The sequence below is a fragment of the Stenella coeruleoalba genome, assembly GCF_951394435.1.
Source record: "Stenella coeruleoalba genome assembly, chromosome: 9".
NCBI lineage: Eukaryota > Metazoa > Chordata > Mammalia > Artiodactyla > Delphinidae > Stenella > Stenella coeruleoalba.
The window spans coordinates 98,803,696-98,947,155 of NC_137155.1; the positions used below are offsets into that span (position 1 = coordinate 98,803,696).

At 44.1% G+C, this 143,460-nt stretch overlaps 7 protein-coding genes across 9 annotated transcripts; 3 read left to right on the forward strand and 4 right to left on the reverse strand.

Annotated features, from left to right (window-relative positions):
• Positions 1–14,023: 14,023 nt before the first annotated feature.
• On the reverse strand, positions 14,024–14,708 carry LOC307191775 (GTPase IMAP family member 7-like; the record flags this gene model as incomplete). Its single annotated transcript, XM_079931967.1, is given in 3 exon segments — positions 14,024–14,233; positions 14,237–14,620; positions 14,622–14,708. Coding segments are annotated over 3 exon segments (681 nt in total).
• A 12,801-nt stretch (positions 14,709–27,509) lies between these two features.
• Positions 27,510–36,548, forward strand: GIMAP6 (GTPase, IMAP family member 6). 2 transcript variants are annotated; one of them, XM_079932415.1, is made up of 3 exons: positions 27,510–28,591; positions 30,643–30,727; positions 33,054–36,548. In XM_079932415.1, exons 1-3 carry the CDS (start codon positions 28,430–28,432, stop codon positions 33,707–33,709), a joined length of 903 nt encoding a protein of 300 aa, XP_079788541.1. In that variant the 5' UTR covers positions 27,510–28,429; the 3' UTR covers positions 33,710–36,548. The 2 variants fall into 2 exon arrangements, with proteins under 2 accessions (XP_079788541.1, XP_079788542.1); XM_079932416.1 differs by having other exon boundaries at positions 27,514–28,591; positions 30,646–30,727.
• Positions 36,549–39,614: 3,066 nt separating this feature from the next.
• Positions 39,615–69,624, reverse strand: LOC307192012 (GTPase IMAP family member 4-like). 2 transcript variants are annotated; one of them, XR_013829915.1, is made up of 5 exons: positions 69,086–69,624; positions 52,100–52,198; positions 50,960–51,013; positions 42,513–48,521; positions 39,615–39,921 (listed from the first exon to the last, which is right to left on the reverse strand). XR_013829915.1 is itself a non-coding variant. In XM_079932410.1 (4 exons), the coding sequence occupies exons 3-4, from the start codon at positions 50,997–50,999 to the stop codon at positions 47,596–47,598; spliced, it is 966 nt and encodes a 321-aa protein (XP_079788536.1). In that variant the 5' UTR covers positions 51,000–51,013; positions 52,100–52,198; positions 69,086–69,624; the 3' UTR covers positions 39,933–47,595. The 2 variants fall into 2 exon arrangements, 1 of the variants encoding a protein (XP_079788536.1); XM_079932410.1 differs by lacking the exon at positions 39,615–39,921 and having other exon boundaries at positions 39,933–48,521.
• Positions 69,625–77,438: 7,814 nt separating this feature from the next.
• LOC307192016 (GTPase IMAP family member 7-like) lies at positions 77,439–85,790 on the reverse strand. Its single transcript, XM_079932417.1, has 2 exons — positions 85,630–85,790; positions 77,439–78,904 (listed from the first exon to the last, which is right to left on the reverse strand). The coding sequence occupies exon 2, from the start codon at positions 78,862–78,864 to the stop codon at positions 77,983–77,985; it is 882 nt and encodes a 293-aa protein (XP_079788543.1). The 5' UTR covers positions 78,865–78,904; positions 85,630–85,790; the 3' UTR covers positions 77,439–77,982.
• A 1,723-nt stretch (positions 85,791–87,513) lies between these two features.
• LOC307192018 (large ribosomal subunit protein eL43-like) lies at positions 87,514–87,816 on the forward strand (the record flags this gene model as incomplete). Its single annotated transcript, XM_079932418.1, has 1 exon — positions 87,514–87,816. The coding sequence occupies one exon, from the start codon at positions 87,514–87,516 to the stop codon at positions 87,790–87,792; it is 279 nt and encodes a 92-aa protein (XP_079788544.1). The 3' UTR covers positions 87,793–87,816.
• Positions 87,817–100,007: 12,191 nt separating this feature from the next.
• On the forward strand, positions 100,008–118,854 carry LOC307191776 (GTPase IMAP family member 8-like). The gene is made up of 7 exons (XM_079931968.1): positions 100,008–100,682; positions 104,890–104,938; positions 105,858–106,788; positions 108,628–108,665; positions 111,844–111,913; positions 117,320–117,486; positions 117,824–118,854. The coding sequence occupies exons 2-7, from the start codon at positions 104,896–104,898 to the stop codon at positions 118,708–118,710; spliced, it is 2,136 nt and encodes a 711-aa protein (XP_079788094.1). The 5' UTR covers positions 100,008–100,682; positions 104,890–104,895; the 3' UTR covers positions 118,711–118,854.
• A 3,148-nt stretch (positions 118,855–122,002) lies between these two features.
• LOC307191864 (GTPase IMAP family member 5-like) lies at positions 122,003–127,891 on the reverse strand. The gene is made up of 3 exons (XM_079932112.1): positions 127,694–127,891; positions 124,044–124,092; positions 122,003–123,086 (listed from the first exon to the last, which is right to left on the reverse strand). Exons 2-3 carry the CDS (start codon positions 124,084–124,086, stop codon positions 122,206–122,208), a joined length of 924 nt encoding a protein of 307 aa, XP_079788238.1. The 5' UTR covers positions 124,087–124,092; positions 127,694–127,891; the 3' UTR covers positions 122,003–122,205.
• Positions 127,892–143,460: the final 15,569 nt, after the last annotated feature.

Consider the following 143,460-nt stretch of genomic DNA (forward strand, 5'->3'; position numbering starts at 1 on the left):
CTCAATTAAAAAATGGGCAAAGGACCTGAATAGATATTGTTTCTGAGAAGACATACAAATAGCCAACAGGTCCATGAAAAGGTGTCAACATCACTAATCAGGGGAATGCAGATCGAAACCGCGATGGGCTATCACCTCACACCTGTTAGGATGCTATCATCACAAAGACAGGAGAGACGTGTTTGTGAGGATGTGGAGAAATCACGCGGTGGTAGGAGTGTAAATCGGTATAGCTACTATGGAGAACAGTATGGAGGTTCCTAAAAAAATGCAAAATAGGGCTTCCCTGGTGGCGCAGTGGTTGAGAGTCCGCCTGCCGATGCAGGGGACACGGGTTCGTGCCCCGGTCTGGGAAGATCCCACATCCCGCGGAGCAGCTGGGCCCGTGAGCCATGGCCACTGAGCCTGCACATCCCGAGCCTGTGCTCCGCAACGGGAGAGGCCACAGCAGTGAGAGGCCCACGTACCGCAAAAAAAAGAAGAGAAAAAGAAAAGAGGTTTTGTGGAGGGTGGAGGGAAATCAAAAACAAGTCACAATGGCTGTTCAGTGCAGGTGAAAGTGTGTGGGGTGAACTGGTGAAGCAGGGAAGGAACGACGGACGCCTGACTTTCAAAGTTTCACCGAAGTGATGGGTGCAAAACAAAAACTCAGTGAACAAACGAATAAACAAACAAACAAACAAACAACAAAAGACCCAACCTGGAGCTTTTCAAAGAGGCTGGACTGAGCGACCTGTCTGCTGAAAAGTGTGAGGAAATGTTAGCTTCACATTGCAAAGGACTAGCTGCCGAAGACCTAGTTCCAAAGGATGCTCAGAGTTGCAAGAAGGGTCATCTCATGGAATAACTGCAAAGATTAATGGCTAAACAATTTTTTAAATATTTATTTAGGCTGTGCTGGGTCTCAGTTGCGGCATGCGGGCTTTTTAGCTGCGACATGCGAACTCTTAGTGGCAGCATGCATGTGGGATCTAGTTCCCCAACCAGGGATTGAAGCCAGGCCCCCTGTATTGAGACTGCGGAGTCTTACCCACTGGACAACCAGGGAAATCCCTAATGGCTAAAATTTTAATTTAAAAAGTTTTAAAGACATTTTACATCAAACAAGACATCAACAGAAGCATTCCACTAAAAGATGCAATTATCAGCAGTATTACATTACAAAAAGAGGTATATTGCAAGCAAGGGAACCCAAAGAGATGTCTATTTCGAGCTTCCTTCTATCACATTGCTTTGTCTATGGTTTCAAATGATGACTCACAATCGTCTCCTTGTGGAACATCTCGTACCATGAGGTAAAGATAGTTGTCAGCTCCTTGGAATTGGACATGGACATACCTCAGGTGTGGACTGTTCTACCCACTCCTTCACCAGTTCAGTCCCACACAGTCACCCCCACTCAGTAGCCACAGTGACCGCTCTTTGATCTGCTTCCTCTCTCAGTGGACAAGCTGACAATAATCCCTTTAAATTCCTCTGACTTTACATCACTATGGTGAACTCGGGAATCGAAACCACCAGGAGTAAAGCGCTGTCACCTTGGTGAAGGCGTGAAGAAGCCATCTGGAACATTCCAGCCCCAAAAGATGCAACAGGGAGGAATCAAGGAATACAGTTGGCCAGCAGGGAGGCACAGAGGTGTGGAGCTAGGCCAGTGTCCCCACCAGCTGAAGCCCCAGTCTGCGTGGAGAAGAGGCAGGGGAGAACTTCTGTGCTCTGCCCGACTTCCTGAGGCACAAAATCACGAGCATAATAAAACTGCTTTTGCCACTGAGTTTTTTTTTTTTTTTTTTTTTGCGGTACGCGGGCCTCTCACTGCTGTGGCCTCTCCCGTTGCGGAGCACAGGCTCCGGACGCGCAGGCTCAGCGGCCATGGCTCACGGGCCCAGCCGCTCCGCGGCATGTGGCATCCTCCCGGACCGGGGCACAAACCCGTGTCCCCTGCATCGGCAGGCGGACTCCCAACCACTGCACCACCAGGGAAGCCCCATGCCACTGAGTTTTGGAGTGATTTGTTATATAGCAATAGATGATTGGATCACCTGAATAGATTCCTAGATATGGAATTGCTAGAGAATTGGTAGATGCATTTGTAATTTTGATAGATATTACTGGATTGTCCACAATAAAAATTTTAACCAAACTAGTTACACCAGCATTTTGTTAATTTCCCCATATCCTTGTTCATGATTTTATCTGCCAATCTGATCAATGAAAACTTGTATTCCTGTGATTTTTATATGCGTTACTCAACGTGAATGTGGTCGAGTTATTTTTCGTATGTTAAAGAACTATGTCTTTTTTCTTATCTTCTCATGTGTTTGTTACTCATGTTTAAATTCTGTTGTTAATCGTTCTGACATTGATTTGTAGAAGTTCTTTATGTGGCCGAAAATGATCGTTTTACCTCTTCCTCTTGGAGTTTTGAAAATAACCATCCAATTTTGTCCACTGTTTGTTTTCTGTGGCTAGTATTCAGAAGAATGTTCAATAATCCCAGTATAGTAGGCCTCCTTAAGTTGTTTCTAACTTTTGTGGCAATACCTCAACGCTTCCAGTTAAATAAGGTGTGGGCTTTGAGGTTGAGATGGAAATTTAAAAAGTAACCAGTTATTAGATGCTGAATTTTACCAAATTACCTTCCAACACTAAGGTGATGACTGGATTATGTTGCTCCATAGCTTTATAATGCATTAAATTATATGAAAATATTTCCTGATGTTGAACCTTCTTTGCATATTTGGGACTAATCTTTCTCATCTAAGTTATTGCTGGTTTCTCTTTGATAATAGTTAATTTTTGCAGTTCTTCATGAGTGATCTTCTTCATTTCTAAAACAAAGAAATTCTTTTCCCGTTGATTGGCCTGGTTCTAGCTGTATCTGGTTTTGGGGTCTCATTTTCCTTCCAAACGTATCAACCATGGCGTTTTTCTCGAATAGATACTTGCACTCCAGAAGAATTCTGGTTCTGTCTTTTAAGAAAACAAGATTTTTACCATCACTACCTTTCACCATTACCTCTTCCTTTCTTAGGCAAGCCTGACGTTAAACAAAGACTATAGCATAGTGAATGTTATGAAGGAAAATGCCAGGGTGCCACTGGGAATGTATAAAGGATAAACTAAACTAATGGGAGGGGGGTAGCTGGGAAAGACTTCTGAGAAAAAGTAAAATTGTTTGAGCTGAACTTGAAAAGGGAGTGAGGAAAGGGATTGGAGGTGTTTCCTGGAATAAGTAGCAGCATATTCCAAGGCAAGTGACAGCACGGAACTCTCAGGTATTAAGGAAGGCAAGGATGGCTACAACCTAGAGGCAGGAAGCCAGATTGTGTAGCAATGAGGCTGGAGATTGAAGCAGGCAGTTGTCAAGTTTGGATCCTGAATGTTTTCTTGCAAAACAATGGCAACTCACTCTGACATTGACTTGGGGTTGTAGTGCACGGCCCCGATTGTGAGTTATGTGAAGAATGGATTCGAAATCGAATGGATTCGAATCCAATGGATTCGAAATCCCCTCTGCCACGCCTCAGCTGCAGTCCACCATCCCTGAACTGTCGCTCCTCTCTTCTGAGTAAAGCTCTTTGCTTAGGCCGAGAAAACAGCACACAGGGAGAGACTTAGAAGGATGTCCAAGGGGCTTGAAGTAGTTCAAGTGAAGAGGTAAAGCTTCAAGTCCTCAAACACCAGGTACAGGTTGGAAGGTTCGGTTAGTGTAGCCTATGACCCATTGCTCTCAGATGTGTAGGATATTTTAAAAGAGATGGGCACCTCAGATCTAACATGCTGCCAGGTCCTGGGTTTGAATATTGTTGCAGTTTATCTTATGACAGGGTTTCCGAAAGCAACCTCATCACACGGGATGAACTGTGCCGAAGCACAGCAGTAGAGGGCTGCCTCTCGCTCAGGCAAAACAGCGCCGTCTGTCCTGCTGTGGTAGCTTTCATTTACGCATTATCTATGTTTACATCTTAAGACTTGTTTTCTTAACATTCCAGAAATGCCAAAGCAGCAACATAGGCTTCTATTGATTATACAAGCAACAGTGGGCTTTCTTGAAGACATGCCGTGCTACGACGCATCCTTGAGCTCAGAAGCAGCACAAGGACATCTCCGTGTGTTCCCATCATTCTGATTATACTGAAGCAGCACAAGGACGTTTCCTTGTGTTCTGATTATACTGAGGTCATTTCATGCATCAGTGCCCAAAGTCTCCAGGACTGCCTGCAGTCCTGGCTTACTCGCCCGCCCTCGGTTTGCCGAGGGGTGCCAGCCCCTTGCCTTGCAGAGGGGTTCTGGCCTATGGGTCACGTCCCCTTTCCATGTCCTCAGTTATTCCACTACAAATATTATCCATTGAAATTGTAGAGATTGCTCTATTTGCTCTAGTTCTAACTTCCTGTCTTCCACATGTCCCCCCAAACTGCTCCGTCATTTTTAGTTACCCATCAGTGACCACCGATGACCAAAAGACATCCTCTGTATACTCAATGGGGTTTTGGAATCTGACCGTTTCAATTCCTGTTTGGCCATTAACCAGCTATGTGTCCTTAGGCAAATCTGACTCTAATTTCCTTCATCTTCAAATGGGAAAAAACTTAAACTACTGATAGGATTGTCAGAATTAAATGGAAAAATATATGTAAAGCAGGTAGCCCCAGCACCTAGCACCGTGGTTTCCAAGCCGTAGCCTGCATCGGAATCGTCTGAAGAACTGGGGAAAACACAGGGCAACATCCCTGGAGTTTCTGAATTAGTAGGATTTGGGTGGAGCCTGAAAAGTGGGAGTTCTAGCAAGTTCCCAGGTGATACTAAAGCTACTAGACCAAGGACCTCATTTTGAGGACTGCTGCCCTAGGGCATTGTCATCATCTGTATTGTTGAAGTGGGGTTACCATCATGTGCCCTCTACCCAACTATAAACAGAAGTAGGGGGGTTATCTCTGAGGCACCTTAACTTTCTGGCTTTCTCCCTACATAGGACATCTAGGACATTTCCTGATTGCCCAAAGCACTTCTACATTTTCTTTCTTTTAGGTTCATCTCAGATGAGAGGGTCCAATGCTGACTTTCGCACCCCAAACCTTTACGTTTCAGATGTGCTTTGTCTATCCCGCTTATGGTCTCCCGTTAGCTGATTTAATCCGAGGTGAAAAACCTTCTACAGAAAATGCCTTAGCCCAGTGGCTCTCGGATTTTACCTTGCATCAGACTCACTTGGAGGGTTTGAAAAAGCGCAGATTGCTGGACTCCCAGAGTTTCTGGTTCAGTACGTTGGGGAGGGAGCCCAAGACTTTGCATTTCTAACGAGTTTCCAATTCACGCTGCTGCTGCTGCTTCCTGGCCCGCACGTTGAGCAGCTCTGGCCTCGTACTCAGTAATTCTGCAAAGTAGCTGCTGGGGGTAGTTTCCATGACTCTGGGGATCAGAGTCGGTGGCCATGTACATAACCAGTAAGTAGAGTCAGATGTCTCTGATGTGCCTGTCATGCGTCAGAGGACGATGTAAGGGAAAAAAGAAGAAACCAATGTGGCTTCATCTCTGCAGGTGTCCTCGTATATTGATGAGACGACAAGGACTGATACCTGTGGAAAAGAGGAGCCCAGGGATCTCAAGTTGCTGTGTAGGAGGGCAGAGAGGAGGTTTTCTCTAAAGGATGGGAGGACGGGATACGTGGAGAGACAAACAGACAGGTGGGAGGAAATGGCATGAACGATGGTTTGAAGGTAGAAGTAAGCATTGCATGGGTGGGGAAAAGTGCACAGGTGAACTGCGCTACGTGGTGGCGCGAACTACGCTACCATGTAATTACTGCTGGCTGAACACTGTGTTTCATATCCTCTTCTCATTTAATACTTCACAGCCACACTGGGAAGTAAAAATTATTATCTCCATATCTAAAGAAGTAAAAATAAGATTCAGAAAATTGAATAACTTGAACAACGTTACTTAGAGAATGAGTTTGGGGCCAGAGCGGGGAAGGGAACTTTCAGGACCCCAAGCATATGGCTGTGTCCTTTATAAGGTAGCAGAATAGAAGGAGATGGGGCTGCGAAGAAAGTTTGAAGTCTGATGTAAATCTGTCGATTCCAGGCCAAGAAGTATGAACTGTGACCTATAGTGGGGGGTCTCTTGAGCAACAGACACATGAGAAAGCTGAGTTGCATAATCTGGATTTGGTACATGGAGATTAAATTAAGGAAGTGAAACTGGGACAAGAGGGAAGTTACCTTCTATCTACGTGAACTCCCATTTCCCTCTCCCTCCCTCTTTTTTTCCCGTACTCCTCCCAACCCTGTGTTACCCAGTATCAGTCTCTTTCACTTCCTCTCCTTCTTTCTTGCACAATGTCTTTTTTTTTTTTAACTGAAGTATAGTTGATTTACAATGTTGTCTTAGTTTTCAGGTGTACAGCAAAGTGATTCAGTTATACATACACATATATTCTTTTTCAGATTCTTTTCCATTATAGGTTATTACAAGCTACTGAATATAGTCTCCTGTGCTATACGGTAGGTCCTCGTTGGTTATCTATTTTATATATAGTCGTGTCTATCTGTTCATTCCAAACTCCCAAGTTATCCCCCCCGCTTCCCCCTTTGGTAACCATGTTTGTTTGCCATGGCTGCAAGTCTGTATCTGTTTTGTAAATAAGCTTATTTGTATTTTTTTAGATTCTACATATACATAATATCGTATATTTGTCTTTCTCTGTCTTGTTTACCTCACTTAGTTTGCTAATCTCTAGGTCCATCATGTTGCTGCAAATGGCATTATTTCATTCTTTATTTTATGGCTACATGGAATTCCATTGTATATAGGTACCACACCTTTTTTGTCCATTCATCTGTTGATGGACATTTAGGTTCACAATGTCTTTTTTAACACTCCTGACCGCAGTTCCTTACCCCACTACATCAGGGAGTCTGAAGTACCCAGTCTTAGGAGAACACACTTCCCTTCAATCCTGGTTTCCAGTCTTGACAGATTCCAGAACTGATGAGTCTGAGGGTCACAAAGAGTAGAGCAGAGGCACTAGCTTTTCTGGAAAGGCCATTCTAGACTCTGCCCAGGCTGCTCCTTAGAGAGTGCTGCAACCGAAGTACACACACACACACACACACACACACACCCCACATACACACACACACACACACACACACACACACACCCCACACACACACACACATACACACCCACCTACTGTGGCGCTCAGCCCCCAGTCTGTTCCCAGCCTCTTCCGTTCTCAGGTCTTACCCTTTCTAAGGATTAGCACCTCTGTGGAGGAATTTGCTTCAAAGGGTAATTTATTCTGGACACTGGGCCATGATTTCCTTTTCCTAGAGATGGAGGACATTTCAGGCAGCAGGTAGACTGTTAAGCTAGGGTGGTTAGAGATGGTTGCAAGGCCCCCTTTCCTATAAATGTGACCCGCTGGCAGTGAGACACACACACACAATGACAGGAACTTGAATTCCTACCTGGAGAACTATACTGGGGTTAACAGAGGGGAGTGTATTAACTCCAAAAGCCCTTGTTCTACTGCATTAAGATATATAAGGGCTTTTTTCTAGGCTTTCCCTAAAATCGTCTCCGCCTCTTCCTACTAATACACTAGACCTTCCCTCTCTGAGTGTCACCACAGTACTCATTATACCTGTGAGTGGCTTTAGGACTTTCCCGTCAGCTCGGCGTTGCTGGTTTTCCCCGTGAACCCCCTCAGTGTTGGACTTTCCCATTGTCACCTCAGGACTTGTGTCTCCTGTTAATACACAAGTAGAGTGAAAAGAACATGGGTTGAGGTCAGAAGATGAAGACTGTGGGCATCAGGCTGCCACTGTGGTTTATGGGCAAGACTCATAAGGCCTCTGAGCCTCATTTGTTTATGGTTAAAATTAGGGTTGTGGCCAATGATCTAAGGCCTGTGACATTAGAGCTCCCCAACACTTCTGACCATATCCAGTGAGCCTGACACCCCCGCTCACCCAGGAGCACGGTCCCCAGCTCACAAACCCATCAAAGCTGACTCGATCCTCAGAGAGCCGGTCGGAACGCAGTTGTCACTCTGCAGGGCTGGTTCAGAGACAAGCGATCCCTGAACAGGTGGCCATAGTTTGGTACATGTTCACCGTCAGTTGTCCATGCTAGGAGTTAGTGAAGGAATCTGTCGGCCACGTTTCTGGGTGATATCGCTTACTGGCGCTTTGGGCAATAACTGTTCCTTTGGTGTGTGTTTGTTTTTATTCTTGTCCTTGTTTAACCATTTAAAAATGTTAACAGTCCTTTCCATTTCTCATTTGAGCCTCATGAGATAACACAGTGCAAAAATGGGTAAATGTCACCAGAAGACCAGACGACAGAATCCTTCGTAGCCAGGTGGGGCTATGGGGTGCAATTTTCCCCATTCAGCACCTCACCGCTCACCCTTCAAGCCTGCACATCAAGCTTGATTGGAGGGGGCAATGTCTTCATAAGGTCTCCTGAGGGTCACGTGAGCGAGACGGCTCTCCTATCACTTGGAACAGAGATCCGAACCTGACCTTCTCGTGTGCACTCATTTCTCTCAGGCCCGTTCCTTTCTCCCCCTGACACCCGTGCTCCGTTCCCTACAACCATGTATCTTGTATTAGTAGATATTTCACATGTGCTAAACCAGGGGTTTGTGGAGTCATAATTAATGAAACCCTAAGCAAGGGATTCCTAAGAGTTAAAAATGTAAGCACTGGAGCATATTTGCAGAAGAGTTACTTTTGAGGGTGAAGGGGGCAGATCAAAAGTTTGGCTCTCAAATCCTGCATTAATCCTATATTGTCTTAATGCTATAGATGACTTACTGCTAGACTGAAATCAGAATTATCAACTATAAAATGAGAAACATATTAGCATTCATTTACATTACTCTCTTACACAAGATCTAACCTCGTTTTACACATGGTTAAAATCATCAAACTTTACAAGGTCTCCGTTCAACTGTAACCTTCTCTTGCTGATGGTACCCTCTTCCATTTTTGAACACCTTATTTAGATTCTCCTTTTGGTGGAGAAACCCTGAAATATGAGCCCTTTTGTCTGTTTTCTGCTTTACGCATCAACAGCCCGCAAATTTCTTCAGATCCGCCTCCTCGCCAAGTATCTTCTTCTGGAAACTCTTATTCAGTTCCTTCATTATTTTCTGTATAGTTATTTTATACACTTTAAAAATATTCTTTGCTACACTCCCCTGAATACTCCAAATTGTCAATACCATCCAAGACCTAGTCCCTGAATTGGCCACGTGTTTCTATGTGTTGGCGGCTCAAGTCAAACCGTTGGCAGTATTATTTCCTGTCGGATCTGGACTTCTGATAATAAAGTCTGGGTTAAAGGGGCTTATTTTTGATGAAAGCTTTTTAGCATCATTGGTTCGTCTTCCGTGTTAGCTCACAGAAAATGTCCAGGTTAATATACAGTGAAAATATCCTATTTTTAACACTCCAGTCTGTTCTTCTAAATTTATTTTTGGAAGAGTTATCATTTAAGAATTTTTAAAATAATTATTCAGCTGGTTTTAGTGCAGGATGCTAGCTTGTCAATATCACTTTGGTTCCTGGCTATAATGTCTTGTTGCAAATATTATTTAGAATACTCCTTGTTTTCTGGAGAATGAAGGAGAACATATGTAAAAGAGAAGCCTGGACTAGACATCGACTCCATAACCAACTGTTGACCTTAATACATCATTCGAACCTCAGGTTCCTAATATATATATATATATTTTTGTGGTACGCGGGCCTCTCACTGCTGTGGCCTCTCCCGTTGCGGAGCACAGGCTCTGGACGCGCAGGCTCAGCGGCCATGGCTCACGGGCTCAGCCGCTCCGCGGCATGTGGGATCTTCCCGGACCGGGGCACGAACCCGTGTCCCCTGCATCGGCAGGCGGACTCTCAACCACTGCGCCACCAGGGAAGCCCCAGGTTCCTAATATTTTAACAGAAATTGTAAAATCTAATTGGACCCCATCACAGGGATCTTGGAAGAACGATTAAAACAGTGGAGATAAGAGAATTTTCAAAAATATAAATTGCTTCATGGAGAAGGATAACTAGAAAAGTGGTAAAGATGATGCTGGTGACAGTTGATATTGATATAAAACTGTCGATATTCTTTGCCTTCATCACCATCTTCTCCAACATGGTAATCTGGGGATTCCAAAGCCTGGAGAAAGCAATCCAAATTAGAAGAAATTTTTAGGAAATAGATAGAATACTACTGATCATGGAATGGGACGTTGTAGAATGTGTTCCATGGCTTGTGATGAGAACTCCCATACCTTGGCTTGTGACCAGGAACAGCTGTGGGAGAACTCTCTAGAACATCTGGCTTATCTTTTCATCCTCCTTTCTGCACTTCTGTTCCTGATGCCAACACTTCATCTCCCAATCTTCACCCCTGAAAACCCAGAGCTCACAAGCTCTCTTTTGGTGTCCTGGTTCCCAAAGAGAGAGGGCGTGGAAACCATTGTTAGGGCACCTGAGGTAGCCTTTCTAGAACGAGATGGCTCTGGAAGATAGAGGGAGCCTGGTCTGGAGGTCCTGAGGCTTTGATCAGAGCAACTTGGATGTTGAGGCCAAGAACGGACCTTAATACATTATTCGAACCTCAGTTCAGGAAGTCCTGGGGACCTGGCACCGTCAGAGGAGAGGAGGCCCAGGGGACTGTGTGGCGGGCAAGGGGTCCTGGTTAGACTGTAAGGTGGGAGGGATGGGGCGTGGGTGCAGTGGGGGCAGCCCAGAGAACAGGATCCACGCTCAAGACCAGCATTTCTCACCTTACAATATTTTGCCCGTGGCTACTCTTTGTGGGCAAGTTTATATCTCATAAGGGACACTGAGGCCATGGTGTCAGCACAAAACAGTCCTCATGAGCAAGGTGCTTCCTGCAGTAGTCAGTGTAAAGTCATGCCTCTGCTCAGAGACAGGACTGGCTCTGTCCATGCCACCCTATCCCTCCCGTTTCCATTTCATCCCATTTTATCGCATTCCTTCATACAGCTCTTCACCAGGCACCTTCTGTGTGTTCAGCTCTGTGCAGTGGTGTTTGTAAGAGAAGACCTCAGTCTAGGGAGGCGGATGAGTCTCACCCACAGGACATAAATACAGGATAAAATAAAGCGGCAATACATGTAAGGACCCAGGATGCATGGAACAGAGCTCAAGGGCTAGGGGAGGAGAACAGCAGGAAGCTGGCCTGTATTACATGGGACGGGCGGGTGAGGTGAAAAGGCAGCTGATAGCTCTTCAGGGAGCAGGGCCCTGCTGGCGGCTCTGAGAATCTCAGACTTGAATCCCCCTTCCCTTCCTTTCTGCACATCACCCTGCCCTGGCCCTGCAGGAGGGGCTGAAGGGAAAGCACCCCAGTTAGAACAGCTGTGAAGTTCAAGTCAGTGTTGTGTGAATAAACCAGGGCCTCCGCCCCTTCCCACACTGTGTATATCCTTGAACTACATCTAGGTCTTCTCCTAATTTATAAACTTCTCACTGAAATTTTAAAGGTACATCTGAATTCAAGGAATTCATGTTTTATCAGAAATCAGAGCAGAGTAGTTTGTAATTCCCCTAATGAATGAAACTATTTTGAGAACTGAATAACAATGAAACAATCAAAACTTTTGGACTAAGCTACAGCAGTATTTAGAGGGAAATTCATAATCTTAAATATGTATACTTGAAAATAAAAAGCAAAATAATTAAAAAGGAGAGCAGAGTAAAACCAAAGAACACAGAAGAAAGGAGATAATAAAGGAACAGAAATTATTGAAATATAAACGAGCACAAATGAGCATATCAAAATTTAAAAACTAAAGCTGATTCTTTGAATGACTAATAAAGTTCTGCTAATATGGATCAAAATCAAAAAAAGAGTGAACACAATAAAAATACTAAGCATCAAAAAAAAAGATTGTAACTATATATTCAAAGGAGATTTTAAAAATTTTAAGAGAATTCCATGAATAAATTTATGCCAATAAATTTGAAAATATAGATGAAGGGATAATAAAAAAAGATAGATAAATAAACTATAGAATTTCAGGTAACAAAGAAAATAATGGTGGGCTTCCCTGGTGGTGCAGTGGTTGAGAATCTGCCTGCCAATGCAGGGGACATGGGTTCGAGCCCTGGTCTGGGAAGATCCCACATGCCACGGAGCAACTGGGCCCGTGAGCCACAATTACTGAGCCTTCGAGTCTGGAGCCTGTGCTCCACAGAGAACAAGAGAGGCAGCGATAGTGAAAGGCCTGTTGCACGGCGATGAAGAGTGGACCCTGCTTGCCACAACTAGAGAAAGCCCTTGCACAGAAACGAAGACCCAACACAGCCATAAATAAATTAATTAATTAAATTAAAAAAAAGAAAGAAAATAATGACATTATTAATCCCATGGGAAGAAATACTTTCTTGCTATTTCCCAAACTGTATCCTTTAAATATTTGATTCCTTTAAAATGTTTTAGGAATATAGGCCACTGTAAACAAGACCAATGTGTTAGGAAACATACCAGAGACTATGCATCCATATTCAACAATTACTTTATTTTAACAAGGTTTTGTGTTGTTTTGTCAGATTATTACCAACACTCAAATCTGCCCCCTTTGAGCTAAGGCACGCGATCTAACCCTCTTTCCCCTTCTCACAATACATCTGGAGCTCTTCTGGCTACCTCTTACAGCTTTACCATTGACCCTAATCACCAGACTGGGGCATTTTTGAAACCTAAAATTCATTCCCAGGTCAAGCTGTGACCCCAGAGAGCAGTCAAAAGTTTTACTGCAGACACACCACAGGCTTGGCGTGACAACACTCCTACACGGGTATATTTTCCTGGTCAGAGCTGAGAGCCCCTGATGCCTGTGGCTGGACCTTGGGTTGGAGGTGGCATCTGCTCAGATCGGACCAGCTAGAGAGGGATCCAGGAGACAAATTCCCGCATCTAGTTCTCTAGCTCCCACAGATCCTCTGCTGTCCACCCCACTGGTGGGGCCTGAGAGACAGACAGAGAACAATGGAGCCCAGTGAGGTGGTCCCCGGCCAAAGAAGGACCGAAAAGGGAAGAGAGTGGATCTGCAGGGGGAACTGGAACATTTCTGACACAGAGCTGTTTGAATTTATAGGCAGGAGAATTTTAAGTTGGCACCTAGAAAAGGAAAGTGGAGAAAAATAGGAGACTCGGGCAATTGTTTTTTGAAATGGGCCTTTGGAATTATTGTTTATTGGAGGATATTACAAATGTTATTATTTGTCTCTTTGTTCGTTTGTTGAATGAACAATATACTGAAATAGATCAAAGGATCTATAGTAAAAAGTAAGTCTCCTCCCACCCTGATCCCCAGAATCTGAAATTCTTTCCCCAGAGGCAAGTGCAGTGGCCAGTATGTAAAGACATATTTTCTATATATGCATAAACAAACATACATCTTGTACTAGTTATCCACTGCCGTGTAACCAATTACCCCAAAACTTAGTGGCTTGAAACAACGAACACTTATCAACTCGTCTCTCGGAAACCAGAGAACAATGCCGCTGGGGTAACTGGATAATTTACTGACAGTTACGAAATGCTCACAAGGGGCCCGTGTAATGTGCTTCACAGGTAGTGTCAACACTCAGTACAGGATGCCTTTCGGCCTTCAAATTCCTTCCATGTGAGTCTTAAAACCATGCCCAGTGAACAAGGGCTCAAACTTAGCAATTTTGTAATTTCTTGAATTTCTTGGTGTTTGTGGGGAGGGGCAGGCATGGAGAGTGCTTGGGAGTGAGCTGGAGAGATGCTCCACTAACCATAGTAAATTGCGAAAAAATAGTTACTTCCTGAACAAATGAAATACTTTTAAAAGCAAATTCATATCTCCATCATGTTTATGGCTAAAAGTATTGTTTTGGGCCTCCTCCCTAACATTTCTTAGTTTTTCTTTGTATTCCATCTTTAGTAATTTAATTTTTCTCTCTTTTTCCTGCATGCCTGAGCACACTCCTCTTCCACTTTTGGATTTCTATTTCTGATCAGTGTAGATTTTCTTCAAGACTTCCTCCCACTTTCTCAGCTTTTCCTCTGTGTCCTTGTATATGGCGTCGGAAAAGTAAGCCCCCTGGTTGTTCTGCACCATCTTCTCTATCAGCTCCACCAGCTCCCGCACCTGAGCTTCCTTCTCAGCCCGGTCTGTACTCCTGTTACTGAAGGTACAGCAGCGGTCTCCACACTCCTAAATGATGCTTCGTAGCTTTACGTCTGCACCCCGCACAAAGTCGCTTAGGCCACGGTCCTCCAGTTCCTCTTTGCGAGTGAACAAGATGATCATGTGCTTCATGGCTGGTTCCCCAAACACAGCCTTGATCAACGCCACGGTTTTCTGCTCTTCCTCCGTGAAGCGGCCCAGCTGCACGACCAAGACGGTGGCGTGACGCCCGGGGCGGGAGGCGAGGACACAGCGGCTGATTTCCATGCAGGTGGTGCTCAGGTTCTCCTTGGTGTCGAAGAGCCCTGGGGTGTCAACACCGAGAAGGTCTCTCCCTTTCCATTTCCCGGATGCTTCCTGACAAGTTTTGCTAACAGCTTTGGCAGAAATCCTAGAGTCGAACACTTTTTCCCCCGAAGATGGTGTTTGCCGTCACACTTTTCCCACTTCCCGTCTTCCCGACAAGCAGGATCCTCAGAGCATTGTCCTGGGCATCAGCCATGTCCACATCAGAGGCTGTGTCCACATCAGAGGCTGTGTCCGCATTAGAGGCTGTGGATTGCAGGCAACTCAGCTACGGATCACAAAGGAATGAAAAAATGTATTTAGATAAAGCTGAAACAATTCCCAGCCCTTCCATATTTCTTACTCTCCTGTATATATACATCATTCCAACTTTTCCAAGTCAGGTGAAGTTGTATTTTACGTAGGCTACTCTCCCTGATATCTTCTACTTACTATTCTAATTCCCATCGCATTTCCCTCTTGTGTTGCTGTGATGAAAGCAGCATTTGCCATGTTAAAATCTGGGTTGTTTTTAAACTGTTTTTTCCATTTAACAAAATAATATACATTTTGTTGTAGAACAGGTCCAAGTTTGTTTAAGATATCGAATCTGAGGAATCCCAGTGGAAGCATCCTATCCTATGCAAGAATGCTCATTAAAAAGCACTAACAGGGACTTCCCTGGTTGTCCAGTTGTTAAGAATCCGCCTTCCAATGCAGGGGACACAGGCTCGATCCCCGTCTGGGAACTAAGATCCCACATGCCGAGAGGCAACTAAGCCTGCGTGCCACAACTACTGATCCCATGTGCTCTCCACAACTAGAGAGAAGTCCGCATGCCGCAGCAAAGATCCCTTGTGCCACAATGAAGGCCCGATGCAGCCAAAAATAAAACAAACAAATAAATAAATATTTTTTTTAAAAAAAGCACTAACAATCTGGACACCAACAGAAAGAAAGTGTGGATGGAGGAGACAGCAAAACAGTCCCACTGCAGGGACTCTCGGCACGGAAGGAAAACAACACTTTGGTGAGACATGTGAAAACTGTCCTGAAATTTGTGTATGCCACACAGAGCTAAATTAATCTGATTTTCTTACACTGCACAGAGAATGGAAGATAAATTTGATGTTCTTCTTCTAAAAATACTCTACTATTTAGAAACAATAACGGGTCCCTTATGGCCTATAGTAACATAAAGTGTTTCAAGTGGGTTGATGGTTATCTGGCTTGATATTTTAGACGACAATCCTGCATCGGCTGAGAAAATAGATTGGCTAATGTCTTAAATTTTAAATTACGTACATCTATTGTAGGTAAATAGAGCTTATAAATATTGACTCCGTTAGAGACATAAAGTTGAAGTAGACCAGTGATCATGGAAGAATGGACAGAGAAAGCAGTCGAGGTGCTCCCCGCAAAACATTATCAAGTCCCAGGTGGCTTCACAGCAGAATTCTATTAAGCCTGCAGCGATCAGAGAATCCCAATTTTACTTAAATTATCCCAGAATATAGGGAAATAAGGTAAACCTTCAAATTCTTTCTAAGTGAATGTAACTTTGAGCTGCAAATCTCACAAAGATTCTACCAGAAACTACAGATGAATCACATTTATGAATATCAATACAAAATCCTAAAAAAATATTAGCAAAAGCAGAATCTGAAACATTCTTAAAAGGGTTACAGTATAACCAAGTGGGATTTACTCTAGAAAACTAGAGAGCGGGGGGATGTTCATTAAGAGGAAAATTATTAACATAACTCACCAATAGCCATTCTCAGTAAAAACATTCTGTAAAATATGAATTGACACATACTTTCTTATCTATTTCTCTACTCATCCTGAAAGCCAGCAACTTACAGTGGGGAAATACTTTCTCACTAAAACTAAAACCATCTTCAACTCACTTTCTCATGGTAGTTGAGAAATCAGTCCATGCAAAGAGAAGAAGTAATTATAGGAATGAGAATTAGAAAAAGAACAACAGGGAAGGCCAGATAGTACACAATATTGTAAAGCCCCTTAGAGTATTGGTGCATGAATAGAAAGACCAGTGGGAAAATCAGAAAATCTAGAGAAACACTCATTGGCATAGGGAAATTTAGTGTATAACAAAGGCAACATCCCATATCAGGGGAGAGCAGATGGACTTTATAATGAGAAGTATTGAAATAACTGAATAATCTTTTGAAAAAGTGTTAAAATTGGATTCATTCCTCATACCAACCCAAGAAGTATTCCAAATGCATCAGATAGTTGTTAAAATAGTAAACTATGAACTATTAGAAGAAAACAGAAAAATTCTTTCAAAACCCGAGAGTGAGGAAAACTTTTCTAAATTGAACTCAAAGTACAGATGCATATCTGCTCTGTAAACACGTTCATAGCAATCAGGTTTTTCAATGATCATATTTATCAGCTAGAAATAGTTAACTAAGGCAAATTAAATCATTATCAAAAATGATAAGAGTTGTACCTACGTATCCAATATATTGAGTGCAACTTAGAATTATTTTTAACGTATTGCATTAGAAGGGAGTAATAAGGCCTTAGGACTCCAAGTACAGGTTAATTTGTAACCATTTTCTCTTTTCACTTCAAGCTTTGTCACTGGACTTATATATTTGGTTCCTTATTATGTTTTCATTACTCAGCGATTTCACAATTACCAGGAAAATAAGTTAATTCTTTGTAGGTTCTTTTTTTAAATTTATTTTATTTTGTTTATTTACTTTTGGTTGCGTTGGGTCTTCGTTGCTGCGTGTGGGCTCTCTCTAGTTGCGGCGAGCGGGGGCTACTCTTCGCTGTGGTGCGCAGGCCTCTCATCGTGGCGGCCTCTCCTGTTGTGGAGCACGGGCTCTAGGGTGGACGGGCTTCAGTAATTGTGGCTCATGGGCTTAGTTGCTCCACGGCATGTGGGATCTTCCCAGACCAGGGCTCGAACCTGTGTCTCCTGCATTGGCAGGCGGATTCTTAACCACTGCGCCACCAGGGAAGCCCCAATTCTTTATAGTTTTAAACAACAACAAAATACAGATGCAATATGGAATCCAATTGATAAATTTGACTTCCAGATTCCAGTTACATGTCAGGAGCTTGGAAGTCACTACTCCATCCTAAGAATAAGTGAAAAGTTGAACAGACTGAAAAAGCAACTCTTCTTAAATCCTTAAGAGATCCTTTGAGGACACAGGGCAAACTGCTGCCCCCAAGTCTGGAGAACAGACAGGCAAATGCAGGGAGTCCTGGCTTTGCAGAGCCCAGACTCACCATGGGCAGCAGTGCTGGGCAGGAAGCCCCGAACTGTGATTGACGAATTACTCGATGGTCAGCCTGGAGTTAAAACTCCAGGGGGACCCAGTCATGGGGGGCGTCACCACACCTCTGTGAGTTTCACTTCTAAGAGCTCCACCAGGTTCTCACAGTAAATATCGGGGGGAAAAAATCCCCTGTGGCTTCCTGCAGGGGGAGGGGCAAAGGAACCATTTTGAAATAGAGCAGAGCATCTTGTTCTTCTCAAGAAGGCCTGCCCTCAGGGGAAACCAGTTAACCAGAGCCTAACCTGCAGGGGTTTTATCAGAGCCTCACTAACCTGGAGGAAGAAAACTCTACAACTACAGTCAGCGCTAAGCCTTTCATGTCAGAAAAGGGAAATACCCACCTCCAGACCACTGGAACCCTACTGTCCCACCTAAGTCGGGAGAAAAAAACTGAAAAACACTTGTGAGGTCCACAGTCCAGAGGCAAAGTCTCACTAGAACTGAGATGTAATCATAGGACTATAGAATACTTCTCCTCCCCCACCCCATCACCCCATTACTAAAGGCTTCTTTACAACAGTTCTTTTTCATGTCCAGCTAACAAGAAAAGTTACAAGGTGTACTAAAGAGCAAAAAACATAATTTGAAGAGACAGAGCAAGCATCAGAACCAGACATGGTAGGTGTCGACTGAGCAAAGGTGCACAGCCTAAAAGTTGAGAATTCTGTTTCGTTTGAGGAATTACTGAGGACTATAGCTGGGGAGACAGCCTCTCAGATAGTTCTGAGGGACTGTTCCAAAGAGGTAGTGGAGGAGCCTGGAGATATAGGAGTTTTTGTTGAAAACAAAACAAAACAAATATGTAGTCAAACGTCAAAAGGTTATTGCTAGTCACACAAAAACCAGACATCTCAAGTTAGTGATGTAATGTCCGGGAAGATGCAAGAGTCTGGGCTCACTGAAACCATTCCTTTGATATTCATCTTAGCTATCCAAGGGCAAGTATCCTGCTTTCCTCTGTTCTGAATTCCCCTCAGGGCCCACTGTCCAGGGGCTGCAATGCTGATGGCTTGATGGGCAACATTCATGTTTATAGAAATGGCAGGCAAGATTGTTTTGTCCACGCAGAAATCTTGGTATTATTAAACCAGGAATTTAAAACAACTAAGATGAATATGCACGGACTATAATGTAAGAACAGATGAGCCATGTAAGCAGAGACATGGAAATCCTAAGAAAGAACCAAAAGTAAATGCTTGAGATCAAAAGCGATGTAACAGGGCTTCCCTGGTGGCACAGTGGTTGAGGGTCTACCTGCCGATGCAGGGGACACGGGTTTGTGCCCTGGTCCGGGAAGATCCCACATGCTGCGGAGCGGCTGGGCCCGTGAGCAAAACAAAACAAAACAAAACAAAACAAAACAAAACAAACAAAAAGCGATGTAACAGAAATGAAGAATGTCTGTAATGGGCTAATTAGACCAACCAGATTATAGTCTTCAGGACCAGTTTCTACTCAAAGAAACCAGGGATTCTTGGAGAAATGACTGATTCAAAGTCTGAGGCAGGAAAGGCATGAAATGACCTGGGATCATCTTATAGGACCTTTTTTTTTCTTTTTCCATCCTGATTCAAGCAAACTAAACTGTAAATAAATTATGAGATAATCCTTGAAATCTAAACTCTAATGAGAGGATATTTGATAAAATTCAAGATTTATAGTACCTTTGATACTGTGGTTATGTTTTTTGGGTTTTTTTTTTGCGGTACGCGGGCCTCTCACTGTTGTGGCCTCTCCCGTTGCGGAGCACAGGCTCTGGACGCGCAGGCTCAGCGGCCATGGCTCACGGGCCTAGCCGCTCCGCGGCATGTGGGATCTTCCCGGACCGGGGCGTGAACCCATGTCCCCTGCATCGGCAGGCGGACTCTCAACCACTGCGCCACCAGGGAAGCCCTGTGGTTATATTTTTAAAAAATCATCTTTCTGTTTTAGATATGCATACTAAAATATTTACAGGTAAAATGATACAATGTCTAGTATTTGCTTCAAAATAATCCAGGGTTGGGATGGGAAGTAGGTTGGGATATACGGGAAACATGAATGGTCAGGAGTTGATATTTGTCAAAACTTGGTGATAGATATATGGGTGTTGATTATACTATTCTTCTGTAAATGTCTGAAATGTTCTATAGCAAAAGGTTTAAGATGTATGTATGCCTTTGCAACCACTACTGAGTATATACTATATTCCAGACACTCTGATATGCATGTTTCATAGGAATATTTACTACTTACAAATATTCTAGGGTGAAGGTAGTATTATTTTTCTAATGTTGTAGGTAAGGAAACTGTGGTTCAAAAGTACTGAGAAACTTGCCCAAGGTCATGGTGCTAAAAAGTACTAGGCTGAACAGGAATTTGAGTCAAAGGCTGTCTGACTACCATGCTCACTCTTAACCGCTGCACACTACGGCCTCTTCTTGTTCCTTCTCGGACCCATCATTGTACACTTTACATCAGGTCAGAGGCGGATCAGGGGAAAATAGTCCACACTCTTTCCCAAATGGTAAACTGTTAGCAAGCCTGTCATTAGGGAAGGCAAGGAGGAGGGTTCACATTTCACAGATCGTTTTTCTCTCTCTTCCACCTTGGGAAGCCAAAGGTGGGAGTCATAGTCAGGGGAAAAAAAAACATTTAAAAATGTTTCTCCAGTGGTTCTTGGAAGATCTAGAGGACCTCCAGGTGAAAGAAAGGCTGCAAAGTGAAAAAGGCATGTGCTTCAGAAAAGAACCAACTTACACTGTGAGTCCAGATCCACCACTTCTAGAAAATTCCTTCAGCTCCCTGAGGTTCAGTTCTTTCTGCTATGAAAAGGGACAATAAAGCCAATCTTGCAGGGTTGCCATGAGGCTTTCGTAGGATAGAAATCTCTATAAAGATCTCTTACGTTGCCTAGAGCATGGCAGCCACTCAATAAAAAGGTAGTGCTACAAAGTGCATTGAAATATAGGAAAACCCGGGAAAGAAACTTAACTGAGTGACTGAGAGACACGTTGCAACTTAGAGATTCAGCTGGATTTACAGGTTATATTCTTTCTTCAGAGTAGCTAATCGTCTCCCTATAGCACCCCTCCTGCACCCCACACCTTGCACCTGGAGGGACACAGCCTCCTTCTTGTGAAGTGTTGGATGAATCCAGATGAGAGTTCAGTAGGCAAGGTTCTAATCTTTCCTTGTCCACCTCCACGAGCCTTGGAGAGCCACCAGTTCTCTGGAATTTGAATCTTTTGGAGAGTCACCAGTACTCCGGAATTTGATTCTTTTTCAGTGAGTAAAGGGAGTTAGAGTAGATTTAATGGAATGCTCTCTAAATTGCCTTCCAGGTCTGAAGGTCTGCCTTGGGAACACTAACTACCTAGTAAAGGAAAACGACAGGTTTCCAGGTAAAACTATCACAACAGCCACCGACTAAAAAGTGCACTATTTTTTTTAACTTTTTATTTTATATTGGAGTAGAGCCGATTAACAGTGTTGTGATAGTTTCAGGTGCACAGTAAAGGACTCAGCCATACATATACACGTATCCATTCTCCTCCAAACTTCCCTCCCATCCAGGCTGCCACAGAACATTGACCAGAGTTCCCTGTGGTATACGGTAGGTCCTTGTCGGTTATCCATTTTAAATATAGCAGTGTGGACATGTTGATCCCCAACTCCCTGGATATCCCTTTCCCCCACCCTTCCCCGCAGTAACCATAAGTTTGTTCTCAAAGTCTGCGAGCCTGAAAAAGTGCACTATTAAGACAAGGTCAGCCCCTCCTAACAAAATTGTAAGTGTACAATACATTACGCATCCCCCAGCCTCTGGCAACCACCATTCCACTCACTGAGTCTATGACTTTGACTATTTTGTATATACACGGAATTATACAGTATTTGTCTTTCTGTGACTGGCTCACTCCACTTAGCATAATGTCCTCACATTTCATCCATATTGTCTCATATGGCATATGACTTTCCTCTTTTCTAAGGCTGAATAATATTCCACTGTATATAGATACCACAATTTTTTAGGCACTCATCTGTTGATGGACATTCAGGTTGTTTCCACATCTTGGCTATTGGGAAGAGTGCTGCAATAAACATGCAAGTGCTAATATTGCTTCAAGATCCTGATTTCAACTTTTTGGATCAATGCCCAGAAGTAGAATTGCTGGATCATATAGTATGTTTATGTTTAACCTTTTGAGACACCTCTAGACCTTTTTATGGTTAGATTTCACCTTAAATGTTCTTATCATAAAAAAATAAAATTAAAAAAATCTAAAACCATGATGTAGTAGTTATAGCAATGGCTATAGAACCATAGGACCAAGAGGCCAACAGATCACAATACTATATAATAGAAAAGAGAAAGTTATCAAGATGAAAAAAAAAAACCCAAAAAACCCAATGCATCAACTGGGCAAATGCCACTGAAAAAATGAAAAAGGAAGAAGTTAGTCAAAATGTGTGTGTGCATCTATACACACGTACACATGCACACATGTATATGACACATAAAATGGAATCCAATCACAGTAGAATGTAACCCAAAGTAGAGAACATTCCCACAAGTGCTTTACACTATGAAACACTATCATAAGAACACAAACTCAAAAACAAAAACAAACTACCAAGAGGAGATGGTAGAACAAAGATTCCTATATGCTAACAATGAAAGAACAGAAAGAGAAATCAAGGAAATAATCCCATTGACCATTGCAACAAAAAGAATAAAATACCTAAGAGAATAAACCTACCTAAGGAGGCAAAAGACACATGTGCAGAAAACTATAAGACACTGATGAAAGAAATCAAAGATGACACAAACAGATGGAGAGATATCCCATGTTCTTGGATTGGAAGAATCAACATTCTGAAAACAACTATACTACGCAACACAATCTACAGATTCAATGAAGTCCCTATCAAACTACCAATGGCATTTTTCACAGAACTAGAACGAAAAATTTCATAATTTGTATGGAAACACAAAAGACCCCGAATAGCCAAAGCAATCTTGAGAAAGAAAAACAGAGCTGGAGGAATCAGGCTCCCTGACTTCAGACAATACTACAAAGCTACAGTAATCAAGACAGTATGGTACTGGCACAGAAACAGAAATATAGGTCAATGAAACAGGATAGAAAGCCCAGGGATATACCCATGCACCTATGGTCACCTTATCTTTGACAAAGGAGGCAAGAATATATGCCGGAGAAAAGACACCCTCTTCAATAAGTGGTGCTGGGAAAACTGGACAGCTACATGTAAAAAAATGAAATTAGAACACTTCTTAACACCATACACAAAAATCAACTCAAAATGGATTAAAGACCTAAATGTAAGGCCAGACACTATAAAACTCTTAGAAGAAAACGTATGCAGAGCACTCTTTGACATAAGTCGCAGTAAGATCCTTTTTGACCCAGCTCCTAGAGTAAAGAAAATAAAAACAAAAATAAATAAATGGGCCCTAATTAAAAGCTTTTGCCCAGCAAAGTAAACCATAAATAAGATGAAAAGACAACCCTCAGAATGGGAGAAAATATTTGCAAACAAAGAAACTGACAAAGGATTAATCTCCAAAATATACAAGCAGCTCATGCACCTCAATATATATATATATTACCATGTGAAGTGGGAATATGTAAACATTTTTACCAGCAGTAAATATTTTAGACTTTGCAGTCACAATCACTCAGCTCTCGTGTTGGAACACAAAAGCAGCCCCAGATCATAGTAAACTAGTAGATGGGTGAGGTAGCAATGTTACACTGAATCTTTATTTACAAACAGGCAGCAGGCTCTATATAGCCCTTGGAGGGTAGTTTGGGCACCTTTGCTTCAGAGTCAGAATTTTCCATATATCATGCCAGAAAAAAACTTTTAAGTGTTAAATTTTATAAAAACACTAAACTTTTGTCTACATTTTGCAATAAATGTTTGTCATTAAAATCGGGGCACATTGTTGAAAACTCAGTAAAATAGAGAGCAGTTTGAGAAGAGAATAAAAATTATATATAGTTCCACTTCCAAATTAGAGGCTATTTAATATGAACATCTTTCCTTTTTTCGTGTGCCTTGTTTTTTCAACGGTAATATATTAATGATTTTATATCCTGATTTTTATACCTAACATTATATCATAAAGAATTCTTATAACAACTAAAACTTTTGTAAGCATAGAAAAAAAAAGGTCTGTCCTATTAAATATGATATCTATGGACATCACACAAATAAATCTCTGAGCTTCTCCTCCTACAACCCTTCCACTCTCACTCAGGCCCCCTATCTATTGCTCTTTCCTCTCGCCCCTCTCTCCCCCCAGCCCACTCACAAGCTCCATTGGCCCTCTTCTTGGCCAGTCACATTCTCTTGCAAAATTGATGAGATCTCAAGTTCTCTCCAAGAAAACTATCTGAACTGGTATTTGCTTTCAGTTAAAGAAAAGTGTGTTTGCTCCTTCTGAAATCTCTGGCCACAGAAGCTTGGATCGGGTGCAGCCGATGAAGACAACATTTTGTATTGAAACAGAAAAAGAAAGTGTTGCCTGGTAATTTGATTAGTGCTTCAGGGTTGCCTAGCTGAAACCTTTACCTCCATGCACCTGCTGTACTACTGAGATTCCCAAAATCTTAGTCATTGCTTTGGATTTTAGTGTTGGCTCCAGAAAACCCTGTGAAATGCCCCCAATTTTTAAAAACACAACTACAGCTGATTTACAATGTTGTGTTAGTTTCAGGTGTATACCAAATTGATGTATATATCAGATTTTCAGATTCTCTTCCATTATAGGTTGTTATAAGATACTGAATAGAGTTCCCTGTGCTATATAGTAGGTCCTTGTTGTTTATCTATTTTATATGTAGTAGTTTGCACCTGCTAATCCCAAACTCCTAATTTATGCCTCCCCTCATCCCCTCTGGTAACTCTGTTTTCTTTGCCTGTGAGTCCATATCCATTTTGTAAATAAGTTCAATTGTATTTTAGATTCCACATATAATTGGTATCACATAATATTCATCTTTCTGTGACTTACTTCACTTAATATGATAATCTCTAGGTCCATCCACGCTGCTGCAAATGGCATTATTTCATTCTTTTTTATGGTTGAGTAATATTCCACTGTGTATATCTATCTATCTATCTATCTATCTATCTATCTATCTATCTATATATACACCACATCGTCTTTATCATTCATCTGTTGGTGAACATTTAGGTTGCTTCCATGTCTTGGTTATTGTAAATCGTGCTGTTATAAACATTGGGGTGCATGAATCTTTTCAAATTAGAGTTTTCGTCTTTTCCAGATATATGCCCAGGAGTGGGATTGCAGAATCATATGGTAACCCCATTTTTAGTTTTTTATGGAAACTCCATATTGTTTTCCATAGTGGCTGCACCAATTTAGATTACCATGAACAAGGTAGGAGGGTTCCCTTTTCTCCACACCCTCTCTCTAGTTGTGGCGTGCGGGTTTTCTCCCTCTAGTTGTAGCGCGCGGGCACCAGGGCACATGGGCCCTGTAGTTTGCGGCATGCAGGCTCTCTCGTGTGGTGCGCGAGCTCAGTAGTTGTGGTGCACCGGCTTAGTTGTCCCGCAGCATGTGGGATCTTAGTTCCCCGACCAGAGATGGAACCCGCGTCCCCCGCATTGGAAAGTGGATTCTTTACCACTGGACCACCAGGAAAGTCCCCGCAGTGTAGTATTAATAGAGGAAAGAGCTCATATATGTTTACACCAGTGGACATTTTGGTGAGGAGCCCAAATACTGAGGAGCCCAAATTTTGCTCCTCAGTATTAGTATATGCTCTGGTCTGCTACTGAGATCCACCCCCACCGCCATTTCAGGACTGGAGCCCCCAGCCTCCCAGCTGATAGGAGTGTTGATGGAGGGCAACTCACCGCTGACCCCCTCCCGATAACCTTGAGGCATTCCCTCAGGATTACTGTCCGCGGAAGAGATTCAGCTCCTGCAAGATCGTCCCGCCATCCCAGGGCAGTCACATCTCCTGACTGGTCGATGTAGAGGTATAAAGGCCCCAGTCTGTGCCGCCATCGTAGCTCCAGCTCCTGGTAAGGTTGACCGAGGCCGCTGCTGTGACTCATCGCAGCCCAGTGTCTCCTTCTGCGCAGTCCTTCTTCCTTCACTCCCCCACAGGTTTTCATCCCAAGAGCGCTCCTGAATGAATTTCACGCCTGCACATTTTCATCTCAGAATCCGCTCCTGGTGAACTCAGCCAGTGATTCCCATCGAAGCACACAGTGTAATCTTCCTCTCTGAGTTGGGAGGGAAGCGGGGAAGAATTGGGGAGAAGGGGTCCTGGCTTAGCATCGGGGGCACCCAGGTTGTGGAACGTAGGGCTCGGGGCATTTCCCGGTGACTCCATCGTATGAGATTGTTTTAGTCCTTCTGGAAGCTGGCTTTACTTACAGGTGTATTTTCATCTGTACTTTAGAACCAACTTCCCTAACCAGTATAAAAAAAGAAAATTACAAGGACCTTTAAAAAAATCGGCATTGAATTAGATGCATCAGTAAACCTAGGAAGAACGTACTGACATTTTCACGATAGCGTTCCTTCCAGGCGTGTTGCATACACTTGCATTTTCTGATCTATGATCTTGTGTGTGTTCATTAGTCACTTTCTTCTTTTTGTTTTCAATTTTAAGTTTTTGTGCAGTATAGTATATTTTTAAAATATTTATTTATTTATTTTCCTTATTTTTTGGGGGGTGCTGCTGCATCAGGTCTTAGTTGCGGCACTCAGGATCTTTGTTGTGGCATGCGGGATCTTTTCATTACAGTGCGCAATCTGCTTGGACTTCTCTCTAGTTGCAGTGCGGGCTTCTCTCTAGTTGTGGCGTGCGGGTTTTCTCCCTCTAGTTGTAGCGCGCGGGCTCCAGGGCACATGGGCCCTGTAGTTTGCGGCATGCAGGCTCTCTCGTGTGGTGCGCGAGCTCAGTAGTTGTGGTGCACCGGCTTAGTTGTCCTGCAGCATGTGGGATCTTAGTTCCCCGACCAGAGATGGAACCCGCGTCCCCCGCATTGGAAAGTGGATTCTTTACCACTGGACCACCAGGAAAGTCCCCGTAGTGTAGTATTAATAGAGGAAAGAGCTCATATGTTTACAGCTCACTAAATTGTCAGTTGTCACAAACTGAACACATCCAAGTAACAAGCACTCAGCTAAAGACACAGAATGTTGTTGGCACCCCAAAGCAGGGGTTCTCAACCCCCGGATGGTGGACCGGTCCTGGTCCACAGCCTGTTAGGAACCGGGTGGCACAGCAGGAGGTGAGCAGTGGGCGAGCGAGCGAAGCTTCACCTGCCGCTCCCCATGGCTCCCCATCGCTTGCATTACCGCCGGAACCATCCCCCCATCCAATGGCATTACCGCCTGAACCATCCCCCCATCCAATGGCATTACCGCCTGAACCATCCCCCCCCATCCAATGGCATTACCGCCTGAACCATCCCCCCATCCAATGGCATTACTGCGTGAACCATCACCCCATCCCTCCCTGTCCGGGCAAAAATTGGCTTCCATGACACCGGTTCCTGTTGCCAAAAGGTTGGGGACCGCTGTCAAAAAACACAGACCCACTTTAAGAGTGAGATTCAATCCCAACATGATGCTGCCTCTCCTTCACTCCCTACCCCACATCAGCAGGAGTCCAGTATGAAAACGGTGAATTAAAGCTGAGAGAACAGCAAGGCACAAGCTCTAAGAAGGGGTTTCAGGGAAACCCACAGACAATGGGGGAGACAACACAAGGGCACTAGAGGAAACTGAAGCCTCTAGCAGCTACAACAAACATTAAACACAGCTCGTAGCCAGATCAACGTCAAACCTCACACCATAGGCCTATTCCCCTCAGTTCCTAATATCTGACATATCATGTCTGGCTTTCAGCAACATTACAGGGCGTGCTGCAAGGCAGGAGAAAACACACAAAGCAAACACTAGGACCAGACTCAGATGTGACACAGATTTGGGAATTTTCAGACGCAGAATGTGTGTGTGGGCGTGTGTGTGCATATGTGTGTGTGTGCGCGTATGCATGCCGTGCGTGTGTGTGTGTGTGTGTGTATACACACACGCATGTAGAGAGCTTATAAAGAATTGGCTCGTGTGGCTCCTGGTCCATGGGATTATGGAGCTGATGAGTCCCAAGATGTAGGGTCAGCAAGCTGGAGACCCTGGACAGCCAGTGGAGTGGCCGAAGGAGGAGCCTGGGGGAGAAAGAGAGACAATGAATATCTGTCATGACCCGGAGGACAGAGGATGTCTGCAGGCAGTGGGCAATTCTCAAAAAAGGGAGGAAATCCGTACAATCATTCCCCCGGCGCAACATTTTCTGAGATCCGCTGCTTTCCTTCAAGCCTCTGAGTTCTAGCTGTGCTGTGCAGAATAAAAATCATAACAATACGCGTGTTGTTTTTCCTGTGGCTGTTATCACGGCTGCAGAGGAACTGCAGCCGGCAGAGCTTTCTGAGTCATGAGGGCCCCTCCTGGGTGTTCCTACCACTTCCTCTTCCCTCATCTCACAGCTCACGGCTGCACTTTCAAGGGCAGTTTCTGAGCTGAGCTCTCAGATCACATTTTGCTGAAAAACTACAAGCTATGTCCTCTATCTATTCACACGCCCGGGACACCTTCTTTTACCTTCTCCATTCACCCTGCAATGTGGCAGCTCTCGAAAGGGAAACAAAGAATTCACGAGTGCCTCCGACCCCGGGAGACACAGAACACGGCCATTCGTCCTGCCCAGCGGGCAGCGGGGCGGTAAGTCCGAGTGTGTGGGGACTGTGTCTGTGTGTGATGTGTACTTGTGTTTGTGTGTGTGTCGTCTTTGAGAGTGTGTAGTGGGGATGGTGTGGGTAGTGTGTTTTTGTGTGTGTCTCTTTGTGTGTAGGTGAGTATATGTGTGTTTTCTGTGTGTGTTATGTTTGTGTGTGTGTGTGGTAGGTATGTTTATACGTTTGTGAGTATATGTGTGTGAGTGGTGTTTGTGTCTTATGTTCGTGTTTGTGTATGTGTTTGTGTGTTGTGTTTGTGAACATATATGTTCATGTGTGTTGTGTAGCTGTGTGTGCTATGTTTGTGTGTGTTCGTACTTTTGTGAGTGTATGTGTGTAAGTCGTGTGTGTGTGTGTGTGTGTGTGTGTGCCGCATGTCCGAGGTACAATGAGAGGAGCCAGGGCTGAGAGTCGGGAGAACCTTGGACCCTTTGTGCTCTGCCTGGAAGTCACTGCTTACTCCTGGGCAAGACGCTTCTGTGAGTTTCGCTGCCTTCCTGAGAAACCTCATAAAGGTGACGTGTCTGCTCCGTGTTGGAGACAAACACTGTGGCACGTGGCACACATGTGATGCCTGTTGGGCAGGGTGTAGGCTGAGGCGGCCAGGGGCCGGGCAGACGCGCTGTCTGGGCGCGAGGGTGGAGTGCAGGGTCTGCCTCACCCACCTGCCCTGGTCCCGGCCCGGCCTGTATCTTCTTCTCACCACCCTTCTCTCTAGAGGAGGAAGGAGGTTTCCTGGGTGAAGTGCTGCTTCCGCTTCCACCAGTGATGTAAGGGCGCCAAGGACAAAGAGATTGAGGGATCTCCACTTTGCAAAGACAGGGGGCCCCTTTGAGAGGTAAAAGCCTGTGTCCTCACAAGAATGCGGCTGAACAGGTCTGGGTGAAGATGTTCACCTGGCCTGGTCACTCTCCCTGGAAAGTCACCAAACCTCCTGGGCTGGGTCCACTCTCAGCTGGCACGTTAGAGCTGACATCACTGAACCCCCAGTCCTGCAGCCACAGCCCCGCAGGTCCCCGGCCAGCCCCTGGGATCTGGCGAGGACTGAGGTGGTGGGCCAGGTGAGCAGAGAGCCTTAGCCCCCCGGGGATGCTGTGGCAACGGGAAAGCTATGTCTGTGGACGTTCCCCCGGAGTTACCATCCCCTCAACTCAGAGCCTCCATCTGGAGAATGTCATCTGACTGTGATTGTCTCTGAGTGTCCTACACATTCCAGAAAAACAGTCATGGGGCCACACGGTTCCCTCCCCATCCCACAGAGACTACCAAGCAGCTACAACATGATGGGCCCCTGAAACAGGGAACCGTGTTGGTCTGCAGGGTGGAACGGATTGAAGGCAGGATACGCTGCTCTCTCCTCAGGATGACGCCAGTTCCTGGGTGGGTGACACGGCCCTCCTTCGCCAAGAGGACTAGGAATCGCTCTACAGAAGGTCAAACAATGTGCTGGAGTCTTCTACAGGGAAGAGATGTCACGAACATGTAGTTGTGGCCCAGCACTCACACCTCCAGGGACATTGAGGCCCAGGCGGTGCGACCACCTAGCTGCTGGCCTGGGGAGGAGCGCCGAGTCCCCTGGGCCCCCAGCAGGACCGGGACTGGGCCCGACGTGGAGGGAGCCTGTCCGAGTCTGCCGCCCTCCTCACCGTCCAGCTCTTGGCCTCTGCGGCCCTTGCTGCTGGGCTCTCCCCACAGATCATCTGGCCCCAAGAGCCCCTCAGCAGCCCCTCCAGCAACTTCCTGCTCACGTCCCCCAGGCACGCTGGCCACTGCTCCCAGGACAGTAGCTGTCAGGATGCATCCCTGATCCTTTCTCTCCATCACAGAATCACCCCAAAATGGAGACCACAGTGCAGGGGGGAGAAAGGAGGAAACAGGGTCCCTAAAGGATGTAGAAGGTCTCTTAGACTTCCCCTCACTCCGTGTCTCCCCCCCAAACCAATGCAAACAACTTCCTTTTGGCAAGAGAAAGGCACAAGTCAGGTGCCTCTTAAAACTCGGTGGAAAAGTCAGTGAGACATATGATTCTTTTTTCAGGAGGAAGAAGAATATTATGAACTCATTCTCCCGGAGAATCGCGAGGAAGGGCTGTCTCAGGATCCTACACAAGACGGGTCAGGAGGTAAAACATCTTTCCAGCAGACATAAACTTAGAGAGGCATGGCCGGGGGACCCGTAGGTGCAGGGGGCGCGCTGGGAGAGGCAGCAGGAGCTCCTCCTGTCAGAGATTTGCCCACCCGGCGGCCATCGAAGGGCGTTTGGGTTGGGCCTCTCTTCAACACGGCCAGATAGGAGGGAAAGGCCCCTGATGGGCGCAGTGGGCCGAGGGGGTGACGCACAGCGCCAGCCGCCCCTTCACTGGGTCTCAGGAAGGATGTGCTCGCCCCCGGCCTCCGTGTGGGCATCTCGCTGGCTCGAGTGTGAGAGCTCTCAGGGTCATGAGGACTGCAAGCACTAGTGAACAAGCAGGATGCACTCAGGTGCCCCCAGGACCGGGCTCCGCCTTCCCAAGGGACTCCCTCCCCACGAAAGCTGTTGCATCAGGGTCAGGGCTTCACTTTCATGGGCTCAACTTCACCGTCTAGCCTGAGGACACAGAACTTAGGGATATAGGAATGCCGGAAATCCATCCACTTTCCTGGCCAGAAGAATTGATTTGCGATTCACCATGCATTTCAACAGGACTGATTTTTTTTTACTATATGAACTTCAGTGACCTGAGCCATTGAGAGAAAGCCATATTAATAAGCTGCACAGGAAAATTACAATACAAGTGCTGACACCTGATTTCCCTTTTTTTGCAGCAATCGAGATTAAGCATTACTTTAAAAATCTGGCTTTAAAGTCCAATGACGTGGGCGCCTCCAGGCTTGCCCAGACAGGAGACCCCTGTCTCCCTCCAGCTTCGCATTGGAGGGTGGAGATGAACACTGCACCTTCCCTGCTTCTGTGAAACTCCCACCCATTCACTCAAATTCCTTTCAAGCCACCTGAGGGAAGCTGGAGGGAGCCAATATCATCCAGTCAAAACTGGTCGGAGGGTCAGGCAGCCAAGGGAGAAAGGCAGCAGAAACGCGTTGCTGGGAGATTTGGAAGGAGGCGGTGCCAATCCTACTTTCAGGAGGCCGGGGCTCTGTCATAGAGACACATCAATGTCTTCAATGTGGAACAGACTTGGAAGCCGGCTGGGGTTGGGCGCTCCTCTATGTGCTCTGGCTCCTGGGAGCCCACGAGAAGGGAATTCCCTTCCTGCCCTCCAGCTCCGGTCGTTTCTAAAACATCTGGACATTGGGTTTCTAAGTATTAGATTGGCATGACAAAGCTTCTCTCAGCTGATGGCTCTGAACGTTCTGCTGGGTGAGAATGTCCAGCCCCAGCTCCAAGGATGTAGCTTAAGAATGTGACCCCAGTGTGCAGCTGTGCTGTGGAGCTGGGGCTCAGGCTGAAAAGAACCCACCCTCACAACACTCCTCGCTGGGAAAACTAAAGGTAATGTGACGTGGTCGATCACGTCAGGGAGAGGACCGACACAGAGGCTGTGTGCTTTCAATTTCACCACTCTTCCTGAGAAGGGTCTCCAATCAGAGGTACTTGAGGAAGCTCAGGGTCCCAGGTCATGATGGGATGATTCCCACAAAGGTGACCCTGAGAAGAAGTTTCAAAACCTAAACATAAAATGTAGCTTTTCTACCACATCATCCAGCAATTCCACCTCTGGGAATATAGCCCAAAGAATGGAAACAGATGTTGAACATATGTGCATCAAGGCTCATGGCAGCATACTGACAATAGCAAAAAGGTGGAAACAACCCCAAAGTCCATATATATATATATATATATATATATATATATATATATATATATACACATATGAATAAACACAATGTGGTCTACACCTACAGTGGAATATTATTCAGCCTTAAAAAGGAGGGAAGTTCTGACACATGCGACAACGTCGATGAACCTTGAAAACATTATGCTAAGTGAAATAAGCCAGACACAGTAGGGCAAACATTGCCTGACTCCACTTACATGAGGTCCGTAGAAGAGTCAAACACACAGAGACGGAAAGAACAGGACTACCAGGCGTTAGCGGGAGGGAGCCATGGGGCGTTAGCGCTTAACGGGGACAGGGCTTCAGTTTGGGAAGATGGAAAATTCTTGGGCTGCATAGTGGTGATGATCGCACAACAATATGAAGGTACTTAATGCTACACCTAAAAATGGTAAACTTCATGCTACGTATATTCTACCATAATTTTTTTTCTAAAAGTTACAAAAAGAGAGAGGGAAGGAAAGAATGTGAGTCTAGGGCACGTCTCAGATGCTGACGCCGGTCTTCCCTGCTCCTGATCCCCGCCCCCCCGGACATTCTGCCCCTGGTGAGGCTAGAGTGGGTGGAGGATGGGCTCTAACCCCGGTCTCCCACCTTCTCTTGATGCTTCCAGGGCTGAGGGAGGATGAAGGGACCCCGCAGAGGCTGAGGCTCATCCTGGTGGGAAAATCCGGAAGCGGGAAAAGCGCAACAGGAAACAGCATCCTCGGCCGGAGAGTGTTCGAGTCCAAGGTCAGCGCCGGGCCCGTGACCAAGGCCTTCCAGCGGGGGCGCCGAGCGTGGGCGGGGAAGGAGCTCGAGGTCATCGACACCCCCGACATCCTGTCCCCGGGGGCGGCGCCGCGAGGGACCACTCAGGGCCCCTGCGGAGCCATTGCCGCCTCCTCGCCGGGGCCCCATGCGGTGCTCCTGGTGATGCAGCTGGGCCGCTTCACCAAGGAGGATGAGGAGGGGGTCAGGCGCCTCCAGGAGCTCTTCGGGGCGGGCATCCTGGCCCGCACCATCCTGGTGTTCACGCGGAAGGAATACCTGGGCGGCGGCACCCTGGAGGAGTACCTGCGAGAGACCGACAACCGGGAGCTTGCCAGGCTGGACGTCCTGTGTGAGCGGCGACACTGTGGCTTCAACAACAGGGCACAGGGGGCGGAGCAGGACGCCCAGCTGAAGGAGCTCATGGAACAAATCGAAGCCATCCTGTGGGAACACGAAGGCCGTTATTACAGCCACCAGGCTTACCGTCAGTCCCAGCGCGACGTCCTGCTCCAGTGAGAGCCGGCGGGGCGGGTCCCCCAGGGCCAGGGCTCCGAGGAAGGGTGCAGCGAGTAGTCCTGGTGGCAGGGACTGTGTCGCATCCGGAAGGAATCTGGGCGCACTGACACACAGCTCCTGGGGAGGCCGCCCATCTGAGACGCGCTGGATTCCACGCAGCCACGGCTGCTTCCTGCCAGCCTCCCTCGGCCCCGGAGTCTGCCTTCCAGCCCCTCACTTGCTCTCTCCGTCCCACAGGTCACTGACCCTCCCAGTGTCCAGGGCAGGGTCTGGGGTGGCGAGCGGTGTGCGGGCTCCTGAGTTCGCAGGTCCTTCATCACACCTTCCAGAACACGCGGGCCCTCCCTCCTCTGTGCCCCTCCATCCTCACGTCTCCTTGGCATTCCGAGTCTGCAATAGAACACCGATAGGACCACAGCTTCCTGCGGGCAGGCCCGTGCCTCATTCGCCCATGTAACTCCCACAGCATCCTGGCCACTGGAGTCACCGCTTAAACGTCGATGTAGCAAATCAGTGTGGGATGTCGACCAGGTGCCTCTGCATCTCTTGGGCTGTGTCCTTGCCCGCTAAGGGGGCAGGCATGATGACTTTTAAGGCCCTGTGCCATGTGGGCCAGGACAGGCACTGGGCTGGGGAGGAGAGAGCAAGTAGAAACGGGAGGGGTAGAAGGCGCAGCCCTTTTATTCACTCTTGAGAGAGGCCACCCAATCGCAGCAAAGGAGCCCTGTGGGAACCTCTTGGTGGGGTGATGAGCAGAGCGGGGTGGGGGTATCCAGGGGGCCAGGTCCGGTCAAGAAATGGAGCCTAGACCTGGTTGCAGGACATGGAGGCCCCCGGAGGTGCCAAGTGGGCTTGGGCAGAGAGGAGCACTTCCCTGAGGCAGACTCGGACTAGGGAGGTCACACAGCTGTTACTGCCCCTCGTGATGCCTGCCGTCCGGCCGTCCAGCCGTAGAGAACAGAGGCGATGTTCAACCCCTCCTCTGCTTCACCTGCAACTGCTTCCCTTCTCCCTTGAGAGTGGGGAGAAAGTGTGGGTGGGGTGTGTCTTGGTGTGTAGGTGGGTCCCCAGCAAGGTATTTTGGTGCACAGAATGGGAGGAGGCAGAGAAGAAAGGGAAGCTGCAAAGCAAAGAAGCAGGTGAATGATGTAAGACGTCCTAGGGAACAGCCTGCCGGGCTGATGGGGAGAGCCCTGCAACACGCGGCTGTCGTCTTCTCCAGACGCAGTGGACGCCTAAGAAAGCTTAAGCATTTCTTTTGCTAAAAGATTCAGACAAGTGTCTCGAGGCAGAACAGAGACTTATTTTGGTATATGCTTACGATAGCCTTTGTGCCAGATCATTTATTAAGCAGGTGATCCGCGTCCCGCTGAACTGGAACGCAACGTTTATCATATGTTAATTTTTCATATTCCCTAAGATCTCTGTCAGGATTTTCGATTCTGATCTTGTCTTCTGACTTTTCTACTCCTGCATGAATAAAACATGGATTTGATTAGAGTGGCTTTGATTATAATGTGACACACTGATTTCCTCCCCAGTCTCCATTTTTGTATTTCCTTTGTTATTTTCAGGCATTTATTCTTCTGTGTGAAAGTTAAAATCGCTTTGTTTAATTTTCATAAAAGAATCTTGTTGGGATCCCAGTTGGAATTGTCTTACATTTATGTATTAAATTTGGGAGGATTGGAAGTAAGATAAGTTAGAGAAAGACAAGTACTGTGTAATATATATCACTTATATGTGGAATCTAAAATGTCAAACCTGTTTAAAGAAAGAGTAGAACGGTGGTTACCAGGAGGTAGGGGCACAGGGGATAAGACTGGTGGTATTTAAGGGTCCAAACTTGTAACAAGCACGAAATAAGCCATAGAGATCTAAGGTACAGTATACTGAATGTAGACAGTAACATTGTACTCTAAGAATGTGGTGTGATGAATATTGTTACAGCAGCCATACACCCTGCACACCTTAAATTTACACAATGTTAAAAGAAACTCTTTCAGTTACATTAAAAATCTAAAACACAAAAAAAGTTGGGAGAATTGGTAAATGCCTCCAGGATAAGTGAATTAAGGCCATCTTGTTTCTAAGTGAATAGACTCATGACTTCAGAGCTATTGAAGTAAAAGCTAAAATCATTTGCATTTCCTTCAGGAGAAGAAGATACATTTCTTTAATTTAGGTACTTTTGTTTGAACTCTGCTGGCTTGATTGATTTCATAATGGAAAATACAAGCACCTGACCAAATGACACCCATCCAGTGACTCTAAATGATGCGCCACTCAAAACATGTCATTCATTAAAAATTCTAAAGGAATTGTTTAAAATTATATCGAATATGGGGTTTTCTCTCCTTTATTGCTAAAAATCAGGGAAAATACCTCCCACGACTTTTCAGAAGGAGGGATATATGTTGCTTCATGCCATCACTCCCTCAGCATCAGAGAACGGGGAAGGCATGTGTCGGTATGTTCTGGAAACTCCATGGTCTGTGTACCAATAGGAAAGAAGTGGTGTGGGTGAGGGTGGGGGCAGGGGGAGGAGAGAGGGTTGTCTTGGCCAAGGCTGTGAAGATAGTGAACTTTGGAATTCATTATTCTCAAAAAATATCTCTACACTGGAGCAAAGCATGAAAAACACAGATCTGGAGAATCCAAAGTGCCCAGTGAGCACGTGGGTTGCTTCCTCCTTGGTGGGTCAAAGCAGCGGCTAAAAACCCCAGGGAAGGCTTCCAGCTCCCAATCCTCCCGTAATGACATTCATACACTATGTAGAAAATTCAAAATAATGAGAATTTCTAAACAACTGTTAGAAGATATGGAAAAGTGACCAAATACAGGGAGACACTATAAGGAACTTGACAGTTAACATAAGGGGCCATGCAACTGCCACTTTTTTTTTTTTTTTTTTTTTTTTTTTGCGGTACGCGGGCCTCTCACTGTTGTGGCCTCTCCCGTTGCAGAGCACAGGCTCCGGACGCGCAGGCTCAGCGGCCATGGCTCACAGGCCCAGCCGCTCCGCGGCATGTGGGATCTTCCCGGACCGGGGCACGAACCTGCGTCCCCTGCATCGGCAGGCGGACTCTCTTCCCTGGTGACTGCGCCACCAGGGAAGCCCGAGCTGCCACTTTTATGTGGCTTTTCCCCCCCGAGAGCACTTCCCCATCTTGCTGACCCAGGGATATCGCTCAAGCAGAAATTCACAGTGACCTGAGAGTAAGAGGATTGAGTTTGGGGGCAGCCAGAGAGGGTAGAAATTGATGGAGAACTCCCAAAAGGAGCCACACAGGGGGTTGGGTGGGAGCGTTAGAAATTCTTCATATAAACTCCCTTCAAGTCTTTGACTGACCCATGAACGGCAGTCTCTGGAGGGTCCAGGGGAAACTTTTTTTGGAAGGCTGAAAGAGGTAGTTAGAGATTTCAACAGTTGCCCTCAGCAGCAAAGACAAAATTTGAGATTCCGGTCCACCACGTATTCCACTGAAATACCAACGGGAGTAAAATCACATCAGGACTAAGGGACTTGCCCTAAAAGAGCAAGATTGGAATAGCCCCTCGCTAATGACGTCGACAGCCAAGCCTTCCCAAGTTCAAAGGGATCTGCCAGGAATTTAAGTGCCTGCTAGAGCGAACACAGTACTATTCAGAAGACCATAATAATACCCAGAGTCCCTACAACATACTATCGACAATATCCTGTAAACTATTAAACATTCTCCTTTTCTAACATAAGGATAGAAAGCAATAAAATTTCCCTCTACACATGTTTATCTACATCTCCCAAATTTTTGTGTGTTCTGTTTTCACTATCACTCAGTTTGTAACATTTTGCATATTCTTTGTGATCTCTTTTTTCACTCATGGGTTATTTAGGTGTATGTGTTTAATTTCCAAATATTTGAGTATTTTCTAGAAATTGCAATATCCAATATGGTAGCCACCAGCCATATGTGGTTACTGAGCACTTGAAATGTAGCTGGTGTACCTGAGAAATTGAATTTTAACTTTTATTTCATGATAATTTGTTTTAATTTAAATTTAAACACTGAAGCACTGTAAAATATTTTACCATGAAACACAGCTTTGTTGTTTGGGTAGAAATACACTTCACTCTAACTGTTGTATCACATATTATTGCTGTATTGCAATGTAAATTTTGGCCACATTTATTGTTTCTAGTATGAGAACATATATACATCATTGATCTAGTCAATGTCAGAAGATTGATTCCCTTTGAACAATCTTCCTAATGCAGTGATGTAATACTTTTATTCGAATACTTTGTGTAGACAGCATGAGTTATAGTGATACCTGTCTACATTGTAGTAGATAATGACCATTAAATTTAAATACGGTTTATTATTTTATTTATAATGGGGTTGAGTTAAATCTTAATTTAAAAATAAGTATGGACAATATTTAATCTTTAAAATGAAGGCATGATATTGATGCAGAATGAATGGAGATGACTAAGCAGGTAGTAAAACTGGAACAGGAGAGAGAAAGAGGCTGGAAGATGTGTTATAACATTCACAGTGGCAACTGCAATTTGCTGCTGTGTAGCAAAACCAAAAAAGAAAAAAAAAAAAGCTGTTAGAGACCTTTTCAGCAAACACATACAGGATTTGATAAAATGTTTCCTCTCAACCATCAAAAACAGACTTGACAACTGAAGGCAGAATTAAATGTCCAACAAAAACCTCTAGACAACTTTTAATAGGCTCTGAGCTTATAACTTGGGCCAGGTGTAAAACACTTTGGATTACTGCATGAAAAAGAAAAACACTTTTAGTTGGAGAGATGGTGAAAACAACTTATTACTTTGGTTATGGAAAGTTGTTTTTTTTTGTTTGCTTGTTTGTTTGTTTTGCGTTACGCGGGCCTCTCACTGTTGTGGCCTCTCCTATTGCGGAGCACAGGCTCCGGACGCACAGGCTCAGCGGCCATGGCTCACGGGCCCAGCCGCTCCGCGGCATGTGGGATCTTCCTGGACCGGGGCACGAACCCGCGTCCCCTGCATCGGCAGGCGGACTCTCAACCACTGCGCCACCAGGGAAGCCCTATGGAAAGTTTTACTGCAAATTTTTAAAGAAAAGACTAAAAATTCTAAAGTATGCAAAACACGAAAGACCTTCCATCAAGGCACCAAACAATTGCCCAGAGAAGGTAAGACTTTTAAAATAATATCAAAGATGAATTGATTTAAGGTTTGAAAAATTGCAAGTCTCTTTCTTTAGAGCTATATGAGAAGTGTGACTTAAGACATGATCCGAGTGATACTTTGAGTATGTCTTAAAGTCGTCCCACGTCTAGGAAAAGATGTAAACTCAGGGCAAAAAAAAAAAAAAAAAAAAAAAATTCAAATTAGGGGTATAGATATTTTTACATCTTTCAAAACTGTCAGAGAATTTTAATAGATACTTGGCACAAATTGCTCATGATGGAAGCACATGCAGTCATCTCCAGTCTCACACTTGTACTCTGCGCCCCAGAATTCCTGGACCATATGTTCTTCTCCACTTCTGGATCCTGCTTTATTTTGCCTTGACTGTTTCCAGTAACATTTCATCCCTCTCCACTTATACAGAGTATTCGATTAGGAAAACTGAAGCCAATCTAGGTACTAAAAGTAGGATGAACTTTTTGTTTTTCCTTCTAAAATGGTAAAAAAAAAAATTTTTTTAAGTTGCCTTTAGATACATTAGATTGGTGAGTGTATGACTTTCATCCACATCTTTCTTTTTCTTTTCTTCTTTTCATCTTTATTGGAGTATAACTGTTTTACAATGTTGGGTTAGTTTCTGCTGTACAACAAAGTGAATCAACTACATGTGTACATATATCCCCATATCCCCGCCCTCTTGCGTCTCCCTCCCACCCTCCCTATCCCACCCCTCTCGGTGGTCACAAAGCATCGAGCTGATCTCCCTGTGCTGTGCAGCAGCTTCCCACTAGCTATCTATTTTACATTTGGTAGTGTATATATGTCAATGCTAAAAGTTGGATGAACTTTTAGTCCAAGGAATGAAAGGCTTGCCCTGGCCTGGGGAGCGAGGTGGTGTGCTGACCTGGGTGATTTTCAGCAGCTATGAGCTGTGAAACACACCGCCGTCTCCCGTAGTCTATTTGCAATGGTTGCCATGTGCTCCTTCTCCAGCAAGTTCCAAATCTTGTGGGAGTGCTTCTCATTGGCAGACCGTAACCCGGACCTGTAGGGAAAGGGATGATAAGGAACGTTGGCCCAGGCTCCTTCCCTGAGATGCAGAGGACCCAGGAAGAATCGAGGGTGCCCCGTTTACAGCATTCAGCACAGCTCAATAATTCAGATGGAAGGATTCACCTTACATCTGACCTTAGGGAAAGCTTTCCTATCTCATCCACGACATCGAATAGGAGTTACACCTATTTGATGCTGGGTATGCCTGGGACAAAGCATTAAAATATTATCTTGAATTTTCATTTCAACATGTACTCCCTCAGTAGTGAGTGGCAGCTAACTCTTCCTGTTCACTCCTTTGTACCAACTTGCTGGCATACGTGAGGCCCTCACTAAATATTTTTTCACCCTACCCCTTGAAGAGTTGGTGAAACTTGGCTCAAGCTACATTTCCACAGCATGGAGAGCCCCAAATCTTTCTTGTTCTTTCTGGGAATTTCCTGAGCTCACTTCTTTATGCTTCCCTCTACTTTCTCAGTCATGTACTACTGTTCTCTATTTGACTCAATTTCATGAAGACCCAAAATTCACTTCTTTAGCTGGTTTCCACAATAACCATAGACACTAAGCTTCTTGTACGCTTTGGCATCTTTCCTAGTGATTTTGAAACTCATGGGGCGGGTCCCACAGGCAGCAGTGGGTGTTATTACATCAAGTCGACTGCCTTCCCTCTAGCTTGGAACGAGGAAGTGCTAATCCCTCCAGAACCCAGGAGGGAGAAACTCTGGAGTGACACTTCATAAACGGTCTCCCTCTCACGAAAGGCAGAGGGATTGACCTGTTTGGGGATGTTAAGAATGTTAGGAGAGCCATTAGACCCATTAGACCACTTCCTGCTATGAGTTTCATTTTTCAGAAACAGGAAACAAACGGCCCTCTCAACCTTTTGACCTGCTGTGATCAGATATGACCAACACTTTTGGTTCCTTGTTTCATCCTATAAGCAGACCAAAAAAGTCCTCTTTCTGGTGGTCCAGAGGAGTCTTGCTTTTTGGGTTTCACCTTCTCAGACTATGACTCTTTGGTTGTCAGGTGGCCCCATTATGTGAAACTAGCTCTCTTCCATTTCAGGGAAAAGAAGGAAGACTCCTAACTTAGGTTTTTCATCCCTGCTCTGGTCTCCACTTCATCTTTACCAGGGAGTCCTAGAATTCTGGTAACAAGATGGTATTTAGCTTTATTTGATTCAGTTCTTTGTGTGTATAGTTTTCCTGCAGAATCCTGGAGGGGAGAAGGGTCTTTGGCTCCCTGGCTCTGGCTGGTAACATTTGGAGCAGGGGAAATGCCTTGAAAATTATTGAAGTGACTTTCCCTTTTTATTCAAGCACAGGATATTTGCTCCAGTGTAATCACTCTCAAAGTATATTCCTGGACCAGCGAGATCGGCAATGCCAGGGAACTTGTTAGGAATGCAGATTCTCAGGTCCACTGACTCAGAAACTTTGTACGTTAGCAAGTCTTCCGGGCGACTCTGATGCATGCTAATGCTCCACAAAATACAGGAAAAAACCTGAATAATCAGATTTTAATATTTTTAAAAATACTAATAGAATTTTGTCGAAAGATGACAACCTTGTCAAGCTGGGTGTTTTCTCTAGAATGGATGGTCTGTATTCTATCACTTCTCCAATTTGCATGAAAAGGTTTAGGCACTAAGCGATAACATTTTACACGGTAGAAGTCCAGCTGATAAGAGATGAGAACAGCTCCTCTTATAGGGGAAAGGAAACAGGAAGGCAGAGGAATCAAGCCATCAGATATGTGTCCTAAAGTTTGTGTCTCCAAGTTCAGGAAACAAGAGGTATATTAGATAGTTAAGTTCTGGTCACTTCTTGAGCTAGGATCTGGGGAACACCCTCTGCGAAAAGCCTTTAAACCTGGATGTCACCCTATGTGGTCCTCGTCTCAAGGATGGAAACACTTTCCGTTTCTATCTGGTTTGGCTGCTCCCCGGTACTTTCTAGCATTTGATTCTTCGTAGTTTATCCAAAGTTTATCTGTAGGATATTTCGTATGTTACAAGCCTCTGTCCTTTTGGAACCAGACTCAAGTTCTGACGTTGTATTCTCTTTCTTGGTTTGTATGTAGAATGAACAAGAGTTTAGGATTCTAGGAAAGTCTGGTTGGGAATTGGCAAAGGAATTCAGCACGAGGGTGGGAGTGAGGTCGCTCTAGAGCCAGGTGTAGGGCAAACTCGCCCCAGCTGCCTCTGGCACGTGCCGCTAGTCATCTGCTTACTAGCATTTACCCCTCCTGTTCACTAACAAAACTACAATTTTGCTTATAACTGCAACGTACCCGTGTGAAATACTGAATTGCACAGTGTTTCTTGCAGCTGGGGGTAACCATATGACCACGAGGTAGTAGCAGAAGCTCTGTGGACATTTCTGGGTAGCCTTTGCTTCTGTAATAGATGTGGCATTCTGTCCTCCTTCTTGTGTCTGTGTTCTTTCCACCCGCAATTCAGACATGAGGCTGAAGGTGAAGCAGCCGTCTTACCACTTTGAGGACAAAAGTTACTTGCAAGTAATGGTGGAGAAAAAAATCAAGTTCTTTGGGTAGTTACATGGGCTCTGGACTTACCAGCCGTAAACGCCTTGTATCACAATTGAACCCTTTGTTAAGCTGCTTTGGTGAAGTTCTCTTCCATGCAACCAGACATAGCCTCCAGCTTACATTCCAGGGCTGAATGAGCGTCACTGCCGGACCAGCCACAGAGATTTTAGACCATCAGGAGCTGTGGTGAAGTCAGCCAGGAGACCCTCAAAGGGCACTGCCTGGAGTGAGAAATTCATTCACTTGGTGACTTTACACCAGCTTGTGGACTTTCTTGTTGGGGACCAGCAGGGCTGCAGAGGCTTGACAGACATGGGATGTCACCCAACAAGTAGAGGAGACAGGGACTGAGGCTTGGAGACCCCATCTTTCTCCGCAGATCACGATGTCACAGAAGAAACCCATCCCCCACTGAAGGAAAGAAATAACGATGGTTGCAAGGAGTCTCTAAGTCACCTAAATGGGGACTAAACACGGCTCTTTAGCAGATCCGATTGGACTGGTTTTTAAACAAGAGTAAACATTTAGTTATATATTTTCCCTAGAAGTAATGGATGGGATCTAGGAAAGAGTATAAAATTATAGACAAATTAAACAGGTACATTTTCTATTTGTGTCCTAAATGTAGTATATGTTTAGTTTTGCCTCGTAGGCTGTTTCCAGTGAATTCCAAATTGTTCCACAAGAAGCAACTGACTTATATTCTCAGAGGACTCGTTTCCACAAGCTTGCTCAAAGCATTTTTTCTGCAAATGCAACTATTGTCTCAAGAGAAATTAAAAATAGAGTTAAAATTTCCGTATCTCATTATCCTTTCTCACAAATCCTATATCAGAGACATAATGCCTAAGAAAATGTACGCACTACATAGCATAGCCATTGTGTATATGAAGCAAAAAGTACAGAAAATGCAAGGAGATATGGACTAACAGGTCCTAATAATATGACTTTAATATAAACTTGTCAGAAAAGACAAATCAAGTAGACAAAAAATAAGTAAGGAGATAGAAGAATAAACATAATGAAGAAAGTAGCTCTCTTGGATTTATAGAAAATACACTCTTTTTGCGTAATATCAGAGAATACACCCTTTTTCAAATGCACATGGAACATTCACAAATATTGATCATATATTAATATATGTTAGCAAACATCAGTGAGTTCCATGAAGTAGAAATAATAAAAACAACACTTTCTGATCATGATGAGATAAAACCAGAAATTACATTTGGAAAAAAGTCCTTCCATCGAGAAATGAAAACACCTTGTATTAAACAACTCTTGTTGAAAAGAAAAATACAAACTGAGGCTTTAGAATTTCTTACAGATCATACTAATAAAAATACTAAATGTCAGAAGCTATAGGCTTCATTTAAAGAAGTGATCAGAGGGGCTTCCCTGGTGGCGCAGTGGTTGAGAGTCCGCCTGCCGATGCAGGGGACGTGGGTTCGTGCCCCGGTCTGGGAAGATCCCACATGCCGCGGAGTGGCTGGGCCCGTGAGCCATGGCCGCTGAGCCTGCGCGTCTGGAGGCTGTGCTCCACAACGGGAGAGGCCACAGCAGTGAGAGGCCCACGTACAGAAAAAAAAAAAAAAAAAAAAAGAAGTGATCAGAGTAAAAAGCATTGCACCAAAAACTTCTTCAACTAAAAAAAAGAAGAAAATGAATTAAATTCTCACTTCCAAAAAAGCTAGAAAAAGTACAATAAGGTAAACCAAAAGAAAGTACAAGTATGAAAGACAAAAATTAATGTAGTGGAGAAAAAAATACACCTAATTAATAAATCAAAATCCTGGTTTATTGAAAAAATTTAAAATTAACAAACTACTCATTAACTTGTTCAGGAGAAAAAGAGAAAAGGGCACAAATAAAACTTCCAAAATGACAAGAGGAACAACCATTGAAATTGAAGACAATTTTAAAATTTAGAACCTTTTTGCAAATAAATTTGAAAACCTAGAAGAAATGGATAATTTCCTAGGGAAATGCAGATTACCAAACTTATCTCCATTAGAGACAAATTTATTTTTAAAAATATTTTTAAAAGGTTTTTTGATGTGGACCATTTTAAAAGTCTTTACTAAATTTGTTACAATATTGCTTCTGTTTTATGTTTTGGTTTTTTGGCCCCAAGGCATGTGGGATCTTAGCTCCCCAACCAGGGATCAAACCTGCACCCTTTGCATTGGAACGTGAAATCTCAACCACTGGACTGCAAGGGAAGTCCCTAGAGAGAGAAGATAGACCAGTGTGCATGGAAGAATTAGAGAAAGCTATTAAGGAACCACACCACAAAGTAAGCACCAGGGACAGACTGTTATGCATGGAAATTCTTCCAAACCTTCTAAGTCCAGATAGTTTCAGTGCTCTTTAAATTGTTGCAGAGCATCGAAAACGATGAGAAATTTCCGAATTGCTTTTTGAAAACAAATCTAACATTGATACCTAAGTCTGATAATGATGGTACAAAAAGATAAAACTATAGAGCCACATCTCTTGTGAATATCAACACAAAAATACTAAATAAAATATTAGCAAACAGGTGCCAACACATCAAGCATGTGATACATCCTGACCAAGAGGGATAGAAAACAGAAATGAAAAATTGGTTCAATATTGGGAAATCTGTTCATATCATTCACCATGATAATTCTCATGGATGATTTTTTAAAAGCCTTTAATGAAATTCAACAGCCACTCATGATAAAAACCCTCAAGAAAATAGTGATTGGGGGATACTTGTTTAACATGATTACACACACACACACGCGTGTGCACACACACACACAAATACATGTACTACTGTAGCTCAGCAGCTATCTCACTTACCTAATTGGGAAACACGGAGGGCGTATCCAGGAAGAAAGCAAGTATACCCACCCACTACTAATCAACATTATAATGGAGGTTTTAGCAAATGCAATTTGACAAGAGCAATCAATTAGGGGCATAAGAATAAGTAAAGGAGAAGTGATACACTGTGGGACATCCGTAAGATGGAATACTAGTCAGCAATAAAGGAGAACAAGCTCTTGGTACACACAGCGTCAATGATTCTCAAGATCATTACGCTAAGTGAATGAAGCCAGTCTCAAAAGGGACTTTGTTTTACTTATCTCTAGATTCTCAGTGTCTCGTATAAAACCTACCACCAAGTACAAGCAACCAATGAATGTTAATAAATAGATGAATAGGTATGAACTCCCAAAAGTCTTGAGAGAAGAGAACATGCTTCATTCTTCTATTGTATTAGTCACAATGCATAGTTTCATTCATCTGTCTGCCTTCTGCCCCGGGAGGCAAATAGGCAAAGCTGCTCTCGGGATATGTCACACGGGCTTCTCATTTCCTAACTGCTAGTCAAGAGCAAAACCTTTTTCTTTGTCTCATCTACAGCATTAACTCGGAGGCAAGGGTAAGAATAATTGAATGCATTTACACAGAAAATAACCACTGACGTTAGAATTTTCTTCGTATTAAGCCTGTATTTACTTTTTCTTGGGAGGTGTATGTGGTTCTTTGGTTAAATATTTGTTAATAGAAGGTTGTAATACAATAGCACATTAAATTCATATCTCAGAATTTTGACTACAACGCCAATGATGAAAACAGTAGAGACAGAGATCACCCACCTTCTGCAGAGTGAATCCAAATCTCTCTACTCAGAGCGACTACCTCTAAAGGAGTCATGTGCTTCTTTGCACGGTGCTTCTCATATGCGTGAGCCTTTGCTGATTTTTATTAAGTGTACAGTCTAAACTCCTTGTGTTTGGGGGAAATCATGGAGAGACATATGCCCTAGTTTGAGCAAAATGGGTTAGGACATGGAGAAGACGATTTTAAGGTGACAGAGCAAGGAGAGTTGGCATAGGTCACATATGACCACCAGAACACGTTGGTAGAACATGGAAAAGTGCTTTGGGGAAGCCTAGAAATTATTAGGTGAAGAGTACTCAGTAGAAGAGTAGAAAAGGGATAGGGACTTAGCTATTTTTATCCATATATTAAAAAGAATTGTTGCATCAGGAAAGCCACAAAGGTCTCAGAAACGTAGGTCACGTGTAATTTCTATCAACACATAATGAATGAGACCAAGGGCAATGTAGTCTCTGACTGTCAGAGGCGTTGAGAATGTGGCTGAAACCTTCCAGGGAAAAGGAGAAAGGGAGAAGTCTAGAGGGTAGACCAAGCCTACTTCCAAAAGCATCTTGAACTTTTACAAAAGACTATAATTCATCCCTGTGCTGTTAGAAGAAATAGTGGTAGTATTTTCCAAAAAAAGATTCCATTTTGTACAAATATGAGAGAACAGAAAAGTTTTATTATAATAACAATAAGCAAACAATTCAACTGGGTGGGACAGCAGTTAGTTTCCCAAGAAAAGGAGAGAACTGGTTATTCAGCAAATTGGTTGGTGTTGGTCAAAGAGTTTCTACAGATACATCTGAATATACCAAACATTGTTCTCTTATCTGTTGAATCTCTTTCACTCTTTCTCGCATTTCACATAGTTGAGTTCTGAAAGATCTATCTTCCAGACAACTCTGTTCGTCAATGGGCAGACGATAAGGAACAATTGAGTCCTTCTGTAAAATTGTAAGTAAACAAATTTCCATTCATCTACAAAGAATTCTATAAACATCTCCATCTATAAGCTTAACTAATGCAAAGAATTGATCTTTCTCATAAACTATAAGGTTAAGATGATCACTGTGATTCTGAGGGTAAAATAAGTGAGACGAAACCACAGGGGGAGATTACCTACCAATCTAGAAAGAATCCAGAGGAGAAACATTTACTAGGGATAAACAGAGAAAGCTTGGGGTCATTTTCTTTGGTCTCCTGCATTCCTTCTCTCTGTGTCTCTGAGAAAGAATTCACAATTAGGGAGCATCAATACGTTGTGCTTTGGAGTTTCACAGATTGAGAGTTTGTCCCTCCCCTGTTAAATCAATCGACATATACCAATTCCCAGCAGTGAGCTTTACTCTCCTTAGTCCTGAGAGTCTGAGAGACAGAAAAACGAGAATGCTCTGACTTACATGGGGCAGGGCCAGCTGAAAATATGCAGGAAGTATAGACACATTTTCATGAAGTTGGATCTTAATGTTTAATTCTTAAACAGAGAGAAAACCAAAGAAACCACCTTAAACAGGCCTAAGATGAATTCAAGTATCCCGCTCTGATTCTCAACTTCGTGTCTGGCATTTTGCTGCCTTGCAGCACAGAAAGCCTCCCTTTCTGCCAACTGCCTCCTCATTTGCATCTCTTGCTTTTGCTGTTCTAGTTCATCCTCCAGCATTCTGATTTTCTCTTCGTACTCCTGTCTTATCTGCGCTTTCTGTCTCTCTAGCTCTGCTCTGTAATTTTCTTGTATCACTAGGATTTGTTTCTGAATCCTCTCCTCGACCTTTTGATACGTGTTGTTCGTGAAGCACCTGCCTTTGCACTCTGCGACCACGCGCTGAACCAGGACCAGCAGCTGCTGCCTCTGGTCCTCCTGCTCAGCTCCCGTCGCCCTGTTGTTGAACACACAGTAGCGGTCTCCGAACTTGTCCATCAGCTCTCGAATGACTTCTGGAGCTTCCTTTAAGTAATCACGGAAATCGGTGCCTTCCAAGTCATCTTTCCGGGTGAATAAGAGAATCATGTGTTTCCTAGCTCTCTCTCCAAACATTTCCAGGACCTTTTCCGTGGCTCTCTGCTCTTCCGGTGTGTACCGGCCCAGTGGGATGATGAGGAGGAGAGCATGAGGCCCTGGGGAGGTCAGGGCCATGCAGCGAGCAATCTCCTTGCAAGTGTCAGCATCCTGTACCTCTGTGTCAAAGATGCCTGGCGTATCCACAACGACAACTTCCCTCCCGTTCCAGGTGCTGTCTCCTTTCTTACAGGACCTGGTGATGGATACTGCAGAAAAGCCCGAAGGAAACACTTTCTTTCCGAGGATGCTGTTTCCTGTTGCACTTTTTCCTGCCCCAGTCTTACCCACTAAGACGAGTCTCAGTTGTGAATCTCTAGGGTCTTGGTTTCCAAGCCCTGGCACAACAGGAAACAAAAGCCGTAGTGTTAGAAGGAACTTCAACCGTCTCCCCTGCAAGGCTCCTGCCCACTGGTGCCCTTCTCTGTCGCCTGCTAGGGTCCTCCACACTCAAGGGATGTCTATAGAAAGCCCTCTGGGCTCGTGTTCCTCTTGCAGTCTTTGGGGACTGCCCAGGTACTTTTCAGCATCCCCCCTGAGCTTCTTACTGTGACCTTGTGTAGGTAAGTAGCCCACAGAGGAGGAAACAAAATGGTTAAGAAGAGAACTCTGAGCTGCTACTGGTAGCTGTTCTTCATAAGATAACATAGGAAGTAACACAAAATTGACGTTGCATATTTTACTTCCTAGGAAAGTTCGAAGTTAATAATCAGAGCAGCAGAGCACAGCAACTGAAACCTTAAGTAACATACCAAGTCATCTGATAGCTCTTTCCGTGTTTGTATCCAGCAGGTCTCTGCATATCTCTTTAACGTGTCTATAAAGTCAAAGTCTGCCCGATTTGCTAGGCATAGACCCAGGACCGGCGGGAAGAGAAATGGCAATCACGTTTGAGAGGCTGTTTTCCCGAGAAGACAGACCCTGCCAGCCAGCCCTTGAATGTAAGACTGATTCCTGCGTGAGGAATCCTGTGTTATAACTACCTATTTCTGCTTTGAGACAATCCATACATTATCCCGCTTACACCCTTATAGACACTGTTACAAACTCCAATTCGTTTTCAGAGCTATCATCCCCAGTCACCCAGTTCCTCAGGCTAAAAATCTAGGCATCACCCTTGACTCCTCTCTTTCCCCTTCTTTCCATATCCAACCCATCACCAGGTTCTCTTGGCTCCAAATCCGTTCGCTTCTCTCTAGTTTGAAGATCATCATACTAGCCCAAGTTACATCCCCGTCCATGCCTCAGTGGTCTCCTAACTGGTGTCTCTACTTCCGCTTTGGCCCTTTCAGTCTATTCCGTAAAGTGGAATAATCTTTTAAAAATATCAATCAAACAGAAGAGGGAAATCGCAGAACCTCCCACTCTGGCTTCCACAAAATCTGTAGTTCATCCGCATCTCCCACACACTTTATGGTGAAGCTTCTGCTGATCCCTGGATCCCTAAGGCAGAGTTTCTCCCATTTGATAACCAGAATCCTGGGGTGAAGGAAGTAAATTTCCCAAAGCTGAGAACACTGGATACGGATGGCTAAGATTACCTACGGCAAAATGTGGATGGGAGTTCAGACTATTATGTAGTTAGCATTCACAATGGAAGATTCCAACCTAAGGATATCCTGAGGGCATTGGTTGACCTTAGAGACAGGACTAGGAAAATCATGGCGGGCGAGATAAAAAGGCCCCAAGGGCCAGGGCCAACACTGCAACAACTGGCCAGTGTTGACAGCAAATGGACGGCGATCTGCGATAGGTGGCAGACACAGCCATGAATTATTCCCTCTCTGTACTCATGCCTCTTGGGAATGTGGATTTGCAGCTACTCTCATCAAGAGGCTGGGTCCGTTTCTCCAACCCTTGAATCTGACTGGGCCACGTGACTTGCTTTGGACGGTAAGATCGTGAAAACATGATCAAGCAGACTCCAAAAGTGCTGACTTACTGTAGTTTGCCTTCTCTTTCTGCTTTTCGGAACCTACGACTGCCCTGGACTAGCCTACTAGATGAGGGACACAAGGGCCTGTTATCCCTGTCCCCCTGGTCTGCCCAAGAGCTTGCTGACTACCAGACATGTCCATGAGGCTACCCAAGATTATCCAGTTGCATCCTGAACCACCAGCCTACCACAGATGCATGAGTGAGTCTGGCTGAGATTAGCCAAGTTGATCCAGACCCAAAGACTGCCCAACTGACCCAGAAAACCAAGAGCCAGCTAAACGGTTGATGTTTTAGGCTCCTAAATTGTGGGGTGGTTTGCTAAACCAGCAGAAGCTCAAACGATATAATCAATGTCTATGGATAAGGGAGTAGAAGCAAGGTTATGTGAGGAATGGCGTGATCAGTCTGTTGAATTTGTTGGTTATAGTGAGGCCACCAGCAGCAGGGAATTTAAGGAACTGAATGAGGAATTAATTACATCCACGTTCCTCCTTCCCAATCCTCTCTTGGGCTGAAGAGAGGGGCAGAGAAACAATCAGGGAGGCTACAGCCCACTGTTCTGGTGTGTCCACGCTGTAGGAAGTAGCACATAAGAAACCTCACCAAGTCCGGATCAATCAGGATATTCTAACTCTCTTCCTCTTAGCTGTTTAGCTACATCACAAGAAGAAGGCGTAGAGGGTCGAGAGAAATGAGAGAGCAGAGTAAACGAAGGGAAAATAAGAAATGTGGTTGAAAATGTTTTGCTCTTGTGCAGAGGGGGGCTGACTGACGGGACAGGAGAGACCCAGCCCTCCTCCCCCAAGCCTGGCCGGCCTAGCCCCGAGCAGCCTCTCACCATGGCTGGTCCTGGACTTGCTGGGGTAAAGGGCTGCCATTGTAGTTTGAATTCCTGGAAATAAAGAAAAACAACTATGTCATTTCAGGTAAATGGAGAGTAACTGGAAACTGGAAATGTCAACCTCATGTAACCAACAGTTTCTTTTTCTTTTCATAAACTTGCTTGCTACTCGATTTCTCTTCCTCTATTTCCCAATACTTCTCCATTCTCTGTTTTCAGTCTCACTTTCAGATTGTTCATTTTTCTTTACACAAATGTAAGTGCTTCAGGGCCTTCCTCGGCACTGGTTCTGGGTGCCCTCGCCCACTCTATTCAGTGAATTATTGCTTTGAATGCCATTTGTACGTAGCCTGCAGCCTAGACCCTTCTCAGAGTTCCAAACTGTCAAATCCCATTCAACTTGTCCAGTTGGCAACTTTATGGGCATCTCACAGAGAACTCAGACAAAATGGAGCCCTTGACCTCCATCCCCAGCCTGGTCCCCATTTCAGTAAACGGCACCCCCAAATGGCTCATGCAGAATCTTGGGGTCACATCCACAACACTTCCTTCCTCACTTGCTCATCGGTCTGTCACCAAATCCTATTGATTTTACTTCCAAAAATGCAAAACTCTCCATTTCTCCGCATCTCCATGTTAATCCAACCCACTGTCATTTGACTGTAAAGGTAATAGGCTCCCAACTGATACTGCATCTTCAATCCCTTCTCCACTCAATAATCAGACAGCTTTTTAAAACTGAAATTTGATTTTTTTTCCCTTGCTTAAATTCCCTAATGGATTCCTTTTGCTTTTTATTGTTCAAAGAGTTGAAAACCCTTGGAATGGTCCAAAAGGCCCTGCATGATCAATTACTCTCTCTCTCTCTTTCAAAAGACTTGAGCCATACTGGTCTCCTCAATGTCCCCTGAATCCTCTAAGCTCCCTCCAGCTCCTAGACCTTTGGGGAATATTTCCCCCTCCCTGGAGCACTCCCACACCCATCCAATGCCCAGCTCATTTCTGCTCAGCCCTGAGGCCACAGTGTTCTGTTATTTCTCCAGAGAGGGCTTCTCCATCCCCATCACCAACCAGCAAGTTAGCTCTGGTGTGGAGTTTGTGCTAGCCACACTCCCAGGGTTTCTACAGAATACGTACCACAATAGGAAGTTGTTCGTCTGATTTTTTTACTGTCTCCTCGTAGACTGTAAGCTTTGTGATGGTCAACCGTCTGTGTCTTGTCTGCCCCGTTATTCCCTAGGGACAAGCACAATGTTGGACAAAGCATGGATCTCAATAAGTATTTGTTAAATAAATGAATTGATTAAAACAAATCCCCCTGATTCTTGCCTTCTCTCTGATTGAGCTTTACGTCCAGCCTAATCCGGCTTGTGAAAAAGATTATCCTTTCCTTATTTTTTAAAAACTTAATTAATTTATTTTTTGGCTGCATTGGATCTTCATCGCTGTGCAGGGGCTTTCTCTAGTTGCGGCGAGCGGGGGCTACTCTTCATTGCAATGCGTGGGCTTCTCATTGCAGGGGCTTCGCTTGTTGCGGAGCACAGGCTCTAGGCACGTGTGCTGCGGTAGTTGTGGCACGTGGGCTCAGTAGTTGTGGCTCATGGGCTCTAGAGCTCAGGTCTTGTAGTGGTGACACACGGGCTTAGTTGCTCCATGGCATGTGGGATCTTCCCGGACCGATGATTGAACCTGTGTCCCCTGCATTGGCAGGCAGATGCTTAACCACTGTGCCGCCAGGGAAGTCCCCTATCCTTTCCTTATTAACAACACCTAGCATCCTTGAAACACGGTAATACGTTTTAAAGGTTTTCTTTCATTGCTACCTACTAACGTTGGGCAACGGAGAAAGCCATTTGAAGAACTCTTAGCAGATCAGATTTTAAGTAGGACAGGCTGAAATGCTAGTTGTTAAAGAAAGCGTGTCTGATAGGAAGCCAACAAATACAAATTTCAAACACTGTTAGAAAGACAGGCACTTCCTCTGAAAGTGGATTAGGAATAGGAAGTAGGAAACAGCTTCTTGTAAACTGGGAGGAGAAATCACAGAATTTTTAAAAAATCAGCTTTGGTCACATAGTTGATGTTGGTGATTGATTTCAGGAGAAGGAGTAAGATACCAGAACTAGGAAAACAAAAGGTTTGGGGTGTGGTGTTTCCATTCAGTCTGTGGACTTTCTCTTCAGCATTCTTTAATGCTGTTCTCTTTCTCCTAAATCTGATGTAAAACCAGAGGTCTGAACTTCTCTCCATACTGACACTGGATGGCTGAATTCTCCTCCTACTGCCTAAGGAAGAAGCACCCATGCATCCCAGATTCTCCTGAACTGTAGATAGTAACATGGGCTGGCATTTCCCTCCTCCTATCTCCTAAAAGTTCCCCTTCCCCAACTCTGGGTGAAGTCCACGGCGGGACTGTTCCGAGGAGGAAGGTCCAAAGGGGCAGCTCTGAGCAGATCATTAACTAGGTAAGAGAGTCTTGGATCCTGACCGTGTGCTGGCTTTGTGACACGGGGCTGCTGACTGCGCCTCTTACATCTCCTAGTGCTCTTTTCACCACCAGCTCCCCACACAGCTAATTCTGTCTGCTCAGCCAACACAAACCGTGAAAGCTTCAACTTTACTTATAAATTCTATCAATGGTGAAAACAATCATTTTTTCATACAAGTATCCTCTGAGCAGTGACTGCTGAAAGAGTTATCAATTTGTAGAGCTCAGCCTTCAAAACAGATTACTGCCTAAAATCAGCAAAGACGGGAAGCAGGAACCAATGAGAAATCTATTCTGAGAGCAAGTTTGCAGGGAGTTTTAAGATATAGATCCAGAAGAGAAGTCCCCCCTCCACCAAATCACACATTTCCCTCCCTCTCTTCCCACCCCCACAAACACCCCTATTCCCTTACCTAAAAAAATTCTGGGTCCTGCTCCCTCCTCTGACTTTGAAAGCAATGCTAAACCAGGAGGTGACACTAAGCTATCAAGAAGCAAGAGGAGAGAGGAAGTGAGGGGAGGAGCTGTCCAAACTTGCTCATGCAAGAGACCTGCCCACCTTATCACCTAGCAGCACCAGAACTTCCTGCAATGATGAGATTGTTTTGTGTGACTCCGTTTGGTAGCCCTGAGCTACATGGGCTATTGAGCTCATGAAATGTGATGAGTGTGATTGAATTTTTAATTTTATTCCATTTTGATTAATTTAAAGTTAAATAGTCACATCTGCCTAGTTGCTACCATATCAGACCATGCAAAGACTCTATAGGGAGGGAAGAAATATGGGTCATGCTGTGAAGTTTGAGAAAAAACCACTGGGTCAAAACCAGAGAGTTGCCACTCAGAGTGTGGCCAAGATGGTGGAGTAGGAAAACCCTGAGCTCACCTCTTCCTATGGGCACACCAAAATTACAGCTATTTAGAAAGCAATTATGACCTAAAAACTAGTAGAAAAGATTTCTCACAACTAAAGATATAAAGAAGGAACCACAAGACAGATAGGAAGAGGTATAGTCAAGGCCCACACACCTAGGTAGGTGACACATAAATGGGAAGATAATTACAATTACAAAGGTTCTCCCCAAGGAGCAAGGGGTCTGGGCCCCACTTCAGGCTCCCCAGCCTGGGGGATCCTGCACCAGAATGACGAGCCCCCAAAATATCTGACTTTTACGGCCAGAGGGGCTTGCACGTGGGAGAGCAAGAAGGCTGTGGGAAACAGAGACCCCATTCTTAACGGGCACGGACAAAATCGCCATGCTCTGAGACCCAGCACAGAAGCAGTAATTTCAAAGGAGCCTGGGGCAGACTCACTGGCTGATCCTGGAGAGCCTCCCAGAGAGGCAGGAGGCAAGGAGGACTCCCCGAGCGACGTAGACTCTGGCAGCAGCTGTTTGGGGGAGTTTACTCTATGACAAGGACACCTGTCATAGAATGGAGTCTTCTCCATTCTTAGAGTCTTCCCTCTAGCCTATTCCTGCCAGGGGCTTACCTGCCCATCAGCCAATTGGCACCAGTCCCAGAGCCTCCGAAGCCAAACAGCCAGCCATGAGAGGACTCAATGCCACTCACCAGGAAACTGGCACCAGCCCTGCACACTCAGGCAGCCACCCCAAACCTGGGCCCACCCACCAGTGGGCCAGCACCAGCCCTGGAGCACCACAGGTCCCACAGCCAGCTGCACCGAATGCCAGCCCCACCCAGCAGCAGGCCAGCAGCCAGAGCACAAGCCAGGGCCTGGCAGCCAACGGGGCCAGAAAAACCTACAAAGAATCTACACAGCAAGGTTCTGGTTCAGATTTAATGGAGAGATCAAAAGCTTTACAGACACGCAAAAGGGAAAAGAGTTCAGCACCACCAAACCAGCTTTATAACACGTGTTAAAGGAACTTCTCTAGGAGAAAAAGGAAAAGCCACCACTGGAAACCAGAAAATTACGAAACAGAAAATGCTCATTGGTAAAGGCAAACATAAAGGTGGGAAATCATCTACGCACGAAGCTCGTGGGAAGGTTAAAAGAGAAGAGCGGTAAAATAATTTATATCCACAGTAAGCACTTAAGGGACACACAAAGCAATTAGATGTCAAATATGATGTCAAAAACAGTAATGAGAGGAGGAGAGTGCAAAAGCAGGGATTTAAAAATGCGTTGGAAATTAAGAGATCAGCAACTTAAAACAATCATATATATATGTATATATATATATATATATATATATATACACCTCATGGTAACCACAAACCAAATATCTATTATAGATACACACACACACACACACACACACACACGGAAAAAGGAAAAGAGAAAAAAGAAAAAGGAATCCAAACATAACACTAAAGATCGTAATCAGATCACAAGAGAAGAGACAAAAGCAAAAGAAATTTATAAAAACACCTACAAAAACAACACACAAACAATTAAAAAAATGGCAGTCAGGACATACATATCAATAATTACCTAAAATGTAAATGCACTCAATGCTCCCATCAAAAGACACAGAGTGGCTGAATGGATACAAAAATAAGACCCATATATATACTGTCTACAAGAGACTCATGTCAGATATAAGGACACACACCAACTGAAAGTGAGGGGATGGAGTCCCTCCCATCAGGAAGCTTGCACAAGCCTCTTAGATAGATTCATCCACCAAAGGGCAGACAACAGAAGCAAGAAGAACTACAATCCGCCAGCCTGTGGAACAAAAACCACATTCACAGAAATACAGAGAAGATGAAGAGGCAGAGGACTATGTCCCAGATGAAGGAACAAGATAAAACCCCAGGAAAACAACTAAATGAAGTGGAGATAGGCAACCTTCCAGAAAAAGAATTCAGAATAATGATAGTGAAGATGATCAAGGACCTCGGAAAAAGAATGGAGGCAAAGATCGAGAAGATGCAAGAAATGTTTAACAAAGACATAGGAGAATTAAAGAACAAACAAACAGAGATGAACAATACATTAACTGAAATGAAAAGTACACTAGAAGGAATCAGTAGCAGAATAACTGAGGCAGAAGAACGGATAAATGACCTGGAAGACAGAATGGTGGAAATCACTGCTGCGGAACAGAATAAAGAACAAAGAAAGGAAAGAAATGAAGACGGCCTAAGAGACCTCTGGAACAATATTAAACATGCCAACATTCACATTATAGGGGTCCCGGAAGGAGAAGACACAGAGAAAGGATCTGAGAAAATATTTGAAGATTATCATTGAAAAGTTCCTTAACATGGGAGAGGAAATAGCTAGCCAAGTCCAGGAAGCACAGAGAGTCCCAGGCAGGATGAACACAAGGAGAAACACTCAGAGACACTTAGTCACCAAACTGACAAAAATTAAAGACAAAGAAAAATTATTAAAAGCAACAAGGGAAAGATGACAACACACAAGGGAACTCCCATAAGGTTAACAGCTGATTTGTCAGCAGAAACTCTGCAAGCCAGAAGGGAGTGGCACGATATATTTAAAGTTCATCAACAGGAAGAAACTACAACCAAGAATACTCTACCCAGTGAGGATCTCATTCAGATTTGAAGGAGAAATCAGAAGCTTTACAGACAAGCAAAAGCTAAGAGAATTCAGCACCACCAAACCAGCTCTATAGCAAATGCTAAAGGAACTTCTCTAAGTGGGAAACACAAGAGAAGGAGAGGACCTACAAAAACAAACCCAAAACAATTAAGAAAATGGTAATAGGAACATACATATTGATAATTACCTTAAATATGAATGGATTAAATGCTCCAACCAAAAGACACAGACTGGATGAATGGATACAAAAACAAGACCCCTATATATGCTGTCTACAAGAGACCCACTTCAGACCTAGGGACACATACAGACTGAAAGTGAGGGGATGGAAAAAGATACTCCATGCAAATGGAAATCAAAAGAAAGCTAGAGTAGCAATACTCATATCAGATAAAATAGACTTTGAAATAAAGACTGTTACAAGAGACAAGGAAGGACACTACACAATGATCAAGGGATCAATCCAAGAAGAAGATATAACAATTATAAATATATATGCACCCAACATAGGAGCACCTCAATACATAAGGCAAATGCTAACAGCTATAAAAGAGAAAATCGACAGTAACACAATAATAGTGGGGGACTTTAACACCCCACTTACACCAATGGACAGATCACCCAAACAGAAAATTAATAAGGAAACACAAGCTTTAAATGACAAAATAGACCAGATAGATTTAATTGATATTTCTAGGACATTCCATCAGAAAACAGCAGATTACACTTTCTTCTCAAATGCACATGGAACATTCTCCAGGATAGATCACATCTTGGGTCACATATGAAGTCTCAGTAAATTTAAGAAAACTGAAACTGTGTCAAGCATCCTTTCTGACCACAACACTATGAAATGAGAAATAAATTACAGGGAAAAAAGAAACATAAAAAACACAAACACATGGAAACTAAACAGTATGCTACTAAATAACCAAGAGATCACTGAAGAAAACAAAGAGGAAATGAAAAAATACCTAGAGACAAATGACAATGCAAACATGACAATCCAAAACCTATGGGATTCAGCAAAAGCAGTTCTAAGAGGGAAGTTTCTAGCAATACAGTCCTACTTCAAGAAACAAGAAAAATATCAAATAAACAATCTAACCTTACACCTAAAGGGACTACAGAAAGAAGAACAAACAAAACCCAACGTTAGTTGAAGGAAGGAAACCATAAAGATCAGAGCAGAAATAAATAAAACAGAAAGAAAGAAAACAGTAGCAAAGATCAATGAAACTAAAACCTGGTCTTTGAGAAGATAAACAAAATTTATAAACCTTTAGCCAGATTCATCAAGAAAAGAGGGAGAGGACTCAAATCAATAAAATTAGAAATGAAAAAGGAGAAGTTACAACAGACACCGCAGAAATACAAAGCATCATAAGAGATTATTATAAGCAACTCTATGCCAATAAAATGGACAACCTGGAAGAAATGGACAAATTCTTAGAAAGCTATAACCTTCCAAGACTGAACCAGGAAGAAATAGAAAATATGAACAGACCAATCACAAGTAATGAAATTGAAACTGTGATTTAAAATCGTCCAACAAATAAAAGTGCAGGACCAGATGGCTTCACAGGTGAACTCTATCAAACATTTAGAGAAAAGTTAACACCTATCCTTCTCAAGCTCTTCCAAAAAATTGCAGAGGGAGGAACACCCCCAAACTCATTCCACAAGGCCACCATCGCCCTGATACCAAAACCAGACAAAGATATCACAAAACAGAAAACTACAGGCCAATATCACTGATGAAAATAGAGGCAAAAATCCTCAACAAAATATTAGCAAACCAAAGCTAACAATAGATTGAAAGCATTATACACCATGATCAAGTGGGATATCCCTCAGGATGCAAGGATTTTTCCATATCCACAAATAAATCAATGTGATACACCACACTGACAAACTGAAGAATAAAAACCATATGATCAACTCAATAAGTGCGGAAAAAGCTTTTGAGAAAATTCAACATCCATTTATGATAAAAACTCTCCAGAAAGTGGGCAGAGAGGGAATCTACCTCAACATAATAAAGGCCATATACAACAAACCCACAGCAAACATCATTTTCAATGTTGAAAAATTGAAAGCATTTCCTCTCAGATCAGGAACAAGACAAGGATGTCCACTCTTGCCACTATTATTCTACATAGTTTTGGAAGTCCTAGCCAATACAATCAGAGAAGAAAAAGAAAGAAAAGGAATACAAATTGGAAAAGAAGTAAAACTGTCACTGTTGGCAGATGACGTGATACTATACATAGAATATCCTAAAGGTGCCACCTGAAAACTACTAGAGCTCATCAATGAATTTGGTAAAGTTTCAGGATTCAAAATTAATACACAGAAATCTCCTGCATTCCTATACACTAAAAACAAAAGATCAGAAAGACAAATCAAGGAGACAATCCCACTCACCACTGCAACAAAAAGTATAAAATATTGAGGAGTAAACCTACTTAAGGAGGTAAAAGACCTCTACTTAGAGAGCAATAAGACACCGATGAAAGAAGTGAAAGACGACACAGATGGAGAGATATACCATGTTCTTGGATTGGAAGAATCAATATTGTGAAAATGACTATACTACCCAAAGCAATCTATGTATTCAATGCAATCCCAATCAAATTACCAACGGCATTTTTTACAGAACTAGAACCAAAAATCTTAAAATTTGTATGGAAACACAAAAGAACCCGAAGAGTCAAAGTAATCTTGAGGGGAAAAAAAAAGAAAAAATGGAGCTGGAGGAATCTGACTCCCTGACATCAGACTTCAGACTATAAAGCTACAAGAAACAAGACCACATGGTACTGGCACAAAACAGAAATATAGATCAATGGAACAGGATAGAAAGCCCAGAGATAAACCCACACACCTGTGCTCAACTAATCTATGACAAAGGGGGCAAGGATATACAATGGAGAAAAGACAGTCTCTTCAATAAGTGGTGCTGGGAAAACTGGACAGCTACATGTAAAACAATGAAATTAGAACATTCCCTAACACCATACACAAAAATAAACTCAAAATGGATTAAAGACCTAAATGTAAGACTGGACACTATAAAACTCTTAGAGGAAAACGTAGGAAGAACACTCTTTGACGTAAATCACAGCAAGATCTTTTTTGAGCCACCTCCTAGATTAATGGAAATAAAAACAATAATAAAGAAAGGGGACCTAATGAAACTTAAAAGCTTTTGCACAGCAAAGGAAACTATAAACAAGACAAAAAGACAACTCTCAGAATGGGAGAAAATATTTGCAAATGACACAATGGGCAAAGGATTAATCTCCAAAATATATAAACGGCTCATGAAGCTCAATATCAACAAACCAAATTCAAAAATGGGCAGAAGACCTAAATAAAGACCTAAAGACCTTAATGTCTTTCTCCAAAGAAGACATACAAGTGGCCAAGAGGCACATGAAAAGCTGCTCAACATCACTAATTATCAGAGAAATGCAAATCAAAACCACAATGAGGTATCACCTCAGACCAGTTAGAATGGGCATCATCAGAAAATGTACAAACAATAAATGCTGGAGAGAGTGTGGAGAAAAGGGAAACCTCTTGCACTGTTGGTGGGAATGTAAATTGATACAGTCACTATGGAGAACAGTATGGAGATTCCCTAAAAAACTACAAATAGAATTACCATATGACCCAGCAATCCCACTACTGGGCATATACCCTGAGAAACCATAATTCAATAAGACACATGCACCCCAATATACATTGCAACACTATTTACAATAGCCAGGTCACGGAAGCAACCCAAATGTCCATCGACAAACGAATGGATAAAGAAGATGTGGTACATATATGCAATGGAATATTATTCAGCCATAAAAAGGAACGAAATTGTGTCATTTGTAGAGACGTGGATGGACCTAGAGACTGTCATACAGAGTGAAGTAAGTCAGAAAGAGTAAAACAAATTTCGTATATTAAGGCATATATGTGGGATCTAGAAAAATAGTACTGATGAACTGGTATGCAAGGCAGAGATGGAGACACGGATGTAGAGAACAAATGTATGTAAACTCAGGGGCGAAAGCGGGAGGGGGGCATGAATTGGAAGATTGGGATTGACATATATACACTAATATGTATAAAATAGATAACTAATAAGAACCTGCTGTATAGCACAGGGAACTCCACTTTGCTGTACTGTAGAAACTAACACAACATTGTAAAACAACTATACACCAATTAAAAAAAAAGAAAAGAAAGTGAGGGGATGGAAAAAGTCATTCCACACAAAGGGAAATCAACAGAAAGTCAGAGTGGCAATACTTATATCAGCTTAAATAGACTTTAAAGACTCTTACAAGAGACAAAGAAGGACAATACATAATGATCAAGGGATTGATCCAAGAAGAAGAAAAATTATTGTAAATATACATGGACCCAACATAGTAGCACCTAAATACATGAAGCAAATATTAATGACATAAAGGAAGAAATTGATAGTAACACAATAATAGTAGGGGACTTTAATCCCCCACTTATATCAATGGACAAGTCATCCAGACAGAAAATCAATGAGGAAACACTGGCCTTAAATGACACATTAGACCAGATGAACTCAATGACATATAGAAAGCGTTCCATCCAAAAGCCACAGAATACACATTCTTTTCAAGTGCACATGGAACATTCCCTAGGTTAGATCACATGCTAGGCCACAAAACAAGCCCTGGTAAATTTAAGAAAACTGAAATCATATCAAGCATCATTTCTGACCACAATGCTATGAGACTAGAAATCAACTACAAGAAAAGAAACTAAAAAACTCAAATACGTGGAGGCTAAATGATAGTCTACTAAAAACCAATAGATCACTGAAGAAATCAAAGAGGAAATGAAAAGAATACCTAGAGACAAATGAAAATGAAAATATGGCAATCCCAAACCTATGAGACACAGCAAAAGCAGTTCTAAGAGGGAAGTTTATAATGATGCAAGCTCACCTTAGGAAACAAGAAAAATCACAAATAAACAAGTTCACCTCACAACTAAGGGAATTAAAGAAAGAAGAATAAACAAGACGTAAAGTTAGGAGAAGAAAAGAAATCATAAATATTAGAGCAGAAATAAAATAGACTTAAAAAACTATAGAGTAGATCAATGAAACTAAACAATGGTTCTTTGAAAAGATAAAAAAAATTGATAAACCTTTAGCCAGAATCATCAAGAAAAAAAGGGAGAGGGCCCAAATCAATAAAATCAGACATGAAAAAGGAGAAGTTACAACTGACACCACAGAAATATAAAAGGTTACAAAGGATTATAAGAGACTACTATGAACAACAATATATGCCAATGAAATGAACAAGAGAGAAGAAATGGAAAAATTCTTAGAAAGGTACAATCTCCAAAGACTGAACCAGGAAGAAATAGAAAATATGAACAGACCAATAACCAGTAATGAAACTGAAGGAGTTATTAAACGACTCCCAACAAACAAAAGTCCAGGACCAGACAGCTTCACAAGTGAATTCTACCAAACGTTTATGAAAGAGTTGACAGCTCTCCTTCTCAACTGTTTCAAAAAACTGCAGAGGGAGGAACACCCCCAAACTCATTCTATGAGGCCAGCATCACCCTGATACCAAAACCAGACAAAGATATCACAAAACAGAAAACCACAGGCCAATATCACTGATGAAAATAGATGCAAAAATCCTCAACAAAATATTAGCAAACCAAATCTAACAATACATTAAAAGGATCATACACCATGATCAAGTGGGATTTATCCCAGGATGCAAGAATTTTTCAACATCTGCAAATCAATCAGTGTGATATACCACATTAACAAACTGAAGAATACAAATCATACGATCATCTCAATAGATGCAGAAAAAGCTTTTGATAAAATTCAACATCCATTCGTAATAAAAAGTCTCCAGAAAGTGGACATAGAGGAAACATACTTCAACAAAATGAAGGCCATATATGACAAACCCACAGCTAACATCATACTCAACAGTGAAAAGCTGAAAGCATTTCCTCTACGATCAGGAACAAGACAAAGATGCCCACCTTCACCACTTTTATTCAACATAATTTTGGAAGTCCTAGCCACAGGAATCAGAGAAGAAAAAGAAATAAAAGGAATCCAAATCAGACAGGAAGAAGTAAAACTGTCACTGTTTGCAGATGACATGATACCATACATAGAAAATCTTAAAGACGCCACCAGAAAACTATTAGAGCTCATCAATGAATTCAGTAAAATTGCAGGATACAAAACTAATACACAGAAATCTGTTGCATTTCTATACACTAGCAATGAACTATCAAAAAGAGAAATTGAGAACACAATCCCATTTACCATTGCATCAAAAAGAATGAACTACCTAGGAATAAACCTACCTAAGGAGATAAAATACCTGTACTCTGAAAACTATAAGACACTGATGAAAGAAATTAAAGATGACACAAACAGAATGGAAGATAATACTGTGTTCTTGGATTGGAAGAATTAAGATTGTTAAAATGACCGTACTACCCAAGGCAATCTACAGATTCAATGCAATCCCTATCAAAATGTCAACGGCATTTTTTACAGAACTAGAACAAATAATTTTAAAATGTGTATGGAAACACAAAAGACCCAGAGAAGTGGAAACAATCTTTTTTTTAAATTCCTTTATTTATTTCTCTTTATTTATTTTTGGCTGCATTGGGTCTTTGTTGCTGCGTGCGGGCTTTCTCTAGTTGCAGCAAGCAGGGGCTACGCCCCATGTCCCCTGCCTTGGCAGGCGGATTCTTAACCACTGCACCACCAGGGAAGTCCAGCCAAAACAATCTTGAGAAAGACAGTTCTGGAGGAATTACACTCCCTGACTTCAAACTATACTATTTAAAAAGCTACAGTAATGAAAACAATATGGTATTGGCACAAAAACAGACACATAGATTAATGAAACAGAACAGAGAGCCCAGAAATAAACCCATGCACATATGGTCAAAGGAGGCAAGAATATACAATGGGGAAAAGACGTTCTCTTCAGTAAGTGGTGCTGGGAAAATTAAACAGCTACATGTAAAAGAGTGACATAAGGACATTTTCCAACACCATATCCAAAAAGAAACTCAAATTGTGTTAAAGACCTAAATGTAAGACTGGATATCATATAATCCCTAGAGGAAGACATAAGCAGAACCCTCTTGACAGAAATCGCAGCTATATTTTTTTGCATCTGTCTCCTAAAGCAGAGGACATAGTATAAAAGCAAAAGTAAGCAAATGGGACCTAATTAAACTTCAAAGCTTTTGCACAGCAAAGGAAACCATCAACAAAACAAAAACACAACCTAGAGAATGGGAGAAAATATTTGCAAATGATATGACACATAAGGGGCTAATGTTCAAAATATAGAAGCAGCTCATACAACTCGACATCAAAAACAAACAACTTGATTTAAAAACAGGCAGAAGACCTGAATACACAGTTTCCCAAAGCAGACAAACAGATAGCCAACAGGCACATGAGAAGATAGTCAACATCGTTAATCACCAGGGAAATGCAAATCAAAACCACAATGAGAGATCACCTCACACCTGTCAGAATGGCTATCATCAAAAAGAACACAAATTACAGAAGTTGGTGAAGATGTGGGGAAAAGGGACCCCTCCTGTACGTAACTTGGTGCAGCCATTGTGGAAAACAGTATGGAGGCCCCTCAACGCTAAAAATAGAAGTACCATGTGACCCCACAATTCCACTCCTGGGTATATATCTGAAAAAACAAAACAAAAACAAAAGCACTAATTTGAAAAGATACATGCACCCCGATGTTCACGGCAGCATTATCTACAATTGTCGAGACATGAACGCTACCTAAGTGTCCATCAACAGATGAATGGATTAAGAAAATGTGGTATATATATAGACACAACGCGATACTACTGAGCCATAAAAAGAGAGAAAATTTGCCATTTGCAAGAACATGGATGGACTTGGAGGGTATTATGCAAGTGAAATAAGTCAGAGAGAGAAAGACAAATACTGTGTAATATCACTTATATGTGGACTCTAAAAACTACAACAAACTAGTGAATAGAACAAAAAAGAAGCAGACTCACAGATACAGAGAACAAACTAGTGGTTACCAGTGGGGAGAGGGGCAATATAGAGGTAGGGGACTAAAAGGTACAAACTAGTAGGTATAAAATGAGATATAAGGATACATTGTACAAAACAGGGACTATAGCCAGTATTTTACAATAACTATAAATGGAGTATAACCTTTACATATTGTGAATCACTATATTGTACACCTGTAACTTATATAATAGTGTCCACTAACTATACTCCAATTAAAAGAAAACACAATGAGATATGAACTCACACCTGTTAGGATGACTACATCAAAAAGCCAAGAAATAACAAGTGTTGTGAGGATGTGGAGAAAAGGGAACCTCATGCATGTCGGTAGGAATATAAATTGGGGCAGCCACTGTGGAAAACCAAATGGAGGTTCCTCAAAAAAATTAAAAATAGAACTTCATACGATCCAGCCATCTCACGTCTGGGTATTTATCCAAAGAAAATGAAAACACTAACTAGTAGAGATATCTGCACCCCGATGTTCATTGCAGCATTATTTACAATAGTTAAGATATGGAGACAACCTACGTGTCCACTGATGGTTGGAAGAATAAAGGAGATACACACACACACAAATAGTATTCAGCCACAAGAAAGAAGAAAATCATGCCATTTGTGACAGCATGGATAGATCTCAGGGCATTAGGCTAAGTGAAATAAATCAGAGAGAAAGACAAATAGTGTACAAACTCATTTATATGTGGAATCTAGACAAAGTAAAAGCCAGGCTCATAGATACAGAGAACAGCATGGTGGTTGCGAGAGGCGGGGGCTGAAGGTGGAAGTGGGAGAAGTGGGTGAAAGGGATCAAAAGGTAAAAATAAGTAAATAAATAACTAAATAATAAGTAAATAAAATGAATACTCGTTGCAATGTGTATACATATATATAAGCTCATTACAGGCTCGTATATAAGCTCACATATATACATCAATACCAAGCTTAGAAATATTGTTTAACTGATTATTGAATCTACTGAAAAAAAATGCATGAATTTTATTTTATGCAAATTAAAATTCAATAAAGCTGAAAACTGCTGCTTGTCCCGTACTGTTTCCTGGGATGCCTGTAACGTGCTGTATATTATGTGTTGCAAAAAAGGTTTGACATTTTTGAGAAAGATATGTAGAAGCATTATCGGTTTTTATGTTGTCGGGAATTTCCATAACAGCAAAAGCTTCTAATAAATGAGTTATTACAGCATCAGCTTTTTCAGAAGATAATGGAGGTGCCCATGAAAAATGAGAGTAGGTATCTACAGAATGATGAATATATTTTAACTTTCCAAAACCAGGATATTGAGTTACATCCATTTGCCGGATAGCATTAGCAGATAAGCCTTTAGGGTTAACTCCAATATTCAAACAAGGTTGATTAACGGCAGCACATTGCGGGCATGTACGGAGAATAGTTTTTGCTTGTTTCCATGTAAGATTAAATTTATTTTTCAATCCTCTGGCATTAGTATGATATCTGTGATGTTCTGCTGTAGCTAATTGTACAGTACCCACTAAATATCAATAAAATCATTTCCAGCTACCAATGGGCCGGGTAAATGAGTATGAGCACGAGTATGAGTAATATAAAGTGGTGCAGTACGTAGTCTAAGTATCTGTTGGAGTTGCAAAAATAAAGAGTGCAGTTCGATCCATCATTTGGGATAAAAGCGGTCTCAATATTTTTAACTGTAAATTCCACATACTGTGAGTCTGTAATTATATGAAGAGCAATTGGATAATCTTGTAACAATAGTATTACAGCAAATAGTTCTGCTTTTTGAACTGAAACATATGGAGATTGTAATACCTTTTGATCATGACTGTTAGCATATCCTGCTCTTCCTGTTTTATTGGCATCAGTAAAAAAGGTTGGTCCTATAACAGGATCTGATTGAACTATTTTTGTCAAAATCTGATTAGTCTTTTTTTAAAAATTGTAAACGTTTATCAGAAGGATAATGATTATGTATTTTGTCTATATAATGAGCACAGGCCATTTGCCAGTTATCCTCCAGCTGAAAAAGAGTTTGTATTTTTTTGTTTGAAAAAGGGATTATAAGTTTATGTGGGTCCTGACCACATAATTGTCTTAATCGTAACCTACCTTTAATAATAACATCAGCTATTTTTTGTACATAAGATTGTAATGTTTTTTGAGCTTTATGAGCTAAAAATATCCAATTTATGAGATTACTGTGTTGTTGTAGTAATCCAGTAGGGGAATGAGGAGTATGAAATACAATAAGTCATAAATGATCCAGAGATTCAATCCGATCCAATTGTGCATCATGTATATGTTTTTCTATCCATTTAAGTTCTTGTTCCGCCTGGGGAGAAAGTCCACGGTGACTATTCAATGCTGGATCGCCTTCCAAGGTGTGAAATAAATTTTGTAACTTATAAGTAGGAATTCCTAGGCTAGGATGTAACCAATTAATATCTCCTAGTAATTTTTGAAAATCATTTAATGTTACAAGAGAATCTCGTCTAATTTGTACTTTCTGAGGAATAATCTGAGTATTGGTTACAATTTGTCCAAGCAATTGCCGGGGAGCACATTTTTGAATTTTTTCAGGAGCTGTCTGTAAACCCCATTCTTTAAATTTCAACTCTGCTTGTTGTAACATCTGGTGTAATGTTTGCTGATGGGGATGAGCAAATAGAATGTCATCCATATAATGGAGACTACGTGCCTCAGGATACATGTGAGTAATTCCTCCAAAGGCTGATTAACAAAAAATTGGCACATAGTTGGACTATTTAACATCCCCTGAGGGAGAACTTTCCATTGAAATCTCTGAGCTGCATGTTCTTGATTTAAGGCTGGTACAGTAAATGCAAATCTTTCACAATCTTGAGGTTGTAATGGTATAGTAAAAAACAGTCTTTCAAATCTATAATCATAAGTTCCCAATTGCGAGGGAGCATTGCAGCAGGTGGAATTCCAGGTTGTAATGCCCCCATTGGTTGAATAATCTCATTAATTTTTCGTAAATCTGTCAACATTCTCCATTTTCCTGATTTTTTCTTGATTATAAAAACAGGTGAATTCCAAGGGCTAGTGGATACTTCAATATGTCCTGCTATTAATTGTTCTTGTACTAATTGGTGTAATGCTTGTAATTTTTCTTGAGTTAAGGGCCACTGCTCTGTCCATAAAGGGGTATCCTTCAACCATTTTAATGGTAATGCAAATTTTCGAGCAGTGGCCCCTATCCTAAATTTGGATATCCAAGCCCAGCATAATCTTTCCCTGTTTTAGTTACATGTTGGGGTTCAGTAGCATTGTTTTTATTTTCTTCCAATTTAGCCATCAAATTTTCCAACTTTGAAAGTATATCAGAAATCTCATTCTGTTGAGAAAGTGGCATTTCATTTTGTTTGCTAGCTTGCTTCTAACCTTTATCATCATCAGAAAAAGCCCCTTCATCACTGGAATCCGAAAAATCCTCTCCTGTCTCAGACACAAGGGGAGGAGGAGGGGAGGAAGGTCCTCTATAGGAGACTCACGGGGCAGAGTACGAAAAGCAGCAGAGTGATCGCGAGCAGGATTCGGACGCTGAGGACGCGCCCCATATTTACTTTCAGTTTCAGATTGTAATGGTTCCAGGGCAAGGGAAATTAATTTACACCAAACACGGACAGATATAAGGTCTCCATGCTGATGAGCTCTTCTTAAGGTTCGCATAACCTGTTTCCAAACTTTTAAACTCAACTGGTTATGACTAGTAGGTTGAAACCAGTAACAATATTTACGTACCAGCGCAAACAATTCATCAATTCATCAAAAGATTCTGGTTTCACTTTCACTCCTGAACTCCGTAATAACTGTTTCAGGAGTTTAATGTATTGAAATTCTACTGAATGGGAATTCCCCCTTTCAGTTACTCTACTGTTGCCGAAGGTTTCGCTCTGAGCGGACCAATTTCCCCTTCGGTCCCGCCATCACGCGATTACTTACCTTCAGGTCCCTGTTCGGGCGCCAAATGTTGCAGTTTATCTTATGACAGGGTTTCCGAAAGCAACCTCATCACTCGAGATGAACTGTGCCGAAGCACAGCAGTAGAGGGCTGCCTCTCGCTCAGGCAAAACAGCGCCGTCTGTCCTGCTGTGGTAGCTTTCATTTACGCATTATCTATGTTTACATCTTAAGACTTGTTTTCTTAACATTCCAGAAATGCCAAAGCAGCAACATAGGCTTCTATCGATTATACAAGCAACAGTGAGCTTTCTTGAAGACATGCCGTGCTGCGCGTCCTTGAGCTCAGAAGCGGCACAAGGACATCTCCGTGTGTTCCCATCATTCTGATTATACTGAAGCAGCACAAGGACGTTTCCTTGTGTTCTGATTATACTGAGGTCATTTCATGTATCAGTGCCCAAAGTCTCCAGGACTGCCTGCAGTCCTGGCTTATTCGCCCACCCTCGGTTTGCCGAGGGGTGCCAGCCCCTTGCCTTGCAGAGGGGCTCTGGCCTATGGGTCACGTCTCCTTTCCATGTCCTCGGTTATTTCACTACACTTTAAAAGCCTAAACTTTATAAAGAAAACTTAACAAGTCAATTTTTTATCATTGCCCATTTGGAAGTAATAGCAACTTGAAATTTGTCTTAGAATTTCTCTATTTCCAAGTTGTAAATGGCCACAAATAATTCTGTGTAAATATATATATGTAAATGTTGCTCATTCTCTCTCATTACATTTTACTTCTATTTAACAGGAGATCAGGGATTTCAGCATCCAGATAGCAAACTGGCCATATGCCAAGCTTTCTGGATAATGAACTGAGATCAGTTATCGACCACAGACGTTCTCTTTCTGCAAACCCTAATAAAAACCAGGATGCCATAGACAATTAGGAGTATAAGTATCAGAGACAAGAGGTTTCAACAGATTTCTGGAAGGACGCATCGGAGCAGAACACCCACGGCCAACATGGCCCCAGAGAGGCTGTCCTGAGGTGCCCGCGGATGTTGACAGAAGCACCTCGGGGAGGTGGGCTTCAGAAATTTCCACTCCAAGGGGATGGGGCTGTAGGGCTGAAAGCAGGGCATTCGTGGAAGAAGTGAGTATGAGACACATGATCCAGTCATCTCCTCACTTCCCCCTCATTCAGAACCTCACACTTCAAGGTCTCTCTTCCCGAGTGGGTAATTGAAGGAATCTCCCCTAGAGGTTAGAGCATCTCCAGAGAAAATCCTCTGCATTCTGGCATTTTGCATTCCCTCTACATAACAGCCTGTCCTGCGGTCACCTCAGGTGAAGCCTGCAGTCGGCACCCTCACTCAGACGTGGAACTTCCAGGTTTTCTAATGATTTATTCCAAACTACGAAGAGGCAGTCAGGGAGAGCTGCTGTTTGACGAAAAACTGCGATATGAGAGACAGTTGAAAAAGACAACGATAAACAGCAAAAATAACCCCACAGGGAGCCATACACACAGGAAACAAAACCAGGAAAAGACTAACCGAACATAAAAATCAACTTCTCTTTCAGATATCTAGATTACTAATCCTCCCACTGAAATCAACTAACAATACTGAAAAATATTACACACATTTTCTTAAAAGCACAGGTGAGCAGGCAAGAAAATAACCTTTCTCAGACGCGGAACTAAGTGAAGGTGGGCAAGTGGAGCACAGCAGCTAGCTGTCACTCTGAGGGTATTTCACCAGCCCTGGAGAATTTAAAGTCTGCTTCTCAAAACCACATTGACAACAAAGACTGAGAGTTCTTGCCGCCAGCACAACCTCACTAAGAGAATTTGTAAAGAGTGTGCTTGAGGCAAGAGGAAAGTAATCACAGATAGTAAATCAGAGGTTGAAAAGAAAGAAGAAAGGAAGGAAGGAAAGAAAGAAGGAAGGAAAGACAAAGAAAGGGAGAGAAGATAATGGTAATAACTTCTAGGGCTTAAAAAGGAAAAAAATACACAACAATAATGCATAGATGGGGTGGAAGGTGGGAACGGAGTTTAAATGTTCTATAGTAATTTGTTGTATAAGAGGAAGGTTAAAATATAGATTCCTTTTAGACTTTGTTAAGAATATGTGTTGTATGAGGAATATAGCCAATATTTTGTAATTACTGTAAATGGCATGTAACCCTTAAAAATGGTATAAAAAATTTAAAAATTTTGAAAAAAGAATATGTGCTGTGGCCACTAAGAAAATTAGGAAGAGTGTATATAATTTCCAACTGAGTAGAAAACAAAATAGAATGTGAAAAGAAGAACCAAATAATCCAACTTAAGGCACAAAGAAGAAAGAAAAACAAACTATGAAACAGGTTGGACAAGTGGAAAGCAAAAAATAAAATATTACAAATGCATCCAAATAGATCATAAATTATAACTACGATAAATACACCAAAGATTTCCGATCAAAAATAAATATTGTTTGGAGTGGATTGCAAAGGAAATCCAAATCTAAAACATGAAACGAGATAGGTTGAAAGCAGGAGTAGAGGCAAATACAGCAATCCGATTCTAAACAAACAAGAACAAAATATCAAATGAGATAGAATTTTCATTCAGTGTTTCTTGCGAGCCTGTTATGTGCCAAGCACTGTTTTAGGCAATAGCAAGGTAAAGATCCTTGCCCTCCGGGCCTTTCAGCGTTCCTTGAAGGGACAGAAAAGAAGCAAAAAAGGAATAGTGTGTGAATTATAAAATAAGTATAGAAGATGTTCACTTATGTAAGAAAAAACAATCAGGGAACATATGGTAAAGAGGACCAAGAGTGAGAAGGCAGGTTAAACGTCAACAGTGTGGAAAGGGAATACCTACAAAGTCCTATTCTGCAACATGGCAACTTGCTGATTGCAAATCTCAGAGAGTGCAACCCAATCTAGGAAGAGTTTTGGATAATCGAGATGCTTTTTAACAAGAAGAGAGAAATTTGAGAACAATTGCCTTGGATATTCCATTTTTTATATTTGTTTATAAATATAGATGAGACTGATGTTTAAAAATATAAGTTGGTTTGCAACGTCCTCGGGATCTTCCCAGGTGTCATCTGAAACCGACGGTGAGGCAGACCACTCCAGGTGGGCAGCCGGCAGGTTTAATAAGCAAGGAACTTACAAGGCTTGTCCTGAGCGGCCACGAGGAGAATAGCTCTCCACCCGTGTCTGCCAGAATCGTCAACCTTTATACAGAGGCCTTCAGTGGGTTCGGTCCTGTCTAGCATCCAGATAGTGTCAATTTCTACTCAAGGCTGTATCCTTGGGGAGGCTTCTGGGAGTGGGGAAGCCAAGCAGAACACACATACCACGGACAGCGGAGTAGGTGGGGAGCTCCCAACTGGCTGGGTCTAGTTCTTAGGTCCAACTCTCAAGCCCCGTGACCCGCTCTCGCGATGTCACAGGCTCGCGGCTCGCGCAACGCGCCCTGGCGGTCAGCGAGGGCTTTCGCTAGCACGTAGGTGGCTGCTTTGGTAGCTCCCTGGCTGCATTGGTGGCAGATGTCACAGCAACAATACAGTCACATGCAAGAGAAAACGCAGGTTAAGACAATGATTCCCCAAATCAATGACCAACTTTTTCTACCAAGAACCTATGATCGGAACCACTGATTTACTAGGTCCCCAGGTAGGGGGGTCGGATCACTCAGGGGCTTCACTTGTGCCCTCATGTGACTCAGTAAAGATGATACATTAACAGTCTCATCAGTAGGAACACACTGCATTCTGTTTGGACAATGGCACGGGCGCCTCCTTGCCAGGCAGGGATCACGTCCAAGGCCATTCTAGTTTGGAGGGCAGCTTTTCTCATTAGAGAAATGTCAGCGTTCAGTAAGGACAGGCTTCGATGGCTCTCATTCAAGACTTGCTGGGTGAACTTACCAAGGGCTTCTCTGTGTGTATACCTTCCAGAAAGGATGCGATTTTGCCTCTATGTTCAACAAATTACCCTTCCAATGAACTTTTGGTCGTTCCTGGATTATACATGCAGCACTTTACAAATGATTGCTCTGTCTCAAACGTGCCTCCTTTGACCTCGGGGCTCATTACTCAACATCTCTGGAGCCCCTTCTGCTGGAGTCATCTTTGAACTTAAAAGCCACAGTGGAAAACAAGTCTCTGATTTGTAGCTTCTTTTTTTTTTTTTTTTTTTTTTGCAGTACACGGGCCTCTCTCTGCTGTGGCCTCTCCCGCTGCGGAGCACAGGCTCCGGACGCACAGGCTCAGCGGCCATGGCTCACGGGCCCAGCCGCTCCGCGGCATGTGGGATCTTCCTGGACCAGGGCACGAACCCGTGTCCACTGCATCGGCAGGCGGACTCTTAACCACTGCGCCACCAGGGAAGCCCTGTAGTTTCTTTTTATTTTCAACCAGAAGCATGCTTTCAAGTTGGGTCATTGACCCTGTTCACCAGATTGAGACCCCGGCACAAGGTAAATCCGTTCTCCATAGGTCAAGTTGTGATCTCTAAGAACGGTCGGAACTTTGGCCACAGCTCACACCATAAACTTGCTGTGACAGTCTCCTATTCATAGCACTGAGCCTTACTGCCTGTCCTCTCCCAAGGACGGGGAGACTCCATGGCACAGATTTTTAGCTGGTAAGGCTCCGCTCGGATTGACCGTGAGAAAATAAGGCTCAGGGCTCTTCGGGACACTTCCCCTCCTTCAGATATTGCAAGCCCTACTCCATCCCTTTGAATCCTTTGACTGTGTGGGATGTACACATAAGTACCCCTCTGGGAATGTGGTCATGTCAAATTTCTTTCCATAATCTGCACGAGCAGAGCGCTTCCCTGGACTCCTGCTACACCACTCACGGGAAGCACGCAGCGCCACTCTTACAGGAAGAGGATTGGCAAGATCTTGGCATTCTTCTCTAGCGTGATCTGCTCCATGGCAAAGAAGGTGATCTGTGGCTGAACCTGTGATTAAATAAGACAGGCTTCACGAAGAAGGGAGGGCAAAGAAGGAAGACATTTATTCTTGTCTCCTACTGGCCCATCAAACTGGGTCCATCAGTGCCTCATGAAGGAAGTCTTGGATAGCTTCTGCCCTAAGCGCAAACCCTCTCCGGTCTCTGTTAGTCCCATTTGTGTAATTACAACATCCAACCCAATAATCAAACTCGGAATTTCACTGCAGGGTAAAGCGTCTCCTTCCCCTGGCTGGTGCCTGCTTCCGCTGAAGGACCAGCAGTGTGCACAGGGCTTCTTCCATCTCTCGCCACCCTGCCCTTCGCCACCTCCTCCCCCCGTCACTCGCCTTGGTTGTGACCCCTCGTGGGTTGGAGAAGAGGAAAAACCATTGAAGACAAGGCAGGTGTAATCTGGCTTTGGGGGATGGAGGCACACTTCGTGGCTCTTTTCCTCATGGGGCCCCATTAATGACTCCTCGCAGAGTCTCCCTGGAAATCTGCCATCACAAGTCCGACTGATAGCCACCATCTCCCTGCAGCTGGTCACTTCAACTCCAGTTCCGGGCACAGGTGCGATCCCTGGTGGACTTCCGGGCAAGTCCCCTCAGCCTGCCTTTGGCTGGCTCCCTCCTGTGTGGCCCGCATTGACTTATGGGGAGCACATACTTTTGCCCCACAGTCAGTGAAAGTTATGGTTGCTTCCAATCAGCCTCAGTCTTTACTCTCTGACAAATAGTAACGTCCTTTTGGATTATATTTCCCACAGGAGCACCCGACTCCAAAGCTGAACTCCAGAGGACACAGGTCAGGTCCTCCCAGGAATCTCTTACCATACACCACTCATGTCCTCTGGCAGCATCAAAGCCCAAGGGGCCACCTTACTTGCTGGGAGGTGAGAGGGAAGTGTTGTCCTGTTGGGTAGGGCACGCAAGTGGAGTTCCCGTGGAGCCTTCCTTATTAAATCACACGGTTACACATAGATCCCCCTCTTTACCAGGGAGCCAATTACTCTCGAGATGAAGCCCAAAAGTTTGCCAATCCTAAAGGCTGTTGTTCTTATGATCAGAATGTCCTCTTTTCAAAAGCCCTTTCCTCTTGACCTCTTCAAATACCTACCGAATTAGTTGAAGAGCTAAACCTCACCTAACTGGTTTCCAGCTCCTTCCTTGGCAGGACCTGCCCAGATCTTCTAGTGTATGCCTTTGGAATGTGGGGGTGTTGGCAATACTGAGGACTCAGCTGAAATTCACATTTATGTTAATATCCTGTCACATTCACCCCAGGCCTCTCACATAACCTTCAGTCGAAAATTTCAATGTAGGACGTTTACATTGGACCCGCCCTTTGACGTCTGCTACTCAGCTTGTCACAAACCTAATTCAGTACTGTGACTCCTGAGTCTACCCGATGATCTTATCTGGAGACCCCAACTTTCCTGTTTCTGAAGAGAAGCATGATCAATCATTCCAGGCACCCACATGGACACATCCTATACATCCTTCACAGGAGATTTCAAGCCCTGAATTCTTCCTCAAGTCTTCTCCTATGAATCCTACTTTAATTCCCCAATTATGGGTCATGGCTCTCACATATTTCAACAATTAGGAATGATGCACACAAAAAATGCTGGAATTTCCAGAGACCTCAGAACTCAGAACCACCTTCAGAGAAAACTGGGATGTAAGCATTGTGAAGATAGTCGAGCGGGCAAGAATTCCTTCGACACGGGAGAAGATAATGTCGATGATTTTTATTTGATTTACTCATTTCTCCTCTGGGCATGTCTTACCTTCCAAAGTGGACTATAAGCTGCATCGTCCATAGGCCCTAACGTACGCCTAGATACACACAGGTTAATTGAATTAATAATGCTTCTGCAAGTTGCTGAGAGAAAATGTCATTTAAACGGCTCTTACATGAAAGTGTCAGGGCAGTGCATGAATAGTTCGCTCTCTAGAGGTAATATTGCACTGATGAATCACTCACAAGGAACTACCTCTAAATACAAGAATTGTGTTATCGGAAATAGCAGTTTGGACCAGCGGTGTTACGTCACAACATATATTATGAATGTTTTCTCACAATGGGCTTTTCTTCCCTGCTGTCTTTACTCCATTCATAATATTTGTGACGAACCTTAGAATGAGCAGGTATTTGGGATCCTATTTTCTCCAGATTTGATCTCGAATCCCTGCCTCCCTAAATTTCACCAGTGCAGTAAATACTCTCAGTCACATTCATGGGGAAAGCAAAGGACAGCTGTAAAAATTCCAACAATTTGAGTTTGGGTTATCTGCCATCATTATAAATGATATAGAATCATCCCTCTAACTTCGAAGGTTTGCAATTATTTTAGCAAGACAGAACCTTTCATCTGCTCACTGCCAATGTCACAGTCCATGTGGGTAAACTTGTCCCAGAGATTTCAACAGTCAGGAGAGATTTTTCTGCTGGCAGAAAACACTAGAGGGAATTGAAAAACAACAACAACAAAAGTCAGGGGATGCTCTGAAAGAGAAAAAGAAGTAGGTATCATAAGATGTATCGATCAGGATTCCAGCAGAAAACAGATGGCTTAGTATAATGAAGTAGTTGGAGGAGAGCCTAGTGCAGGGGCTTCCTACAAGCTGTGGTTTGGAAATGACAAGGGAGAGGGCTGGTAACAGTGAGGAAATTACATCCTTACCCTAAGGGGTGAACAGAAGCTGGAACCCAGAAGGAGAGCTGGGTAGAGAGCCTCCAGGGGAGGAGTTATGAGCTTCCGGCTTAGGGTTGCAGCTAGTGGGAGAGGCCCCTGCAGGGAGAGAGGCAGGAAAACAGATACCCTGACCCTGCTTTTCTATCCTCAAGAGCTCTCCTGCTTGGATTTCCCATTGGCAGAAACGGAGCAAAAGTCAGAGAGCGAGAGATCCCACTGATGTAGTCCATATAGATCAGCCTCCCAGGCAAAAAGCTAGAGTGAAAGAAGGGTGAACTGTGGATCTGCAGAGGCAAGAAAAATATTTGGCACAGAAGAGATTTCTAAGGTACAGCAGGGACATTTAAAGTTAGGATGGTACCTTAAAAAAAGAGAGAGACAGAAAAAAAAAATCAGAGGATTTATCAACGTCCACATCTCCATGAACCACAGAGGAATGGTGCCAGAGAAGCCTGGTGCTTCACCAACAAAGTACTCATAGATGTGGACTGACATAAGACACATTACCAGTGGGGCTGACACTGAACGTATGCAGGCTTTCTTATTTGAATCTTCCTAAATGGACTCTTTGAACTCTCTGAAATAGATCATTGCCTGCTTGTGTCAATTTCATAACCTCTTACATTCACTGGCATTGTGTAGAAGGACAGCTGGGAGCCGGGTGTCGTGGGGAATGTGCTGGGAAGATATTTCATTCTGGTTAGCTCTCACTGCGTAACAAACCATCCCCAAACTTAGTGGTTTAAAACATCAACAATCATTTATTTTTCTCATGAATCTGAAAGGTGGGCAGGACCCCGTGGGGATGGCTCATCTTTGCTCTTTGCGGCTCCATCCGTTGGCAACTGGAGAATGCACTTCGGTGTCACCTCGCTTCCATGACCGGCAAGCTGCTTCTGGCTGGCAGCTGAAATATCAGCCAGGGGAGTGGGCCAGTGACTCCAAGTCCTCTTCGTGTGGGTGACTGGGGCTTCCTCACAACATGGTGGCCAAATTCCAAGGGCAAGCACCCCGAGACAGCAAGGAGGCATTTTCCCTTTCTAACCTTGGAAGTCACATGGTGTTGCTTCAACCACCCAGAATTTATCGAAGCGGTCACAAAGTCCATCCAATTTCAAGGCAGGGGATATAGACCCATAACTCAATGGAAAGAGTAACAAGGTCAGAGTGTAAGAAGACGTCAGAAAGAAGATATGGTTTTAGTTTATGGGTTTAGTCCTCTTTGGGAAATGCAAACTGCCTATTAACAAGTTATAGTAAATTGAGAAGTAAAAATAAAATTGACACTACTTCCAAAACTTTTGCCATATTTTTGAAAGCACATTTTTAATCTCCTTGAAAATAACTTGAAATATATTCTCCTTGGCTTCTTCCCTTATATTTTTCATTCGTTCATAATGCTTCTGCATTAGCAATTTTATTTGTTCCTCCTTTGCTTCCTGTGGTCTATGGGCATATTCCTTTTCTACTAGTTTAATTTCCTTTTCTAATTGATCAGTGTAGATTTTCTTCAAGACTTCCTCCTGCTTTCTCAGCTTTTCCTCTATGTCCTTGTATATGGCATCGGAAAAGTAAGCCCCCCGGTTGTTCTGCACCATCTTCTCTATCATCTCCACCAGCTCCCGCACCTGAGCTTCCTTCTCAGCCCAGTCTGTACTGTTGTTACTGAAGGTACAGCAGCGGTCTCCACACTCCTGGAGGATGCTTCGCAGGTTTATGTCCGCAGTCTGCAAAAAGTCGCTTAGGCTGCGGTCCTCCAGTTCCTCTTTGCGAGTGAACAAGACGATCAAGTGCTTCATGGCTGGTTCCCCAAACATAGCCTTGATGAACGCCACGGTTTTCTGCTCTTCCTCCGTGTAGCGGCCCAGCTGCATGACCAAGATGATGGCGTGAGGTCCGGGGCAGGAGGCGAGGACACAGCGGCTGATTTCCTTGCAGGTGGTGTTCAGGCTCTCCTTGGTGTCGAAGAGCCCTGGGGTGTCAACAACGAGAAGGTCTCTCCCCTCCCATTTCCGGGATGCTTTCTGACAAGTTTTGGTAACAGCCTGGGCAGCAATCTTAGACTCGAATTCCTTTCTCCCGAGGATGGTGTTTGCTGTGGCACTTTTCCCATTTCCAGTCTTCCCGACCAGCACGATCCTCAGAGCATTGTCCTGGGCATCAGCCATGTTTATATCAAGAGGCCCTGGGGCTTAGGTACCCACAGATCTTAAGAAAAAGAAGGAGAGGGAAAAAGGGTCAATTTGGGCAAGTTGGAACCATTCCCAACTCTTTTTTTCTTTCTTTTCCTCCCTGCAAATATGTAATATTCTATTACACATAAACAGCTCAATTGCTGTGGAAGAAATAACAAAGTACTTAAAGAATATCCCCACAAAACAGTCATGTCCAGATGGTTTCACATGGAATTAACTGAAACCTTTAAAGAGCTGATAATCTCAGTGCTACTTAAACAATTCCTGATCACATAAAAAGGAAGGAAAACATTCAGCTCTTTCTATGAAGCAAGTGTAATGTTGATCCCAAAAGCTAACCACGATTTCACCAACAAATAAAGCGATACACGTCTCATGTGTGAGTATTGATTCAAATATCCTAAATAAATTATTAGACACTAAAAAGCAATACACGTTGATTAAGTACTACTGTTTCAGAAATACTAGGGTGGTTCAACATGAGGAGATTGATTGTTGCAACACATCCCATTAATAGGTTAAGAAGAAAAGGAACTAGGTGCAGAAAAGACATTTGGCCAAATTCAACACTAATTCATGTTCTTTTTTTTTAAATAAATTTATTTATGTATTTATTTATTTTTGGCTGCATTGGGTCTTTGTTGCTGCACACGGGCATTCTCTAGTTGCGGCGACCCGGGGCTATTCTTCATTGCAGTGTGAGGGCTTCTCATTGCGGTGGCTTCTCTTGTTGCAGAGCATGGGCTCTAGGCACGCGGGCTTCAGTAGTTGTGGCTCACGGGCTCTAGAGCGCAGGCTCAGTAGTTGTGGTGCACGGGCTTAATTGCTCCGCGGCATGTGGGATCTTCCCAGACCAGGGCTCGAACCTGTGTTCCCTGCATTGGCAGGTGGATTCTTAACTACTGAGTCACCAGGGAAGCCCCACACTGATTCATGTTTAAATCATAAAATTTAAATGAATAGATACTTCTTTAACATGATTTTACATAAATATAAAAATTTTTTTCATCGCTTTTTTTTTCATGCAACTAAAATAGTTGATTATAAAGTTCATTTGGATGAAGACAAAAGAAAATCAGCCTTGGCAATCAAGAAAAGAAAAATGAGGGAAGACTAGCTCTACCAGATAGTAGAACATTATAGTTTGTATAATTAAAGCAGTATGATGTTGGTGCATGGATAGAGGGAACAGTGAAACAAAAACAGAAAATTCAGGAGTAGACCAAACTGATCACACTAATTCATTTATATTCAATTCAGTTATATTATATTACATTTATATTCAATAAGGCAGCATCTCACATCAATGGGAAAAAAGATGGACTAATAAGCAACACTGAGATAACAATACAGAAAAAGATAAAACTGCATCCACTTCCTGACGCCATTCAAATTCCAAATAGATCAGAAATTTAAATGTAAAAAAAAAAAATCCATAGGATAATAGAAGAAACATGGATAAATCATTGTAACCTGGGGGTGGGAAAATATTTCTAAGATTTGAAATAGAGTAAGGAAAAAGACTCCTAAATTTGATTACATAAAAACCAAAAAGATAATGTGAGGCAAACAAACAAGTAAATAATCCTCCATACACAAATTAAAACACAAATGTCAACTTATATAAAAGAGGGGCAAGGGGCAATTTTCCTTTTACACCAAGAATATCTATACAGATGACCAACAACCACATGAAAAGATGCTCAGCATCACTAATTATTGAAGAAATGCAAATCAAAACTAAAATGATGTATCACCTCACAGCAGTCAGAATGGCCATGATCAAAAAGTCTACAAATAATAAATGCTGGAGGGCTTCCCTGGTGGCGCAGTGGTTGAGAGTCTGCCTGCCGATGCAGGGGACACGGGTTCGTGCCCCGGTCCGGGAAGATCCCACATGCCGCGGAGCGGCTGGGCCCGTGAGCCATGGCCGCTGAGCCTGCGCGTCCGGAGACTGTGCTCCGCAATGGGAGAGGCCACAACAGTGAGAGGCCCGCGTACCGCAAAATAAATAAATAAATAAATAAATAAATAAATAAATAAATGCTGGAGAAAATGTGGAGAGAAGGGAACCTTCCTGCACTGCTGGTAGGAATGTAATTTGGTGCAGCCGCTATGGAGAACGGTATGGCAGATCCACAAAAAACTGAAAATATTGTTACCATATGATCTAGCAATCCCACTCCTGGGCATATATCTGGACAAAACTCTAATTTGAAAAGATACATGCACCCCTATGTTCTTAGCAGCACCATTTACAATAGCCAAGACATGGAAACAATCTAAAAGTCCATTGACAGATGAATAGGTAAAGAAGATGTGGTACATATATACAATGGAATATTACTCAGCCATAAATAAAATGAAATAATGCCATTTGCAGCTACGTGGATGGGCCTAGAGATTATCATATTGAGAGAAGTAAGTCAGACAAAGCAAGACAAATATTATACGATATCACTTACATGTGGAATCTAAAAAAAATACAAATAAACTTATTTACAAAACAGAAACAGACTCACAGACATAGAAAACAAACTTCTGATTACCAAAGGGGAAAGTGGCAGAAGAGGGATAAATTAGGAATATGGGATTTATGGATACATACCACTATATATAAAATACAAAAGCAACAAGGATTTACTGTATAGCACAGGGAACTATATTCAATATCTTGTAATAACCCATAATGCAAAAGAATCAGAAAAAATATATATACAACTGAATTACTTTGCTGTACACCTAAAACTAACACAGTATTGTAAATCAACTATAATTGAATTACAAAATAAAAAAAGAAAGCAAAGAATATCTAAAAGTAGAGAAACAAAAGACCAGCAACACGATAAAAAATGGAGAAAGAGATATAAATAAACAGTTCAAAGAAAAAAATGTAAATATCCCTTAAATATATAAAAAGAGACTAACATTCACTTGTAATAGAGAAAAATATATCAAAACATAGAAAAATTAAATTAATTATTTAATATTACACTAAGATACGATTTCTCACCTACAGGTTTGGGAAAAATCCAAAAGTTTGCTGGCATAATATACTGGTAAAAGGTATAGGGGAGACAGGTGCTCTCCCACATGGCTAGTGCGAATGGAAAAGCAGTGTGAAACATCTAGAGGAGAAGTCAGCAATATCTCGCAAAAGTACATGTGCATTTACCCTTTGATTATCAACCTCAATTTTGGGATTTATCCCAAAGGTACACTGACAAAAATACAGAAAAAAATTATGCAGAAGGCTGTTTACTGCACCACTACTTGAAACAGCAAAAGACCAAAAACCTATCAAATGCCCATCAGTACGGGCCTGGTTGAATAAACTAAGGTATATTCACACAGTGCAGTACTAGCCAACTAAAACAGAATGAGATCTATCTTTATGTCCAGCTATGGAGACATCTCCAGGATATATCATTAAGCAAAAAAAGCCAAGTGGTGAAAATAATGAACAGTTTACTATCATTTCTCTAACCAGGAGGACCGGAGCCTACATATATAAAATGTAATATATATATTTTTTCAATCATACGTAAAAGCAATGGCAGGATAATCTGAAAAGTAAGCAGACAAAAAAGTTACTTATATGGGGATGGAAAAAACAGGGTGGAGGGAAGCTGGGAATAGACGCTGGGAACTAGACTACTTTGGATATACTTAGATTTCATAGATTTGATCTTGAAAGCATGTATTATACAGCAAAAATTATATTTCAAAATACTAGTAAAAAGCAAATGAAACAAACTAGCCAGATTGTATTTTGTGTGGTGGATGAACCACAAAAAAATTGGTCCTAGAGACGTGACAATGCAGTAGTTTCTTTGTCCATCCCCAGTAGGATATAGTTAAGCAACGCCCCCCCCCCCCGCCCCAAAAAGAAAACCTGCAGAAAATTGTTTTCGGGAATCCTATTCTTAGTTGTGTGTATGTGCGTGTGTGTGTTTGTATAGTTTTGAAATCCATTGAAAAGGCATAAAAACAATGATGAGCCCAGCAACAATGAGCACCCTTAGTGTCAGATTGTAATCTTCAAATGCCATTTCCTACCAAAAATTTAGGGCTCTTAGGAGAAAGTATGGATTCCAGGTCTGGGCCAGGCAATGTAAGAGTTGAGCATAGACCATCTTGTCATACTAGACAGCAAGGATGCTATGAAAAAAATTACTAGGATCCCATCAAAAGGGCTTAAGAGCCAACTTGAAGACGATCCCCAACAGGACAAAGATGAGGCAGTTTGAGCATCGGTAAGAATAATGATTTCAAGGGATTGAAATATATCAAATAAGTTAAAATCTATGTGTTCATAGCAATGCCATCTTCTTAGAAGAAGTCAGTTGTTCCCTTTGGAGTATGCTAGGAGTATGTCATTCTGAACGTTGACAAAGGGAAAGAACAAAGCATTTATCTTGTCTTTCTTATATAACTGTGCCTCGTGGAAATGAAAGGATTGTTGAGGGGAAGTTTCTTTTTATAGGTTTATGCCATCTATTAAATGAAGAAAGAATGATAGAATTAGAATATCATAATTTGTGACCCTTAAGGAAACATATACTCAAGGTAATCATTAATATCTGAGACAACCAAACATTATGTGCCTTCTGATTGACGTTAACAACTGCACCTGTGAAGTACTCCCACCAAAACACCAGCCAAACTTGAATCTGACCAAGCTTCTCCCTAAACAGGATGCACACAAAACACTGGAACTAGAAGAGCAGGTGACATTTTGGGGACGTAATCAGCAAAGTGTACACTTCCAATTCTGCTGGACAAAAGACTTCCCCTTTCTTAAAGAAATTTTATAGCAAGAAACAAGGAAGGTAGAAACCTATGTGTTAAGTTAAATTTAAGAGATATCAGTGAATTGCAATTTATGGACCTCATTTGGGCGCAACTTCAAACAATTTTTAAAATTATGAGACAATCAGGGCAATGTGAATATAACTGGTAATTTTCTAGAAATTCTCGTTGCTTTTTGAAGTCTGAGTCTGGTAATTTTTTTAAATGGTCTTTATCTTTCAGACATACATACTCAAATATTTACTGATAAAGTGACACAAGGTCTGACATTTGCTTCAAAGTAATCTGGGGTGGCTGGGGAGTGGTGAGTATATAAATGAAACAGGACTGGCATAAACGGATAATCGTTGAGGCTTGGTATAGGTACATGGAAGTTCCTTATATTATTCCCTCTATCTTTCAATAAGTTAAAAAAAAATCCACAATAAAAAAAATAACCTGGGTGTAGTGTAACCGCTACTGAATGTATACTGTATACCGAGCACCCTAATAAGTATGTTTTGTATATTACAATCATCCCTCCATATCAGTGTGGAGGGGGGATTGATTCCAAGACCCCAACGTGTTCCAGAATCTGCAGATGCTCAAATATCTCAGGTAAAATGACTAGTACCGTTGGCCTCCATATCAGGGCTTTCACATTGGCAGATTCCACCTACCTTGGAGGGAAATTTCCATCCTGTTTTGTTGAATCTGCCAACGTAAAACCAGGGATATGGAGAGCTGAATGTGTATTTATTGAAAAAAAATCCACATGTAAGTGGACCCGCACAATTCAAATCCGTGTTGTTCAAGGGTCAACTGTGTCTCACTTACTCGCAAAAATAACCTGCAAGGAAGCTAACTTTATTACCTGAGTTTTTTAAATGAGGAGACTGATGTGGCTCAAGAATTCTGAGACACTTGCCCAAGGTCATTGTGCTAATAGGTGTTGAGCAGAGAGGGGTCCAGTTCAAAGGCTGTCTGACTACCATGCTCGCTCTTAAGCACTGCACACTACGGCCTCTTCTTGTTCCTTCTCGGACCCGTCATTCTGTAGTCCACGTCAGGTCAGAGGCAGATCAGGGGAAGACAGTCCACACTGTTTCCCGAATGGTGAACTGGTTAGCAAGACTATAATTAGGGAAGGCAAGGAGGGGGTCTCACACACATGTTTTTTTAGCATAGCTAATCCTCTCTGCATAGCACCCGCTCCTCACCTCATATGTCACCCTATTAGGGACACAGCTTCTCTCTGTGAAGTGTCAGAAAGCATTCAAAGTGAATTCTACATTTCCTGTGTCATTAGTGACCTGGGTAATCCCTGGAGAGTCACCATGCTCTCAGGGGTTCTGATTCTTTTTCAGTAAAATCAACAAGGACCTACTGTATAGCACAGGGAACTCTACTCAATATTCTGTAATAACCTATATGGGAAAAGAATCTGAAAAAGAATGGATATACGTATATGTATAACGGAATCACTGAGCTGTATACCTGACAGTTACACAACGTTGTAAATCAACTCTACTCCAATATAAAATAAAAATTAAATTAAAAAAAAGAAACAGGGGTTTAGACTGGGTGGCCTCTGAATTGCCTTCCAGCTCTGAAGACCTGCCTTGGAGACACTCATTTCCTACTAAGGGAAAACTCTGGGTTATCAAGTGGTACTCAATATCTATCACAACAGCAACTAGACAGACGGTACAGTATTCAGCAAAAGTTTGTCATGTTAACTATGAGATGTATGGACATTATGCTCATAAACATCTTTCCTCCCCTCTCTCCCCTCCACCACCAGCACTCTGGCAGCATCCTCCTTACTGCGTTGCTTGCTCACCACCTGGTCCCTTCTCACGCCAGAGCCCACCCCCACGCAGACTCCCTGCATCCCACTGCCCCTCTCAGTTCTACCCTCTGTGGCCTCTTCTCAGCCAGGCTCACCTTTTGAAGAAGTTGATGAGTTGTCAAGTTTTCTCCAAAGAAGCTGTTTGAGCTGGTGCTTTCGCTTTAACTATGAGGGGGAAATGTTTGCACCCTCTGAAACCTCTGATCCAGGAAGCTGATTGGGTGGGGCTAGTGAAGGAAGTGTTTGCCTTTAAAGAGACAGAAATATTGCGCCGTAACTTGGTGGGTGCTTCAGCTTTGACAAGTTGAAAGCTTTTTCTCCGTGTGCCTGGTATCACACCAACATTTCCAAAGTTATACTTGTTGTTTGGGGTTATTGTCGTGGGTCCAAAAGGCCCTTAGTAAATGACCTAAATCTTGCCCAGAAAGCCAGTCACAGTGTCTGATCATCTCTCCTGGGTGCAGTGGGAGACTGCAGGGCTCTTCGGGGAAGAAAGAAGTCAGACACGTGGCTTGGTGTATCCTCGGGGTAGCGCCAGTCTATTGCTGGGTGGAGAGTAGAACTTGTAAGTGATGAACTTGAATATTTAGCTGAAGAGATTTCTAAGTACAGTGTGGAAGGTGCAGCCTGGTTTCTCCTTACTGCTTATAGTAAAATGCAAGAGGAAAGAGACTGGAGTGATGCAGCTACAAGCCAGGGAATGCCAGGGATTGCCAGCAACCACCAGCAGCTGGGAACACACAAGGGATGAGCTCCCCCTGGAGCCTTCAGAGAGCATGGCTTTGCCAACATTTTCAGTGTGAATTCCCAGAACTATGCAGCAATGAATGTCTCTGCTTTGAACCTTCATAGTTTGTAATAATCTGTTAGAGCAGCTCTAGGAATCTAGTCCATCACCTTTCTCTTTTCCTCTACCTTTTCCCCTGCCAGGTTTCTGTTCCTCCTAACGACCCAAAGACTCCCCTCCTGCATTACATGGTCTGAGCGGTGCAAATTTACTAGAATGCGCTCTTCCGCATTCTCTACCCACACGTCTGGCCCAGATGGACCGTGGAAGTCTCAGTGATGGGAGAAGTTGTAGCTTTCTCAGGAGTTTAGCTTTGAAATTCTCTGGAGACTCTAGCTTTTGTCAACAATTTACACAACACTGTCAACTGAAAAAAGTGCACAACCGAAAAGTTGAGAATTCTGTTTTATTCAGCAGACTTTCTGAGGACCTGAGGCCCGGGAGGCAGCCTCTCAGCTAGCTCTGAGGGACCACTCCCAAGACATAAGAGAGGAGCCTGGTACTGGCATCTTTACAATCGACACGGCGCTTTTCTCCACCACAATCGAGTGTCAGTAGATCAGCTTCACTGTGTGCGAGTGAGTGGGCCCAAGTTTGCTTCAGTGATAGAAATCGTCTGTCACATAAATGCTATTAAAAATGCATTTGCATAACTGTATTTTCTTTAATTTGCTTTTCTATATCAGTGAGAAGATTTTCAACAAAACTGAAATTTAAGAGTTCTGTGTTTTAGAACTTTAGGGTTTAATTTATCATGCCTTCAAAAGTTTGCCTACGGTAGGTACTCAGTAAAGACCCTCTTTTAAGTGCACAGGTTAGACCAAGAGCAAATCTCTATTGTCACTTTTATTAGCCCCTGAATATTAGTTCTTAGTTTTCCTTTATATTGTATGGTCCCAGGTAACACTATCAGTTTCCTTTAGTTTGTTTAATAAATATTTCCCGAGGGGCAGGTCTATAAGTCCTGTCTTATAACGCCACACAGGGGAAGCAATCCCCAGTGAAACATGTCTATCCTACAATATAATTAAGCAAAAGAGATGTAACCATCTTATATAAAACCTATTTACATATACCAATATTTATGAACTTTCATCTCAATGTTATGAGTCTATACCTTTACCTTTAGTTTCCATTAGGAGCCAATCAACAGGTCTCCTCCTCTCTGGGCTCAGACCTAGGTGGTGGCGACATGGCTAAATGCACCAAGAAGGTCAGAATGGTGGGTAAATACGGGACCCATTATGGTGCCTCCCTCCGGAAAATGGTGAAGACAATTGAAATCAGCCAGCACGCCAAGTACACTTGCTCCTTCTGTGGCAAAACCAAGATGAAGAGACGAGCTGTGGGCATTTCGCACTGTGGTTCCCGCATGAAAACGGTAGCTGGTGGTGCCGGGACCTACGACACCACTTCTGCCGCCACAGTAAAGTCAGCCGTCAGAAGACGGAAGGGACTGAAGGACCAGTAGAAGGGCCACCATTTGAAACATTGCTAGCCTACAATAAATGGGTAAATTTAGGTAACAACAGCAACAAAAACAAAAAACAAGGCTTGTTCTTACAGGGACTCCTAGAAGTTTTTGTTTTCTTTTTATCCCCAACCATTTAATCTATTTTGTATAACAGACTCTGGGTTCCCAGGGACTTCCCTGGTGGTGCAGTGGTTAAGAATCTGCCTGCCAACTCAGGGGACACAGGTTCGAGCCCCGGTCCGGGAAGATCCCACATGCCGCGGAGCAGCTAAGCCCGTGAGCCACAACTACTGCACCGCGTGTGCCTAGAGCCCGCGCTCCACCGCAATGAGAAGCCCGAGCACCGCAACGAAGAGCAGCCCCCGCTCACCACAACTAGAGAAAGCCCGCGCGCAGCAATGAAGAACCAATACAACCAAAAATTAATTAATTAAAAAAAAAAAAAGGCTCTGGGTCCCCAGAGAGGAGTTGAGCCAAGGGACCCAGGCCCTGTCGTCTATCTTCAAACTTGACTAACTGGCCTAACCACTGCCTCAGGTAATTGTTGTTCAGGTATCTCAGTGTAATTTTCCTTCTGCCCTTTACATATATAGATTATTATAGCTATACATATTTATTTATTTTAAACTGGGATAAATAGAGTGGACTTGATTGGGGCCTTTTAATGTTGGGGACCAGTTGGGGGGACCTTTGGGACCATCCAACCTCAGGTCATGTTCTATCAAAACCTTTTCCTTTAATCTTATTAACATTCATTTTACTTACCCATTTTTAAATACCAGTGATATGGATAGAGTAGGATAGTTGCACAGGTAGTTTTAGAAATCCCACTAGGGGATTATAGTTAGAGAGGGAACTTTAGGGAACTTTGGGAGACCACTCTAAGTTAAAGATCACTCAGGAAAGCTATTGGAACATCATGAAACAAAGCAGGCTTGCTTAACAATAAAGCTATATATAAAAGCACAAGATATTCAAGGTCAGCAAGATACGGATTCTTAGGACCAAGTGGAACGGAGCAGAACACAGAACCCTGAAGTGCCCCCCGTCCCCAACCAGACTGTAGCCATGACATGAGCTGCTCCATCTTGAGCAGTACTGAATCTAGGGGCACAATTCCAGGAACTGGCCTCAAGAGAATGGGATTAACATTATTGCTCATAATAATCTATATCTTTGTGGGCAGCCAGAGAATTGTAGCTTTTCTGCTCATATATGTAAACAGGCAACTAAAATTGTCAGCAAAGAGGTGCTACAGACCCATCATGTCAACATCTTCCACTCTGAGAAGATGGCATCCTATGTCAGCGTGAAGTTACAGGAGCTGAATCTTTGCCCCTAATCCCACAGAATGGAATGGTCTTTGACAGCGGGGAATTGAAAACAGCTTTTGCCACTTTCCTGTTTGCCCATTTCTGTTCCCCTCTAACCGTAAAATAACCTAATTATAGGAATGAGATCACTAGGCAATTTAACCTAACTCCTGACTTGAGCTCTCCTGAATGCACACCATGCCTCATCTAACCTGTTGATCCTTTTCCTAGATTAAATGAAGAATGAAGAATGAAGTGGTTAAGGAATGACCAGCTCTCTGCCCCCAATAGCCCCCTTGGCAATCCTGCAGGCAGATCACACAGGCAAGATAATATCTGAAGAGATGGGCTTCCCTGGTGGCACAGTGGTTGAGAATCTGCCTGCCAATGCAGGGGACACGGGTTCGAGCCCTGGTCTGGGAAGATCCCACATGCCGCGGAGCAACTAGGCCCGTGAGCCACAACTACTGAGCCTGCACATCTGGAGCCTGTGCTCCGCAACAAGAGAGGCCGCAATAGTGAGAGGCCCACGCACTGCAATGAAGAGTGGCCCCCGCTTGCCACAACTAGAGAAAGCCCTCGCACAGAAATGAAGACCCAACACGGCCATAAATCAATCAATCAATAAAATCTAAAGAGAGAGCCAGCCAGCCTGCACGCAATGGAGAAGGATGCAGAATCCAACTTCTTGCTTTGACGATTCACTGAGATTCTTGTCCCCCATTTTTCCCTTTAAAAACTGTCATGGCTGAGCAGAGTCTTCAGAATTGGTTTCTGGACATGAGTCCACCTTCTCTCCAGATTGCCAGTTCTTCTGATTAAAACACTTTTCCTTTCTACTAACACTTGCCTTTTAAATTATTGACTTCTGAGCGGCTAGCAGCTGAACCTGGGTTTGGTAACACAAGGACAGGAATATTAAGGGAAAGGTGACATTCCAAAGTACAAGACCCTCATTATACCGAAACCTGAGATGATTTAACGTATTTGAGTGTATGTTACCACACTTCTGCTGATCTGAATAGCGCCAGGACGTTCCTAGTTTGATCATACAGGGTCAAAAACTCCCCGCCCTACGTGAAAGAGGAGCTAATGATGTAAGCATGACATCTACTCAAAGAATGAGGAAGAAGGTGGTCTTCTCTCCCTCCCCACTTGTCCTTGGGTTATAAAAATGTAGCCCATTTAGTTCTCGGGGCAGAGCCCTCTTGCTTGCCTACTTGTAACCTTAGTGAGGGTCCTATATTAATAAATCTAGTTCTTACCTGTCACATTGCTTCTTGCTGAATTCCTTCTGCACCGAGACATGAAGAACCTGAGCTTCATTAAGTCCTGAGATGAGTTGTGCAGTTTCAGTTGGAAGATTGTGGGTTCGAGTCCCAATTGAGGTGTGTGGTTTCACCAATAAAACATCTGTTTATAATGAGAGCTTTCTAAAAATTTACCAATTTAGAAGTTTTTCCAATTTCAAAGATCCATCATCTGGCCATTAATGAGATATAATATTAATAGTGATTCAAACCAATAAGATGCAAGAGGCTTCCCCACAAGAGCGTGCAAAGGATGCCCCTGAAAGAGATCCAGAGGGTTTATTCCCCAAAATAGTCTAAGAAAGTACAGGCTGAGGCAACGCATGTTAAGATGGCAAAAAGAACAAACAAAAACCCTGAAAGTTGACACAGCCAAAAGACTGCTCAGAATCCGAGTCTATTTGATTGGCTGCTCAATGTGCACCTATGGGTACCTTTTGGATGGCAGAGACTGTAACAGGAAAGGGCCAATTCTCACTCCATGTTGGATCTGTTTCTTTGACTTTAGTCTTTGCTTCTCGTTGCTTTTGTGATTATAATCACACATAATGGCCTGCTTCAGGGAACCCTACCCACCTGTGAAGGGCTGCAAGCCAGAAGAAATGAATACATGCGCTCCCCGAAGCTGGCCATTCCAGGAGATGTTTTGCAAGACTGACGGCCCTTTTTACTTTATTTCCTCCCCACCTCTCCCTCTCTATTCTGCCTTTCTACTTTACTTCCCTCTCTGATTCTATAAAAGAAACTGGCATCCAGACCCCATAAGATGGTTATTTTGAGACACTAGTCTGCCATCTTCTCAGTCTGCCGGCTCTCCGAATAAAGTCATATTCCTGGCCTCGACACCTCGTCTCAGATTTATTGGCCTGTCATGCAGCGAGCAGAGCGAGCTTGGACTCAGTAACAAGACCAAGTTTTCAAAACACAGGCGCACACACCGAAAAGCCCAAAGAAGATCAGGTAGAACATTTACATTTCAAAGGCACAGGAAGAGAAATGCCAGTCCCCCCTTGAAGGGCTTTTGTTTCTTTAAGAACAGAATACTGAAAAGATGTTTTTATTAAGCCAGCTTTTCTAATTCCACTGCATAGGTAATAAAAGAGCCCCATCTTAGCCATTTTAAGGGTGAGAGTTCCTTTAATTTCCAATTAAGTAGGTACTTATAAGTATGAGCTCTGTACATACATGAAGCTGGCTGGAGTTTTAGTCGGAGGTTGGCTTTCTGATGTCCCTCATTTTTGTCTGAGAGAATCTATTTCCCATCTTAAAGTTGAATTTATTGGGGATAAAATTTACTAGTGTCCTTTTATCCTGACAAATTCTTGCGAAGATAGCCAATTTGAGGAAAGATGTCAGGTCAGCCTCTTACCTAACCATTCATCCTAGACCACTCAGTATCCTTCCAACTGAGCAAATCCCAGTGTTTTTCAACCAGGCTGCCCTAGTATCTTTCAACTAGAAGGGGTCACTCCCCAATATCTTTGAACTGGGGAGCCAGGTAAAGACACTGCCCAATAAAACTCAAGATCATCAATCAATAATTGGGAGACCCGAGAACCACGAGGGACTCACGCAAATTCGTCTGGACCCTCCGACAAGGCAGATGGGCACAAGTGGCCTCTGTTGGTACCGAGGCTCTGGTTCCTCGTAGAATTCAGATGGAGAGAAATTTGCTCTGGGGCGCTTTGTGATTGGTTACCAAAACTGTCAACCGGAAAAAAAAAAAAAAAAACACAACCTAAAAGTTGAGAATTCTGTTTTATCCGGTCGACTTTCTGAGCACTTCAAGCCCAGGAGGAGCCTCTTGGCTGTGAGGGGCTGCTCCTGGTGAGGATGGAGTAGGATGGTTACACAGGGAGCTTTAGAAATTCCACTAGGGGATTAAGGATGGAGAGGGAACGTTGGGAGACAACTGTAAGTTAACTATCACTCAAAAAAGCAATGAAAACATCATGGAACAAAGCAGGCTTGCTTAACAATAAAGTCATAAATAAAAGCACAAGATATGTCCCAGGCCATTAAGTGAAAAAATGAGGCCTGCATCCTGCTGGTCGACATAATGATCCTTAGGACATGTACCTCTGCACATACCAAGGACAGAAATATAAGGGAAAGGTGACATTCCAAAGGGGAAGACCCTCACTATATTGAAATCTGAGCTGATTTAACACATTTGAGTATATGTTACCACCCTTCTGCTGATTTGAAGAGCGCCATGACAGTCCCAGTTGGACCATATAGGGTCAAAAACTCCCCCACCTGGTGCAAAGGAGGAGCTAATGATGTAAGCCTGCCATCTACTCAAAGAATGAGGAAGAAAGTGGTCTTCTCCCTCTCCCCACTTATCCACTGATGATAAAAATGTAGCCCACTTAGTTCTCGGGGCAGGCCCCTCTTGCCTCACCTTGTATCCTTCACAGGCATCCTATACTAATGAATCCACTCCTTACCCATCACTTTGTCCCTCACCGAATTATTTCTGTGCCAAGACATAAAGAACCTGAGCTTCATTAAGCTCTGAGATGAGTTGTGTGGTTTGACTCCCAACAGGTAAGAGAGGAGCCAGGATGTATAGGAATTTTGCAAAAAAAACTCAGGTAGTCGGAACTTGAAAAGGTTACTGTTAACTCAAAAAAAAAAAAAAAATCAGACAACAAGTCAATGAATTGAGTGCTTTTCTCTATCTGTGAAGATGCAAGAGTCTGGGCTCTTGGAAACCATTCCTTTGATATGCACCTTAGCTGTCTAGGGCCAGTATCCTGCTCTCTCCCATCCTGAGTCCCCTCAGGGGACCCGGTTGGGGGTCTGCAGTGGCTGGGGGCTGTTTATCTCCATCCTGAGTTCCCTCAGACTCACCGTGGGGGTGGGGAGGGCGGTGGTAGGGGCTGCTCGCCTGATGGCCGTGGTATCCATTGTTTGCTGATAGGGCAAGCAATATTTTTCTTTCACAACACCAAAATAAAAACCAAAAAATTGTTGTTTTTTTTTTTAAAGAGAAGCTAAAGGAATCAAGGCCTGGGAGTACCATTTAAGGTCTCCTCAGCTCCGGACGCGCAGGCTCAGCAGCCATGGCTCACGGGCCCAGCCGCTCTGCGGCATGTGGGATCCTCCCAGACCGGGGCACGAACCCACGTCCCGTGCATCGGCAGGCAGACTTTCAACCACTGCGCCACCAGGGAAGCCCTAAGGTCTCCTAAACTCTTAAGGGGAACAGGCTGACTGCCAGGATATTATGAGCTCAGTGAGTTATACGACCACCTGCCTTACATCATGTCCCAGCCACCACCAAGAGCCCAGCCCACACTTTTACAGAATACCAAATTCACACAAAAGAATTGTTTTATCTAAAAAAATAAGAAGAGGAGGACATTATCCCTCAAAATAAGATAAAACAAGCTTTAATGCATTTAAAGGTATGGAGGGCTTCTCCCCAGGCTACACTGGCAGTGCGGGATTACCACCTCTGTCTGCGTGGTTTAACGGCATTCAGCATCCTCCTGTGAGCCCATGACACCTGTCTGGTTCCATGAGACTCCGTCGCACACTCTCATTTAGCACATGGGCACCAGGTCTCTCCATTAACATATGAAATGCAGACGGTGGAAACATAGGTGGGTCTTGATTCTGCCACTAGCGAGATCTATGGTTTGGGGGAGAAAAATATGACCCCTCTGAGCCCATCATCTTTACAGATGAGACGATAAGGAAGTATTATTGAAGTCAGGTGCCTATCGCGGAATTGTATCATACTCTGATATTTGGGCCTTGCCCAACGAGAACAAATCCGCAGACTCTCCCACTGGCAGGGGTCATGAACCCTGGCCTGCTTACCCTTACTGCTTCTCAGATATCGGTTGGTTATAGTTATAAACTTCCAGCAGTGGCGCAGAAAAGGGAGACCACCATGTGGGGGGAACATTCCTGAGGCTCTCGGCTTCAGCGGTTTGGGATGCGGGACCCATATTAGTACAGGCCCTCCCTTCCCGGTGTTCTTGAGTTCCGAGGGTCACCAGAGCAATGGATGGTTACAGACAGTTACATAGATCAGCTTTATTGACCCCTTGGCTCCAATAGCCAAAAAAGCAGTCAGCAAGGAAATGGGTTTTTCACCCACAGTTTTCTATTTCTCTCAGGAAACCCACAGTTCCCTTCCTTCTTTGCCTACCTAGATTTCTTAGTCCTACACCTCCAAAGCCCACAATGTCTGCTTAGAAATCCCCTGGATTCTTAGCCCTTCCATGATCCTAGTGGTGGAAGAGCCCGATTAGGAGAACAAGAGCTGGGAAAGAATGTAGAGGCTGCCATAGTCACCCGATAGCCTTCAATGACTTGCTTTCTTTCTGCCGTTTGTAATTTGGTTTGCGTGATTTCTGCTCTCATTTTCATTTCTTCTTTTTGGTTTCGATTTGACAGCTTTTGTTGCTTCCCTTCAATCCTCCTGTAAAGACACTGTTCTTCAGTGCTTTCTTACTAATGATGGGCGCTATAAATAAAACTTTTGCAAGGGGTAAGGGAACCACTGCAACGTAAACCTCAGCATATCACAGCGCAAACTTCTTGTTTCCCGTAAATCCCTAGATTTTCAAGAAGTGGGAGAAAGTACAATGTTCTATTGTACTTTCGCTTGTGCAGAGAACAACCCACATCCTGCCTCAGCTGCAGCCATTTCCTGCTCGCATTTCCTCACCACCCTGTCTTATCCATCACTTGAAATTGTGGTCATAGCACAGGCTATGAAAGGCTAGGTTACGGGGTCCAGGTCCCCTCTTGGTACCTGCTGAAGTGTTCAGAAGGGAGAGGAGAAAGGCTAGGCCAAAGAGAAATCTCACCATGGAAACTGCACTGAACTCTCCTTAGGATTCTTTTCAGACCCCGCCTCAGGCTGCCCTGGCCTGAGGATGAAGTGCAAGGGTTTTCCTGTGAGTCTCCAAACCCACAGCAGGGCCTCATTGAAAGCAGGTCCAGCAGTCAGCACTTTTGACTTTGACTGAACGAAACAAAATAAACTCTGCTCTAGACTTGAATAGGTGTGTATGGGTGTTGCTGTCTTTCAAAATCCTGACAATGAAGTTCTCAAAGCCTAAGTAGCTAATAAACAGCTGAGCAGCCTCATTGCTTTTGACTGTTGCTTATCGTGAAAACAATATAACTTGAAAATGGTACTTAATGACTCATTTCTAAGCTTTGAGAGGCCGCACGTGACTATGTGGAAATATAAGGAGACACTAACATTTTTCTTATCCTCTGCAAGTATAGCATGTTTGTATTTAGTGGAAAACCAAGGATTCCAGATAAAACAGCAATCTGGAAGACAATGGCGGCTGCCGCCTAGGTCCTGTTAACTAATGTTCATTCAACTACAATAAAGAACAACAAGAAGGGGAAACTAAACTCTACAAAACCCATGCACTCAGCAGGAAGGAAGAAGAGCGGAGCTAGCGACATGGCCAAAGTTTAACTTAAACTAATGACAGGGTGTCCAACTCCAGAAAGCATTGTGGGGAGCCCTGCAAGCTTATTACTGGTGAAAAACCATAACCAGTGGAAATTCTTTTTAAAGAAAGCAAAGTCTCTAGACGTTGTCCTAAGATCATATAACAAGTGAATAGACATTTATCGAAAAAAAGTCTACTGAATCTGAGTAAGAACAGTGAGAGTCTGTATCGTGCTTGAGCCGTGACCCACTTTCTCCGTCCCCAACCCATCCTCAGCCCAGCTTGAAGGAAACTCCATTCTAGGCAGGGGTGGCCGAGAAGATGGGGCTCCCTCTCCCCTCAGCTACCCAGCAAGAATATAGTATAGTACCAACAGGGCCAGGCTGGCAACATTTCCCATCCCCTCCAACACTGAGCTGCAGAGACGAAAGTTCTGGTGAGTGCAGCCAGCAGTGCCCTATTGCTCTTCTATTCATAGGGCAGACGCTCTACCCTAGGCATGACAGGCCCCAACTGCCCACACTCCAGCTCCCTCTTAAGATAGAGGTTTCACGCTAGGAGAGGCAAGTTGAGAACTCCAGAGGCTACCATCCCCTGCTCTGGGCTTGGAGCTGTGGCTCAAAGATTTTGTTCAGGATGAAAAGAAGTTCATAATAACAGAAAACTCTAAAGCCCTCCCCAAAGGAAGCAATTATTTGAAATAGAGTGTGGGAAGTTCAAGTGAAAGCATATTTCTGAAAATGATAAAGATTTTAGAGGAGACTGGTAACGTTGTGAGAGCCATAAGAGGAACCATAGGCCAACCATTTTACCAGCAAGAACCAGAAAAATAGACAGGTAAGAAGAGTCCTTCTAGGGCCAGAGAAAACCTGAAAAACTGGCCATGAAAACTACCCCTGCAAAGGAAACCAAATTTAATTAGACCAGACTGTGGAGCAATTTATGCTCATGAACCTCGTCAAAAACTAGAGTGCAATCAAATGGCAGTTAGTAAGCCTAACAGCGGGTGTAATACCAACAGAGTCACACAGATGAACAAAGAGAGTAGGGAAACAGACATTCAGAGAGAGCACTGCTAAAACTTTTCATCCCAGCTGACTGTGTGAGTGCCAAAGTCTGCACCCTCTGAGGAGCAACATCAGAGATTCCACACTGCAGGGGAAATAGTCTTCACTAGAAGAGTCTAGCTGAGTCACTAAACAAATCGGGAACAACGGCAAATCAAGCCCCAGAAAAGCAGGAGGTGAATAAGTACCCAGAGTTGCTATACTACGTTACTTAAAATGCCCAGTTTTTTAACAAAAACTGCAAGACATGCAGAGAAACAGAAAAGTGTGATCCACGTACTGGAAAAAATCAGGCAACGAGAATTGCCTGTGAGAGGGCCCAGATATTGCATTTGAAGACAGAGCTTCAAAGCAGCAATTATACATATATTTAAAGAGCTGAAGGAATCACACTTAAAGAAATAAAGGAAGCTATGATGACAATATCTCATCAAATAGAGAATGTCAATAAAGAGATAGAAATTATTTTTTATAAAAGAACAAAATAGAAATTCTGAAGTTCAAAAGCAGGACTGAAATTTAAAAATTTACCACAAGGGCTTAATGACAGATTTGAACTGACAGTAGAAAGAATCAATGAATTTGAAAATATAACAATTATAAACATATGAACTTAGCAACTGAACCCTGAAACACATGAAGCAGAAAATGACAGCAATCAAGGCAAAATAGACTATTCAACAGTAATAGCTGTAGAATCCAATACCTGACTAAGAATAATGCATCGGTCAACTAACCAGAAAGTCAAGAAAGAAATAGAAGATGTGGCCAACACTATAAATCAACTAGATCTAACACAAGATACTCCACCCAGCCACAGCAGAATACACAGAAAGAGAAAAACAAATACCGTATGCTAACACATATATATGGAATCTAAGAAAAAAAGGAAAAAAAGGTCATGAAGAACCTAGGGGCAAGACGGGAATAAAGACACAGACCTACTAGAGAATGGACTTGAGGATATGGGGAGGGGGAAGGGTAAGCTGTGACAAAGTGAGAGAGTGGCATGGACATATATACACTACCAAACGTAAGGTAGATAGCTAGTGGGAAGCAGCCGCATAGCACAGGGAGATCAGCTCGGTGCTTTGTGACCACCTAGAGGGGTGGGATAGGGAGGGTGGGAGGGAGGGAGACGCAAGAGGGAAGAGGTATGGGAACATATGTATATGTATAACTGATTCACTTTGTTATAAAGCAGAAACTAACACACCATTGTAAAGCAATTATACTCCAATAAAGATGTTAAAAAAAGAAAACAAAAAAAAAAACACCATATGATCATCTCAATAGATACAGAAAAAGCATTTGACAAAATTCAACAACATTTCATGATAAAATCTCTCAAGAAACTGGATACAAAGGTAACAAACCTCTAATAATAAAGGTCATATACAATAAGCCCAGAGCTATCGTACTCAACAGTGGAAAGCTAGAAGCTTTTCCTATAAGATCAGGAAAAATACAAGAATGCCCACTCTCACCACTTCTATTCAATATAGTACTGGAAGTCCCAGGCAGAGTAATTAGCAAGAGAAAGAAATAAAAGACATCTAAATCAGAAAGGAAGAAGTAAAACTGTCTCTATGTTCAGATGACATGATCTTATATATAGAAAATTTTAAAGACTCCACTCAAAAAATGTGATAAGTAATAGGCAAATCCAATGAAGTTGTGGGATACAAAATCATATACAAAAATCAGTTGCATTTCTAAACACTAATAATGATTTATGAGAAAAAGAAATTAAGAAAATAATCCCATTTACAGTAGCATCAGAAAGAATAAAACACCTAGGAATAAATTTAAGAAAGGAGGTCAAAGACCTGCACATGAAAATTATAAGACATTGATAAAAGAAATTAAAAGACACAAATAAATGAAAATGTATTCCATGCTCATGGATTGAAAGAATTAATATTGTTAAAATACTACCCAAAAGCATCTACAGATTCAATGCAGTTCCTATCAAAATTCCAACGGTGTTTTTCAGAAACAGAAAAAACAATCCTAAAATTTGTAAGGAAGCACAAAATATTTCAAATAGCCAAAGCGGTCAGAGAATGACAAATACTGTATGATATCACTTTTTTATGTGGAATTTTTAAAAGCCAAATTCATAGAAATTGAGAGTAGAATGGTGATTACCAGGGGCTGGGAAATGGGAGAAATGGGGAGATGTTGGTCAAAGAGTACAAACTTCCACGTAGAAGATGAGTAGGTCTGGGGATCCAAGGCACAGCACAGTGATTACAGTGTAATTCTGTATTATCTACTTGAGAATTGCTAAGAGAGTAGATCTTACATGTTCTCACCACCAAAAAGAAATGGTAATTATGTGTCATGATGCAGGTGTTAGCTAATGTTATGGCAGTAATCTTTCTGAAATATAAAAGTGTATCAAATCAACACATCATGCACTTTAAACACATACATTGTTATATGTCAATTATACCTCAATAAAGCTGGAGGGTATGGGCAGGGGGCAGAGTGGGGGGGTGACCAGGTGGAGTTCAGTGGGAGTTGGGTTCTTCACTAAAGAGCTGGCAGGAATGGGTGAACATCACACCCCAGCCCATTAGCTTCAGATGAAGTTAATCCCCTCACTATATCCGTGGAAAGTCAGCTCCAGAAGGTTGAAGTGAGTTAGGCAAGATCACACGGTTTGTTAATAATCTAACCAGGTCCAGGGCATGTGTCACCAAAATACTTCTCTCCACACAATGATTGGCTATTTTACTCACCTTCTCATGACCCTCCTAAGAGGAGAAACAGTCACTTGAGTTGGAGGTACTAACAGAGATGGCTAGGTTAAGCCCCGTATAAAAATTTTCTGTCTTCTGCCGGCTGTCCTATTTTTAATACCTGGAAAAGCCCTCCTTTTCTTTCAGAATGAAGAGACTTTGCGTGTGATGTTCCTAGCAGGTAGGACCACTTTGGTGGCATTGTCCACTCTGAGGTTCACTCAGAGATTCCTCTCAAATTCCTGTCTTGGGGAAGGAAGGCCATTTTATTTTGTTTTTTAAAAATGCCTGAGGGTTTCCCTGGTGGCGCAGTTGTTGGGAGTCCGCCTGCCGATGCAGGGGGCGCGGGTTCGTGCCCCGGTCCGGGAGGATCCCGCGTGCCGCGGAGCGGCTGGGCCCGTGGGCCGTGGCCGCTGGGCCTGCGCGTCTGGAGCCTGTGCTCCACAGCGGGAGAGGCCACAGCAGTGAGGGGCCCGCGTACCGCAAAAAAAAAAAAAATGCCTGAAAAGCAAAAGACAACTGGAGATAAGATTGCTGGTCAAAGGTCAGAAACAAAACGAGTCCTCAGAAACCTAAAGTGCTCTTCCCCGCTGAGGTTATAGACCCTGCCAGGGACAAGATGCTGGTGTCACAGGAACCTCTGGAAAACAGTACCATAGCCCAAAGCAGCGGGTGGGATTCGCAATGACAACATTGCACACCCACCACCTCACTGGCCAATGTTTCTGTCTCTTTAAGTCATCACCACTGGGCCCCCCCTCCCTGAGCTTCCTGAACTCTGAGGTCTGAGAGGCACAGAGACTTCCTCCATGTGTGGAGAGGAAACCGCCCACTGCACCCACAGTCCAAGGGCAGTCGGTAGGTCAGGAGCTTCTGGGAGCCAGCGTTAGAGCCTGTCGCCAATCCTGCAGGAACGGTGAGCCCAAGGGAAAAGGAACCAGCCCGGAGCAGGACCTGTGGGGAACAGGAAGAGCTCTGCCTGTGTGAAGCTGGCTGAGTGAGCAGCTGCGTTCTAGTAAGTATGTGAAAGGGGGGCAGGATCTAGAAACGGTAACTTCATGTGCCTCTACGTTTGTAAGGTTGTTCTGAGTGTCAAACACAGTAAGTTCAGAAGAACAGGTAATCTTCTCGAGCTCTGCAGCGCACATGCTCTTCTTTGGGACTAAATTCTCTCTCCTTCCCTACTCCCTTAGTCCTTCTGCTGGAACTACCGCAGAAGGCAATGAACACTCCCCAAATGCATGTGCAGCAAATGCAAAAGATATTCCTGGGGACTTATAAGGGAAGCTAACCTCAGAACAAGTTACAAAGTGAAAATTCTGTATATATCTGAGCTGAACCCTCCTAAAACCTCCACTCTCCTTAGCGCTATCCACAATAGTGCAAGAGACAGCTAAGGTTGTGAACTTGGTCCTCAACCCTTGCCCTACATGATCACTTGAACATCTGCTCCCCACCCCAAACTGGGCTCTGTGCGCTGCTCTGGTGTCAATTAAGGGAGTTTGTTGATTTCTAGACACAAAATAACGAATCACATTATGTGATTTAGCCCTGGGGTAAACTTTACAGAAGCTTTGGGGGGGTGGGGTGATGGGGGTGGGGTGATGGGGGTGGGGTGGGTAACGGAGTGGGGGGGGCAGCGGCAGGAGCGTTACTGCAGAGACACCCACAGCTTTGGCTTGAGCTCTAGGCAAACCTACCATCTGAGTCCTTTGGCCAGAGACAGGTTACTCAGCCAACCTCTCCCTTTGCTTTTGCGTCGTTGTTGGTGCCAATAGGGGGAGAACACAGTTACCTGTAGGAACCAGGTGGGTGACCTGAAGAGGTAGAATTTGAAACGGACGTTGAAGCACAGACAGGACTCAGGCAGAAATGTGCGGTGGGATGAATGGTCCACAAGGTGGGTTGGAAAAGGCCCTGAAATCTGCTGTTTGTGGAGGGGCTGACTGGGGAGGGGATTAGGTGGGAATGAGGCTGGAGTAGACTGAGGAGAGACTGTGCTGTCGTGTTCAGGCGCTCGTGTGATCAGGCAAACTTGACCACAGAACGTTTAATTGTATTAAATAATGTTGGAGTGGGTATTCTACTTCAAAAAGCCTCAGGTTTGAGGCAAGAACATAAAGAGCTGGAGGGGAGCATCCCAGTCTCTCCAGCACACAGATTATATTTAGACTTATTTATTTACTTACTTTTTACTGAAGTATAATTGGCGTACAATATTATATTACTTTCGGGTATACAACATAGTGATTCTGCATTTTTATACTTATGCTCCATATAAAGTTAATATAAAATATTAATTAACTATATTGCCTGTGCTGTGCATTACATTGGTGTATCTTAGTTATTTTATACCCAGTAGTTTGTACCTCTTAATCCCCTTCCCCATCTTGCCCCTTCCCCCACCCCTCTCCCCAATGGTAAACACTAGTTTATTCTCTGTGTTTGTGAGTCTATTTCTGTTTTGTCATATTCCTCTGTTTGCTTTATTTTAAATTCCACATATAAGTGGAAACATACAGCATTTGTCTTTCTCTGTCTGACTTACTTCACTAAGCATAATCCCCTACAGGTCCATCTATGTTGTTGCAGATGGAAAGATTTCATTCTTTTTTATCTTTTTCATTCTTTTTTTATGAGTAATATTCCATTATATCTACCTGTCTGTATATATATGACACCTTCTTCATTCATCTGTTAATGGGCACTTAGGTTGCTTCCATATCTTGGTTATTATCAATAATGCTGCTATGAATATCGGGGTGCGCACATCTTTTTGAATTCGTGTTTTCATTTTCTTTGGATATATACCCAGGAATGAATTGCTGGATGATATGGTAGTTCTATTTTTAATTTTTTGAGGAACCTTCATACTGTTTTCCACCGTGGCTGTACCAATTGACATTCCTGCTATCAGTGTACTAGGGTCCCCTTTCTCTACATCCTCGTCAACAACACCAGTTGTTTCTTGTTTTCGGATGACACCATTCTGACAGGGGTGCTCCGTGCTTCCTGTACCTGATATCTGTTTCCCTTTTCGGGTTAGGAAAGTTTTCAATTACAATTTCACCAAATACATTTTCTACCCCTTTCTCGCTCTTTTTCTGGGACCTCTATCATGTGAATGTTAGCACACTTGACCTTTTCCCAGAGGTCCCATAAACTCTCCTCATTTTTTTAAATGTGTTTTTGTTTTTGCTGTACTGATTGGATGATTTCCACTAGTCTGTCTTCTGTGTTCTCCTACATCGCCTAATCTGCTCTTAATTCCTTCTAGCGAATTTTTCATTTCAGTTATCGTATTCTTCAGCTCTGACTGGTTTTTGCATTTTCTAATTCTCTGCCGAGGTTCCCACTGTGTTCATCTGTTGTTTACCCAAGTTCAGTTAGCATTTTTATTACTATTGCTTTGGACTCTTTGGCAGGTAAATTATTATCTCTGTTTCATTAGGGGTTTTTTCCTGGGGTTTTATCTTGTTCTTTCCTTTAAAACATATCCCTTTGTTTTCTCATGTTGTTTGACTTTCTCTGTGTGTCTCTATGAAATTAGGTGAAACGGTTACCTGTCCAGGTCTCAAAGGCATGTCCTTGTGGGTAGCAACCCTTTGCAGTGTGCCTGTCACCAGTGGCTTTGGTGGGAGAGCTGGACGTGAAGTGAGCGGGGACCGCTTCTTCTCCCACAGTGTGCTGGCGGCCACCACCTTGGTGGGAAGCAAGGCTGGAGGCAGAGGGCTAGAGGCAGAGCCAGGTGCCAGCCAGGGCTTCTCCTCGGCTCAGGGCTAGTTGTTAGCCTATTGTGGGAGGAGTCAAGGACCAAGGGGCTGGGCAGGAGTCCTAAGGGAGTTGGGCTTCCCCCAGATGTGATGACAGTCTTCACCTTGGCTGGGGGTGTGGCCAGGGCCTGCGAGCCTGAGGCTGCTCTTCTGAGCTGCCTCTGCTTTTTCCTCAGTGTGTACCCCTTGGTTAGAGGCAGGATAGAGAGCCAGAGGGGTTGGAGCCACACACCGGAGCTCTCTCTGCTCCTTCCCTGGTGCACACATGCCCACTGGCAATGGCAGCCTCGGCCTTTGTGGGGGGCAGTGCTGGAGCAGTAGGGGCTGGAATGGGAGCCTGGAGAGGGCTGGGAGGTGCTCTGGGGCAGTCCCGGCAGGCTGGCCAGAGCACCAGGCAGTCTTCAATGTACTGCCTCTGCACTGGGACTGAGAGCAAGCATGCTTGTGCTCTTCAAGACCAGAGTGTCAGGTTCTTACAGCCCTCCAGTAAGCCCTACTGATTTTCAAACCAGCTAAGGGGGCTCATCTTCCCAGTGTCAAGCCCAGGCCTGCGGTGCCTAGTAGGTGGCTCAAACCCCCCACTCCGCAGGGAGGATCCCCAAGCCTGGGATAGCCCTTCCACTTCTAGGTCCCCACTAGGGACTCAGGTCCCAACTAGATTGCGTCTCCGCCCCTGTACCAGACTCCACGTGGTCCTTTCTTTACAGCCTTGATTGTGGAAAAGCCATTTTGCTAGTCTTCAGGTCATTCTCAGAGAGAGTTGCTCTATACGTAGCTGTAGCTTGGATGTGTTCATGGGGGCAGGTGAGCTCGGGGTCTCCCTCCTCCACCTTCTGGATCCCACCTCCTAGACATATTAGGACGAGCCAAATTTTGTGGTTTTCTGAGCACAGAGTCAGGAGCTTTCCAGGTCAGCTTGGGAAAAATGTCTGTTTTCTGATTTCCAAAACCAAAATTCCAAGTTTCTTCTTGTTTCCCAGGCCAACAACCCTAAGGTAGGTCTTAAGTCAGTGAGCAAACTTTCTTGTTCTCAGGGTTTGACAAACCCCCCACCCCACCCCCAGCTGCTGAACCTCCAGGGAAAACTTATTTTCTACAACTTACGTCACTGACATAGAATTACCTGGGAAAATGAACATCAAAAGCTTATTCATTGACATAGAGTAAGTGTTGTCATCTCCCCTCTGCTCTGTGCATTTCGAGGCCCTGAAAAGACAGCACAAGCTCACCAGGTGTTCTCATAGTATCGTCCCAACCACAGACCGAGCTCTTCCACTGTCTTCCCTAAATTCTGATGCTCGGAGAGGGCAGGAACTATGACATTTTCACTGTGGTGTCACCAGCATTTGGGGCTTTGCCTGACACATAGTAGGTGGTTTTACCTATGAATGAATAATGAACGAGTGAACGAATGAAAAAATAAATAACTTGTGCTGGGGACACTTTCAGGGAATCATGAGAGGACAGAAAACAGCAAGAGATGAAGAAAACGCCTATGGTAAGAACATGCCTCACAACGCGTGTTTGCCCCCAGGTATGAGCTCTGGGTAGTAAGGGGGATGGGCTAACTCAACACTGGACAGAGAGAAGCCCCAGAGGTTTCTCGATGCTGGGATGAAACAGCAAAGAGCCCTGGGGCTGGCATTTGACCTAGATCTCTGCCCCTGACCTGCTGTGAGATATTGAGTTCTTTGACTAACCTGCACCTCCATCCCTAAGGTAAAATGAATAAACCTCCTCTGATCTCCACAGAAGGGGGTGTAGAGGGAATCCAACTATATACTAGAGGGAACATGACTCACCAGGTAGAAGGTGTTAGGGAACAAGGATGGAGGGTTAACCAGGTATCTTATTAGGCAGCAGGTCTAAGAGAGAGGAGAGGATGAGGAGGGAAAGAGGGAGGGAAGAAGAGATGGTCTCATCTTATCCTCCCAACAGCCCTATGAGGACGGCGCTACATTAATGATCCCATTTGTGCAGGAGAGGTTTAGCACTTAGATTAAGCAGCTTCTCAGTGTTACACTGCTGGCCGGGGGTGGGGCTGTGATTCAGACTGAGGGTGTGGGACAGCAGACAGCCCTCGTGGCCAGGCCCACTGCCCCTCCTGCCTATCTTCAGTAAGAGGGTATCTGGGGAAGTAAGGCAGAGGCCACTGAAGTTGTCCAATAGGGAGCAGCTCTGCACAGTGTGGATGGCAGGTCATGTCACACGAAGTAATGGCCTGTATCATACAGGGATGTCCTCTACAGAAACGTTCACTGGGTGCTGGTGCACCTACAGGTGCATGTGTGACGCCAAAGAGGGAAGAAATAGACGGGTAGAGATCCCCGGAGTTCACAGATCTCCGACCAGGGCACTCGGTAAAGGTTTGGTCCGAAAAGCAGAAGTCGAAGCACTCTGTTCTCCTTTGTTCAAAGGCATCCAGGGGACCCGGGTGCCAGGATATGTGCTTTCAGGTTCGGGAGCTTACAGATCATTGGTGCTCACAGGTTTAGAAGCCCGCGAGTCTGCCCTGCAGGAGCCCAGGCTGCGGCTCCTCCTGGCCGGGAGGTCAGGGACTGGGAAAAGCGCCACGGGAAACAGCATCCTGGGCCAGAAGCGCTTCCTCTCCAGGCTCGGGGCGACGTCGGTGACCCGGACCTGCGCCACGGGCAGCTGCAGGTGGGCCAAGTGGGACGTGGAAATCATTGACACCCCGGACCTCTTCAGCTCCAAAGTCTCCCAGACAGACCCGGGCTGCGCGGAGAGAGGCCGCTGCTACCTGCTCTCGGCGCCGGGGCCCCACGCCCTGCTCCTGGTGACCCAGCTGGGCCGCTTCACGGCCCAGGACCAGCAGGCCTGGAGTGGGGTGAAGGCGCTGTTCGGGGACGGCATCGTGACGCGCACCATCGTGGTCTTCACCCGCGAGGAAGACCTGGCTGGCGGCTCGCTGCAGCATTACGTGCGCGACACCGAGAACCGCGCGCTCAGGGAGCTGGTGGCCGAGTGTGGGGACCGCTTCTGCGCCTTCGACAACCGAGCCGCCGGCGGGAAGCGGGAGGCGCAGGTGATGGCGCTGATGGGGCTGGTGGAGGAGCTGGTGAGGCACCACGGCGGCGCTCCCTACACCAACGACCTGTACAGCCTGGCGCAGGCCCTGGGGGGCGCGGACCCCGCGGAGAGGCTGCGCAGGGTGGCGGAGCGAGTGGCCTTCTGCGAGCAGAGGCGGCGGGAGCGCTGGCCGCTGACCTGGCTGTGGCGGTGGCCCAAGGCGCGGGGGAACTGGCGTAAGCTGGGCGTGTGCACCCTAATGGGCGCCCTGGTCCTGCTCTACCTGCTCTACAGGCACCGGCCAGAGGCCGTGACAGGGTGATATTCAGTCTTGCAGGTAACCTGGCAAGAAAGGAACTGAACACTTGAGTCTGAAGGGGGATTTCAAAGGAATCAGTTTTCAAGAGTTTCATATTTCCTCCAGTAAACAGTTTTAAAATAAAGTTGTGCAATTTTAAAACGTCCTTAAAACGTGTTAGTTAGCTTGATGTTTCGGTCCTCTCTTGAAAAATAGTGGAATGACTGGTGATTTTTAGTAGAAAATGGGTTCATAGCAAAGGGAAAACAGCTATTTTTATTTTGAGCTTGTGTTTGTTTGTTTAGACACTGCCTTCCTCCCTTTGGACTGCTATTTAAAAAAAAAAAACAAAAAAACACAGACTGCATGGCTTAGAAACCACAGACATTTATTTCTCACACTTCTGGAGGCTGGAGGTCCAAAATCACGGTCCGGTTGGAGGGAGAGCCCTCTCTGAGATTGCAGACTGCCAACTTCTGGCTGTGTCCTCACCTTGATGGAAGGGGCACTTTGGCAAGGGCACTAATCCCAATCATGAGGAATCTACCCTCATGACCTAATAACCTCCCGATGACCCCATCTCCTAATACCATCCTCTCCAGATTAGGTTTTCAACATGTAAATGCTGGGGAGGGGGACACAAACATTCAGAGCATAGCCTGCACTCTCTCTTCTTGATGTTTTCTGGTTCTTATGGGTAGATATCTCCCTTCAGTGATCCTTGTAATTTTTTTTTTTTTCGGTACATGGGCCCGTCACTGTTGTGGGCTTTTCCGTTGCGGAGCACAGGCTCCGGATGCGCAGGCGCAGCGGCCATGGCTCACGGGCCCAGCCGCTCCGCGGCATGTGGGATCTTCCCGGACCGGGGCACGAACCCGTGTCCCCTGCATCGGCAGGCAGACTCTCAACCACTGCGCCACCAGGGAAGCCCCTGATCCTTGTAAATTTTTATTATCATCAAGGAAAGAGATGTCACAGTCATACATATTAATGTTTACTTCTGATACATCGGTTTATTTACCAGTACAATGGCTTAGTACCAAGAAGTTAAATGTAACTACACTGAAAATAACACAGTTTCCAACTTTCTAGCATGTATTAGGGTTCATGTCTGTCCAAAATGAAGTAAGATTTGGGGAAAATAACATGCAATGTCTTCAATGTAGTCATCTATCTGGATTTTTAAATAATAATAATAATAATAATAATAAAGCGCCTGTCTCAAAATGGAGAAGAGAGGGGTGGCAGGGTCATCGGCAGAGAGCCACAGAGCACCGGAGGTTAGGTGTGGCTGTACCGTGGGGTTTTTACAGGGGATGGGCCAACCCACATAAGTCTGTGAATGCCAGCCTTCCGTTGTGTAAGCAAACGCTAGGATCTGTTTATTTCCATATTTCTGAATGTGACAGAACACTTTAAAGGAAGTCTTTCTATCAGCCATGTGCTAGTTAGGAGGTGTGGATACAGGAGGAGGCAGATATCCCAATACTACCAGGGCTCAGGGGTGCTAAGGGCCGGGAGGTTGTGCGCAGGCATCCTAGGGCCATCCCAGCTCCACGTGGAGAAGGGGCCTATGCACATGCACTTCGATGCCACCTCGGGTTAAGGGCCTGCAGAGACTCAGGATGACTATGGGCTTAGAGTGGCCTGCAGCTGGGTGGGGGGGGTCCCTGAGGGCCATAGTAGTGGGGCAGGGAGTTGGGCTCTGTGAAGCCTGGCTGGAAAAAAGTCCATGATCAATTCCTGCCTTCAGCGTCGTGCTGGGCCCATGCAGGAACTCTCAGCCATGGAGGCACTCTTTCCACACCCTGAGGGCCCCAGGAAGGGGCCGACGTAGCGGAGACCGCCTGTGTCCGCAGCTTGCCCATCCAGGGCCACGTGCGCATGAGCATGCGTTGTAAGCCAAAGACTTCGCTTACCATGGGGTTGATTGTAACCTGCTTGTTCTTTCATTTTTCGTTTTCTCACGTCAGGGTGTCCACATATGCCCTCCAGTTTCTGTCATTGCTTATTATTTTTGTCTTGTTTGTAAATGGACATGTGATTTTTAAAATAAATATGAGTGTTAGGATTGTAAAATTCTCATGCGGACTGTAGCACATAGAAATGTGTAGGATCAGAGGAAGGCTTGACATCCGTGGGTAAAACACCCTGCTTGGGGCATCACCAGGACCATTGTGAGGGACAGTGGAAAGAGCAGGAGATGTGCAGAGGGCTTGTGTGACAAAGCCGGTCCCCTATGAACTTGCTCCAGGACCTTGGGCACAAGGGGAGTCAGCTTTTCTTGAGATGTATATATTAATATTAATCCTTATAGCTTTCATGTATGATGAAGTAACATGAGTGAAAGCACTTTGTAGGTTAAATTCCATAAGAATATAGTACAGAAACAAAAAGTCTAAGAAGAAACTTCTCATAATAATAATCCTCATAAATAAATCTCATACTCATAAATACATAAATTTCACACTCACGAATACTCCGCATTTATTCTTCATAATAATAACTACTCCACATTATTCTATGTATAGAGTTGGGAGCTAGTGGTAATATAAGGTCGGCATGATTAGTCATCAAATATATTTACAAAGTGCAGTCAAAGTTGTATTTGTTCTCTAAAATATTCCTAGTTTCTAATCCTTAGATTTAGAACTATGCAACATGACTCATAAGTAAATGGAAGACACGATTTTTAGTTTTTAAAATGTAATTTAGGGACTTCCCTGGCGGTCCAGTGGTTAAAACTCCACGCTTCCACTGCAGAGGGCACGGGTTCCATCCCTGGTCGGGAACGAAGCTCCCGCGTGATGCGCGGGCAGCCCAAAAAATTTAAAATATATACAATTTAATGTTACACATGTAATACAAGATAGATCATAAAACAAAATAATATAAGACTGATCATAAAATAGAAAACAGAAGCTGTAGAGAGAACACTATAATATAATAACAATTTATTGCCTTAATATTTTATGATGAAAAATACCTCATGAGGTATGAAGGGTAATTATCATTAACAGCCTTTTATTTGAAGAGGAAAGTAATGTACTGAGAGTCAAGTGATTTTCTAAGGGCAAAACGTGGCAAATCAGAACTGGAACTTACTTTTCCTTATTGTCCTATAGGAAGAGTTTCCTGAACCAGACACAGGGTCAAAATGCTATAACTTCTCAAAAACTGTCTATTTGAGTGAATATATATATATATATATACACATATATATCTTGATTACTTACATGTCCTCTCATTTTTTCCTTTTTTTCCTCACCTTTTCTTTTATCTCTTCAAGAATAAAAATTCGTTGATCGTGTGCTGATGAAGTTTCTTTCATATTTCCATGCCCTGCTGCCTGGATCAACTGTCATTTTATCTAAAGAGGTTCATATTTGACTTACTTCTGAGAGTTGTTTTTGGTCATGATGAGTTTTTCTTTTTTTTTAATTAATTTATTTATATGTTTGGCTGCACTGGGTCTTCGTTGCTGCGCATGGGCTTTCTCTAGCTGCGGTGAGAGGGGGCTACTATTTGTTGCAGTGCGCGGGCTTCTCTATGCAGTGGCTTCTCTTGTTGTGGAGCACGTGCTCTAGGCACGCGGTCTTCAGTAGATGTGGCTCACAGGCTCTAGAGCGCAGGCTCGGTAGTTGTGGCATACAGGCTTAGTTGCTCCTCGGCATGTGGGATCTTCCTGACCCAGGGCTCGAACCCATCTCCCCTGCATCAGCAGGCGGATTCTTAACCACTACGCCACCAGGGAAGCCCCCAAGATGAGTTTGTCAAGCAGAAGATTTCAAACAATGCATTCTCTCTTACGTAGTCTTGTACAATATTCATTATTGTACAATATTCAATTCTTGTACAATATTCAATATTCATCACCTGGCTGGGCAGATGCCACTACGCCTTCCAGAGAATATCCTATGGATTGAACTCCCTAGAAGAGGAATTCCTATAACTCCTTGGGGAAGCCAGAGCTAGACTATGACCCAAGACTCTTTTTTTCTGCCCCGGGAGCCTTCATCTGATAGTGGCAATGTTTGCCTTTTCTTATACAACTGCATTTGCGCTTGCTTATTCCAGCAATAAAATATTTTGAGATTTTTTCTAAATTTGTCTTTTACCTCTTTTTTTTTTTTAAGCAGTTGTCTTCCAAAATGATGTAGTGTTTTGTTTTAATCATTATTTGGGGCCTTCATTATTTTTATACCTTACATTCAATCTCCTTCTCGGCCCAGTTCTTATTTATTTTATATTTCCTTTCACTCTACACCATTAATTTCAGGCACTCCTTTTTACTTTGGAAATAGTGTTAAATCGTGTATATCCCTTGATTTACTACATCTGAAAACACCTAAGATCTATTCTTCCGCATGCTGGCGAAATAGCTCATGGATACGCTGAAGAGAACTGCTTACCACTCCTCAAACATCACACACACCCCCCCAAGAAGAGACACCCAACCCCAAGAAACAAAAGACAAGGGTAGTCACTTTCTGCCTCCCAGCCCTGGGGAGTTTCTGGAAAGGAGGAAGGCTCCATTCTAACCTGTTCCACATCTGGGCTCCAGCTTTGCACGAAGGTAGACAAGTCCTCCTTCCTGAGAAGCCAGTGATTCTTTCCTGTGCCAAAGAAAATAACTAACTTTCTCAGTAGATCTCTTTGTAGGTGCTTTCACAGGGAGACTCAGGTCAGCGTGGTCTGTGTTAGAGTGAGAGGTACTTGGACTCAACAGGAGAGATGAGACGTTGATCTTCCGGGAATGGTGGCCAGAGAGCACGACACGCCCGCGGAGGCAACAGGGGTCTTTAGCAACGGGGGAACTGGGGGGATTGGGGCCCGTGTTCTTCTCTTTCACGCTCCAAACATCACTTCTTTGCACACGTCTTAAAGAGGAAATGGGAGTGGGCGAGGGGCTCGCGGGCTCCGACAGGAAGCATCCCATTAGGGGGGAAGCACGCTCCGAACTCGCTGCTTTCCGGTTTCCGCAGCAGCAGTTTCGCCCCATCCGGAGGGGGTGTCCCCAACTGCGGGGACAGGGGGCGCACTCCGTCAGCCCCATTTTCCTTCTTGCCCTGCAGCCGTGCCCTGGAACCTTCGGCCGCGCGCTCGCGCCGACCCGCCGGCACCCAGCCCGCAGCGCCGCGCCTGGTAAGGGGAACCCGGCGGGGGTCCCAGCGTCCTGGGTGGAGGCCAGGGAGGGCGGGCGCGTCCTGGAGGCCACGGCTGAGTCAGGGCTACTGATTTCTCGTGGGATCTGACACCGGTTACCATACTTCTGGGCTCTCCCATCAGTGAAACGGGGCGCCGATGGTGAGCGTTATGGGCAACCGCGGATTCCTAGCGGGAGGGAAGCGGCTTCGGGAACCTCTCACCCCGCGTTCACGGCCCACAGCTTTCCACAGCGTGGAGGTCTTTTCCGTCTAGTTGCCTACTTCTTAGCTCTTCTGACTTTCATAAGCTTCACGGGGTTTCATAAAGCTTCACTAAGATTCTCAACCCATTTGACAGATGAGTAAACTGAAACTCACCAGGTGCCCGAACTAGGTGGGGCGGACGTCTCAGTTTTAGCTCTTCACTTCCCCGCACCAGCCCCGCCCCATCCCTGAGAAGCACCACGCCCCCTGAGGCCTGGGTACCGGGAGTCTATTCCTAGGGGTCCACAGGACAAGTTCGGGGTCATTATGTTCCCGCCCTCATTGAGCCACGTGCTCCAAACGGAACCTCTCAGTGAACATTGTTCATTGATCTTCTGAAAACCAGCCCATTCTCCCCCAAATACCCACACTTTTCCTACGACACGATGTCGAACTCGACCGTATGGCAGACAGATTCCAGTGTGTACAGGAACCAACCCTTTGCTAAAGCTCCTGTGAGAGCCGCGTTATGAAATCATAACGCTAAACTCTGACACAAGTGATACCAGGAAACAGCGGGAGGGGGCAGGTGGGCGAAGGAGGATATGAATCAGGCAGACAGAAAATATTTTTATCTTTCCTAAAACAGCATGAGAGAGCCTGCTTTCCAATGGTTTGATAAAGTAAGGTGCCGTCAAGATAAAATCAGGCTCGTGTAGTGTACAAGTCAGGAGGCACCTTATATGCTCACTGGCTCCAACCTCCTACCTAAGCTACATCCTCCTGCTGCTCCTGTCAGATACTCATAATCTCTGCCCGCATGCTGCCCGCGACTCTCTCACGATTCCTGATCCCGCCTGGGGGAAGATTAAAAGGGTTTTCCTTGTGGAGAAGAAATCTGCCTCCACTCGCGATTCTCCCTCTTCTGTCTACGATGTGATTGACACGTGTCACGTTCCTTCGAGTTTAGGATGTTTCCCGATCTTTTCCTAGGCTGATTCTGTCCTTTTAATATTCTATGACTCATTTTAGCATCTCCATCAATATCCTTTCTGACTAGCCTCTGCACACTTTATTATTTGTTAATATCTCTCCAAAATAATCTACTCCTCGGTGGGACGTGTCTCCCCCGGCAGCCTGACCCACTCAGAAGACGGTTCAGGAGGACCGTGCGCGCCTCTGCTAATGTAACCTGAACTTTGACTGGCTTTTGTGAGGCCACAGAGCTCCATTTGGGTCACACTGATCATCAAGTCATGGGAAAACACCAGATTGCTTTAAACTGAAATACTTCCATTCCGAGCAACTTCTGGCCCTGCGATTTTACCTTTGAATAATCTTTTTTTTTTTTTTTTTGAAAACGTGCACTCAAGATTTTGCAATACAGTTCCCTTTGTTAGTTTTAGGGTAAGCTTCCAGCCTGTCTGCCTCAGTTTATGTCCTGACCATGGATGGCAGCATGGTATGTGGTGTTCCAAGAGGTTCATTGACTGTATAATCTCTTCTCCATCCTGATAAATCTAGAAGAATACACAGGCAAAATGAGCCATGTTTTGGTCTTAGCTCCATGGAAGTTGTGTGATCGTGGGCAGGTCAGTTGAGGCTCAGTTTCCTAATATTTTAATAGAAATTTTAATACCTATCTTGATCACATCATAGGGAATTTAGGAGAACGATTCAAAGAACGGACATGAAAGAAACTTGAAAATTACAAACGGCTGCACAGAGGATTATTACCATGGTAAAGTTCATCATCAACATTGTCACCACTGTCGTCATCGTCTTTACCACATCGATATATTGATTCCAATATATAGCAACTGCCGTCTGAAGTAGAAAAGATGTCAGAGGATTTGAGCAGTTTTAGCAAAAGCTGGAGTGTTATTGACCAGAGGCCAGGACAGCGTGTGGGAGAATGTGGTGAGGAAAATGCTCTTCTCTGGGCTTAAGGAAAGGAAAGTGGTGCAGAAGGAGAAGGAAAGGAAGGAAGGAAGTTGCCTTAATAAATTCTGAGCATGTGCCAAGGGCTGGTTTCCCTAATGAGGGCCATTTCTAGTCTTCCCTCCTGAGTGAACAGAAGCATGTGAAAGAGGCAGAAATAACAGAATCGACCTGTATAGCAAGTAAACTATGAAAACCGTTTTGAATTCAATGTTAATCAATAAAATGCACCTTTAAACCAATTAAGACATCCTAAGATACGCCCATCAGGGTGACCAAAAAATTAAAAATCTAATATCACCAAGCGTAGGTGAAGATTGGGGGGATTCTCACCCATGGCTGCTGCCAGCATGACTTAGCACAAGCTTCTTGGAGTCGTATTTGGCAGTATCTTGTCAGGTGGAAACTACATATCCCAGAGCAATCGTCCACGTGCACAAGGAGGCGTGTAGGGGGACTCTTCTGCAGTGTGGTTTGTAGTAGCAAGCACGTATCTTGGCACACCAAGTGTTTGTTAATAAAATTGAGTTGGATAAAATGCTACATAAATAATGTCACTGACATAAAAGATTAAAATGCCAAAAAGTACCATATATTACCTATACATACATGTGTATCTCAGAATATTGGTTGCCTCTGAAGGGAAGAGGGAGAATGAGACGGGTTGGGGGGAGTCAAAAAATAAATAAATGGAACTATATGTGTAATGTTTTAACTTTTTCAGTCAAACCAAACAGCAGCAGTGAAAATGCCAAAATACTTAGATCTGTTCACTGCAAGTAGTGGGCATTTGTTTCATTACTCTGTGTATTTCTCCCCTTAAAATGTTTGCTTCAGAACTGCATAATCTTTAAAACTGAATAAATAAAATACAGTCTCGGAGATCATCTCAATTATAGTGGCACATTGCATGCTTGCCTTTTCTAATGCTCACCTTTTCTAGCACCAAGAAGAACGACACAATATTATGTCTCATCTGAATGAAACATTTATCCCCATAGTGTTGCCAATTTCTGGGTATATCTACTGGAAAAAATTTTAAGTGGTTATTGGGAGACCCACAAGGGAAGACATGTGGTTTAAAACTGAGCAGGAAATGAATTTACCTTGAATTTGTCCTGAATGTTGACTCTGTCCCTCAGTCATGGCACCAGCTTCTCTCCACCAGCTGCTCAGAGGGGAGGGAGGGTGGTGGCCGTGCTCCTCCGTCTTCTACCTCGTCCTCTCATGTCCGTCCTCCCAGGAGCCCTGGATCCCCAATTCCACACTCCCATTGGAAGGTACATTGTACTTTCCTCTTTGCCACTGGGATATCCATCTGGTACAAAGAGTTTCTGGGGCTGGAAATGGCCAGTACTTCAAACAAGCCAATGTCATTTACAGCAAGGCAATTTTTATTCTCTAGTCTAGCAAGTTTGCTTACTTTGATTCCAATAATAATAGTAATAATAAAACAATAAACAAAATCCTGCTTCTCATTCCACAGAAGAAGACTTTCTTTATTTCATGCCTTTTCAGGTAGAGGGGAGATAATCAACTGACTTGTTTTCAAACATTTCATGCTTTCCTATAGGATGAGGAAAAAGCAGGAGTTCATTGTGTTAATATAACCTAGAATCACCTGGCTTGCTTAAAGTTATATATGGATATTTGAAAGTAAAATATAAGTTAGAAAATTAGCGATGGAAACGGCTCATCTAAGGATAATTATTCTTGGCTGTCTGAATTGGAGGTGTTCTCAGGCCTTACCAAGTCCCATATGGACACCTGCTTTTTATTCCTTTCCTTTTTTTATTCCAGAAGAAAATGGAAGGGCTTCAGAGGAGCAGATACGGGACTATGGCTGAAGGTAAGAAAGCCTCCAAATTCTCAAGAGCTCTAGGCATCAGGGAAGAGTCACTGTTTTCTCTCCTCCTTTCCCTCACCTCAAACACAGTGACAGAAAAGAAACCCAGTTGTTTTCCACTGCAGAAGAAAAGGCAGCTACCATGTTCTTATCTTCCCCACCATCATCACAGCACACACACCCGAGTGTGAAGCTCTCCCCTGTGCTGTGATGTATGGGAAATGAGGAAATGAAACTTCAAGTCAGAGGTCAGGGGACTTGAAAACGAATTGTGAAAATGATATCCTTCCCTGCCTGCACTCAACTGAAAAGAGGAAAACTTCCCCATAAAGATTTAGTAAATGGTGTTTGCTAAAAAAAAAAATCCAGGATACTTAAGAAAGGGAAGAACCAACACAGGGTAAAAGGAATAACAATAACAGATTTTAGGAGACTAAAATGAACTTAATTCATCTGAGCTCCTAAGAACTCCAGAAATCCTCGGATTCTCACTCTCTTCATCCCTTGAAGATTTTAGCTCTTGATGCAGGGTCACCCTCGACAACACCACTTTTGTTCTAATTTCCTGTCATTCTATCAGCCAAATTGACGATCTTTCCAACGCATGTGTTTCTTACACATGATGGTCTTATCATTTCTTCCTCAGCCACCGATCCAGGGTCATCTGTCAGACTGTTGCGGTCTCACACACACCTGCGAACTTCCCTCGGAGAGGAATCAGAACCAAGACAGAACACCAATATCCAGTGCAAATCCAAAGTAGATTAGTGATAGGCGTTTATTACGCACAAAAGCGCAAACCGATCGGGGCCTCACCAAAAGCAGGGTGAGACCCCGAGTCTTGTACGGGTGTGGTGTTTATATCCCAGGGTAACAGGATGTTCGTTCTAATTTTGAACTATTGGGTCGGCCATCCGGAACCCAGCGTCTTCCTGTTCACATTATGCTGGCAAGAAAAGCTCAATTTCACAGCAGCCAAGTCAGGCGGTTAGCAATAAAAGCAGTTACGGTGCAAACAGTTTTAAACCAAAACATTCCATCATTAATTCCAAGTATTACAATCGAAACTGTATGTTCTGGGACAGCGTGTCCCGTCACAAGACTCCGTCCTTGACTTTAACGACAAGCCTTCTGTAGGCTCACGTCCAAACATCCAACTCCCCACCCAAAAAGAGGAAACCCGGGGACATTCAGCTGGTCCTCGGTGGTAGGTCACTGGAGCTCTGACATCTGAGACTTCCTTTACCCCGAAGGTTCAGATGAATGTGATTGGCAGCCTGTGTACCTGGGAATTAATTGGTGGGGGAAAGAGAGGTGATCATAGTTTCTCACTGATGACTTCTCATCCTCCACCTCTTTCTAATCTCACGTTTATTTAGCATGAAACTGGGCTAAGCACGATCCCTGGAAAAGCTCAGGGACCAGCTTTCTGAAAGCTGTGTTTTCCCTGGTCCTGACGAAGTCCCTGGAGCATCCTTCACAGTGTAGCGGTTCTTACTCCTGGCTATGCGTCCAAGTTCGGGCTCCCAGTGTGGGCTTCCTGCCATTCAAGAGTCGCCTCAAGTTGTCTGCAAACATTTGTATGTATTTAAATATCACTGTTTGGCAGGGAGAGAGGTCCATAGCTTTCATGAGATACCATGAAAGGTCCGTGACCTAAAAATCTTAAGAATCACTAACTTTACCAACAAGGACCTACTGTATAGCACAGGGTACTCTGCTCAATATTCCGAAATAACCTAAATGAGAAAAGAGTTTGAAAAAGAATAGATACACGTATATGTATAGAGTAATCATTTTGCTGCACACCTGAAGCTAACACAACATTGTTAATAAACTAAACTCCAAGATAAAATAAAAAATTTTTTAAATCACTGACTTAGTAAAACACGAAAAACTCTTTTTTTTTTTTTATAGGCGGGATAGAAAATAAGCTGTTTGCAACCTCGTCCTCATTGAGGATCATCCTGGTGGGCAAAGCAGGCAGTGGGAAGAGCGCCACCGGGAACAGCGTCCTCTGCCAGCCAGTGTTTGAGTCCAGGCTGGCGGCCCACTCGGTGACCAGGAAGTGTCAGGGCGCACCGGGCACGTGGGATGGGAGGAGCGTCCTGGTGGTGGACACGCCCCCCATGTTTGAGGCAAGGGCCCAGGACCAAGAGGCGTACGAGAACATCGGGGACTGCTACCTGCTCTCGGCCCCGGGGCCTCACGTGCTGCTGCTGGTGACCCAGCTGGGGCGCTTCACAGAGCAGGACGTGGTGGCCGTGACCAGGGTGAAGGAGGTCTTTGGGGCGAGAGCCCTGAGACACACGGTCATCCTCTTCACCCACAAGGAGGACTTGGGGGACGGATCCTTGCATGACTACGTAGCAAACACAGACAACGTCAGGCTGAGGGCCCTGGTCCGGGAGTGCGGGCACAGGTACTGCGCCTTCAGCAACCGGGCCTCCGGGGACGAGCAGAGGAAGCAGCTGGCCGAGCTGATGGCCGTGGTCGAGGGGCTGGAGAGGGAGCTCCAGGGCGCCTACCTCAGCAACGACCTCTTCTTTGATGCACAGCGGCTCCAGCAGGGCGGGGGCGACCCCCATGGAGAAGGTCACGTGCGCTACCTGGCCAAGGTGCGGTCGCATATTGCAAAGCAAAAGCAAGACCTGAGAGAGGCCCAGAGAAACGGCGCCTTCAAGGCGCTCCTGCGAGTCAAACACTGGATCGTTTCTCACATCGGAATATTTGCTGTTTTTGTTATAAGCTTTTTGAGTTTGCTTGCCATTTTAATTAGCTTGTGTAGCACTCGCAAATGCTGAGCATTTTCAGATGATACCTGCCATCAGCTTCCATTTTTTCAGAGTCAGTATCTTTGTCTATGTTGATAAGGAACTTTATTTGCTTTTCGTGTAGTTTCACTTTCAATTTCCCTTCCTTGCACCAGACACACCATCCATTTTCTTCAGTTGCTTTTTAGGTAAATAAAATCCAAAGGAAAATTCCCTTTTTGTTTTGTTAAAAATGGTGAAAGCAAATAATAAACTAACTGGATACAGTCGTGAAATATTAGGGAGCTTGCAGGAAGGAAAGTGAGTGGACTGTCACGCTGTGTGAGTATCTCACCTCTGTGACCTACTTTTTACAGCCTTGCTGTTGAGGAGAGAAACATGTCATATTAAAAGCTGGTAGTGGAATTCCTTATTGTATTCAGAAACGTACTCTGACTTCCTTGTGGGATGTGGAAAAAAAAATAAAAAGGCACCCCCCCCCCCCCGCAAGAGAGAAAGATGAGGACATTTCGGTGGCGGGCGGGGGTGGTCTCTGGGACCTGAAGAGGCTGAGGGAGAAAGGGGGAGGGGCCTGGGGGTGAGGAGAAGAGGAATGGGGTCTGTGCAGAGTCAGTGCCTGGGGAATTAAGGAACTGGAATTTGTTAGAGCGGGGCTTGGCAAGGGCCAGACTGTAAGGGTAGTATTTCAGGCTTAGCCGACTATCTGGTCTCCATTGCAGCCACTCAACGGTTCCCTTGCAGCGCAAAAGCCGCGGTGGACAAGATGCAGGTGCCAGGCGAGGCTGCATCCCCATACGACTTTATGAAATTTGAATTTCATGTACTTTTCATATGTGAAACGTTTTGCTTCTTTTGATTTCTTCACCCTTCAATACGTGTAAAAGCCCTTTTTTAGCTCACAGGTTATGCAAAACGGGCGGCAGCCCGCGGTTAGCCGACCCCCGTCTTAGGAAGTTTTCCATCATGGGTTGAGCTCTGATGTAGTGGAACATCTTGAACCCCAAAGTCAGCACAATCGTGTGTGATACCTGCAGAAATTTGGGGAAAGGGTGGCGTTGCCCATTTCAATGGTAACAAAGAGAAGAGGGCAGACATTGGCGTGAAATCCGAGCGGAAGTCACGAAGTCAGTGGAAACAGGAAATCCGAAGAGGAGGGCCCTGTGCGGCCCCTCTGAGCTGCTCCTTTGGGATAGCCGCCGCCCCCAGCCCCTGCTTCGTACCCTGTAGGGGAGACCCGCAGTCGTCCCAGGCAGCCTGTGACTGGATGGGCAAGTGATGAATACGCTAGAATCTCAGGAACTTGACTGTGATGCCCAAGCGTCATTCTGCAAACCTCCAATGGTTCTAAGGTGCGTGTTGGTCTCTACAGCGCTACCCCATAACTGATTCCAATCTTGTGCAAGGAGTGCTATGTCTGAGCTCCACAAACTCTTGAAACCCCAAGGAACTCTTGCGTTCTCAGACCAAGGACCCACTCCTCAATGCAGTGTTTCCAAACGGTCCGACCTAACTCGGTCTCTCCCTTCCTTGTCTTCATTCAGTCCCGCTCCACCAACACCCTTGTGAGCACTGAGTGTCGGGCTCTATGCTCAGCGCGGTAGGGGGATAAAGGCATATAAAAATGCGTATGAGAGAAATGCGTCAGCCAGAAGGAGGGGGCGGGCTCAGAGGGGGGTGGGGGTGGGGTTGGGGGGTGGGCAGAGGCAACCTAGCCAGGGCTGGGCTTCTAGGAATGTGCCGGCCCCTCCCTCCCGGGACTCACTCAGGAGGAGGGAGCCCACGCTCAACGAGGGGAATGAGAATCCTGGTAGGAGGGATGCAGGGAGGCACCTGGCTGGGCGGGGCCCTGGGCGTCACCCCCAGGGTTCAAGGGCTACCTCCCCGAGGCTTTTAAGCAAATTAGGAATTTTAGGAAGACCATGCTGCAGCAATGTGGCCATTGGACTAAATAAGTGTAAGCCTGAGAACAAAGGATACCATTCAGAAGAAAAGGATTCCATCTTGGCCATCAGAGTCTGCGCCCTAACACGAGGCGTGTTAGGAGAGGAGAGAACGCGGAGGGGCGACACCGACGGGGTGGAACTGACACAGTGTGGGCACTAGCAGCAAGGTCGGGAGGGAGCCAGGTTTCCGTCTTGCCTGCCTGTGACTGTGGCTCCCTGCACTGTCCCGGACCCTCAGAGGGAGAGTGGGCTGCGCAGAGGAAGGCAGACTTTGGAGCTGGTTGTGCCGTCCTTGAAGCCCTCTGGGCGGGGCGGTCTCATCCTCCCTCCAGGGAAGGCATCCCTACCAGGCAGGAACTCGGCCCAAGAAAGTATTAGAGAGCAGGGCTGCAGGAGGATGGTCTCCCTCCAGGCGTGTAGATGGTCCATTCCCAGGCCTCCCCGCACCAGGAAGTCATCTCTTTCCCCAGGAGCAGCGTTGCCCAGTGATCCGGACGACATTCCACCTTTGTTGATTTCCAAGAGGAATAAAGGCGGAGGGTTAACCCAAGGATACTTTACTGCAGAGAAGGAGAAAGGGTTTTGCTCAGCCTGTGCTCACACGAGAATGTTCGCCAAAGTAACTCCTTGGAAAGTGTTCAAATGTGGCTCTGTTTCTCCCTCAAAGGATAAACGAAGCATGGAAAAGACCCCCCTCGGGATCGTCCCATTTACTCTGCCCCCTCCTTTTGTCATTTCCAAAATAATACGACTCTAGGGATTTTTCACTTTCTTCAGGATTCAGTGAATGTCTACTCTAAGCAGGAAATTTGGCTGTAGAGGGAGGTCCTTCCTGATACTGGGAACAAGAAAAGAGAAATTCGTTTACTTAGTCTCGATTCACTTACTCACAGGAAGCATGAAAACAGGGAAGTTCTGATAGATTTAAGGATTTTTTTTAAAGGATATGGAGAACGCTTCACTAGTTCAAATGTTTTCAAATGCAGATAAAAGAGACCCCAAACTCCAGTAGCTTAAGCAATAAGGGAATTTATTGGCTGACATACTGGAAACCCAGAGACGGTGCAAGCTTCAAGGCGGTGGAGTCAGTGGCTCGGGCTGACTCCATCATTCTGCTTGGCTTCAACCTCAGTTCGGTAGCCCCACGGCTGCTGTCATTCCAAGCATTACACTCAGGTCCAACAATGCTCAGAGGAGGAAGAGACTGTCTCTCTCTGGGGGTCTTTCCTGGGCAAGCAGAAACCTGGCCCCAGCTCTGCAGACTTTTTCTCACTTCCCATTGGCCTGAATTGGGTCTCAGGCCTGTGCCTGAGCTGCTCACTACAAAGAAAATGAGATTGTATATAGACCAGCCAGGCAACCCTCGAACTGAGCCATCGTCATCTTCCTCTGAGGCACGTGGCTTCACCGAGGGACTGGTGGAGGCATGAACCGAGCCAGAAACCTACAAGGAAGATGGGAGCCACGGAGGTGACAAACCATGTCCTCTGCAGACCAACAGAATTTATTTCTGAAATGAACAAAGAATCCTTGAGGTGATACTTTAGAAAAGCCTCTGACAAACAGATGAGACGGAGGGGAATTAAAGATGATACCAGATGATCAGCAGAATAAGAAGGAAAAGTACGCTGCCCCAGACAAGAGAAACACAAAGAGCATCGTGCACGACGGCCCAGCGCTTGACTCGCAGGAGCGCCTTGAATGCGCGGTTTCTCTGGGCCTCTCTCAGGTCTTGCTTTTGCTTTGCAATATGCGACCGCACCTTGGCCAGGTAGCGCACGTGACCTTCTCCATGGAGGTCGCCCCTGCCCTGCTGGAGCCGCTGTGCATCAAAGAAGAGGTCGTTGCTGAGGTAGGCGCCCTGGAGCTCCCTCTCCAGCCCCTCGACCACGGCCATCAGCTCGGCCAGCTGCTTCCTCTGCTCGTCCCCGGAGGCCCGGTTGCTGAAGGCGCAGTACCTGTGCCCGCACTCCCGGACCAGGGCCCTCAGCCTGACGTTGTCTGTGTTTGCTACGTAGTCATGCAAGGATCCGTCCCCTAAGTCCTCCTTGTGGGTGAAGAGGATGACCGTGTGTCTCAGGGCTCTCGCCCCAAAGACCTCCTTCACCCTGGTCACGGCCACCACGTCCTGCTCTGTGAAGCGCCCCAGCTGGGTCACCAGCAGCAGCACGTGAGGCCCCGGGGCCGAGAGCAGGTAGCAGTCCCCGATGTTCTCGTACGCCTCTTGGTCCTGGGCCCTCGCCTCAAAGATGGGGGGCGTGTCCACCACCAGGACGCTCCTCCCATCCCACGTGCCCGTTGCGCCCTGACACTTCCTGGTCACCGACTGGGCCGCCAGCCTGGACTCAAACACTGGCTGGCAGAGGACGCTGTTCCCGGTGGCGCTCTTCCCGCTGCCTGTTTTGCCCACCAGGATGATCCGCAACCAAAATGATCCTGCCTTTAAGCTCTCTTCTCCTCCACCTGTCAGAGCACACGGAAAGTTCATGCGCCATTGCCATGGGCTGAATGTGTCCCCCCGAAATCATGTGCTGAAACCCTATTCGTCAATGTGATGGGTCTGGAAGTTGGGTCTTTGGGGAGTGCTGAGGTCTAGATGAGGGCGCGAGGATGGAACTCCATGATGGAATTAGCGTCCTTCTAAGAAAAGAAAGAGACTAGAACTCTCTTTCCCCCAGATGAGGACACAGCAACCCGGAAGAGTGTTCTCCCCAGACACCAGCTCTACCACACCTGGACCTTGGACCTCCCAGCCTCCAGATCAGTGAGAAATTAACATTTGCTGATTACCACCCAGTCTGTGGTGTTTGTTTTAGCAGCCTGAACTGACAAAAAGAGTAATAAATGCCTTTTTAGGAGGAAGAGAACGAAAGATAAAAAGGAAAAGACGTAGAAGAAATAGCGTCCCTGGATCAATCAGGCTATCACACTCTCTTTTCCCACGACAGGGCTGGGCTCAGAGTAAATATTCTTAGGTAGAGAATAAAGGGAAGTCATGCAGGGTTGGTGGAATAAATCATCCCAGCTGGCCAAAGTCCTTAGGAGCGCTCCTTTTGGGATGCTGAACTTTTCCACCCTTTCCAGAACATTCTCCCTGTTCAGTTCCCACCCTGAAGGCCTTCTGATGCTCAGAGCTTCTTGCAACCACTGAATTAATTGTTAGTCGCATACTTTCATCTCCTCCCATCCCTGCCTGATCTCTGTTTTACAAGATGGCAGGGTTTTATCTGAAAGAACTTACCCTCACTAAGGAGAGCATGACAGCAGATAGCCTAATAAGTTCTATTTCTTGGGGGATATGCAGTTTCTTTGTTTTGAGGTGACTCTAGTCTTGTACCTTTCCCTACAGGTGGGAAGTTTGCTGACCCAATGCTGAGTTCATGGTCCCCAGGTGTTGGGCAGGGCTCCACCAGATCTTACCTTTGATGCACGTGTCTTCTCCACCCTTCTGAAGCCCCTCCATTTTGTTCTAGATGGAAAACAGGCAGAGATTGTTCATACTCGAGTCGGATGTGGCATCCGACACAAAACACCACATTTTATAGATGAGGAGATTGAAGGGAGAAGAAAACAACTACTGAAGGTCACACATACTTTAATGGATGAGCCGAGACTAAAACCCAGGGCTGCTGACCCTCAGCCTTTCTTGGCACTAGACTGAACTTCCTCACGAAGAGTATATAGACAGTCCCAACGCAAGAGCACCGCACGTGGTTTCCCACCACCTGGATTTAGCTGCTAACAGGATGCACTGAAAACGTGCTGTCCACCCAGAAGACCAACTAAGGAAGTTGGTCATATCCTGGCTTCCTGGCTCTCTGTCTTCAGGGTCTCAGTCCTGGCACCCAAACTCAAGATTGCCTCGCAAAGTTTCGCCTTGGGTAAACTCACAAAAGACGTTCTTCCCTAAGTTTCCATGGTGATGGTGGTAGAGAGGGTCACGAATCATCCCAGTTTGCCCAGGACTGAGAGGATCCCCTGATCAAAGGAACTTCAGTGTTGAAACTGGGAGAGCCCCAGGCAAACCAGGACGGGTTGGTCGCGCCAGGAGTAGGAGATTGTCGTGACCCCAGGTGGGCAGTGGGGTGGAGCATACGTCCGGTAAACAGAGGGAAGACCTGATCTGTTAGGCTTAGACCAGCTCTTATGTTACCAAAGATCTATGCTTCCATATTCTCAACTCAAATAGTCTCTGACCAGTAGCTACCTCAGGGGCATCTCTCTCCAGTCCACTCTCCTTCTTTCATTGTACCCCATATGCCTTTTTCTTGATCTTTGTCTTTCTTCCTACTTCCTACTTCCTGTGCTCAGCGAGTGGGGCCACTCAGGCCCCACCCAAGAATGACTACTCAAGCTTCACTATTGGCAAAGAACTTCACGACCCTTCCCAAAACTGCATCAGGACCTCACTGTGTGCCAAGTTTTAGAGTATTTTCTAAGGCCCAAGCAGTTAATGCTAAAGAATGAATCTCTAATTGTGGAATTTCAGCATCTGGGACAGGTGAACCGAAAAAAACTACTTTTTGGAATAAGTAGATTTCCTCCACGCTCCTTGGAATCACACCATATAGGATGTTATCTAGCCCCTCCACCTCTGAAACTGGCCACAGTGATTACCTTTGAAGGGAAAATAATTTAATAAATAAATAACTTGGGAATTATTTTAATTTGAATGTCAAAATTCAGCCTCTATCAGACAGTTTCCCGGTAATATCTTGTAATTCGTTCTAATGGTATTTTCAAGCCAAAAGAGAATTCGGCCTCAAGACTTCAACATCAGCTCCTGCCTGAGTTTCCAGCCTGCCAGTTTGGGACCTACCAGCCCCCATAAATGCGTGAGCCAATCCTTCAAATAGATTTCTTCATACGTACATCCTATTGGTTCTGTTTTTTCTGGAGAAAACTGATACATCGATCCAGCTAACTCTCTCTGTTGAAATTTGGAAAAGGAGCAAACCTGAAAATAATTCTCACCTTTGGCTGGATCTCTTCAAGCACGAAGTCTACAGGGAGGAGTTTTTAAAAGATGTGATTGCATAGGGGGGGGCACATGGGGACACAGGTGTTTTTTAGATATCAGCTTATTTTCTGTGCTGATGACCTTGAAGCCAAGGTCCTCTGTTTTCTCATGTACTGCCCTTGGATCATCTTGAATGGTGGTCTCCAGAGAGGACCAGCAAGGAGGGGCTCCCAAGCATCTGAGGACACCAGGCTGGTACCAGGTAAGTGATTGGATGAATGTTAAGGGGCAGAGAAGGTGATGCTGAAAGAGCTGCAGAAGGGGGAGCTGGAGGGGGGCTGGAGCTGATATGCCTGGACTCAGAGAAATCAGGTAACACTGTCCACGTCTTTTATATATGAGGAATACAGCAGCAACGGGAAGCCACCTGCAGCCAGGACTGTGGGTTGAAGGGATATCCGAGAGAGATGGCAACCCCTTCACGGTGTCTCCCGGCCAATTGGGAGTGCAGGCAGGACCAGAGTGTGCCACCTGCCCTGTGTGCTGGGAGGGATGTTCCCCTCTGGCTGCCCCTCAGACCCTCGGGAACGGGTCAAGCAGCGCTACTCACGTGATGTGTATGGCCAAGCGACTGGTAGCCAGCCATCTTGGAACAAGGATGAGAGGCTTAAATTCCTGCTCTCTCTGAGTCTAGCCTGAGCAGAAGGAGAAGTGAAAAAAGGAGCCCCTTCTCAAGAACCATCTTTCTCAATTATTTTGTGAGGATTTTTTTCCCCTCTCTAGTCCAAATGGCCACACCTCTGGCCAGAAGGCTGCCACCGGGTCCCAGCTGCACACCCTCCCCTGCTCTGTTCCCTGCAGATCCCTGTGTCCTTGTCACCACATTAGTCCCCTCCCGACATCACCATCATCGTGCTTCCTCCTGGCCATCAACCTCACTGCAGAGCCATCATCCTTCCATCCACTCATTGAAAATGTTACTAAATACCTGACTTTGCTAGACACTTCTCTCCCTACACTTGGAGGACGGTTGGACCAGTTTAGAGAACAGCTCCTTCCAAAGACAGGGAAAGAAGGTGATTCCTTGTACCACCCTTGGGAAGCTCCACTTCCTGCGACGTCTCCACTGGGCAGGGCTGAAAGGAGCACGTGGGGACAGGAAAGGTAGAGGCACCCTTGGCAAAATTGTGAAATGGGCTGAAACTGGCCTGAAATGGGCCAAAACCCAGGCAGATTATCTCACTCTCATTTGCCGAAAGTATTCAGGATCTCCTCCCTACTGGCCCCACGGGAGAGGGTTGGAGAAGGTGACACACCGATTAGGAATCATAAACAAGATGCCATGGTGAGACACCGTCGCTGTTAAAGGGTGCCAGGCAGGGTAATCCTCCAGGGATAACGCCCTCGTAACTCCATCCTGGTCAGTGAGCAGGTTAAATCATTTTTCAAAACAATAAATTGTATGTCTTTCTCAGAAATAAAGCACGTGTTTTACCCAAGCGGTAAAGCACGTGTTTACCAAAGCACATGTTTTATTTCTCAGAAATAAAGCACGTCCTGTTCCTGAAATCTTTTTCCCTCTTGAAAACAGAAACTTGCCTTCGAGTTGAGCGGTGTATGCAACAGAGACAAGCAACAGACATCAAGTCAGATTAAAATCGCAAGGCCAGTTTTCAGCCTGTTCTTCAAAGGGCATCCTATGACTTCTGGGAGCAGGTTGCAGGGAGGAGGGTCAGACCATCCTCCCTCACCCAGCAACGTGCAGAGAACTCTATAGGTGCACCCAGATGTGGGTGCCCATGTGAATACACTTTTGCACAAACGCGAGAAATAAGCAAGCTAGTATCACCAAAGGGCTACTCTCTGAGCTCATCCTGTTCAAAATTTTAGGTTCTGAAAAATATAGTACTACATTTTCTGTTTGCAGTTATTTGGGGCTTTAAGGTATGTAATTCCTGACCCTGATAATTTAGGAATGATGAAACTCAGGCTTAGAAAGATCACGTGTGCAGATTGACACAGATTGTTACTGGGAGAACTGCACAGAGAGGGAGAAGGAGAGGGAGGGAAGGGGAAAGAGAGAGGTAGAGAGACGAACAAGCCCTGTTACCTGGTAGGTCCTGGAAAGTTCTGCAAGTTCTCAGACGATCTTGCTGCAATCTTCCCTCCTCTCCCAGGCAGCCTCTCTCATTGGCTTCTAGTCTCTTCACAAAAACATAAGAGGACTGGCAGATGAAAAAACCTGGCCACCAATTCTACCTGCCAGAGAGAGAGAGAGAGAGAGAAAGACTGCGTCCCCCGGGGCAGGAAAAGGACAATGTGTGAGTTTCCTCACCAAGCTATCCTCAGAGAGTGACTCAAAAGCCCTCGGAGACGCCAGAGGAAGAGGGTTTTCTTTTTTGGTTTGTCTTGGTTTTGTTTTCTTTTTAATAACAGTTCCATTTCCTTCTCCCCACCGCATCTCTGTAAGGCTTTTGTGCAGAACAAGGTCTCTGCCTGAGTTAGTCTGGAGACCCGGGGAAGCCAATGAACATCTGGGGCACAGCTGCATCCCAAACCAAGCATCCGCCGCCCTTCACTGGCCCAACTCGCATCTCCCACGCCCACCATTTCTGTCTCCTGCATAAAGATAGCTTCTTATATGTAATTCCAGATGGCAGTGAAGGCTGAACTCAAGGCAGGCATCCTGCTTGAGACCTTCTATGGCTCTGGCCCCCCTTCTTGTTTCTCTGTCAAATGCCCTGCTCTCAAGTCACCCATGCTTTGACCTGAGGAGGAAACAAAGTTTGGTAGGTTTCTCCACCTAGGTGGACTTGCATTTCCACGGAAGCCAGGGACACAGCCGACCCCACCCACAGTGCAATTTAGGCAAAGTGACAGGCACTTAAGAGGATAGGGGCGCCATGGCGTCTCCCCTGCCCTGGTTAATGTTCTTCCTCTGCTTCTGTGCAGAGGCCCTGCTGGGGGCCCCTGGGTTGCAGGGGCTGAAGCACCTCTCTGGAGACATCCTTAGAGTGAAGGGGGCAGAGTTTGAACCATTACTTGCACATCTGGGTTCAGAACTATAAGTTGAGAAACAGCTATAATCAGGACATTGAGCTGCAAGTAATTCTTGGTTCTTTGCTTAGAGGGGAGGGCGTTTATAATGCAGATAACACCCGCATTTCACATTTGCCATGAAAGCCATGCCTGACTTACAAAATATTCTCCCATATTGATACTGTCATTTTAACTTTTCAAACAATAATAGCTATTACACTGAATGAGGTGGACACACGCCCTCCTGCTGTAGAGGACAGAAAGGCATGCTTTTAACGTACAGAAGACATTTTTTGTCTTTGCTAGCTAGAAATCCCTCTGCTGTCTCATTTTAGTTGGGTGGGGGGGGGGTGGGTAGGGGAAAGGAGGTTAAAAGATCAACTCCTCTAAAACAAAAATAACTCTTTGTGCTAAACATTTGCCAACTCTCAACTGGTTTATCGTGAATACTTCTAGGCACGAAGTCAACCTGTACAGTCATCTCAGCACACAGTTTGTAAATACCTGGTACACAAGACATTGCTCAACGATATCAGATCCACACCTGCCACGTGAGTTCTGCACGGTTGAGGTAAACCTGTCCTTTTCCTTGTCTTGAGCTACTGAGGCTAATACTCATGACCCCACACCATAGACTGTGGATCCTGACCGGCTACTTTCTGTGCATTAGAAAAAATGCAAATTAATCACTGAAAAAAATCATCTTAGTTCTGTCTTCAGGAATTTCCTCAGCTACTACATAGGGTGAGATGAGCCGCCTTCTACTGGGGACAGTTGTACGCTTTTTCCTCTAAACAGCCTCTTCATATACTTAGCTGATTTCTTCTGCTAAATTATATGTATTTTTCTTGTTGATTCAAGAAAGGCCTTTATTTATTACTCCAGAAAGCAAAATACTACCTACTCTATATAACACTGGTTAACACTCCTTTTCTGCCCCTTTCCTTTCTTTGTGTAGAGTTCTGTGACTATCCAGGACTCCTCTTTTTCTTCAGTGTTAGCTCTTGGAATTCTAGTGATGGCTCTTCAAGCCATAAGTGCTTCTCATGGTTGGTGAAAGAAATACCAGCAAAAAAAAGGAGGGAAATTGTTCCTTTGCCCCTACAGCTACAGAGGAAAACAGCAAATATTATTCCTGCAACAGAGTCTGTGAGATATCCAGTCCTCGAAAACTGTAGCTCTGCCCTGTGAAAATAACCATTGGTCTCTCAAAGCTTGTAGAATTATGGTTGTCTTATTTAATAATGTGTTTCCTGGGACTTCCCTGGTGACGTCCCAGTGGTTAAGAATCTGCGTGCCAGTGCAGGGGACAGTTCAAGCCCTGGTCCAGGAAGATCCCACATACCGTGGAGCAACAAAGCCCGTGCGCCACAACTACTGAGCCTGCGCTCTACAGTCCACGAGCCACAACTGCTGAGCCCATGCGCCACAACTACTGAAGGTCATACACCCTAGAGCCTGTGCTCCGCAACAAGAGAAGCCACCACAATGAGAAGCCCATGCACTGCAACGAAGAGTAGCCCCCTCTCACCGCAACTAGAGAAAGTCCACACACAGCAATGAAGACCCAACACAGCCAAAAAATAAATAAATAATAAATTTATTTTAAAAAATAGGGCTTCCCTGGTGGCACAGTGGTTGAGAGTCCGCCTGCCAATGCAGGAGACACGGGTTCATGCCCCGGTCCAAGAGGATCCCACGTGCCGCGGAGTGGCTGGGCCCGTGAGCCATGGCCGCTGGGCCTGCACGTCCGGAGCCCGTGCTCTGCAACGGGAGATGCCGCGGCAGTGAGAGGCCCGCATACCACAAAATAACTAAATAATAATAATAATGTTTTTCCTCATTGTGAGATGTAAATTGAAATCTAGTAATTCCTAACAAGTCTAAATACTCATAAGGTTTCTTGGACAGATCCAAAGGAGATCACTGATACTTCTTCCTTCTGCCATAGGCATGGAGGTAATAAAATAAAACAAAATAGAAGAGTCAAGAAAGTTTGAGACTTGTGTCTCTAATTTAAATTGACAATATGCTCAGTAAGAGAGAACTGTCAATTGGTGTCGAATGTCTTGCAGATACTGCCCCCTGCTGTTCATCTAGGTTAGCTACAATAAGTTTTTTGCTCAGTCTGGAAATTTTAACAAACATTTTCTTTATGGCTTCTATCATTCTTAGAAGGCCCTCCTTTCTCATCCCTTTATTTAAAAATATATTATTTAGCTCCATACAAAAATCTGCACATGAATATTTATAATAGCTTTATTCATGATCTCCAAAATTTGCAAGCAACCAAGATGTCCTTCAGTAGGCAAACGGATAAATAAACTGTGGTACATCCAGTCAATGGAATATTATTCAACATTGAAAAGAAATGAGGGGTTTCCCTGGTAGCACAGTGGTTAAGAATCCGCCTGCCAATACAGGGGACACGGGTTCAAGCCCTGGCCCGGGAAGATCCCACATGCCGTGGAGCAACTAAACCCGTGATCCACAACTACTGAGCCTGCGTGCCACAACTACTGAGCCTGTGTGCCACAACTACTGAAGCCCGCACGTCTAGAGCCCGTGCTCTGCAACAAGAGAAGCCACCACAATGAGAAGCCCGCGCACCGCAACAAAGAGTAGCCCCCGCTGGCTGCAACCAGAGAAAGCCTGCGCGCAGCACCAAAGACCCAACGCAGCCAATAATAAAAATTAAAAATAAATAAATAAACAGAAAAGAAATGAGCTATGAAGCCATGAAAAGACATGGAGGAACCTTAAATGCATATTGCTAAGTAAAAGACGCCATCTGAAAAGGCTACGTACTGTATGATTCCAACTCCGACATTCTAATAAAGGCAAAACCATGGGGACAGTAAAAGATCAATGGTTCCAGGGTTTGGGGAGATGGATGAATAAGTGGAGCACAGAGTATTTTCAGGGCAGTGAAACTATTCTGGCTGATGTTATAATGGTGGATACATTTCACTATACATTTGTCAATATCCATAGGCTAGACAACACCAAGAGGGAACCCTCGTGTAAACTGTGGTCTTTAATTAAATAATAATGTATCAGTATTGGCTCATCAGCTGCAACAAATGTACCACACTAAAGCAACATATGAATTGGGGGGAACACAGCATTCAGACCATAGCAAGAATTAAATGCTTAGATCAGAAAAGAAGAAAGTTCTCAGAAAATCTATTTTTGCATCAACCTTAAGAAACTAGAAAAAGAAGAGCAAAAATAAACCCAAAAGCTAGCAAGAAGATTGAAAAATGATAAAAATGAGAGTAGAAATCATGGAATTAAAAACAGAAAAAACAACATGAACCCCAAACCTGATTCTTTGAAAAGACCAATTAATAAACATCTAAAAAATATTTTCCTGGACTTCCCTGGTGGTCCAGTGGTTAAGACTCCATGCTTCCAATGCAGGGGGCACAGGTCCATCCCTGGTTCAGGGAACTAAGATCCCACATGCCATGCAGTGCAGCCAAAAAATATATATATTATGTAAAAAATTTTAAAAATATATTTTCCAAGGGAAAAAGGGAGAAGACACAAACTACTAATATCACCAGTAAAAGAGAAGACATTACTACTGATCCTACAGATATTAAATAGCCATTATTAGATGGTTATTTAATATGTAGATGGCTGTAGATCCTGTGAACAACTCTATGCCCATCACTTTAGGTGAAATAGTCTTTCAATTCCTGGAAAGACACAAAAGCCACCAAAACTCACTCAAGAAGAAAAAGTTAGCCTAAACAGAATAGAGAGCCCCCAAATGAACCCACACTTACATGGGCAATTAATCTACACAAAGGAGACAAGAATGTCCAATAGGGAAAAGACAGCTTCTTCAATAAATGGTTTTGGGAAAACTGGACAGCTCCATGCAGAAGAATCAAACTGGCCTAGTTTCTCACACCATATACAAAAATAAATTCAAAATGGATTAAAGACTTAAATCTAAGACCTGAAATCATAAAACTTCTAGAACAAACATAAGCAGTGAGCTCTTTGACATCCGTCTTAGTAACATGTTTTTGCATCTGTCTCCTCAGGCAAGGGAAACAAAAGCAACAATAAACAAATGGGACTACAACTAACTAAAAAGCTTTGCACAGCAAAGGAAAATAAAAAGTAAAATGAAAAGGCTGCCTACTGAATGGGAGAAGATATTTGCAAATAATATATCCAAAAGGGGGTTAATATCCAAGATATACAAGGAACTCAAACAACTAACATCAAAAAAATAATTTGATTAAAAACTGGGCAGATGATCTGAATAGACATTTTTCCAAAGAAGACATACGAATGGCCGATAGGCACATGAAAAGATGCTCAGTGTCACTAATCATCAGGGAAATGCATATCAAAACCACAGTGAGATATCACCTCTCACCTATCAGAATGGCTATTATCAAAAAGACAATAAATAACAAGTGTTGGCCAGTAAATAACAAGTGTTGGATGTGGAGAAGAGGAAACCCTCATGACCGTTGGTGAGAATGTAAATTGGTGCAGCTGCTATGGAAGACAGTACGGAGATGCCTCCAAACATTAAAAATAGAACTACCATATGACCCAGCAATTCTACTCCTAAGTATTTATCCGAAGAAAACAAAAGCACTAATTAGAAAAGATATATGCACCCCTATGTTCATTGCAGCATTATTTACAATAGCCAAGATACGGAAGCAATCTAAGTGCCTATCAATAGATGAATGGATAAAGAAGATGTGAGTAATAACTAGACTTATAATGGTGATCATTTTGAAATGTATCAAAACAATTGAATCACTATGTTGTACAACAAGAACTAACATAATGTAGTAGGTCAATTATACTTCAAAAACAAACCAAAAGGGCTTCCCTGGTGGCGCAGTGGTTGAGAGTCCGCCTGCCGATGCAGGGGACGTGGGTTCGTGCCCCGGTCCGGGAGGATCCCACATGCCGCAGAGCGGCTGGGCCCGTGAGCCATGGCCGCTGGGCCTGTGTGTCCGGAGCCTGTGCTCCGCAACGGGAGAGGCCACAACAGTGAGAGGCCCACGTACCGCAAAAATAATAATAATAATAAAATATAGGAAACTGTATGGACAAGAGTTGGATATACTTTCTTAACCAAGACATGAAGCCAGAAGTTATCAAAGAAAAGATTCTTTAATGTTTTATTATGGCCTCAAAGTTTAAAAAAGATTTGAAAAATACAATGAAATCTTGAAATGCATGTCATAAAAAAAGCTCACAAAAATCAAGGAAACTGGGCAATATATATGTAGATTGTTCAAAGATGAACACTAAACAGCCAATACATATATGAAAAGATACTCAACTTCATAGTCAAGGAGGTGAAAATTAAAATAATTTGCAAAAATTAAAATGAGCTCCAATATCTCCTACTGGCAAAAGTCAGTCATGAGGTTAGGGAGAGGGACAAAGACCACTTTAATGCACTGCTGGTAAAATGAAAATGATCCTAGCCTTTTTGGAAAGCTCTCTGATAACATTTATTGCAATTTTAAATAGCTATACCCTTTAATGAGCGATCCTATTCCAAAGACTCCATCTCACAGCAGTAGAAGCTCCAGTTACCGCAGCCCAGGAGCACAGCTTTTTTTCTAGAGGCAAAAATACAGGTAGTGAGGTAAAAGTTCGTCGGTCAGGATATCATGGAATTATTGTGCAACCGTTAAAAAGGACGACTAGAATGCTTGAAACTAAATACACTGACCACACCAAGTGTTGGTGAGCATGTGGGGGAAATGGTTGGGGTATAAAATGGTGTCATGGCTCTGGAAAACACTTGGTAGCTTTCTTAAAGAGTAAACATACACCCGTGATGTTTCAGCCATTCTAATCCTAGGTGTTTCCCAAGAGAAAAGAAAGCATATGTCTGCAAAGACTTGTACCTGATTGCTTACAGAAGATTGTTTACCTGTAACAGCCCCAAACTGGGAACGACTCAAAAATCCATCAACAGGTGAGCGGATAAAGAAACTTCGGGATAGCCACACAATGGAATAGTATTCTAAATAAAAAGAAATGAACGACTGATACACAACAACATGGATGGCTCTCAGAATCTTAGGCTTAGTAAATCAACTATACTCCAATATAAAATAAAAATTAAATTAAAAAAACAAAATCAGGTTTACTGAAAAAAAATCATTAGGCTGAGGGAAAGAAGTAAACAAACAGACAAAATGAACACACATCGTATGATTCCACTTATAGAAAACTCTAGAAAATGTACGCTCATCTACATGGACGAAAAGCAAATCAGGGGTTGCCTGGGCATGGGGGGAGAGGAGGGCCAGGGGGGAGAGATTGCCTAGGAGCACAAGGACACTCCCGGGAGGTGATGGATATTTTCACTACCTTAATCGTGGTGTATATATGTCAAAACTTACCAAATTGCATCCTGTAAATATGTGCAGTTCACTGTGTATCAATTATACCTCAATAAAGATAAACAAGTACCAAGAAAAGTACAAACAAGCATCAGTTGTTAAGACAAATCACTTGGGAATGGGCGGGGCTGGCCAAAGGAGTGACCGAGGATTTCAGAAAGGAAAAGAAGAAAAATACTGCACTGAAAATCAAAACTAGTATGAAAGGGTCACAATTGAAAAAATACTTTAAATTACTGATTCTAGTGATTGGTTTTACACGTTTTTACAATTTGTGCACGATGGCTGCTGTCTTTCAAACTCACCTACTTTTTTTTTTGGCGGTACGCGGGCCTCTCACTGTTGTGGCCTCTCCCGTTGCGGAGCACAGGCTCCGGACACGCAGGCTCAGCGGCCATGGCTCACGGGCCCAGCCGCTCCGCGGCATGTGGGATCTTCCCGGACCGGGGCACGAACCCGTGTCCCCGACATCGGCAGGCGGACTCTCAATCACCGCGCCACCAGGGAAGCCCCAAACTCACCTACTTGTAAGCAATTATGTCCGGTCCCAGAATCAGGGACGGATATCTGTGGATAACTTTCTGAAACCTGAGATGCCTTTGCCAATTTTGGTGTGCTTTCCTACTTTTTGGTCCACTCTCAACAATGACAGTCAGCCTGGCCTGTTCTGTGTGCTTGGCAACATTCTCATCACTTTTACAATTTTGTTTCTGGTTCTAAGTAAGCTAACCAATCCCTCAGGCCCCTCCTGCTGCAGGAAACAGAAGTACAACTCACACAGCTTAAACAGAAAAGGAAATGTATCTAGCTTCAGTCATTGCTATATTCTCTCTCTCCTCAACCCTCCAACAAAAAAATCCCAGGACTGAGTCTTGTGGGACAGCCTTGGAGCCCAAGCCCATACCTAAGCCTTGGGGCTGGGATACACCGATTACCCTGCCTCACATGATGCCCTGCATCCTGCCAGTCCTGGGTTGAGAACTGGTGAAGTCAGAGTCACTTAGTTAAGGTTCAGGGGCTTACAGCCGAGGAGGACTGTTTCCAAAGGAGACCAGGGGCCTGTTCCCAGAAAGAGCAGGAATGCATGCTGAGCTACCAAAAAACCAACGCTTAGTGATGTCACCCATAAAAGATTAATCAGATTTTTTTTTTAAGGCCAGTATTTATTTCTATTTTTTAAGTGTTCAAGAAACTTTTAAAAGGTCCAAATACCCAAAGATGTTCAGGTTTGATATAAGATCATACTGAGCTGGCGTCTCTCCGTTTCTCTGCTGCTAAAGCCTCAATTGGATCCTGGTTAATTACACATGCCGCTAATTCTTCCAGTTGGGTAGCCGTGATTTCCTCCGACTCCCAGCATCTTCCATAAATGGTCATCAGTCCACGAATGATGAAAAATGCAATACCAGAAATAATCACTAAACATTTGCAGATCCTTCCTGTATGATTTTCTGAAACCAGGTCCTCTGAAGATCAATTTGGGCAGCGGAGATAATGTGAGTCTCATCTGGTATTAAACACAGCTCTTCACTACAGAAACCAGCAAACACCCTTCACAATAAAACAAATTCTCCAAAGAGAGGAAATATGAGGGGGATAGAGATGAAACTAGATCTGATCGCTGAAAGTAGAAAATGTGCTCTGAGGGCGCGTGGGTGCGTGTGTTACAATTGGCTATAGTTTTTTGTGCTTGAAAATGTCCTTTAACGTTTGTACTTTTAGGGCTCAATCCCTAAGTAATGCTATTTGAAATTATAAATATTCAAAATAAAATGAAGTATGTAGACAATAAAGATTAATCAAAATTGAATGTTTCATTCATGTGCTGATAATGTTGGTGCGTACCAAGATGATGTGGTTTGAGGACTTATTTATGCATAACTTAAGTTCATATATGCCCTTTCTAAGTTGTTTTCGAGTTTTCTTTGGCATTTTTACTTTTTTCTCAGCCAATGATGCCTTCATTATCTATGAGTACCGGCCTTGTTCCGTCAACAGGAGTGACTTTCTGGGTTCTCACAGGGAAGATGAAATATCCTCACCCTGCCCTTCCTCCCTCACCCACCCGCCCAACTTCCACGTCCCTCCTGCCGCCAACCGCACCTCTTGTCCTTCTTCTTCTGGATCACATGCCCTGGGAGATCCCATCTCTCCTTTGGGTGGATCTCTCCCTAGTTTTGCCAGCGCAAACCTTCAAATAGCTATCACTAAAAAGTGAGGAGGAGGCAAACTTTCTGAATTCCAGATGTTGTGAAAATAAAAGTATTTTTCTGCCCCTTCATTCAAGAACTGGATTGACTTGCACTATCAAAACGCCGATTCAAAATCATTTTCCCTCAAGATGCTGAGGACATTTCTCCATTTGTCCTCCAGCTTAGACTGATTGGGTCTGATGCCAATCTAACTCCTATACCTTCGCAAGCAACCAAATCATTATTGTTGTTATTTAACTTTTGGAATCTTCTTATCCTTTCATGAAGATGGGTCTACGTGGGAAAGAGTCTATTTTTTTTCCTGTTTCTTGCGCTGGCCACTAAATGGGCCTTCTCACTCTGCAAATTAAAGTCTTTCTTAACTCTGCAGTTTTCTTCATGTTGATTTTTCTCTGTTCTCTCTTGCAGACACCGCTATTGGTGGATGTTTCTCTAACAGAGCCATGGCCACAGGGGTGGCCTTCTTTTGCTCTTATTTTCTTCTCTCATATTTCATACCTCTTTTTCATTCTTTTCTAGATTTTCTTTGGATTTTTTTTAACTTTAGCAACCATATTTTTTTTCTTTTTTTTTTTTGCGGTACGCGGGGCCTCTCACTGCTGTGGCCTCTCCCGTTGCGGAGCACAGGCTCCGGACGCGCAGGCTCAGCGGCCATGGCTCAGGGGCCCAGCCACTCCGCGGCACGTGGGATCCTCCCGGACCGGGGCACGAACCCGCATCCCCTGCATCGGCAGGCGGACCCCCATCTGCTGCGCCACCAGGGAAGCCCTAGCAACCATATTTTTAATCTCTAAGTAACTCTTGTCTGTTAATTGTCCTTATCGATAGCACTTTCTTATGCTGATAGATGCAATATTTAATGCAATTCCTCGTCTTGCTAAAGATGTTATTTGAATGGTCTTAATTTCCCTTCTGCATCTCAGGGCTTCTCTATCAGTTCGCTGGGCTTCTGCTTTCCTCAGGTACCTGGTCTTCATTCCTACAAATGAAGGTGGCGGCAGCCTGAACTTGTGGCCTCCACGCGGGAACTTTCCCGGGGGCCCTCCCTGCCCAGGCAGCCTGATTAGCGACTCTGGTCCATCAGGCAGGGACTCCCCACCCCCCAAATGTCAGAAACAGGGGCTTTCCTATGCAGTATCATAGCCCTACTTGAAACCTCAGTTCTCCCCAGAGAGATTGCGCAATCATTTTGGAGAAAGGCTCTTGGCAGTTGACGTGTTTTTTGTGCTCTTTTGCCTAAAGCCTGACTGTGCTTTGGGTTCTCTGCGCATGCAGACCATCCCTGGATCATGTCATGTTGTCGTCTCCATCTAAGGTAGTAAAGGGACAAAGCAGATGGGCTTGGTGATAACGCCCAGCAGGCACTGGGTTAGCGAGGATAGAAGGGACCGAGTGGAAGTCTTCAAATATTTTAGTTTTTTAATAATTTAATTTAAACTACTTTTCTGATTAGGGAATACTCAAAATGTAGGAATGAGTCTACCATGAAAAGTCCCCCTGCTTCATCTCCTGATGTCCAATTTCCATCCCTCCAGGCAATCAGGGGAGCCAGTTTTGGTGTTTCCTTCCAAAAACCGATCCTATGAGTATATAAATTATACATATATATGCATGTGTATATTTGCATTCGTTGCAAAGAATGTATACAACTTGTTATGCCGCACATATATTTTTGTAACCAAATTCTCTCCTAAGGGCATGGAAAATGGGGGGAAGGGAGGCAGTAGAATGTAAAAACCATATTGGGGCACATGTGATTTCCCTCCAACCCCCAAATCACAATGTTTTATCCCCCCAAGTAACAGCAATGGAGTAAGTACACCTGGGTTCACCCCCACAAAACAGCAGCCCACCCAGGCGGTTTGGAGTGCATCACCCTAGGATGTGGGACCTGGGGACTCCTGGGCACCCATTTAAATGCCAGTTACCTTAGCCCAGTCTCTCAGCCTATTAATTAGAACTCTTTCAAACTGCAAGAAGCTTAAGCAAAAGACTACTTACTGGGCACGTACTAAAATGTCAAGGCTCAGTCCAGCTTCAGGCACTGCTGGATTCAGAGCTCGAGCAACACCTTCAGGAGTGGTTCTTTCCCACCTCTCAGCTCTGCGTTCCACAGGTTGTCCTCATTCTCGAGCCCGTGGAGGGGGTGTGGTCTTTGGCAGCTCCAGGAGAACCTCTCGTGGGGGCGAGGTGGCGGCTACAGCTCCAACTTTACATCCTTGCAGGTTCAAGTTCACTCTTCAAGTGAACCTTGCACTCTTCAAGTGCAAGAGCTTTTCCTGGTAGCCCTAAGATTTACTGTAATGTGACGGACTTGGGCAATGGGCCCACTCCTGAAACAATCACCGTGGTCTGTGGGAAATGATCTGTGCTTCATCTAAGTTTGGGTCACATGCCTTATGCCTGGAACTGAGGCTAAAGCCCCACCATGAACACACAGCCAGACAATGAGGAAAAACTGGATCCCCAAATGGACATCTAGGGCTGTGCCTAGAAAATTGGGGAATGGTGTGTTTCATCTACTTATGATGTTTCATCTACTTATAGTTTCATCTACTTATGAAACTGCATGCTAACACTAGTCCATTGGTTCCAAAGGTGGAACCAAGATATTTCAACCAAGAATGGTAGGAGAGCTTGTGAAAGCTCCAGGGGGTTCTCATTCCTAGTGGGAATGTTATTCTAATCCCACACTGAGAATCGTTGCCCTACTCAATTACCCCGCAAATATATCCCATTGATCCCACTGCAGACAGTATAATTAGTTCAAACAAAACTCTACTCACACTGCAAAAAATAATTCATGCCATTTATTGATTCATCCAGCAAATATTTAGAAGCTGTCCTCCCAACTCTCTCTAATATCACTCTTGTATAGACAAGACAGGAGGGTTTATTTACCATTACAATTTAAGACCAAATCGCCTATCAACAGAAGAATGGGTGAACAAAATGTGCCACGTACAATGAAATACTGTTCATCCTTAAAAAGGAAGGAAATTCTGATGTGAGCTACAACATAGGTGAACCTTGAAGACATTATGCTAGACACGAAAGAAATATGCTAGACACGAAATAATAAATATTATATAATTCCACTTATATGAGGTACATAGAATAGTCAAATTCATAGAGACAGAAAGCAGAATGGGGGTTAGCAGGGGCTGGAGAGCGGGGGAAATGGGGAGTTAGTATTTAATGGGTACAGAGTTTCCATGTAGGATAACAGAAATTTCTGGAGAGGATGGTAGTGATGGTTACACAACAATGCGAATGTACTTAATGTCACTGAACTATACACTTAAAAATGGTCAAAATGGTAAAAAAAAATTAATAAAAATAAATAGATGTTAATAAAATAAATAAGACAGTATTGGTGAGAGTTGGGAGGGTTGGGAGAAAAAACAGCAAAGACTTCAAACTTGGTACTTCTGTTACAGAAAATAAAAAAATAATGTAGTAAGTTTAGAGAAATAAAATAGGTCATTGGTGGCATGACTTAGGAACAAGAAAATATCAAAAAGGAGCAGGAAGATCTGAAAAAGAAGCAAATATCATATCTAGAAAATGGAACTTAAAATTTAATGGAACGGAAAAAGCAGATTATACATAACTGAGGCAGAAATTGGGTAACTTGGTAAATAATTATGAAGAATTTAACCAGAGCACAGCAGGTAGAAATAAAGAGATGAAAAATAAAAAGCACAAACCGGGTTAGGAGATAAGGAAGCTAGAGTGAGAGGGTCTAACATGCGGCAAATCAAAATTTCAGAAGGAAATATTAGAGAGAATGTGGGAAAGGAATTATTCAAAGGCATAATTCAGAGTTTCCCAGGTTAAAAAAAAAATTGTGTGAACTCTGAGACTTGGAATGTTTAAAAATACTTTCTCAGGAGGAATTTTCAAGGGAAAATAAATTCATGCACACCTACACACTTTGAAGTAAATTTTCTAAACATCAAAGACAAGTAAAGATCTCAAAAGCAACCAGAATTACATATAATTAACTAAAGCTGGAATGGTATATCCAGTGAAACTAGCTATCTTGAGCCAGGTATAATAAGGAATATTCTGATAAATAAAAACTAAGAAGGTTTACCACCAAGAGATCTTTACTATTAAAGAAACGTTTAAAGGATGTACCTCAAAAAAGAAGAAAAAGGATATCAGAAAGAAGGCCTGAATTACAGGAGGAAAAGGAGAGCTTTTTACCCGTTAATAAAACTATAAGTAAAGTTAAACAAACACTGAGTATACGAAAAAAATAAAATATTTAATTTATGGGGTTGAAATAAGTCAATATAGAACTAAAACTCAAGAATATCATGTAACAAGGAACATTTTAAAGGCGCAGTACTTTTCAGGTAGAGGATAAGGTTACTGGTTACCTTCAGAGTTTGTTTAGTTAAGTGCACATGCTTTAAAAAAAAAAAAAAAGATTTCAAAGGCAACCACTAAGAAAGCAGAAGTCCTCCTGAATGAGGAGTGAGTGGGGCACTGAAGATGGGAGAGGGAGAAACAAACTAAGCCAATAAACGCTGAAGAAGTTCAAAGCAGTACCTACCGTGGAAATGAACACTTTCATAATGTCTGCTTCCTACTTCAGAAAGGATTTTTTTTTTAATTGGAGTATAATTGCTTTACAGTGTTGTGTTAGTTTCTGCTGTACAACAAAATGGATCAGCTGTACGTATACATGTATCCGCTCCCTCTTGGACCTCCCTCCCATCCCCCCACCCAGCCTGCCCATCTAAGTCATCACAGAGCACCAAGCTGATCTCCCTGTGCTATATGCAAGTTCCCACTAGCTATCTATTTTACAGCTGGTAGTGTATTTATGTCAAACCTAATCTCCCAGTTCATCCCACCCTCCCCGTCCCCCCACCCCGTGTCCACACATCTGTTAGTTTCCCATAAAAATTAATTGCAAACTTTTTTGTGAGCAATTCTTTGCATCTGAGGCTCCAGGGCCTTCTTTGTGGAGCCTGAGGCGATGGGGCTTTATCCCATCCACTGAAATATCTCTGAAGAGACTCTGGGCCTTGCAGGGGCAAGAAATAGTAAGTGAATACTCGTACCGCAGGAAAGCCCTCCCCACCCCCGGCATTTCATAGCTGTCTCCTTAGGATGTACTTTTCCAGGAAGTTTTCCCGATTGAGCCACGCAGCTAACGGAGCAGCCGGCAGGGAAATTCCTAGATGCCTCCGAGACGGCGCAAGAACAGACACTACCCACATCACATCAGCAAATGGTCACTGGCCCCCAGCTGAGCCAAGAAAGCCCGGACCCCCATCCCCTCCCCTGCCTCCCTCAGGACTCTTTAGGAAACCGGAAGGAGAGGGAGGGGCCACACACTAGCACAGCACATCCCTAACCCTCCCAGTCCAAGCAGCGGCCTCTGCTGACAGGGGGACCCAAGCTCTGATGACTGCAGTTTTAAACATGACCAGAACTGGGTCTTGTACACCAAACATGAGACCATTTTAATGACCAGGTTGTGGAATCTGGAATCTGGTCCTGATGTTAAAAGGACCAATATCCAATGGGGAAATGGGGAGCTGACAAAACACAGTTAAAAGCAGTGATTGGAGCCTTCCCTGGTGGCGCAGTGGTTGAGAGTCCGCCTGCCGATGCAGGGGACGCGGGGTCGTGCCCCGGTCCGGGAAGATCCCACATGCCGCGGAGCGGCTGGGCCCGTGAGCCATGGCCGCTGAGCCTGCGCGTCCGGAGCCTGTGCTCTGCAACGGGAGAGGCCACAGCAGTGAGAGGCCCGCGTATCACACACACACACACACACACACAAAAAGCAGTGATTGGAAAAGAAAAATAGAACCATTTCCCGTTTACACTCTGAATGGTTTTAAACACTTCAGTAAATATAAATAGGCTTGTGATTAATTGCTGGATCCCAGGGTCATGAAGTCAGTTGCATAAATACAATCTGGTCACCGAAACTGAGTTGTGCAAATAGACAAATAACTGTTGGTTTTTCCAAGTAAACAAAAGCAAGGGGAGAAGGGGATGATATCTGATTTCCTACAGAAAAGAAAAACAAACATTATGAAACTTCCAAGGTTATTCACAGGGTAAGGAGAGGGAGGGCAGTGGAGCCCAGAAAAGAAGAAATGGGGGAGAGGGAGAAGTCAGATGCAGGGGCGACCCCTTCCCTCAGAGACATACAGAGACGTCAGGGGGAAAAGAAAGAAGCTACCAGACTC

What these genes read in the sequence shown, in the direction of transcription:
- GIMAP6 (XM_079932415.1), top strand. Translation starts at nt 28,430, where the DNA reads ATGTCCTCTATCTATTCACACGCCCGGGACACCTTCTTTTACCTTCTC. An exon ending in GCCCAGCGGGCAGCGGGGCG is followed by an intron (nt 28,592 to 30,642) that starts GTAAGTCCGAGT and finishes TTCTTTTTTCAG; the next exon opens with GAGGAAGAAGAATATTATGA. An exon ending in TACACAAGACGGGTCAGGAG is followed by an intron (nt 30,728 to 33,053) that starts GTAAAACATCTT and finishes TGATGCTTCCAG; the next exon opens with GGCTGAGGGAGGATGAAGGG.
- LOC307192012 (XM_079932410.1), bottom strand. Translation starts at nt 50,999, where the DNA reads ATGGCAGCCCTTTACCCCAGCAAGTCCAGGACCAGCCATG. An exon ending in CAAGTCCAGGACCAGCCATG is followed by an intron (nt 48,522 to 50,959) that starts GTGAGAGGCTGC and finishes CTGTTGTGCCAG; the next exon opens with GGCTTGGAAACCAAGACCCT.
- LOC307192016 (XM_079932417.1), bottom strand. Translation starts at nt 78,864, where the DNA reads ATGGCTGATGCCCAGGACAATGCTCTGAGGATCGTGCTGGTCGGGAAG.
- LOC307191776 (XM_079931968.1), top strand. Translation starts at nt 104,896, where the DNA reads ATGAGAGGACAGAAAACAGCAAGAGATGAAGAAAACGCCTATG. An exon ending in CGGCCAGAGGCCGTGACAGG is followed by an intron (nt 106,789 to 108,627) that starts GTGATATTCAGT and finishes CTGTGTCCGCAG; the next exon opens with CTTGCCCATCCAGGGCCACG. An exon ending in CAAGTTGTCTGCAAACATTT is followed by an intron (nt 117,487 to 117,823) that starts GTATGTATTTAA and finishes TTTTTTTTATAG; the next exon opens with GCGGGATAGAAAATAAGCTG.
- LOC307191864 (XM_079932112.1), bottom strand. Translation starts at nt 124,086, where the DNA reads ATGGAGGGGCTTCAGAAGGGTGGAGAAGACACGTGCATCAAAG. An exon ending in AGAAGACACGTGCATCAAAG is followed by an intron (nt 123,087 to 124,043) that starts GTAAGATCTGGT and finishes GTGCTCTGACAG; the next exon opens with GTGGAGGAGAAGAGAGCTTA.